At 36.2% G+C, this 108,895-nt stretch overlaps 2 protein-coding genes across 7 annotated transcripts; one reads left to right on the top strand and one right to left on the bottom strand.

Annotated features, from left to right (window-relative positions):
* Positions 1-1,328: 1,328 nt before the first annotated feature.
* GLIPR1L1 (GLIPR1 like 1) lies at positions 1,329-37,284 on the bottom strand. Its single transcript, XM_078449667.2, has 6 exons — positions 36,987-37,284; positions 19,307-19,552; positions 15,687-15,787; positions 6,569-6,657; positions 1,571-1,597; positions 1,329-1,482 (listed from the first exon to the last, which is right to left on the bottom strand). The coding sequence occupies exons 1-6, from the start codon at positions 37,260-37,262 to the stop codon at positions 1,391-1,393; spliced, it is 831 nt and encodes a 276-aa protein (XP_078305793.2). The 5' UTR covers positions 37,263-37,284; the 3' UTR covers positions 1,329-1,390.
* A 6,978-nt stretch (positions 37,285-44,262) lies between these two features.
* Positions 44,263-102,064, top strand: CAPS2 (calcyphosine 2). 6 transcript variants are annotated; one of them, XM_078449664.2, is made up of 18 exons: positions 44,263-44,663; positions 44,931-45,025; positions 47,933-48,039; positions 54,138-54,187; positions 55,840-55,885; positions 56,320-56,493; positions 60,837-60,959; positions 64,023-64,090; positions 67,829-67,948; positions 72,746-72,820; positions 73,956-74,051; positions 74,140-74,233; positions 77,945-78,063; positions 79,498-79,571; positions 84,462-84,616; positions 87,028-87,147; positions 90,280-90,376; positions 99,470-102,064. In XM_078449664.2, the coding sequence occupies exons 3-18, from the start codon at positions 47,962-47,964 to the stop codon at positions 99,556-99,558; spliced, it is 1,578 nt and encodes a 525-aa protein (XP_078305790.1). In that variant the 5' UTR covers positions 44,263-44,663; positions 44,931-45,025; positions 47,933-47,961; the 3' UTR covers positions 99,559-102,064. The 6 variants fall into 6 exon arrangements, with proteins under 6 accessions (XP_078305790.1, XP_078305788.1, XP_078305787.1 ...); XM_078449662.2 differs by lacking the exon at positions 99,470-102,064 and adding an exon at positions 94,927-97,005 and having other exon boundaries at positions 56,320-56,481; XM_078449661.2 differs by lacking the exon at positions 99,470-102,064 and adding an exon at positions 94,927-97,005.
* Positions 102,065-108,895: the final 6,831 nt, after the last annotated feature.

Below are 108,895 nucleotides of genomic sequence, written 5' to 3'. Positions count from 1 at the left end.
ATCTGCCTAATTTCCCAGACTTCAGGCTCAAGACTGCAACAGCAACTCTTACTTGCCCTGCCAGCTTGTCCTACAGATTTCAGAATTGCTAGCTACCCCAGTTGTGTAAGCCAATTTCTTAAAACCTCCCCTCTCTCTTGGTCTCTGTCCCTGTCTCTGTCTTCCCTGTTGGTTCTGTTTTTCTGGAGAACCCTGACTAATACAAACAGATTTGAAATATAAGATCACTTTTCTTTTTTTTTTTTTTAAAGAATAGCAACAATCATACAGCTATATGGAGATTCTTAGGTATTTGGCAATATAAACAACTATTAGTCATGTTAAAAATACATTTCAAAATGGTTTTTAATACCTATAGCTGAGGAAAGTCAGTGGTTGCTTTAGCTGAGAAGAAAAAGATCTAGATAGTTTAGTCCACAGGAGTGAACAATTCAACATAACTGATTTTTAAAACCGAATTAATTGAATAATTTTTTTTTTGTCTTCAGACAAAAGAAATGCTGCAATTGACTAATTCTTTGGTTTGTAGAAGTGTTGTTAACTGTATATTACAGTTGTATAGATTTAAAAAGGTATATTATTTTATACAGGACACATTTTAAAATAAAATCTTTAAGGGCTTAAAATTTAATCGATTTCCCTTTTAGTTTAATCTGTTCTCATCCATTTCCCTAACTATTGATTATGCCCATAATATGACATTATACACTATCTGATACTTTCCTTAATAACATTTTGTTTCTGAATAATGTTCATGGTATTCTTAAAGAAAACTACTGGTGTATGAGGAAAATATCTAATATCTGAAATGTTCTTTAAGTCTACTGTAACTAAAATGACAATCTAGAAAATTAGAGAATGGAACTTTTTTGGTCCAGTGTAAAATTGTAATTTTTATTTTTTATTTTTTGTTTTCTGAATATAATTGTAAAATTGGCTTACATACAACACCCAGTGCTCATCCCAACAAGTGCCCTCCTCAATGCCCATCACCCATTTTCCCTCTTCCCCACCCCCATCCACCCTTAGTTTGTTCTTTGTATTTAATAGTCGCTTGTGGTTTGCCTCCCTCACTCTCTGTTTGTATCTTTTTTTTCCCCTTCGCTTCCCCATAGTCTTCTGTTAAGTTTCTCAAGATCCACATATAAGTGAAGCATATATCTGCCCTTCTCTGAGTGACTTATTTCACTCAGCATAATTTTTTTAAAAAAACCTTTTTTTGTTGTAACCCTTCTATACTACAATACGCTTTTGTTAAAATCAGACATTAAACTCAGATAACAGACAAAAGTGTAGAAATTTTAAGAATTAAACTGATGAGAGTTACATTTAGCCATAAACTATTCGTTTATTGTCATGTCTGAGAATTTTTCTTGTATGTAAATGATGATTAAAATAGTCTCAGAAGAACAGAAACTAGGCACAATGAATTACATGATATCTGCTGAGGTGCCTTCCCTTGTGGACTCCAATTTGGATATTCTGTCAATAAAACACAACAGTTAAAAGCTCCATTTAGTTTCAAGGGGAGGAAGTAATTGAATCAATATTGAAATAGTTTGATACGTACTTTCAGTCTTATCAAGTTCTTTATTACCTAAGATAGAAAAATATTAGAGAATTAAAGACATTCACTTGCTTTTCTGGCCTTTTAAATAAGATAATAAACTTAGGAAACTTAGTTTAGCTTTAAACTTAGTTTAACTTAAGAAAATTAAAGCTTCCTCCCCCAATCCCACAGTGGTTAAAAATCTATATGGTATCCCTGCCAGCAGTCATGTCAACAGATATTTCTAGAGCAGCTCTCATGTTGAAGGCAAAAAAGCCTAAACTCAACAAAACTATATAAAGGAGTTAACTTTACTTGTGGCACTCTGCCATGGCCTTTATTCCCTGAAAAAGAATGTAATTCTTTCATGTTGACTTTTTAGTACCCAGAGCCCTCCATTAAATATTTCATTCCTTTCTGGTGTGGTTCTTGTTCCAAAATTTGCTCTATGTCTTTCCCTCATCATTTTTTCTTTTCCCTGTCTTTAACAAGCTCCTGCATTTTTTAGGAATTCATTTGTTTATTTTTTATTCATTCATTCACTTTTTCAGTGTCTACTATGTATCGAACATAATTATAGGCTTTGGGTATAAATAGTTATCAGGAAAAAATAAAGTTTCCTTACAGAAAAGTAAGGGGAGAAAAATCTATCATCAATTTTAAAATCAATAAATAAAAATGAATAAAGTTTATCATTGCAGAGAGTGATCAGTGCTATGAAAAACACAAACTAGTTCAAATGATAGAAAATAATGAGGCCTTAACTATAATAGTAGCCAAAGTTTATTGAGAACTTCTTTAACTTGGGGACAAATCACTCACCTTCTGAGTTAAGCCATCTGACTCTAAGACCTATACATTTAGCCCTTATGCTATATCTCCTCCCGTCTCTCAAAAAGGAAGTCAGCAAAACTAAAAATTGAGTTTATATAAACACTGATCAACATAAAAGAGAAAAGGCACAAATCAAAAATCATAGGCTTTAAACAAGTGGAAACCAGAGCAAAGATGTTTCTTTCCCAATTTATCTATAGATTCAATGTAATTCCAACCAAAATTTCAAGGTCTTCTGTGGAATTGATAAGCTTATCCTAACATTAATTTGCAAGAGCAGAGGTCCAAGAAGAGCCAAGTAATTTCTGAATAATTTAGAAAAGAAACAAGTTGGGAAAACAGCTCCTACCAGACAGCAAATGTTAACATAGACTTTGAAGCTGTGTGGTGCTCTCTTGGAAACCCATTGTTAATAACTGCTGGAATCTTGGGATGTAGAAACGTATGACAGACAAAAGTCCTCATTAAGCACAACTAGAAAATCCAGATAAAGTACAACAAGAAAGTGTTTAAGAGCCTCAGAGATTTCCTAAAGCAACAAAGACTGGAGGGTCAAGATTTTAGAGCTGTAGATCCACGGAGAGATGGGCTGGTGTTATGAAAGCTGCTTTTTTCTCTGGAGCCATTTGTTCATTTGGGGCACAGGTATAGGGCTAAAAATCTGGGCTTTGCCCAGGCAGAGGTTGATGTTTGGGAAATAGAACCAGCAGAGCTTTTGTTAGTCTTGTAAGACTAGAGAGAGAAAATTGGAGAATTGAGTAGTTCAAGATCTGGGTGAAAGGTAAAGGTGGAGGAGAGGAAATGAGCCAAAGAGATGGCCATTTTGTCCTCAAACTATTTGTTTAATTTGGAAGCTATGAGGGGCAGGAGGCTAAAATCCTAGGGTGAAATTCTCTGGAAAGCAAAGCAGATTTTTCAGTAATTTCAGAGTGCTAAAGCAATAAGCATTGGAATTCAGAACCCATTAGGAAAAGGCAACATTGAACACACCAGTGTCTCAGTGGAAAGTCCTAGAAGTCTACACCCTTAGAACAGGGTCAAACAGTGGAAAGCCCTAGAAGTCTACACCCGTAGAACAGGGCCAAACCCTTACATGAATTCTAAGCCAGCGTTGACTAAGTTGTGTTTGGATTAAGGTGAACAACCCCGACTCTTTCTGTTCAGCAGAGGAAGAGGAGAACTCTACATTTTTGTTTTACACATGTTGTTAGATGTTTAAAAGAAACTTAATAGGCGTATACCAAGTGTTTTTGTAATGTACTGCTATGAAGCAAACTTCCCGAATTAAAGAGCTTAAAACAATAACAATTTGTTATTATTTCTTACAATTATCTGGATTGGCTGACTCTGGCAGGCAATTATTCTGCTCCATGTAATGTCATCGGGTCTCAAAGACATAGCTGCCTATAGCTGGAGTGCAACTGGGGTTGAAACAGAAAGATGACCTGTCCTCTTCCGAGGCTTTTCTCAGTGTGACCTCTCCAGCAGGAGGGGACGAATTTCTGGAAATGCTGGGAGCTTCCATCAGAACAAAAACCTAAGTTGCCAAGTCTCCTCTAAAGGGTAGGCCCAGAACTGGCACAACATGAAGGCCTTATTCAAGGGGAGGAGAAATAGTCTCCACTTTTTTGGGAGGAGTGGCATATGTATAAGGAGGAGAGGAATCATTATTGGCCATCTTTAAAGACAATTCACCACACCAACAAACAGAGCATATTACCAAAACCAAAAGAAAACAAAACAATCTTGGAACTAGAAACAGAACCACAGGTGATCCAGATGCTGGAGATTTCAGAAAGAGGATGGAGTATTTGAGGGTGGTGTTCATGGAGCTTAGTGTGTCAAAAGGAGGATAACAAAAAATGGTAGGGGAGAAAAGGAAGAGCCAGAACGATCATGCCTGGGCTTGTTGATCTTGGAAGACAGTCATATTTTTCTCTAATTGGAGTAAGAAGAAATTGAGGAATTTTAAGAAAAGTGATTTGGGGGTGCCTGGGTGGCTCAGTCGGTTAAGCGTCCAACTTTGGCTTGGGTCATGATCTCACGGTTCGTGGGTTCAAGCCCCACATCGGGCTCTGTGCTGACAGCTCAGAGCCCAGAGCCTGTTTCAGATTCTGTGTCTCCCTCTCTCTATGCCCCTCCCCAACTCATGTTCTGTCTCCCTCTGTCTCAAAAATAAATAAACATTAAAAAAAAAATTTTTTTAAGTGATTTGATCTCGATTTTCTGTAAAACAATTTGGAGAAGAGGAGAAGTGGGAAACTACTAGTTCAGGTGAGAAATAACAGTGGCCTACATACTGGACAGGAAGGAGAAGTAAAAAAAAAAAAAGAGAGAGAAAGTGCCAAATTATGGAAAGAGTCCAAATGTCCATCTACTGATGAATGGATAAAGAAGATGTGGTATATGTATATACATATATATATATATATATATATACATATATATATGTATATACACATACACACACACATATATGTATACGTATATACATATATATACGTATATATATTTATATACACATATATAATGGAATATTACTCAGGGATCAAAAAGAATGAAATCTTGCCATTTGCAACAACATGGATGGAACTGGAATGTATTATGCTAAGTGAAAAAAGTCAGTCACAGAAAGGTAAATATCATATGATTTCATTCATATGTGGAACTTAAGAAACAAAACAGATGCACATAGGGGAAGGGAAGGGAAAATAAGATAAAAACAGAGAGGGAAGCAAACCATAAGAGACTCTTAAATACAGAGAACAAACTGAGGCTTGCTGGCCGGGTGTTGAGTGGGAGGTGGGATAAATGGGTGATGGGCATTGAGGAGTGCACTTTTTGGGAAGAACACTGGGTGTTAAATATGTAACGGATGAATCACTAAATACTACTCCTGAAACCATTATTACACAATACATTAACTAACTTGAATTTAAATGAAATTTGAAAAAGAAGAGCGATACGTATCACTGTTATTTTTATGCCCTTTTAATTAAAAAATATTAATTTTCAAGTAGGAGATATATAATCAATTTATGTTTTAAGCTGCTTTGAATGAAATTTAAAATTAGAGGGGCCATACTTCCGACTCATTGTTTAACTGAAGTATAATATGAATATGGAAGTATGCGTACCTCATAAATGGAAAGATTGATAAATTATTACAAAGTGAACAGATGTAGATCACCATAGCATAGGTGTAGAAAGTCATTCTTGCATCCTCTTCTACTCAACTAATTCCTCTTTCCTCTCTAAAGGTAACCATATCCTGACTCCAAATGCCAAAGGTAGGTTAGTTTGGCTGATTTTTGAACTTTATATAAATGAATCATTTAATATGGATTCTTTTTGTGTCTTCTTTTGTGGCACCAAATCTTCTCTTCCTACTCTTCTCCTTCCTAATCCCCCTCCTCCTCACAATTTTCAGGTCATCTCTCTTCCCGTTTCACTCAAAATTCTTTTTCAATACAGAATATAGGCACTTATCCTTAAAAAAAATCCTCTGTTGTGAGAACCAAAAGGCTGATAATGGAAGAGAAACATAGTAGCTTTAAATCGCAATTCATTTGGACATCGGTTAATGCATTACTTCTGAATGAGCCACTATTTTAACAATAACTAATAAAAGGAGGTGATTAGAAGCAAATACAAATATACCTCAACGAATAGTTATTTTGAGTATAGTAGCAAACTGGATCATACTTATATCTTACTCCTTTCTGTCCTTTAGCTTGAAAGGAAAAATAATCAGTGAAGAAAGGAGGGATCATCTGAATTTAAATATGATAATTAGTTCATGGGATGCCTGGGTGGCTCACTAGTTTGAGCTTCTGACTTCAGCTCAGGTCATGATCTCACAGCTAGTGGTTTCAAGTCCCGCATCAGGCTCTGTGCTGACAGCTCAGAGCCTGGAGCCTGCTTTGGATTCTGTGTCTCCCTCCCTCTCTGACCCTCCCCCACTCATGCTCTGTCTGTCTCTCTCCCACTCTCTGTCTCAAAAATAAACATTAAAAAAATTTAAACATAATTTATGACAAATGATTTATATCATCATATAGCAGCAATCAAATCTTGTCGATAACTCTCTATACACTTGAGGATCCAAATTTTAAAATACAATTAATTCATGGAAACTTTGCTCTCAGAATAAAATGAATTTTTTTTTTTTTCCTTTTTGCTTACGGCAGAGCTTGTTTTCGCAGGTTTCTTCTTTTGCACACAAAGAGCAGGATACTCCTCTAGTGTAAGGGGGCCTATTTGGAAAATTTCCTCTGTAAAAAAAGAGAACCATTGGTTAGCCAAAGGGCTATTAATTTCTCTAAATTTGTGCATGAATTTATGCACGTTGTTTTGGTCACTCACTCATGAATGTTTAAAAGGAAAAATAACAATTTTTGTCCCAAGTTTATGCTCCTTTATTTTGTAAAATGAAACCATTAGAACTGTTCTTTACAGATGTCCCTAATCCACACAACAGTTATATTCTTGAATATTTTATAGAATACAAATTAGGTGTGAATCCAATATAATTATGCATGGGATAGCCACAAAGTTTTTGTAGTAAACACTGTGATTATCTCTTGATTTTATAAATAGAATAAATACAATTTAAATTGCAAGTGGAAACATGCTTTATATACAATACACTAGTTCTTACGTAGTTCGGTTTGATGAGGTACCAAAAAGATTTGCAACTATTATGCCTGCTTTTCAATAAGGTAAATTGTTACATTTAAGAAACCTCTTCTCCACCCCACACCCATCTCTGTATCTGTGGAAGACTTTGAAAAGTATTACGTACCTAGAGTACACAAAGAAAAACATTAATAACATGAGTAGTAGTATTCCATTAAAGAATATGCTGCAATTTATTTATTCAACTGTTGATGGACATTTGGGTTATTACAGATTTTGACTATTACAAATAAAGTTACTGTGCACACTTTGAACATTATTCTACAACTCTTTATGTGGACCTACATTTCTTTGGATAAATACCTAGAAGTGAAATGAATAGATCATGTGCTAGGTGCATATTTAACTTTTTATGTAACTACCACACAGGTTTTACAAAGTAGTTGTAACACTATATTTTTGCCAGCAGTCTTGAGAATTCTAATTGCTTTACTTCCTTGTCTGGATTTGGATTGGCCAGTCCTTAGCCATTCTAATTGTGTAGTGGTATTCATTGTAGTTTTAATGTGTGTTTCCCTAATGATTAATGATGTTGAGAATTTTTTCTTGTGCTTATTTGCCATCTGCATTTCTTCCCTGTTAATCTTTTGTCCATTTAAAAAAATTTAAATTTTAAGTTTTCCTAATATTGAATTGTGAGAGTTCATTGCATATTCTCAATATAAGACCTTTATTATAGATGCTTTACAAACATTTTCTCCCTGAGGCATGTTTTTTCATTTTCTTACCAGTGTCTTTGAAAAACATTAATTTTAAATGTTAATTAAACCCAATTTATCAATTTGTTCTTTTATGGATCATGGCTTTGATGTGATAGCTAAAAAAAATTGGGGGCTATCTTAAGGTCACAAAGGCTTCATCTGTGTTTTCTTCCAACAGTTTTGGGTTGGAACATTTAGGTCTATGATCTGTTTTGAGTTCATTATTATAGGTTGTGTGTTGTGTAGATCTAAGTTTATTTTTGTTTTTTATATATGGATGATAAACTGTTCCAGAACCATTTGTTTAAAAATCTTTTTTACATTGCATTGTCTTTGTGCATTTTTGGAAAATTAGTTGAACATATGTGAACAACCATGTATGGGGTTTATTTCTGAACTCTACATTCTGTTCCACTGATCTATTTAATTTTACATTAATATCACAATGTTGTGATTATTCTAGCTTTAATAATTCTGAAAAACATAATGTTAGCTCTACAATTTTTTTCAGCATTGATTTGGCTAATCTAAGTCCTTTTCATTTCCATAAGAATTTTATGATCAGTCTGTCAATTTCTACAATAAAAATCTGGAATTTTTATTGGGATTGTACTGAATTTATAGGTCAATTCAGTGAAAATCGCATCTTAACAATATTGAGTCTTTTAATCCATTAATAAGGTATAATCTCTCCCATTGTTTCTTTGTTAATTTCTGTCATGAATATATTTTTTAAAATGTTTATTTATTAATTTTGAGAGAGAGCACGTACACATTGCACAACCAGGGGAGTGGGAAGAGAGAATTACAAGCAGGCTCTGTGCTCTCAGTGCAAAGCCCAGTGGGGGGGCCAATCCCACGAATGGTGAGATCATGACCTGAGCTGAAATCAAGTGGGACACTTAACCAACTGAGCCACCCAGATACCCCTGTCATGAATATTGTGTAGTTTCCAGTATATAGGTCTTTTGTATCTTCTGCCAGATTTATCCCTAGATAATTTATATTTTTGATGCAGTTATAAATGGTAGTTATTTTAATTCAACTTATGATTGTTTATTGCTAGTATATGGACATGTAATTGAGTTTTTGTATATTGATCTTATATCCTGAAAAATTGCTAAATTTACTTAATAGTTTTAGAAGAATTTTCATAGATTCCATTAGATTTTTTTTATATAGACCTATAGACCAGAAGTCAGCAAAGTATGACACATAGGCCAAATCTGGCCTGCTTTTGTGTAGTCTGCAAGCAAAGAATTTTTTTTTTTTTTTAATTCTTAATGGGCTTTTTAAAACAAGATAAAAACAAAGATGAAGGTAACAGAATGTATATGGCATGCAAAGCCTAGCATATTTACTCTTTGGTACTTTGCGAAAAGTGTTTTACTACTGGTATAATATTATATATAGGTTTTTCACAGATGCCCTTTATTAGGTTTAGGAAGTTCCCTTCTGTTTCCAGCTTGCTGAGAGCTTTTATCAGGAATGAATGTTTGGCTTTTTCTCAATCTGTTGAGATGATCATGTGATCTTTATTTTTAGGTTGATTTCTATGGTGAATTACAGTGATGGATGTATTTAGAATGCTACATCACCCTTATATTCCTGAAATTAATTCTATTTGGACAAGGTGTATTATGCTTTTACTATATTGTTGGATTCAAATGCTAAATTTTGTTTATAATTTTGTACCTATGTTCATAAGAGATACTGCTCTGTGGTTTTCCTTGATTTCATTTATCCTTTGCAGTTTGTGTTCCTGGAGGAACTTTTCCATTTCATTCAGGTTGCTTCTTGATTAACCCTACTGTCATTTTGAAACGACCTTCTTTATTTATGGTATTATTCTTTGCTCTATAATCCACATTATCTGTTATTAATATAGATGCTGCTGCTTTCTTTTACCTAATGTTAGCATAGTAAACCTTTTTCCATTCTTGTACTTTTAATCTATTTTTGTTTGTTTTTTGATTTATTTTAATTGTATTTATGTATGTATGTATATATTTATTTATTTATGTAAATTCCAGGTGTAGTCAACATGCAGGGTTATATTAATTTCAGATGTATAATATAGTGATTATACATATATAATGTACATTATATGTATATTATACATATATGTATAATACAGTGATTCAATAATCACTATACATTACTCAGTGTTTATCATGAAAAGTGTACTCTTTTAATTCCTTCCTATTCCCATTCCTCCACCTACTTCCCCTCTAGTAACCATTAGTATGTTCTCTGTTGTTAAGAATCTGTTTTTTTGGTTTGTCCCTTTTTTTCTTTGTTTTGTTTCTTAGATTCCATAAATGTGAAATCATATGATATTTTTCTTTCTCTGGATGACTTATTTCACTTAGCATTATACTGTCTAAATCCATCCATGTTCTTGCAAGTGGCAAGATTTTATTCTTTTTTATGGCTGAGTAATATTCCATTATATATATATGGCTTCTTTATCCATTCATCAATTGATGGACAGCTGGGTTGCTTCCATAATTTCGCTATTGTAAATAATGCTGCAATAAACATAGGGATACATATATATTTTTGAATTACTGTTTACATGTTCTTTGGATAAATACCCCATAGTGGAATTACTGGATCATATGGTAATTCTGTTTTCCACAGTAGCTATAGCAGTTTGCATTCTCACCAACAGTGCATGAGGGTTCCTTTTTCTTCACATCCTCACCAATACTTGTTGTTTCATTAGTTTGTTATATTAGCCATTCTGACAGGTGTGAGGTGATACCTCATTGTGGTTTTGATTTGCATTTCCCTGATGATAAGTGATGTTGAGCATCTTTTCATATGTCTTTTGGACATGTGTATGTCTTCTTTGGAGAAATGCCTATTCATGTCTTTGACCCATTTTTATTTTTGTTAATGTTTATTTATTTTTGGGAATAAAAGAGTGCGTGCAAATGCACACACAAGCAGGGGAGGGGCAGAGGGTAGGGGGACAGTGGATCTGAAGTGGGCTCTGTGCTGACAGCAGAGAGCCTGATATGGGGCTAGAACTCTAGAACTCACAAACTATGAGATTATGACCTGACCTGAAGTTGGATGCTTAACTTACTGAGCCACTCAGGTGCCCCTGTTTGACCCACTTTTAATTGGATTATTTGTTTTTGTGTGTGTGTTGACTTGTATAAGTTCTGTATACATTTTGGATACTAATCCTTTATCACATATGTCATTTCCAAATATCTTTCTCCCATTCAGTAAGTTGTCTTTTAGTTTTGTTGATTATTTCCTTAACTGAGCGGAAGCTTTTTATTTTTATATAGTCCCAATAGTTTATTTTTACTTTTGTTTCCCTTGCCTTGGGAGACATATCTAGAAAAATGTTGCTGTGACCAATGTCAGAAAAATTACTGCCTATGTTCTCTTACAGGATTTTAATGGTTTCATGTCTCACATTTAGGTCCTTAATCCATTTTAAGTTTATTTTTGTATATGGTGTAAGAAAGTGGTCCAGTGTAATTTTTTTTTCTTTTTCTTTTTTTTCTTTTTCTTTTTTTTTTTTTTTTTTGCATGTAGCTGTCCAGCTTTCTCAGCACCATTTGTTGAAGGGACTGTCTTTTTTCCATTGCATATTCTTGTCTTCTTTGTCAAAGATTAATCGACCGTATAATCATGGGTTTCTTTTGGGGCTCCCTATTCTCTTCTATTGATCTTTGTGTCTGTTTTTGTGTCAGTACCATGCTGTTTTGATTATTATAGGTTTGTAATAGATCTTGAAATCTAGGATTGTGATACTTCCATTTTTATTCTTTTTCAAGATTGCTTTGACTATTTGATATCTTCTGTGGTCTGTACAAACTTTAGCATTATTTGTTCTACTTTTGTGAAAAATGCTATTGGTATTTTGATAGGGATTGCATTAAGCCTATAGATGCTTTGGGTAGTATAGACATTTTTAACAATACTTGTTCTTTCAATTCATGAGCATGGAATATCTTTCCATTTATTTCTGTTGTCTTCGATTTCTTTCATCAATGTTTTATAGTCTTTCACCTCCTTGGTTAAATTTATTCCTAGATATTTCATTATTTTTGGTGAAACTGTAAATTGGATTGTTTTCTTAATTTCTCTTTCTGCTACTTTATTATTAGTGTATAGAAATGCAATGAATTTCTCTACATTGATTTTGTATCCTGCAACCTTACTGAATTCATTTATCAGTTCTAGTAGTTTTTTTGGTGGAGTTTAGGGTTTTCTATATATAATATCATGACATATGCAAATAATGAAAGTTTTACTTCTTCCTTACCAATCTGGATGCCTTTTATTTCTTTTTCTTCCTGATTGCTGTGTCTATGTTGAATAAAAGTGGTGAGAGTGGACATTCTTGTCTTGTTTCTGATCTTAGGGGGAAAACTCTCCGTTTTTTACCATTGAGTATGATATTAGCTGTGGGTTTTTCATATATGGCCTTTGTTATGTTGGCGTCTGTTCCCTCTAAACCTACTTTGTTGAGGGTTTTTTATCATGAATGGATGTTGTACTTTGTCAAATGTTTTTTCTGCATCTATTGAAATGATCATATGTTTTTCATCCTTTCTCTTATTGATGTGATATATCATGTTAATTGATTTGTGAATATTGAACCACCTTTGCATCCCAGGAATAAATCTCACTTGATCATGGTGAATGATTTTTAAATGTATTGTTGGGTTTGGTTTGCTAATATTTTGTTGAGAATTTTTGCATCTGTGTTCATCAGAGATATTGTCCTACAGTACTCCTTTTTTTGTGATGTCTTTATCTGGTTTTTCTATCAAGGTAGTAGCCTCATTGAATGAATTTTAAAATTTTCCTTTTTCTATTTTTTGGAATAGTTTGAGAAGACAAAGAATTACTTCTTTAAATGTTTGGGAGAATTCACCTGTGAAGTCATCTGGTTCTGAACTTTTGTTTTTTGGGGAGTTTTTTGATTACTGATTCAATTTCATTTCTGATAATCAATCTGATCAAATTTTCTACTTCTTCCTGATTCAGTTTTTGTAGGTTATATGTTTCTAGGAATTTATTCATTTCTTCTAGGTTGTCCAATTTGTTGGTATATAATTTTTCATAATATTCTCTTAGAATTTTTTATATGTCTATGGTATCATTTGTTATTTATTCTCTTTCATTTATGATTTTATTTGAGTACTGCCACTGTCTTTTTTTTTTTTTTTTCAGTGAGTCCAACTAAAGGTTTATCAATTTTGGTTATCTTTTCAAAGAACCAGTTTCTAGTTTCATAAATTTGTTCTATTGTGTGTCTTTCTTTCTTTCATTCTTTTTTTCTTTCTTTCCTTTTTTTTTTTAGTTTCTATTTTGTGTATTTCTGCCCTAATCTTTATTATATCTTTCCTTCTGATGTTTTGGGGTTTTTTCTTTTTCTTTTTTAAACGTTTATTTATTTATTTTGAGAGAGAAAGAGAGACTGTGAGTAGGGGAGGGGCAGAGAGAGAGGGAGAGAGTCCCAAGCAGGCTCCAAGCTCAGCACAGAGCCTGATGCGGGGCTTAATCACACAACCCTGGGATCATGACCTGAGCAGAAATCAAGAATCAGATGCTTAACCAACTGAGCTACCCATGTGCCCCTGTTTCTTTTCTTTTTGAGCTCCTTTAAGTAAAGGTTAGGTTATTTATTTGAGATTTTTCTTGCTTCTTGCAGTAGGTTTGTATTATTATAAATGTCCATCTTAGAGCAGCTTTTGCTGCATCCCAAAGGTTTTGGACTGTTGTGTTTTCATTTTCATTTGTCTCCATGTATTTTTTGTATTTCCCCTTTGATTTCTTATTTGACTCATTTGTTGTTTAGTAGGATATTATTTAACCTCTGTATATTTATGTTCTTTACAGACTTTTTCTTGTGGTTGATTTCTTGTTATTTCTGTCTTTATATTTAAAGTGTGCTTTCATAGGGGTGCCTGGCTGTGTCAGTCAGTGGAGCATGTAACTCTAGATCTCAGGGTTCTGAGTTAGAACCCCACATTGGGTGTAAAGATTACTTAAAAATAAAATCTTAAAAGAAATAAAATGTGCTCCTGCAGGCAGAATATAATTGGTTCTTGAGTTCTTATCCAATCTTGCAATCTCCTCCTTTTATTTTGGGTATACCATTTACATTTGATGTGATTATTGATTCAAGTTAGGTTGAGGCTATCATTTTATTTATTCTGTTTGTCTCATCTGTTTGTTGTTCCCTTTTCCTCTTTTTTTGCCTTTCTTTGTATTAATTGAATATTTTGAAATCTAATTTTACATGCTTTGCTGGTGTCTTTGCTATAGCTGTTTGTTTTATTATTTAAGTAGTTACTTTAGGGTTTATAATATGTATCTTCTACTTAACACAGTCAAGTTAAATTATTGCATTTAATGTAGAGTAGAAGAACTTTAATATACTTCCATTTTTCTCTTTTAACCTTTGTGCTACAGTTCTCACATATTTTAATTTTATGTAGTTGTAACTCTCACAATATACTGCTGTTATCTTTAATTAAATAATTATCTTTGAAAGAGAGTTAAATAATAAGAAAAACATCCTATATATTACCCATGTGGTTACCATTTCCAATGGTTTGTTAATTTTGAAAGATTTTCAAAAGATATAAAATTTTCAGTGGACAGTTTTTTTTTCTTCCAGTATTTAAAGATATTGCTGTTCTGTCTCTGACATTATTTCCACTGAAAAATCTATCATCCTTATCTTTTCCTCTGTATGTAACATGTCTTAGTTGTCTGGTTGCTTTTAAAATTTTCTCTTATTAGTGGTTTTGAAATTTTTTATTTTAAGATGAGTTGGTGTAGTTTTCTTTCTGCAGATTTGGGATTTGTTAGCCTTCTTGGGTCAGTGAGTTTATAATTTTCCTTAAGCTTGGAAAGTTTTGGGCCATATTTCTTCAAATATTTTTCTGTCCCTGTCTTTCAGGAAACCATTTCTCCCTAAACTTATCTCACAGATAACTGATGCTCTTTTTATCTTTTTTGGATTCTTTTTTCTCTGTGTATTCTATTTTGAATGGTAATAAATAAGCATTCAGTGGTTCTGCAATTTCTCTGGTATTTATAAAAATTGTACTCTGCCCCAAGTTTTAAGGGTGTGTATTTGTCATTCTTGTTTTTATTTTTAACTGAGAGAGAACCATAGAAAATACAGAAAGAGATGTACACATTTTGTACCTCTCCATAGCAATTTTTGCACATATCAGATTGTTTTTGCAAATTATATATATTTATTCTTTACCTGTGTTTTCATTTTTTTGTACATTTTGTTTTTAAAATTTTGTTTGTTAAAAGAGATGAACTACTAACTGATTTTTATCTTCTTTCATGTTTCTATGTATTGGGATAAGAGTTCCAGAATTTCATTGTTTGGGATTCCCCTTAGGCTAATGTTCTATTTCCATTTAGATATAAAGTTATCAGCAAGGCAATTAAAAATTATGATATTCTTTTCCTAGAAAACTATGCTTTTCACTGTCATTCTCAATCATTTACTCTTCCCCAGTATGTTACACTAGATAAGCCTCTGCCACCCTATTTTGTGTTCCAAATATTTAGATATTACTGTGACAATGTATTTTGTTATCTTTTTTTTTAAACTTTAAAGTTTCCATAATATTCACTCTCAAGTTTAATTATTTCATGACAGGTATAATTTTTTTACATAAGGTAATATTCTCTCACCACCTTCTATTTTAATGTATTTCTTTTGAGTAGTGTCATAGAGAGAGACTTCACTTATCAATTTTAGTATATGTGCTGCCGAAGCGAGCACGAGACTTCACTTATCAAAAATATACTTGTCTCTTTAGTATAAGGTTCTATTTTGGAAACAATTCTTAACATGTATTTTAATTTAAAATATTTTGAATAGCAAAATAACTTACGCAGGTCCATAGTTGCATACATATATGGCAGTTTCATGGTTCCCAAGTGTAGGACACATTGTAATTGCACAACCGACTTTATATGAATTGGCCCAAACTACCTATAAGGAAAGGAATTTTAAAATAAAATATGTAAAACAACTTTATGGAAATAATGCATTATGAGAACAGGTCTAATCTTTATCATGCTATCAAAAATGAATGCATGCTATTTATTGTGTTTTTTTCCTTAATTTTTACTATTAAACAACTATTTTGTTAAGTCTGCTCTCCTGAGGCCTAACTAGTTTTTCCTCACTGTTAATTCTCATAAATCAAAAGGAGAATATAACATAAACAGTTATATTTTTTAGATGACTTATGAAATATATTTAAATTTTCTCCATGGGCATATCATACAAATGATATTAAAATCATAATATAAGGGAAAGCAATAATGAAATTTTCTTTCTTTTTATCAGAAATATTCTACTTCATTTATGATCACATTTCAAATTTTGTGGTCTTAACCATATTCTTACCTTTGTTAAGTCACAAGAGACAGACAGGGATAGAGATTAAGGACATAATGAGTTTACTGAAGAAAGATGCCTGACACAGATATGGTGAATCTTTATTTTTGTCTAGTTGCAAAGAATAGCAAAGTTATTCAAAAAGAAGAAGACTCCTATGGAAAACCAGACATGGGGAGAGAGAGAAAAAAAGTGAAGCAGATTACTATTTCTTTGTGACAACGATAGAAGGGAATTTTTCTCTCCATGAATGAATTAATGAATTAAGGGAGAATACTGATTTCCTCCATTTGAAAAGCAAAATCCTCCAAGGAAAGTTAAAATAGATTTTGACAACATAAATGAATTTTCTGAATTCATTTATTTTATAATTCGGTTAACAAAATTTATTAACATATTTTATAAACTGATGTGTTAGTCACTATTTCCCATGGCGTAGGTGTAGCCAGAATCAACAGTTTTGCAAAATATATTTTAATGCCTCTTTGGTTGCCTGAGAAAAAGCAAAGGGTAATAAGAAGGACAGTGAACTGAGAATTAAGAAATGAGTTTTGCTTCTAACCATGTCTGTGGCTTTAGAGACTGACAGATAAATTCTGACAGATAAATTCTAGTTTCCTACTTAATAAAATGAAATTAAGCTAGATCCAAAAGAGATCCTTTTCCTTTTGAATGTTTAAAAAAGTTAATAAGCTATACAACTGCAAGCATGTATATATTTTAGGAAACCATGTCTAAAAATTTGGTTCACGAATAAATGACAACTCCATAAAATTCTGTTTGTTTAATGTATCTAAGTTGTGATTCTGTTTTGGCTTTGGGAATGGTAAAAGTAAATATTGACTATGTGTAGGTTTAAAATGTATTGGTTTCATTAAAGGGACTAGATGTGACAATGCAAACACTGCTTGTAACTTCAGTATGAATATCTGCAATGGTAAATGCAAGAAAATTTTGGCTTATTTTGTTTAGAACATAAGCAAGATATAGTTGTTGAACCAATAGGAAGAATGCGCCCATTCCTAATTACCTAAGCATATGTGTAAATTAGCCAGTGAGGAGTGAACTTCCAATTCTGATGCAGCAATGCTAGGGGAGGAGGGTTATTTGGGAAAAGGTTCCTTTTTTCTGGAAACAAAAGAGAGAGAGTCAAAGGATTATATAAAGGTTGTAACTTGGTCTTGATGCCATATTAGGGATATTGCATTCTGCTTGTTATCAGTACACCTGACATTTGGATTCTATTCTTTCAATTCTATTCTATTCTATTGAATTCTATTGAATTCTATTCAATTTCTTTCTATTCTATTCTTTTCCCAGCAGTAGCCAAACTATATTCTTTGCAGACAACATCTATCCTGAGAAGAGTGTCCAGACTTACAGTGTCCTGTTATTGGGCAAAGGGTGAATAGAGGGGGAGCATGGAAGCTGCTAACCTCTTTGTTCAGTGCTTCTCTGATAAAAATGACTTGCTTTGAGTCATTGTATACATCTTATACAGATGAGTAAGTTTGGAGAAGACAGCCCTTTCTGTCACTCAAATGAGGCTTCATAGGAGCTCAGTGCCATTTTCAGGATTGGCTTAGCTTAAAAGTGACCTCTACTTCTCACCAAAAATTCCCACTGAAACAACCAGAATACTTGGAAAAATAACAGGAAATAATGTTTTCAAGGTACTAACATCAGGCAACTAACATCAATGCCCGCTGTGGTTTGAGAGGAAAAGATTCAGGCTGTACAATTGTTCCACATTATTGCTGTGAGTTTCCAGGTCATGGCAGGGGAAGTGGGGGGGTTGAGGTGTGGGAAACCAGGAGAAGCTTGATGGATTCACACAGCTGAATTCAGCTGATTCAGAGGCAGAGTTGAAAATGTGGGGAGACCAAGGAGGCAGGAACATAGCACCGGGGTGGTAAAAATCGTATAGTGACACAACTATAGCGATCTACAAGGAGTCTTCACCATCAATTCAGCAGAGCATTAATCAGCATGCATGTGAAGAAACTACCCTAGGTCTGGGAAAGAACTACCTATAAAAACTAGAGGAAAGAATGCTAAGACTTAAACAGGGCTAGGAAGGGAGCCTATTTCTACTAGCCACACTGGAAAATATCAATTTCTGGGGCATTGGGTAGAATCTGCATAAGAGTCTTGCCTTACAGGAACCAATTTTCAGATGATGTAACTATCCCAGAAGACAGTTCAAGAATATTTATAGTTATATAAATAAATGCAGCATCCAAAAAGGCAAAATTTACAAAGTTGAAAATATAATGAAATTTCTCCAGTGGGGTAAGTAGCAGGAAAATTTGACCCATAACGAAGAGGAAAAATCAATCCATTTAAACTAACACAGAACTAACATGGATGGTAAATTAGGAAGGAAAACATTAGAATAGTGAGTATAACTGTATCCCATGTGATTAAAAAGCTAGATGAAAGATTAAACATACTAGATACAGTCATTGATGATATTAAAAGAGGAAAAAATAGTGAACTTAAGGTATAGCAATAGGACTCTTTGAAATTAATCATAGAGGGGAAATAATCAAGAGAGAAGAAAACATCAGTCAACTATGGAAAAACTTCAAGTGGTCTTCTACATGGGTAACAACTCTGAAGGGAGGAACAAGTGAGAATGGTAAATATTTGAAGAAATAATGGCAAACATTTTTCAAAATTTGATTTAAACCATAGACCTACAGTTCCCAGAAGCTTAGTAAATGGCAGCACAAAAAGCATGAAGAAAACTGCAGTGCATTATTATGAAACTGCTGGAGACCTGTAATAATGGGAAACGGTTTAAAGGCAGAGCAAAAAGACACATTAAATACGAAAGAATAAATAAAAGATTATAGTAGATTTCTAGTTGGAAACAATGCAAGTGAGATGACAGTCTCACTTTTTAAGATTTTTAAACTCAGAAAAACAAAACAAATACACAAAAAAAATCAGTACATAGAATTCTATTCCCAGTATAAATAGCTTTCAAATAAAGGTGTATTTTTTAGATACTCAAAAGACACTTAAAAGAAAATGCTCAAAAAGTTGTCTTTTGATCGAAATGTGCATAAATAAGAACTAATCAATAAAATATCAAATATTTACCTGTGTGTAATGGCCACAAACTTTGGAACATGATAGGGTATTATAATCATAAAATGCAGTTTCATTAAACCAAGCAATAACAGCAAATCTTGGTGAAAATATGCTGAATCCACCTAGCCAGATATTTTCTCCAACATATTGAAAAGTCGGAAGACATCCATAGGATTTTGATAAACAGGAGTTGTGTTTGAACTTGCACTTGTTTGCCCACGCTTTAGCAACCTGCGCTAAACCATCATCCCAAGTCTGAAAGAAAAGAATTTAAATTCAATTGTGCATGTTTGCTTGGATTAAAGTTATTCTAATGATTGTAATCAATTCAACTTTTTAAAAATTTATTTTAATAAAAAAATAGATTTTTTTTGTATTATGTTTGTAGTTAGTCATTATTTTTAGTTCTGCTTCAGAAACATTTAGTACCCATTCTATGACAGTTTATCTTTGTATTTCCAATACCTCGCAGATGGCCTGGTACAGTAGAGGCACTCAACAAATGCCTCTTTTGAATGTGATTTAAATAAGCCAAGAGTTCTTGGTTTAGTAATTCAGGTCATGAAAATACATCATAAGTGAAAGATGAATACCCATTCATAGTTAAAAAGAGAAAATGCCTCTTAGATTGCTAGGAATAAAATGTTTTTAATTTGATTAAGAATATCTACCAAAACCAAAAACAAACAAAAAACTCTTCCATGGGCATCAAGATATAATGGTAAGATATTGAAAGCTTTCCCCCCAAATTGGGAATGTAACAAGATGTCTCATTATTTTTATTTAAAATAATACAGGGGACAGGACACCTGGGTGGCTCAGTCGATTGAACAATCAGCTATTGATTTCAGTTCAGGTCATGATTTCGAAGTTCGTGACATCAAGCCCTTCATCAGGCTCTGAACTGACAGTGTGGAGCCTGCTTGGGATTCTCTTTCTCTTTCTCTCTGCCCCTCCCCTGCTCTTTCTCTCTCAAGATAAATAAACATTAAATTAAAAAAAATAATAAAACAAAATAATAAGGGGGTTAGGTGGTATAATAAAATATGTGAGCTATAAATACATAATAAAAAAGATATGAAATGTATCATTATTGGAATCTATTATTATTCATACATAACAAGACTGGGTTACATAGAAAATTCAAGTGAATGCACCAACAATACTGTATGAAAAAGTGAAATTATCAGTTCCAAATGCTAGGAAAATACACAAAATTGTATTTCCATATATACTTTAGAAACAAATAGCTTCAAAGATAACAAATATATAAAAATATATCCAATAAATGACATAAAAAATCTGTACACTGAAAAACTACAAAATATCACTAAGATAAATTTGTAAAGACTTAACTAAATGAATAGATATAAAATGTTTATGAACTGGGACAGTTAATATTAGGATTGGATTTTGAAATTTAAAGCATTTCTAAAGAAAATCCACATAACTTTTTCTTTTTTGGTGGAAATTGATTTCAAAATTCAAAGTAAGTCTTTGAATATAGACAGTATTTTTTTAATTTAATTTTTTATTTTTTAAAATTTACATCCAAATTAGTTAGCATATAGTGCAACAATGATTTCAGGAGTAGATTCCTTAGTGTCCCTTACCCATTTAGCCCATCCCTCCTCCCCCAATCCCTCCAGTAACCCTCAGTTTGTTCTCCGTATTTATGAGTGTCTTCTGTTTTGTCCCCCTCCCTGTTTTTATATTATTTTTGTTTCCCTTCCCTTATGTTCATCTGTTTTGTCTCTTGAAGTCCTCATATGAGTGAAGTCATCTGATTTTTGTCTTCCTCTGACTGACTAATTTCACTTAACATAATACCCTCCAGTTCTATCCACGTAATTGCAAATGGCAAGATTTCATTCTTTTTGATTGCTGAGTAATACACCATTGTATAGATATACCACATCTTCTTTATCCATCCATCCATCGATGGACATTTGGGCTCTTTCCATACTTTGACTATTGTTGATAGTGCTGCTATAAACATGGGAGTGCATGTGTCCCTTTGAAACAGCACACATGTATCTTGTGGATAAATGGCTAGTAGTGCAATTGCTGGGTCGCAGGGTAGTTCTATTTTTAGTTTTTTGAGGAACCTCCATACTGTTTTCCAGAGTGGCTTCACCAGCTTGCATTCCCAGCTAAGACAGTCTTTAAAAAGTAGAACAAAGCTAGAGGACTTACTGTACCAGATATCAAGGCGTCATAAATCTACATACATACTCTATATAATTTCAATTGTCCTGAATTTGTTATTTTCATTTTATGGCTCAGAATATGGCCAATTGTGGTTAATGTTCCAAGGCACTTCCTAAGAATGTATATTATTTAAGTGGAGTGTTCTTCTGTAAATGTCAATTAGATCCTAGTTGGTTAATGGTATTAGGTTCTTCTACATTCTTGCTGATTTTCTGTCTGCCTGTTGAGAGAAGAGTGTTGAGATTTCCAAATATAATTGGGAACTTTTCTATTTTTCAAGTTGTATCAGTTTTCCTTCCTATATTCTAAAGGTCTGTTTTTTAGGGCATATAAAACTTTAATTAAAATTTCTTTAATGAATTGATTGTTGTATCATTATGTAATGTTGTTCTCTGGTAATTTTCTTTGCTCTGAAATCTACTTTATCTGATATTAATAAAGCTACTCCTACTTTCTTTTTTTAAGAAAAATTTTTAATGTTTATTTATTTCTGAGAGAGAGAAAGAGAGAGAGCATGTGCGTGCACAGAGAGAGGGGAGGGGCAGAGAGAAAAAGAGACACAGAATCTGAAGCAGGCTCCAGGCTCTGAGCTGTCAGCACAGAGCCCAAGGCAGGGCTGGAACTCAGGGACCTTGAGATCATGACCTGAACCTAAGTCAGACTCTTAACCAACTAAGCCACCCAGGCACCCCTATAAAGCCACTCATGCTTTCTTTTGATTATTATTTATATGACATGTCTTTCTCTAACCTTTTGCTTTCCACCTATCCAAATTATTATATTTGAAGTGACTTTCTTGGTTATAGCATATTGTTGGCTCACATTTTTAAAAAACCCATTCTGATAATCTGTTTTTTAGTTGATGTATTTGGACTATTTTACATTTAATGTACTTATTGATAAGTTAAAGCATAAGTTTACTATTTTATTGTTTATTTTTTATTTGGTCCCATTGTTTTTCATTCACTTGTTTCACTTTTCCTGCCTTCTTGTGAACTATTTGAACATTTTTTAGAATTCCACTTTGATTTATACATACTTCTTTTTAGTATATATATATATATATATATATATATATATATATATATATGTAATTTTTAGAGGTTGCTTTAGATATTACATAACTTATGTAACTTGTCACAAACTACTGGTGTCAGCATTTTACCAGTTTGAGTGAAGTATAGAAATATTACTTCCATTTAGGTTCCTTCACCACTCAGTCCACCAATACTATAACTGTCTTAAATATTTTTTCTACATGCCTTAAGAACCATATCAAACAATATTATAATTTTTGCTTCAACTGTCTAACATAATTTAGAAAACATTAAGGAAAAATGGTTTCTTATATTTACCCATACTTTTACTTTTTGCTTTTTTCTTCACTCCTGATGGTCCAAGAGTCTTGTTTCATCATTATCTTAGTGTTTGAAGAATTTCCTTAGCTATTCTTTTAGAGTGGGTCTGCTTATGACAAATTATCTTAGTTCTCCTGAATCTGTGGATTAATTTCACCTTCATTCCTGAAGTATATTCTCCTTCTGGGTAGGATTCTTGGTTGACTATTCTTTGAAATTGAAATTGAAATTGAAAATGTTGTGCCACTTCCTTTGGGCCTCCATGGATTTGGATTAGAAGTTTGATGACCTTGAAATTGTTGTTTTCCATTAGGTAATGCATTGCTTTTTTCCCACTGCTTTAAACATTTTTCCTTGTCTTAAATTTTCTAAAATTTGATTATGATGTATCTTGGCATGAACTTCTTTGAGTTCATCACATTTGGGCCTCACTCAGATTTATGTCCATGTTTGTACCCAAATTTTGGAAGTTCTCAGCCATTATTTCTTAAGATGTTTTTTTCTCCCCCTCCCTATCTTTCTCTATTCCTTTTGAGACTCCAATGACACACATAGATATTTTGTTCTTGCTTTATAGATCCCTATCTGTTCACTTTTTCCCTTTGGTCCATTTTCTCTCTGTTGTTCAGATTTTGTAATTTCTATTGTTCTATCTTCAAGTTTACTGATTTTTTTTCTTTTGTCATTTTCATTCAACTGTTGCGCCCATCCAGTAAGTTTTTTTTTAAGTAATCTCTACACCCAACATGGGGTTCAAACTCATGACCCCAAGATCAAGAGTCTCATGCTCTACTGACTAAGCCAGCAGGTACCCATCCAGTGAATTTTTTATTTTGGTTATTATATTTTTCAGTTGTAAAATGTCCATTTAAATCTTCTTTATAATTTCCTTTTCTTTGCTGATACTTTCTATTTTTTCATTTGTTTTAAGCATTTTTATAATTCCTCTTTGAAGCATTTTTATGATGAGCCCTTTAAAATTCTTGTGAGACAATTCTTATGTCTCTGTCATCTGGGTGTTGGTGTCTGTTGTCTTTTCTTATTCATATTGAGATTTTTCTGGTTCTTGGTATGATGAGCGATTTTTCATTGTGTGCTTAACTTTTTGAATTTTATGTTATGAGACTCTAGGTTTTATTAAATCCTCCTGTTTTCGCAGGTCTTCACTAAAACTGCTCCAGTGGGGAAAAAGGGACACCACCTCTTTATCACTTGATTGGTGGGTGAAAGTCCAGACTCCCCACTCTTACTAACCCTGTAGGAGGGATACCTTGTTATTACTGGAAGGAGATGGATATCCAGGTTCCCCTTTTGCTTTTGCTGACATCATCATCCCACTGGGAGAGTAAGGGTTGCCTTTTTATTACCAGGTAGGATGAAAATCTAAGCTCCCTACTCAGCCTCCACTAGCACCATGGGAGGTGGTTATGAGGGACACTTCATTACTTCTGTGTGGTAGTGAAAGTCCAGGTTCCATAATTGGCCTCTTCAGATACCATCCTGGCTGGGAGGGAAGGGGCACCATATTATTGCCTCATGAGGGCGAGAAGCCTCCTCTGACACAACACTGGTAGAGAGGAGGTGGGAGGGGTCCCTTACTAGCATAGGTCAAGGATGATAGTCTAGGCTCTCCACTTAGCCTTTGCTAAAAAAGATAGGAGGATTGTTGCTTCCCCTCCCCATCCCCATATTTGTCCAAAGTTGGATGGTTATCAAAGAAAAGAAAAAAGAAACATTTCTTCCTGACTAGGTTGCCCTTTTTCTTTGTCAAGAGAGAGCAGACTTTTCTTGAGGCTTTTATTTTCTGTATCCATTGGCATTTCTGGGATTTAGGCTTCTGTCATATCTAGTCCAATATATACAGGAGTCAAAGAGGAAATACACGGAGCTCACTTTGTGTCATTTCTTGAGTCTGGAGTCTCTGGCTACTTTGCTTTTTTATCTCTCCAACTTTAAGAGTCTTCTAGGGGCACCTGGGTGGCTCAGTCGGTTAAGCATCCAACTTCAGCTCAGGTCATGATCTTGTGGTTTGTGGGTTTGAGCCCCACATTGGACTCTGCTGAGAGCTCAGAGCCTGGAGCCTGCTTCGGATTCTGTGTCTCCCTCTTCCTCTGCCCTTCCCCCACTCACAGTTTTTCTCTCTCTCCCTCTCTCTCTCAAAAATAAAGATTTAAAAACATTAAAAAATATCTCATATATATGTCATATATATAATATGAGGTTTTTATCTATATTTAATGGGAAGGATAGTGCACATGGATATACTCCATCTTGTCGCTAAGATGATTTCTTAAGTTTTTTGCTCATTGTATGTTCCATTCCTATCTCCATAATTCCAAAAAGGCATTCCAAGTAGGTAGACAGACATTCTGTAATTCTTTGCCTCAAGATTTTTGGCATGCCAGAAAGTTTAAGTAGCTAAAAATAAAGGGGTGCCTTGATGGCTCAGTCAGTTAAGACTCCAACTCTTGATGTGGGCTCAGGACATGACCTCACAGTTCCTGGGACTGAGCCCTGCATCAGCCTCTGCACTGACAGTGTGGAGTCTGCTTGGGGTTCTCTCTCCCCCTCCCTCTCTTTCTACCCCTCTCCAGCACTCTTTCCGCTCAAAATAAATAAATAAACTTAAAAACAAAAAAGGAGGTAAAATTAAAGGCTACTGCCAGTATTACAATCACAGCCTTGAGTATACATCAAGATTTCAGACGGTAGCATGGTGGCCTCTGGAAAGTAGAATATCCAACATGGTTCTCCCAGCCTCCATCAGTATTTCTGTGTCATTGGACTGTGTTGGGTGCATGTCCAAACCCGGAAGGGTAATGATATTGGCATCTCAATGGTGACTAGTTTGGAAGGATAATAATGATTATTGACTTGATTACTTAAGATGATTCACCTATCTTTTGGAACAAAGACCCCAGGTTTTTTGCTTTTTGTATAACAATAGGGGGAAAGGAGTCCCCAGAATGTTTAAGATCACATTTTTAATCCCCTTGTCAATGTGAGGACTAAACATTACAATTAGGGTAATTTAATGGTAATAAATGAATGACATTTCATTTTCATTTTAAGATTGTAGATTTAAATTCATACTACTAATTTCATTGGTTAACTTTCTACATTTTTTGACACTTTAATCACTCATATTCCTTCAAACTACAAAAATTGTTACATGAAAGTTTGTTTACAGTAGCCAAGAGAGACTTCAGCAGCTCTCAGAGGACAGATCATAATTTACTCTTCTGAAAAAATGACTAGACTGAGTGATGAGTTCTCATATACCACCCTTCACCAAAAATTATACATACTTGAAAGAGGTAAGATACCACAAGGACAGAGCCTCTATTTTTCTCACAGCCACTATAAGACAGATGTAATTACAGAATCAAACAAACAATAAATCGGCAATAGCAAACAAATGTTTTCAAGCCAGGCCTTCTCACTTATATTCCTTGCTAGAAACCAATTCATTCCTTTTCCAAGATATTTCAGTTTAGCTATAAACTCTGGAAAGCTTTATCTCCTCTTATGCGTGTGAAAATCCTTGTCTTTTGCCTGAATCATTGAGAGGTTTCTCTATTTTAAAAGAAAAGGAAAAAAAAAAAAGAAAGAAAAGACCAGCTTAAATCTGGTATATATTTTTAAAGAAAATATATTAGTTAAAACATAGTTCTAATGTAGAATAACTTGTGTCAAGTCATCCCCTACCCAAAGTACGGTACAAGTGAAAATTATTCTATCATTCTAATTAAGACCTAGTCTTAATATACAAATGATTTGGGATGAGGACTGGGTGTTGTATGGAAAATAATTTGACAATAAATTATATTTAAAAAAATACATATATATATATCTATATATATACACACACACAAATGGTGAACACAACATCTTTGAAAGAACAGGAATTAATATCTGATGGCAAAGGAATTATATCCATTAAAAACATGTATTGCAAGTCAGTTCAAACATGCATAGTATGTGTATAAATTATAATGATCTAGGTATATGTATAACTGCAAAAATCTAGTTGCATTTTGGAATTCTCAGGAACTCTTTGAAGCCCATTTTTTCCCCTGATTGAACAGCATAATTAAAAATCTTTCTTGGGGCGCCTGGGTGGCTCAGTCAGTTAAGCGTCCGACTTCAGCCAGGGTCACAATCTCGCGGTCCTTGAGTTCAAGCCCCGCGTCGGGCTCTGGGCTGATGGCTTGGAGCCTGGAGCCTGCTTCCGATTCTGTGTCTCCCTCTCTCTCTGCCCCTCCCCCGTTCATGCTCTGTCTCTCTCTGTCTCAAAAATAAATAATAAACGTTAAAAAAAATTAAAAAAAATCTTTCTAAAAAATATTTTAAAAGGGGCGCCTGGGTGGCTCAGTCAGTTAAGCGTCAGACTTCGGTTCAGGTCATGATCTCATGGTCCCTGAGTTCCAGCCCCACATTGGGCTCTGTGCTGACAGCTCGGAACCTGGAGCGTGCTTCAGATTCTGTGTTTCCCTCTCTCTCTGCCCCTCTCCCTTCATGCTCTGTCTCTGTCTCAGAAATAAATAAACATTAAAAAAAATTAAAAAAAATATTTTAATGACACCTTAGATCTGGTAATGCTTTCACCTAAAACTAAATTGCTATTAAGTCTCTAGTTCTATGGGAAAAATTCTATCAATATTCTGCCTTAACTTGTAAATAGAAGATTTTGACATGATTGTAGACATAAATTTTAAAAAGCCCAATCACCTGTTTTCTGCCTAGCCTAAACTCCAGTACACTCTGCAAGCTCTCCTGACCACAAGCCCTCATATTATGAAGTCCATCCATATCACAGAAGCTCCTCTACACAAGGAAGAATAAGAAAACCTACTAAGAGATTCTTCCAAATATAAACTAAAAACAAAGAGAATTATAATAATTTCATATGGAGAGTTCCCACACTATCTTTTTAAAAATATTCTTATATAAACATGATGCTTCTACTAGTGCTATGGCAAGAAACAGTATATTGTGCATAGAGTTGAGGGTGGGAGAATGCCTGCATGTTGCAGTGTGCTACTGAAGAATTTATGCTATATATGGATGATATAAAAAAGAATGATACTGAGTAATACAAATAGTATAACAGTCAATGTTCAAAATTCCTGAAAGGATTATAAGAAATGATGCCCATAACAAAAATAATACTTTATAAAATCAGATTTATTGAGGTATAATTGATATGATAGAACTTTACATATTTTATGTGTACAGTTTGATGAGTTTGGACATATGCAAACACCTACGATAGCGTCACCATAATCTGGGTAAAAGACATAACCAACACCTCCCAGAGTTTCCTTGTGTCCTTTTGATGTTGTTTGTTTTTGTGGTAAGAATATTTAACACGAGAGTTACCTTCTTCACAAATTTTGAAGTGCCCCATACTATATTGCTAACTATAGACACTATGCTATATGGCAGATTTCTAGAACGTATTCAACTAACATAACTGAAACTTTATACCCTTTGAATAACAATTCCCCAATACCTCAAGCACCTCACCCCCAACCCCAGCATTGTCAGCACAGAGCCCAACGTGGGGCTCAAACCCACGAACGATGAGATCATGACTTGAGTCTCAAATCAAGAGTCAGATGCTTAACTGACTAAGCCACCCAGGCACCCCAGGACTTTCCTTTTTTATGGCTGAATAATATCCCATTGCATGTATATACCACATTTTCCTTTTCCATTCATCTATTGATGGACCCTTGGGTTGTTTCTATATCTTGGCTATTGTGAATAGTACCACAGTGATCATGGAAGTGCAGGTATCTCTTCAAGATCTTGATTTCAATTTTTTGGCTATACACCCAGAAGTGGGATTTCTGGATCTTAGGGTAGCTCTACTATAATTTATTAAGCAATCTTCATACTGTTTTCCAGAACTGCAGCACAATTTTATATGCCCACTAACCATGTACAGTGTTTCCAATTTCTTTACAACCTCACAAACACTTATCTTAAATTTTATTTGTGTTATTACTAGTTGCCTCTAGGATAAAGATCTGCAATTAATAAGAAATGCAATTAATAAGATCTGCAATTAATAAGAACAGTGGTCTGAATATAAATGCCATATTAATTCAACACAAAAAAGGGAAGAAATGAGAAAAAATAACCTCTTACTTTATAATAGCAAGAGGATCAATAGATAGTTATTCTTCACATTGGTAAAGCAATTATCCAATGAATGACTTTGGGATCTCTGGTAATATTGCAGGTCAATGAGCTAACCAGGGTAAGGGTCCCAGCAAGGGACCCAGGGTCTTGTCTCAGCAAGAGAGGTTGAATCCAATTCACCTTCTCTCCAACTTGTGCCACTAAGGAATTAAATTGTTAAGCCACTAAAATTTCAGGGTCTATTTTATAGGACAGCCTAGACTAGCTTCATAAAACTTACTGCTCAAAGTAGAGTGAAGCCATAATAAAAATCTAAACTTAAACCACCCTGAGACCTAAGTAGGAAGGATTCCTGCTGTGGGCCCAGATTTTATAGGACATCACATATTACACACACACACACACACACACACACACACACAGGGTATTATAAAATGAAAGATTCTTCTCATTCTAACCTTAGCACATGTTCAGTGTGACCCACGACACCGACATGTTTTTAAAACAAGAGGCATTTATATGTGAATGGTAAAATAGTTTGTGAATATTGTTGCTGATGATGTAAGAGACAGACACTGCTTCAGAGTCCAGGGAAGATTTTAACTATGTTAACTCTTAGGTAAGAGAAAAGATCAACTTGTCAAATCTTTTAAAGCAACATGAAAGCAGTGGATTCTTACATAATATAATATTGTTTAGCAGAACTACTGAAGATCTATTTCCTTCCTTCTCTCTTCATGTTCCCATTTTTGGGGTAAGGAAGACATTTTTCAATGGTAACAATTTCCATCACTGTTAAGTAAGGGTAAATGTAGATCTGTATGTTACCTAAGTGAAGTATGACATCAGTTCTTTACATTGGCCACTAAATGGACATGATCACCAGAATGGTGAATTTTATATTTATACAAATATACAAGACTTAAATTTTCCAAAAAAAATTTCAATACTTAAAATCGTTATTCACCCATTAGACTTTGCCTTTTAATTTTAATAGTTTTGATTATTTCAGAAGTAAAAATTTAGTTACTGATTATATAAATGAAAATGAGCAGAATTATTCTGATTAAATCCAAATCTGAGCAAGGTAGGTGAAATCCCTGAAACCATACATTCTTTACTAAATAAAGATTGAATTACTGAGCAAACAATGAGATTGTATGTAGGTTTCCATTTTTATTCTTCCTTTAGCCCACAAATGTTGGTGGTAAGATTGCCTGAACCGTGTGGGGAATTTAACAGTTAGCTGGCAAGCAGTGAGGAAACTTATGTCAGAGGCAGGAATAACAGCAATCCATGTGATTCAGGGCCAAAACATCTGAAAAAATGTGATCTATAACACAGAATCATGAGTCCACTGAACTTGAAGCTCTAAGCAGAGACTGGAAAACAAAATAGTGGTTGTTGGTTGCGGTATGGGTTCAACACGATATTTTAAGAGTAAAAAACTGGCCAGCTTGGAGAAAGAAATGAAAGCTAGAGTCAAGAAATGTGGGGCTTTTGAGGCATGGAAAAGAACTGCTTCTATATAGCATATAATAAGATATGAGATCTTAAAAAGACTTTGAGAGACTAATGTCATAAAACTTTCGTGCGATTAGGGCAAAGAGGAGATGAAGAATGTGACTCCAAGGATATCTTCTTAAGTGATTAAAAGGTCCTTAGCAAATTAACAGATGAGGATGTACCCATTTCCCCAAAAGTCATATTTCAGGATAACTGGCATTAAGGTGAACAAGAAAAGCACCAAAGTGAGAAAACAAAGAAAGACTTGAAAATTTCTCCAATTGGTACTTTAAGTGTGGGTATTGGTATTTGGAATTGATTGGGGGCATATAGCTGAAAGACCTTCAGATTTTTTGAGACAGATGTATTCCCAAAGATATTGTAAACTTGTTACGAAAAAAGCCTATGAATAACTTGGATCTTAAACTTCCATGGGCAGAAAGCAATCTGAGAAGGTTATTGAAGGGGCGGACCTATGCCAGCCGACCATGTCTCCTCCCCTTGAGTAACAGGACTCCGACCCTTCCCCAGCCAATCAGCCAAGGCCACGACCCTTCCCCAGCCAATCGACTGAGGCCACAGCCATTACCTCACCAACTGCCCCTAGACCCCTATAAAACCTTTGTGCTTTTGAAACTCGCTCTCTCTCCCCGGTATCTCACCACTGTGTCGGTGCAGGTAAGAGACTGAGCTCGAGCTAGCTCGAATAAAGGCTCTTTTGCTTTTGCATCGGACTCAGCTCCCTGGTGGTCTTTGGGGATCACGAATTCTGGGCATAACGGTTATGCCCAGATGGTATATTTCCCAATGCCCAATTCATTTTGGCCAAGGAGGATGGTGAATAAGGAAGAACATTTTAGAGGGAGAAGATAAGATACCACAGAAAACAATGGACAAGGGAAATCCTACTTCCTTAATCAAAAAAACTTTTCTGACCTCCAGTATATTAGGTATGAATACTGTCTACTATCTAAAGATTTCATAATCATTCTGAACCAACAATTGCTGTGTGGTTCCTATTCTTCCACTTTCTCAGTAGAAGTGTTTGTTACGGTTATCTTGTCTTGTGTTGCCTTTGAATATTGTTTCTGTGGAGGACAGATAGAGGCACTAGGCCAAGAGTGTTCACAACTGACTTTGTTGGGTTGTTGCATTCTACTCAGAGATATTAGATTCAGATTCAGTAACTAAACAGGATATTGGGCTTATCCTTTGGAGGAGGACTTGAACTTATTCTGTTTATGGGATGGAAGGAATAAGTAAATATCTGATGACCATAAAAGCAGTCTGTGCTAGTGATAGTTAATGCAAGCATGCTAGGGTCATCAGACTAATTCTGGCCAGAGGGACCTGAGTGGGAATGACATATATCACCTCCAGGTCTGATTATAAAAATACATGTACAGCCCTCTAGCTTTCTCAATGGTGACTCTGAAAAACATATGTTGGCATGATGGAACCAAAATAAAATCAGCCCATGGCACTGCACGAAGAAGTGATGTGGAGAGTGGTCCAACCAGTATTGGACTTTGTGTGAGTGAGATACTAAACCTATATTGTTTAAAGAATTATGCTAAGTGAAACGAGCCAGACAATGAAAAAACAAATACTGTATGATCTTACTTACATGTGGAATCTAAAAAAACAAACTCATACATACAGAGAATAGATTGGTGGTTTATGGATATGGGGGGGGGGGTGAAATTGGTGAAGGAGGTCAAAAGGTGAAAACTTCCAGTTTTAAGGTAAATAAGTTCTGGGGGATGTACAGTAAAGCATGATGATGTGACTATATGCAACCATACTGCATTGTATATTTGAAGTGGCTAAGCTATTAGATCCTAAACATTCTCATTACAAGAAAAAGAAATTGTAACTATGTGAGGTGATGGACATTAACTCAATTTGTGGTAATCATTTCACAATATACATATACTGAATCATGTTGTATACTTAAATACAGTGTCATGTCAATAAAAAAATGGGGAAAAAAACGCCTGTGAGCTTTCAGGTTTCATTTGTTAACACAATAGTCTATCATTTCCTGATAAATATAGAAATTGATATGAGAAATGAGGTACTTAGTTTTCCTTGATGATTCAGTAGTGGAAGACTGGAGAAACTCCTATTAAAGTCCCAGCCAATAGTTAGCACTTCTGCTTCTGCCCAAGATGGAATAACAGGACTAGATTTACTTTCCCACTTGAAACAATAAAAATAAAATATATGAAACAACAGGTGTCGGCACACATAACATCAAGCAAAGAAAGACCAGTGCTCCCTGACAGGGAGACCGATAAGCTAAACTTCAGCCTGCTGCCTTGAGAGAATTTTCAGGCTATAAAGGAGTACCAGGTAAGAGAGACTTGCATAGAGAGAGAACTCCAAAGATGTTCAAAGGGTCCTGCTTGGATATTTGGCAGAGTAGTGATTAGCACATGCATATGAGGAACTTACCCAAGACCAGGGAATGAATCACTCAAAAAGATAAGGGAAATATTACCTAATGCTCACCCAGTCCTGGGAATAGTGCCTTTTTTCACTAGCCAGACTGGAAAAACCTCATAATCTTGGGAATTATGTAGAGTACTCAGCAGGATCTTGGCTTAATTGTGGGGGATATTTATCCTAGTCTAAACTACGGCTTTTGTGCAGCCCAACAAATCTTAAAAACGAGTCTAAAATGGATCAAAATGCCAAGTAACATGAATGCATGCCAGGAAAAAAATCCAGAATATTTATAGAAATACAAAAATAACCATCACCCAACAAGGTAAAATTAGCAATATCTGGTACCTGATAAGAAATTATCTGCATAGAGAGATGCAAGAAAATATAGGCCAAAATGAGCAGAAAAATCAATCAATGGAAATCCAAACAGAACTGACACAAATGTTAAAGTTAGTAGAAAAAGCAAGAATGAGAAAAAAAAATAATGAAAAGAGCATCAGTGAACTCAGTGGGAAACTTCAAATGGTATAATGTACGTGTAATTGGAGCCTCTAATATTTTAATAGATAATGCATAAAATTTTTCTGTTTTAATTAAAATCTGCGGATACAAAAAGTTCAAAGAACCCTAGGAAACATGAACAATGTGACACTAGGGCACATCAAATTGCTCAAAACCAAGGATGAAGAGAAATTCTTAAAATCAGCCAAAGGAAGAATACATATGATGTATATGGGAACCAAGAGAATGATCCAGCAGATTTCTCATCACAAATAATGTGAAAGAAGATAGAAGACGGTGCAGCAACATCTTTAAAGTTAAGCTTAGAATCCTACACACAATGATAATATCTAGCAAAAATTAAGGAGATCGAAAGTTGTCAAAAGATGCAAACTTCCGGTTATAAGATAAGTAAGTACTATCCATATAATGTACAACATGATTGATGAGGAGAACAAAGGCAAAAGAAATGTAGCTAAATTTAAATTACCTTACAACTTGCAGCCCATCAACAAATACTTGAGACAGAGCAGGACTTTCCTCTAAGAACTCACAATTGTATTAATATTAATGCTTTGCCAGAGGCAAGAAACAATTTTAGCTTGACAATAGCCAGATCTCCAGGATCCCGGAAATCTTTAACATATGAAAATCCTTTTGGAAAGTTCCTTAGTCTTTACCACCGACTCCCCCAACCCTCCCAACTTAGATGTATATAATCAATTGCCTTTACAATCCTAGCCCTGCTCTTTCTGCCCATGGGTCCTGTCCCCGTGCTTTAATAGAAACACGTTTTTGCACTGAAAACGTCTCAAGAATTCTTTCTTCACTATTTGCTCCTGGCCCACATCACATCACGATGACTATAGCTAACACTGCTGTATGATACATAGGAAAGTTAAGAGAGTAAATCCTATGAGTTCTCATCACAAGGAGAAATTTTTATCCTTTCTTCTTCTTTTTTTAAAATTATTTTTAATGTTTATTTATTTTTGAGAGAGAGAGAGGGAGAGACGGAGGAGACAGAGTGCGAGCTGGGAAGGAGCAGAGAGAGAGGGAGACACAGAATCCGAGGCAGGCTCCAGGCTCTGAGCTGTCTGCACCGAGCCCAATGCGGAGCTCCAACCCAAGAACCATGAGATCATGACCTATGTCAAAGTCAGATGCTTAACTGACTGCACCACCCAAGCGCCCCTTCTTTTTATAAACTGTATCTGTATGAGAAAATGGACATTAGCTGAACCTATTGTGTCATTCATTTCACAATATATGTAAAGCAAACCCTCATGCTGTATGCCTTAAGTTTATACTGTGATGCATGCCAATTATTTCTCATTCGACTGGAAAAAATATACAGTTAATGCAATCGCCTAATAGAGAAAAATATAAGGAGAAATAAAGCTTTTTTATAACATAAAAAGCTGATACGATTAAAAACCAACAGACTGAAGCATAAGAAATGTTTATGTCCCTTAAGCAGAAGGAAAATGATACCAAGTGGAAATATGGATCTAAACAACGAAATGAGGGGCACCTGGGTGGCTCAGTCGATTGAGCGTCCGACTTCGGCTCAGGTCATGATCTCGAGGTTTGTGAGTTCGAGCCCTGCATCAGACTCTGTGCTGACAGCTCAGAGCCTTGAGCCTGCTTTGGGTTCTGTATCTCCTCTCTCTCTCTCCCTCCCCGCCCCTGCTCACACTCTGCTTTCTCTCTCTCTCAAAAATAAATAAACATTAAAAAAAATTTTCTTAAACAAAGAAATAAAGAGTACCAGAAAATGTAAAGGGTTAAATAACAAAAACGTTTACATGTTTATAAACTCAAACATAAAACAAGGTAAATGCAAAGAAGGCTGGTTTCCATTCAGGTCTTCTCCACCCTATTCCTTTCTTCCCTCTTGCCTTCAGCTAGCTATTTAAATTTAAACTAATTTTATGTATATCTTTTTATTATTTCCTTTGGAAACCAAAGCATATATATGTGTGTGTTTATACAGAATGCACATATATGTAAACATATACACACATACATAAATACCATCTTAATGAAATAAGATAGTCCTTAAAAAAATACATTCAAATAAGTGTGGAGGAAATACTGTATAGAAAATCCATGTCATTGACCACCCTAACTTATTAGAAATTAAAGTACATATTACATATTAAAATATTTTAATAGTTCTGTATTAAAGAGATCAGTTTATTGTTGTTTAATCCAGTCCAGTGTTTCCCAAACCTATTTGAAACCTCTTCCCCCTCAAAAAATTCTTTCCCATGTAGCAGAATAGTGCAGTTTTAAATTGTGCTATTTGCTGAATGTGATCTTATAATACTTCCATTTTATGTACTTATTTAAAAAATTTTTTTAAATGTTTATTTACTTTTGAGAGAGAGAGAGAGAGGGAGAGGCATGAGCAAGGGGAGGGGCAGAGAGAGAGGGAGACAGAATCCACAGCAGGCTCAAGACTCTGAGCTGTCAGCACAGAGCCCAACGTGGGGCTTGTACCCACGGACCGCGAGATCATGACCAGAGAAGTTGGCAGCTTAATCGACTGAGCCACCCAGGTGCCCCATTTCCATTTTATTTTCTGTTGGATAGAAAGGAACAAAGCTGGAATAGATATGTTTTACAACGTAGCTATACCTGCATAGTATATAGGCAAAACTATGCTGTCAACATTTATATTCATAGTTTCATAATGACATCTACATGCAAGAAAATTTATAGTCAGACATTCGTTTAAAAACTGTAAATTCTATGAATTATTTTAATAATCCAATGTTCTTGATGCTCATTCTTCAACAGAGTACTCTTTTTGCCTTAATGTCTATATGATGAAGGTCTACAAAAGACACCATCAGTTCAATGTTTTTGGAATTAAACTTCACATTCTATTTTTCATGGAAATGACAATCTGATATTGCTCAAATGCTGATTTCATTATTCACATCCTTGTAGAACATTTCTTAAAGATGAATACTACACACGTAGTGCTGTTTCATCCTTGAGTTCATAATAAGAGATCAAGAGAATCTCGATCCCTGTGTTCTTTCTTTTATCCGTAGTATCTCAGTTATGCAGTTTGGGGAGTGCTAGCCAAAATAAGGGGACGGGGTGGGGAAACCTGTGCGAAGTTGCGGAAGTACGTCTATTAAGCCTTAGCGATGAAGACCAAGCAACTCCCAAACACCATCCTTCCTGACTCCCCACCCTTCATCCTCCACCCCTACCCTCCATTCCCCTATCCTCCCTAACCCCCAATCCTTCCTCCCCCCCCCCCCCCCCCCCCCCCACTAAAGGGAGCTAAGCCTGGGCAAGATACAGGTTTAAGTTTTCCCTTCTCGTCCACGCCTATCACCCCCCTGAAGGATGATAGCCCGGCCAAGGTGTGATTCTTAAGTGCACGCTGAAAGTCCAGACTGAATTCATACAAATGGCTGCATCATATTTATCTGCCAGTTACCTTAGGATGAACCAGAGAAATAAGATCCCAACCCGGGGTTCTTTCTCACCATGTGTTTCATGTCGGCCGCGGCGGGCCAGACTTTGCCGCGCATGTCGTTGTGCGCCTTGACGCTGCTGTCTTTAAAATTCGTGTCTGTGATGGAGGGAACTTTGGCAGACGATTTACTGGCTACCAGACAGAGACCTAGCGTCCATAAGCAACTCAGTTTCTTCCTCAGAACCATAGCGGAATGCACAAGACGCTCTGACTGCGTGGACCAGTGACGGCTCGGCCAGCCAGTCCTCCGCGGCCCCGTGGGGACCACTCTCCGGGCTGGCTCCATCCTCCTGCACAAGCTCGAGCTCAGCGCGGGGATGCTCGGCTGGTTGGCCCCCCAGAGGGCTGCGCCAGAACCCGAGGCAGGACAGGCAGCAGGTAGCACGCGTCAAAGCACTGCGCTACAGGAGAAAGCCTTGGGTGGCCCTCTGGTGCGTGGTTTTAACCATCCAGGACGCTGTCTTAACCATCCAGGACGCTGTCTGAGGACCCAATCCAGAATCACTGGGGAGAGCTCCTGAACTGCAATCCAGATTGCAACACGTTGGCGACACGGTGTTATGTAAAAAGACAACCCGTATTAGATGCTGACAGTGGACGAGGCCGGCACAAAACCCTATAGATTAGTTACATAGCCTCGGTTTTCATATGTAGCTTTTTTTATACTGTTTTAAATTAACTGCAGTGTCATTCTGCCCATATCTCCAGAAACTGGTAATAAGTCAAGAATGGGCATTTTGTGTACTCCACATAGTTATGATCCTAAATTATTACTTGGTCAAACATTTAATAATTCAATAATTTGCCTTTGTTTTCTCATTTGGAGACTGACCACCTAGAAAGATAAAGATAGAGAGGTGTGGCTAAGTAGTTCCTCTTGACAGAATCTTACATTCTTGATATTTGAGTTTGAAACAGAAGTAAACTTCAGATAAAGGACCACTTTAGTTGGCATGCTAAAGACTAAGACAGAATACATTTGGTTGCTTATTTTACCTATATTGCAATATAAATCAACTTCATTTGGCTTACTATTTTAAATCCATTATATCAGTTGTTATTCAATAATAAACCCAGCATTTTTTGGTGACACTAAGTGACATTTTCAAGTATTTCTGTGTTCAAATAAATATCTTTATTTGATGATTTGAGGTTGTGTACAGTGTCATTTAATTCAAGTAAATACATATTTATATCTACTGACTGTTCTAGTCAATAAATCTTGCCACTAAAAAAATCTTTGATGCAACTAGTTACCATTAAAAAAAATTTTTTTTTTAAATGTTTATTTGAGAGAGGCAGAGCATGAGCAGGGAGGAGCAGAGAGAGAGACAGAGACACAGAATCCAAAGCAGGATGTAGGCTCTGAGCTGTCAGCAAAGGGTCCCACTCGGGGCTCAAACTCAGGAGCTGTGAGTTCATGACCTGAGCCGAAGACGGATGCTTAACTGACTGAGCCACCCAAGTGCCCAGTAACCATTTTTAAAAAGTAAAAAGTAGGGGTGCCTGGGTGGCTCAGTCGGTAGAGTGACTTCGGCTTGGGTCATGGTCTTGCGGTTCGTGAGTTCATATGCCACATTGGGCTCACTGCTGTCAGCACGGAGTTGCTTTGAATCCTCTGTCCCCTTCTCTCTATGCCTCCCTGCTTGCACTCTCTCTCTCTCTCTTTCTCTGAAAAATAAATAAACTTTTTTTTTTAAGTAAAAAGTAAAACATTACGGGGTGCCTGGCTGGCTCAGTCAATGGATCTCAGGGTCGTGAGTTCAAGCCCCATATTGGGTGTAGAGATTACTTAAAAATAAAATCTTAAAAAAAGCAGAAAATTAAATTATAAAATGGGGAAAAATACAAGGATCCTAATGGAAATTCTACCTAGCAGGAGAGACAATATTTCTCATCTGTCTCTGCTGATGGAGAATTGCAATATATGTGACTAGCATTACTTACACAGTCCAAACTGAACTTCTTACATCCCACACCCTAAAACGGGTCCTTCCACAATCTTCCCTATCACAGTTAATGACGGTTTTATCCTTCTGACGGCTCAGGCCCCAAACTTTGGAGGTTTGGGTCCCTTGACAAATTCCGTTGTCTTTGTCTGTATATTTTCAGAACTTGACTACCATTCAGCATTTGAAAGGGCACTCCTTGATTTCATGGATAATTGCAATGGCTTCCTGGTGGACCTTCCTGCTCCTGCTTCCTAACCTCCCATGGTTTATTCTCCAGATAGCAGTCAGAGTGATTGTATATAGTCTTGAGCATACTTAAGTACTTTCAGTGTCTACTATGTTCTAAGCACTCTTCCTGGTGTTTGGGCTTACAACACAGGAAACAAAACAAAGCAATCTGTTTTTTTGGCATTCTAGTGAAGGGACACAGGGAATAAATGGTGAGCATAATAAATTCTATGATTAAGAAAAACACCCTGATGATATGTATAGAAAAAATATAAATCAGGCTAAAGAATTTGGGAGCACTGGGGTGGAGGTGAGGGTGGCACGTTTGATTTCAAATAGAGTGATCAGTGTGGATGTCTTTGAGAAGGTGACTTTTGAGCAAATACTTGAAGGGGATGCAAGAGGGAAGTGTGTGGCTACTGGAGGAAGAGCGTTCAAGGAAGGAATTTAAGTACAGGGTAGAACTATAATACTTGGCAAAAATCATGTGGAAGATGGGAGAGCTCAGTGGTTATAGTTGAATTATTCTAAAGTCCTTGTATTCCTGGAAGAAGGGTAGAAATACGGAGTGATTTTGACTTTATTAAGTGATACATACATGTTAAACATTAAAAAAAAAAAAAACTATTAAAAAAAAAAAAGAATACCAGACCTGTAGAGGGAAAACAATTTTCTCAGCATTTCTAGGACTTCATTCTATTGTCTCTATGTATATTTATCTTCCTATTCCAATATTTAAATACTAAGTCTCAACACAGCATCCAAAGTGATCCTACTAATATAAGTCAGATCACTCTGTTCAAAACCTTCCAACTGATGGCTTCCCATGGCACTCAAAGCAAAATCCTCACCAGCTATCCTCACAGATGAGGGAGCATAAGGCAAGCTGATGTCCCACAATCCCACCACCAACTCCCCCCCCCCACCTTCCCCAAGTGGGAAATGTGGGACATTCCTCAGGTACTCCTGGATGCCCAAGAACCAAGGAAAGGGAAAAACCAACAGAGCTGATAGAGATCGTGTTCATGTAGCACAGGAGTCCCCATCAGTTTACAAATATCTTAGTAAATTATAAGAAAAAGGCAATCTTATCAATAGCCTAGGCTCCAGAAACCTATAGACTCAGTTTCCTGGAGCCCTAACATCACCCACTGCACCCATCACAACTCCCCTTGATGTGGGGAACAAGGGCAAAAAGGAAATGGTTGAAAAATAAAATTTCTTTATAACCTGCAGCCCATTGACAAATACTTGAGATAGGCAGAGTATAACATTTCTCCAGGAACTCCTTATTATCTTATTGTTCATGGTTTGCTAGAGAAAACAAAACAAAACAAAACACTTAAGCTTGACAATAGCTAGGCTTCCAGTATCTTTTGAGTCCTCTTTAGTGTATGAATGTCCTTTTGGAAACTTCTCCTTGCCTTCACCTCTCCCAAGTCCCAAGTATATAATCAGTCACTCCTCACAACCTCAGTCCAGCTCTTTCTGCTCACTGGTCCTGTCTCGGTGCTTTAATAAAATCAAGATGGGGCGCCTGGGTGGCTCAGTCGGTTGAGTGTCCGACTTCGGCTCAGGTCACGATCTCGCAGTTTGTGAGTTTGAGCCCCACGTCAGGCTCTGTGCTGACAGCTCAGAGCCTAGAGCCTGCTTCAGATTCTGTGTCTCTCCATCTCTTGGCCCCTCCCCTGCTCATGCTGTGTGTCTCTCTGTCTCTCAATAATAAATAAACGTTAAAAAAAATAATAAATAATAACTTAAAAAAAATAAAATCAAGAATTCCTTCTTGGCTTGGGCTCCAGACCCCACCACTCCAAAACCACATCACTCACTGTAGCCTTCAAGGCCCTAAACAAGGAGACCCTTTTATGATCTCACCTCCAGCTTCTGTTCCCTTCCTTTTCACTCCTCTGATACTTGGGCCCCCTTGTTATTCCTTAAAAGAGCAGAAGGAACTGATGCCTCAGGGCACTTGCTCATTTCTTTTGCCTAGAACCCTTTCCCCCAGAAAGCTACATGACTTGTTTATAACCTCTTTCAAGTATTTTCTCAAATTTCATCTTTTCAAAATACCTCACAGTGGTATTTTACATTACCCATCCTACACCTATCACTTCCTATTGTTTTTTTTCTGCCTTTATTTCCCCATAACCCTTATCCTCATATCATATGTAACTTACTTATTTACATTATCACTTCTCCCCTCAATTGAATGTAAGCCCCATAAGGTAGGGATTGCTTATTAGTATTATTTTTACTACTGTATCCCCAGCATCTCAACAGAGTTCCATATTCAATGAACAAATTAATAAATGAATCCTTTAAGATTCCAATCATTAGTTCCTTTTATGAACTACTCCAATTAGAAGGAATTGTCTGTCATTAAATTACCTCATGATCCTATATCTTATTACTTTCTCTTTTCCCCTATTAGTCAGGGTTACCAGAGAAACAGAACTAATAGACATATATTCCCACCCACTCCCTTTTACACACACATGTACACCCATAGATTTTAAAGAAATTGGCTCATACAATTGTGGGGGCTGAAAAGCCTAAAATCTTTAAGGCAAGCTGACAAGCTGAAGATTCAGATAAGAGTTGATGTTGGAGTCTTGAGTCTGAAGGTTAGAAACTCAGGCAGAATTTCTACTCAGGCAGAATTTCTATGTTGCACTCTGGAAGCAGAGTGCTCTGGGAACCTTCTTTTAGGTACTTATGGAGGCTTCACCACAGAGGCATGATTGATGAACTCCTTGGACTTGGATGATTAATTCCACTGGTAGCCCCAGTCCCCTCTTAGGAGGCCTGAGGGTGGGACGGAAACTTCCAACTCTAATCACATGGTCGGCTTCATTGGCAACTGCCCTCCATTCTTAGGTGCTTTCCAAGAGTCACGTCATCACCATAAGAAAAGAAGTTTCCTTGTACTCACCATTTAAGAAAATTCCAAGGGTTTTAGGAACTCTGCCAGAAACCTGGAGGAAGATCAAATATATATTTCTTACCATAAATCATAGTATCACAGCCTCCCCTCTTTTCAAAACCCTCTAATGACTTCCTGTCACATTTATAAAATCCAAATTCCTAGGTTTGGTTCAAAAGGCACTACATAATCTGACCATGGCTAATCTCTGCCCCCTATTCTACATTCTCCACTGGCTCCCTTGGCTTCAGCCACATCTATCAGCTTGGCAAGGATGCTCTACCCCCTAGCATTTTGCACTTGCTGTTACTTTTGTCTGCAAAATTCCCCTCAATGAAGCTATACATGATCCTACAACTTCTATCTATCAGTGTTTATCCCAGTGTTTATCAGTGTTTATATTTTTCTTTATCACATTAATTGCTACCTGCGATGATAGTCTTTATTTAATGTTTATCACCTCAGATTTTAACCTTCACTGAAACAGTGGTTTTATTTGCTTTATTTCTATATCTATAGCACCTAGAGCAGCTACTGAACCCATATGCCCTCAATAAATGTTAATTGACTGAATTAATGAGGAAATGAGCACTCCTTAACTTTCTAATAATGTATACAATTTTAAGCTATCTTATTCATCATATACATACTAGAGGCTCAATAAGTATTTTAAACTCAATTTAAAAGGCAATACTAGGTTGGCTTATAGACTTTACTTTTTCTAACACTGGATGTATTTGCAAATAGTAGGTGTTCAGTGGTTGTTTGCTGACCTTCAAATGCAGGTTACTTTGGATCTGTCAATAACATAGTATAACATATGGTTAACATAGTATAACATATGGTTAATGTAGTATTGTTTTGTGTATAAGGAAATTAACTGGCTGTGATAGCAACAGAACTTTTGTGAGGAACTGTTTTGAAAATTGGCAAAAAAGTACAATTTATATGTAGGGGCCAAAGGCAGGCCACCCCAAAATGTGCAACTTTGTTATATTGATTATTTTAAATAAAAGTTACTTAAGTAGTCAATGCAAGAGAGCACTCTGACCTGCTCCCTGCTTTGTCTCCACTAAGCAAGAAATAAACCTCCCATGTGAAAGGTACTGTTCCTATACAAGGATGTAAGGTGACATCCTTATCCCCAGAGAAGAAATTAAGAGCCTAGGAGGGTATATAAACAACCCTTGTTACTTTTTATTAATTTACTACCCCAGAGCAATCTGTTTAGAATAATTTACTAAACTCCCCAAATTCAGTTTTCTTTGTTCTTTGTTTTGTCAATTCTTCAGATTTATTGTCTCTTTGCACCCAAAAATATAAAAACTGCCTGCTTTGGTCATTTCTTTAGGTCAGTTTTATTATTGGACCCCTCCGTGGGCATACCTTGCTTGGAACGCGACAAATCTCTCAAACCAGAACTTTCCTTTTATTGATGAAGGGTTAATGCCCATAGACATTGTGTGCAGAGCAAAAAATAAATGAAAATTTCCTGATTCCTAGTTTTGTTCCCTTACTCCATTGCATCGGTATTTTAATTTATATCTCTCTATATCCAAATATCTATGTACCTGTATGTATGTATCTCTCTATAATACTATATTGCGTCTTGTCTTTTTAAATAATTGCAAGTTCTGGGACGCCTGCGAGGCTCAGTCCTTAAGCGCCGACTTTGGCTCAGGTCATGATCTCTCTCGGTTCGTGAGTTCCAACCCCATGTCAGGCTCTGTGCTTGCAAGCTCAGAGCCTGGAGCCTACTTCAGATTCAGTGTCTTCCTCTCTCTCTGCCCCCCGCCCCCGCTCATGCTCTGTCGCTGTCTCTCTCAAATAAACATTTAAAAAACATTTTTAAATAAAAAAATAAATAATTGCAAGTTCCTTGACAGCGGGCATTATAACATAATTTTTCCCCCTCATAATATCTCTCTAGGATCTAAACTCCTGGCAGAGGCTGTATAAAATTTGTTAAAGAGAACTCACTTAAAAGAATTATATACAACACCCGTGGTGGATCCCGGCTGGGCTTTGGTCCCGTCTCTGCGCCTGAGAAGCCCATATATAAGTGAATCCTCTTCCACTTCCCCGCCGGGATTTAGAGGCACCCTGGAACTAGTCCCCGGATGAGACTCGGAGGCCCCCCACAGGATTTCAGCAGCTCGCTTCGGCAAGTACCTCCGCGGGGTCGCTTGCTTCGCTGGCAGGGTTGGCCGAGGAAGTACCCCACTCAGTATAGGGCAAGAGGTGGCGTGGAAGGAGCAAGGGATTTGGGCCGATCATCTTTTCCTTGTATTTGAGAAAGGGTCTGGAGGCCCAGCAAGGGGACGCCAGTTGCTAGGCAACCTGCAGACGCGGGCCTGGGCTTGGCGGAGTCTACTGGGGGCTGTGCCTTTCCAGCTTGTCTCAGCTGTCTCAAGGGAGTTCTCGATGGAATCGCCCCATTGATACATACCTTTGCCATCCTTCCCACTCAGGACCTGCTCTTTACCTAGCTTGTTGGGTCAATTCAGGTTGGCTGTCGTTGGCTGGTGTCACACCCCAGTCCTTGAATCTCCGATAGGAAGAGGGCGGAGCATTAGTTCAGGTACTTTGCGTTAATGCATAATCTTAACCTTTGTGTGTGTGTTGGGGGGGGGGGAGGGGTGTACCGACAATTACTGTTTGAATTTAAGAATGACGCCAGGTTCATTCAGATACTTGGGTCTCTTATCACCTGGGCTCCAAGATAAACTTGGTCCTCACTTGCATGGAGATTAAATACTAAATCTTTTCATCTTTTTCTTCTCTCCTTGATTATGGGATGGATTTGACCAATTTATTCTTCGCCTTCCATTATGTTCTGATTTGGTAGAAGCAGATTATAGTCACTAATATCACTAACCAAGAGGGAAATGGTGATAATTGCAATTGGAAATAATTATCCTTGAGAAATGAGAAGAGTGGGAGGTGAGTTCTGTTCTTTTTGGTAGCACTAAAGATAATGTGGTAAGACTTGGATCTGTTTGTTAACAACATTCATGACGTGCCAGCTATAATATCTCTTGACTTGGGGCAGTCCGGATGGAGACAGAGCCATTCAGAAGTACTTTTCCCTGCTTCCCGCCACCTCTCCTCCCCAACATACCCCAACTGAGTATTCCCGTCCGACATGGACAGACTTTGGTGTGCATTCCAAAGATCAGCTCACAGGCCATTTATTTGAAATTCTTTTGCCACCAGGTTTAGGTTTCTGGTGTTCTTGAGTCTCTAGCTAATTCTCCTCTCTTTCTTCTGACCTGTACCACCAGCAAGGGGGTAGTGTTAGAAAGAGATCTGAAGCTGGTATAAATTCATGCTCAGTAATAACTGGCAAATAACTTGGCAAAGTAAAATCCCCCTTTTTTGGGTCACTGATTCCTCAGTTTGGAAATCAGAAGATTGAGTTATTTCATCTCTGCAGGCCTGTCCAAATCTTAAGATTCTTTGACAGAGGTGTCAGGAGCCTGACTGTTCCAATTCTGTAGATCCTGGAGTGTTCCCTGTATGATGGCACTGCCCTTTCCTACTCCTGTGATATCTGAATGAACCGTTTGTATGCTGCCAAGGTCTGAAATAACGCACATGTGAACTGACTGAATTCACCTATTCGGCAAATAGTTATTAAGTTCCTACTGTTTTCTAGGCTTTCTGCTAAGTGCTGAGATACAAGGTGAGCAAAACCATAGTCCTTGCCTTTGTGAGGATTACAGTATAGCGTGAAAAATAATTACCATTTGTGCTTTGAATACCATATCTATTGTTTGAAGAACAGTATATGTAGCATGTGATCATGTCATTTGTGTGCCGAGAAGGGAAACTAAGAATATGTTTAAAGTGTGAACAGGTATTTGACTATACATTAATTTATTGACTAAATTAATATTTATTATGTATCTGCTATATTAAGGACATGAAATCCAGCTTCATGGTCTTGACAGTTTATTAGAGACACGAAAAGAGTTAATTACAGTCAAAACTAATGAGTGTTAAGCCTAGGGAAATACAGGGAGTAGGAAGTCCTGGAAAGAAGATTTAAATTTTGTTGTTTTTGTTATTTGCAAATGAATTATGGCGATGTAACGTGACCTGTAGTGATTTGAAATGGCTGTAATGGTTTCTCAGGTATAGGTAATTGTGTGGTTGGTGTGTAGAGAAAATCACTTAGCTGATTGCTCAGCTTCTCTGTTTTAACTTGGGTTTGTTGGTTGCCAATCATCATGGCAAATACAACACCTTTTGTGATGTGGTTAAAAGCAAACAACAGCCTTCTTTCCCCCCACCAAAGCAATAACAACTTTAAGAAAGTTGCTTACTTGTGAAAGATAGCTCAGGAAAAAAAAAGCCAAATTATTATCAAATCCAATATTGTGATCTTTTCCGAATATGTCTGCTGTTGGTTAATAAGTCTTCCTGATTTTACTCTTAACAGTAGAAATCTAGCCTTAGGTCATGGGATCCTAGGGGAGGGGACTATGGAAATGGCGTAAAAGGAACCATATAGCTAAATTAGTGAAGAACTGGGATATCTCAGTAAGAGGATTTCATTGCACTAAAACTACATTTTAATAATAATAATGATGGCTACCACGAATTGAATATGTTCCATATACATAGGAAGATGAGAAATGTGGTAACATTAAACGCATTTTACAAATTAGACATATTGGCTCGGAAAGGTTAAATTCTTACCCAAGCTTACATTATGGGAAAGTATCAAAAAAATGAGGATTTTAATATCAGTCTATATAACTCTATGCTGGCACTATGCCATGCCATCTTTCCTTAAAAATTAAATTACTATTAAAATAAATCCCAGTCTAATAATAGAAAAAGAAAGTATGAATTGTTAAACAACATATCCTCAGTATGATTAAGGTTGAAGTGTGAAATAAAATATTCAAAATTTGGGTGACTGAGGATTTTGGTTTTGTACAACTTTGCAAGTTGAGGATTTTCAATATTTTCTTACATGCGTTTTACCTGTCACCTCATAATTACTAATTGGACCATCCGCTCTGTTTTATTCTTTGTATTGAAGAATACTGTTTGCATAACAAGATTTTTCATTAGCTTACTCTGGCAAAGTCAGAACTCCTAAAGGTTTAGGAAAAGAGTAAAGAAAATAAATTTATACCACTTTGTGGTAGAGAAGTACAAGCATTAGTTTTCTATCACTACCGTGAAAAATTCCCACAAACTTAGTGGTTTGAAACAACATAAATTAACTTATTATTTATTATTTATTTTATAGTTCTGGAGATCAGAAGTGCAAAATGAGTCCTACAGGGCTAACATTAAGATGTCAGCAGGGCTGGCTCCTCCTGGAGGCTCCAGGGGAAAATTCGTTCCTTGCCTCTTCTGACTTGTGGAGACTGCTCATGACCTCTCCCTCCACTTTCAAAGCCAGCTATATAGCATCTTCATTCCTCTCTGACCTGTGCTGTCTTTCTTACATCTTCTGTTTCATACTCTGATTATTCTGCTCCCTCTTATAAGGACCCTGATGATTACATTGGGCCCTGCAGATAATCCAGGATAATTTTCACACCTCTAAATCCTTTTACATAATCACATCTGAAAAGTCCTCCTTGTTGTATAGGGTAAACATATTCACAGGGCCCACTGATTAGGGCATGGACATCTTTGGGGGAACACTATTCGGACTAGCATTTGCCCCACATAATGTAATCACCCACAAAAAGTTGATTTGAGTGAAAGAAGTAAGAATGATTAACCACATGACTTCTTTCCATGTAGTAGTAGTATGCAATTTGCATGGCTTGTTTAAAATTAGAGTAAGAATGACCGTTTTGTATGTTTTTACCCTTTTCAAAGTATACTGCAGGATAAATACGTGAACTTGAATGGATTTAGAGGTTAAAGGAGTTGCTTCTTCTCCTACGAGTCAAACTCAGCCATTTTCTGGAAGAAAGCTGCTGCAAGTATGTGTGCTATATAGTTTTCCTCTTGTGGGATGATTCATTAAATAATTGCCCGATTATTCATTAAATGATTTGTTAAATTCATTAAAGGATTTATTAAATCATTGGCCATTTTCTTCATGTTTTTTAATGACTACTTATACTTACAAACATTTAGGATCCATATTTTCTAGATTTGAAGAAGTGAGTGGCCAGGATTGAAGATAATCAATTAAAAACTTGGTCATTGCTTGAATTAGTTTTATTTGTAAAAATCAAGCTTATTATTATGGTTTTCATATTATTATCTTAAAAATTATCTGTGTGTATCTGTAGAAAATGTAAGAAATAAGAATAGTAGAAAGAAGAAGAGAGTATCAGTATACATTTTGTGTTAGGTAAGAAGAGAATCTGGGCTTCTATTAAGACCTTTATTCTTTGTAAACCTTCATAATATCACCCTTGTGTATATAAATCATTAATTAAGCACAAATTTACAGCTACTTTTCCCTTGTTTCCATCACAGAATTGGGTAAATATAAATTTTAGTTTAGAAATACATACAAGTGATGTATATTTATATTTCTTTATTCTTATTATTCTAAATATTGAATGCCTACTGCTTGTCCAGACACCATGATAAATGTTTCATTAACTTATATCACTTAATTCTTACAACACACCTTTGAGGTAGGTATTATTATTAACCTACTTTTAGAAGTGGAAGGAATGTGGGTCCTCGAGATTAAGTGACTTGCCAAGATTTTGAACTCCAGTTCTGACTTCAAGATCTGTGCTTTTTACTCAGATATCATTACAAACACCAACAGCTGGGAAATATGTGTAGGAGATAAGAATACAAAAACTTGTTCAGCCCCACTGATAATCAGGGGAGTGAAAATTAGCATCATGATATACTTTTATGCCTCTATTAAATTAGAGGAAAAATGTAATATTGAAATACTCAGACTTAGAATCGGTGCATTCTTAACTGGTACCATGAGGGAAAGTGGGTGGGGAGATGGCTTAAACAGGTGATGGGGATTGAGGAGAGCACTTTTTTTTTTTTTTTTTTTTTTTTATTTATTTTTGGGACAGAGAGAGACAGAGCATGAACGGGGGAGGGGCAGAGAGAGAGGGAGACACAGAATCGGAAACAGGCTCCAGGCTCCGAGCCATCAGCCCAGAGCCTGACGCGGGGCTCGAACTCACGCACCGCGAGATCATGACCTGGCTGAAGTCGGACGCTTAACCGACTGCGCCACCCAGGCGCCCCGAGGAGAGCACTTTTGATGAGCACATAGTGATGTATAAAAAAAACCTGACCAAAACATCAATGATAATTCACAGTATTAACTGATTATCATTTATATTAATTGATTTCAATTTACATTGTAATAGTGACATTAGAAAAATTAGTGTATAGAGTTTTGAAAATACAAAAGTTTCTTTATTAATATTGACTCATGCTGCTGTCTTTAAATCTGCTTTGTTAACTTTTTGGCTTTTGAAATAATTAGAAAAGCAGGATATTACATAGAAATCATCACCTTGGGGTGCCTGGGTGGCTCAGTCGGTTAAGCGGCCGACTTCGGCTCAGGTCATGATCTCGTGGTCCGTGAGTTCGAGCCCCACGTCAGGCTCTGTGCTGACAGCTCAGAGCCTGGAGCCTGTTTCAGATTCTGTGTCTCCCTCTCTCTGACCCTCCCCCGTTCATGCTCTGTCTCTCTCTGTCTCAAAAATAAATAAACGTTAAAAAAAAAATTAAAAAAAAAAAAGAAATCATCACCTCTTTGCAAAGCTTTCAGGAGTTGAATTTCTGGAATGCAGAGGCATTTGATTGTAATGTGTATATTATGTTCTTTAGAAAATGACTAGTCTAAATTGAAATTCTACAGAATCAAATATAAGAAAACCCAAAAAACAAAACAAAAAAAAAACCTGGTACCACATTTCTGGAAACAAGATTGGTGGTGTGTATTGACCTATAAAATTTTTCAAGTGATTTGATGCAAATAAAATCCCTGGAATCGGGGCGACTGGGTGGCTCAGTCGGTTAAGCGTCCAACTTCAGCTCAGGTCACCATCTCGCGGTCCATGAGTTCGAGCCCGGCGTCGGGCTCTGGGCTGATGGCTCAGAGCCTGGAGCCTGCTTCCGGTTCTGTGTCTCCCTCTCTCTCTCTGCCCCTCGCCTGTTCATGCTCTGTCTCTCTCTGTCTCAAAAATAAATAAACGTTAAAAAAAAACGTTAAAAAAAAACGTTAAAAATGTTAAAAAAGATTCCCTGGAATCTATTCTATGGAAATAATCTGAAATATAGAAAAACTCAGATGAAAACAAAGGTATTTTTTAAAAGTGTGTGTTTTTTTAATAATGAAAAAATACTGGAAAAGTATGTAGCAATTGAGAAATACTAGACGAACATGATTTTAAGGAGTAACATGGAAGTTGCTTAAAATAAAAGGGGAAAAAGACAGTATGCAAGTCATTACAAATTTGTCTAAATCTATAGAGTTCACACTAAGAGTGAGCTCTAATGTAATGGATTTTGAGTGATAATGATTTGTGAATGTTGGTTTATCAATTGTAACAAGTGTACCACTCTGGTGAGGGATATTAATAATGGGGAAGGCTATGCATATGTGTGGTCAGTAGGGTCTTTTGGTGTTATGAGCACCCTGTTTCAATTTCAACACCTTCAACTAGCAATGCTCTGACGCAGTTGGGTGACCTACAATTCAACTCAATTTTGACACTATCAACCCAGAGATAGCATCAGGTTCCACAGGTTAAGGGTTCAGTTTTAAAGACTGCACACTTTCTCCAACTTCAAACAAGCCCAGGTTGTTACCTGTGCTTCTGGATACAGGCTGGAGTTGATACTCAGATACTGGTACTTCTGACCAACAAGCTATGTAAGTCAGAGGTTCCCACAGCCTCCTCCTTGAGTTTGATTAATTTGCTAGAGTGGCTCACAGAACTCAGAGAAACATTTTATTTACTAGATTACCAGTTTATTATAAAAATATATAACTCAGGAATAGCCAGAGAGAAGAGATGGGTATGGCAAGGTATGGGAGAAGGGGCAGGAAGCTTCCATGCCCTCTCTAGGCATGCCATTCTCTCAACCTCCACGTGTTCACCAACCCAGAAGCTCTCTGAATGCTGTCTTTTTGGGATTTTATGGAGGTTTCATTACATAGGCAAGGTTGATTAAATCATTGGCCATTGGTGATTAATTAAACTTCTAGCCCTCTTCTCCACTCCCTGGAGGTCAGGAGGTGAGAGTGAAAGTCCAACCCTCCAATCACAGGGTAGGCTTTATTGGCAACCAGCCATCAAGTTTAGGAGCTTTCCAAAAGCAACCTCATTAACATAACAAAATACATTTATTTCTCTTAACTTTGAGAAAACTCCAAAGATTTTGGGAGCTGTAACCCAGGAACTGGACAAGACCAAATATATATGAGAAATCTGTTTTGGTCATATGAATGTCCAAATGTATATTTCTTACAAATCATAATATCACAGGGGATATACAGGAAATATCTGTATCTTCCACTCAATTTTGCTATGAACCTAAAACTCCTAAAAAATAAAGTCTATTTTAAAAAAAAGGACAGGATATAGCCAGCTAGGGGTCCCTGGGTGGCTCAGTCAGTTGAGCCTCCAACTTGATTTTGGCTCAGGTCATGATCTTCTGGTTTGTGGCTTCAGGCCCTGTGTCAGGCTGTGCATTGACAGTGCTAAGCCTACTTGAGATTCTTTCTCTCCCTCTCTTTCTCAAAATAAATAAATAAACTTAGAAAAAAGTAAATAAAGGGCCAGCTAGTAATTTTGGCTTTATGGGCTGTTGTCTCTGTTGCAATCACTTAACTCTGCTGATGTAATGAGACAATTCATAAATAAATCAATGTGGTTGTGGTTCAATAGAAGTTTATTTATAGAACAGAGCTGGACCATAGTTTGCCAACTCCTGGCCCAGGGATTTATAAGCTATAATTTACCTTCATTCTGGATTGGCTAGCAAAATTTTGTTGGAATTAGACAAGAAAGGTAACTGCCATTGTAAAATAGGCCTATGACTTTAAAAGACTGTCTTTAAGTCAAAACACTTTCTGGGGTCTATTAAAACACCTTCTGGGGGGGGAGGGAGGGAGGAGGGACGGTGGGGAGGCACCTGTGTGTCCCAGTTGGTTAAGTGCCCAAGTCTTAATTTCAGCTCAGGTCATACTCTCAGGTTTCTGAGATCCAACCCTGCATTGGGCTCTGTGCTGACAGTGCAGAGCCTGCTTGGGATTCTCTTTCTCCTCTCTCTGCCCCTCCCCTGCTATTGTGCACTTTTTCTCTTTCTCAAAATAAATGAATAAACATTAAAAAAAAATAAAAGGCTTTCTGGGGGATAATGATGGTGATAATTATGACAACTACAGTTATATTCTGTTTAGATTTTCTTCCTAAGTTTAGATGATATCACGATGTTTTCCAAGTACAATTAAGACAATCTTTGATATGCGATAGAGGTGTGCTGCTACTTTAAGCTATGATGTATGTGTTATAGACAATTGACCTTTAACTCGTTTGAACTGCATGGGTACATTTATATGCAGATTTTTTTCAATAAATACAATGTGTTTTCTATTCTGTATGATTTTCTTAATAACATTTTCTGTAGCTAACTTTATTGTAAGAATGTAGCGTATAGTACATATAATATAAAATATGTGTCAATTGACTTTATATTCCTAGTCAACAGTAGGCTAGTAGTAGTTAACTTTTTGAGGAGTCAAAAGTTTTACATGCATTTTTGACTGTATGGGGGGAGGTGGTTAGTACCTTTAACCCCAGCATTGCTCAAGGGTCAACTATTTTATATATATATATATATATTTTTTTTTTTTTCTAATTAACTGATTATTTTGTGATTTTATATTTCTGCATTTTAACTTTTTATTAATATAGTATTTAAAACAATGCAGTATTAATAAAGTTTATACTGAATTGAATTTGTGTTCTCTTTGATCAATTAGAGTGATGAAGCTCAGTCTTACATGTAATTTCTTCTTCTTCTTTTTTTAGTTTATTTATTTTGAGAGAGAGAGAAAGAGTGTGAGGGAGGGGCAGAGAGAGACAGGGATGGAGAAAATCCCAAGCAGGCTCCGTGCTGTCAGTGCAGAACATGATGCGAGGCTCAAACCTGTGAACTGTGAGATCATGACCTGAGCCAAAATCAAAAGCTGGATGCTTAACAGACTGAGCCACCCAGGCGCCCCTTGAATGTAATTTCTATACTTATTGTCAGTATCACAAAAATGACCAGTTAGATAACATTTAAGAAGTAAGCTATAAGTGTTGATGAATTGTTTGCTGCACTTATTAATTTGAATTTCTCTATGGCTCATATGTATTTCTTATTCCATGGTGGCTGAGCTCACCACCATGAGCTCACCACTCAATTTATCATGAGTAAATTTCATGTCTTTGCACAATTTTTTGGAAATAATATTGAACATCTACAAATGTATACATGTATATATTTGTCTCTTCTTTGCTTAAATCCTGCAGTTTTCACATTACCTTTAGGGCAAGGTCCAAGTTCTTTGACTTGTATTATAGAACAGTTCTGGCCACAATCTCCTTGCTCTGGATTTCAACCCTGTCTAGCTGCTAACTCTTGCCTGTGGGCTAGTGCAGGATGAGTTGTTTCCTGACTAAAGCAATATTCTCCCTTCTGCCTTTATCTGGCTAACTGCTACTTATCCTTCAGAGTTCCATTTCAAGGTTCCTTTTTTTTGTTTCTGAAAAAACGTCCTCAGTTTCCTAGAGTTGTTGGGTACACATGCTATATGTAGTTGCTCTGTCATAGCACGTGTTTTTCCTCATTATTGTTTGTTTGAATGAATGTCTTCCCCAGTAGACAGGGCGCCATGAGGGTAAAGATTGTGTTGCTTATCATCCTATTTCTGTGTCTCAAGCATAGTAAGGAGAGCCTTAATAAATATTTCTTCTATGAAGTTTACTGAGAAAATAATAATCAGTTTTACTGAATTGACTCATTGCTTATCTTTTAAAGTATAAATAAAGGGTATATACATACTGATTTTTTCTTTTAATTAAAGCAAGGACGGACTTCCAAATCACGGGCAATCCAGAATCCTTGCCTACCTGTGTAAGTCACATTTCTTCACATTTGAGCTATTTAATGGGCGAACATATATAATACGTTAACAAATAAAAAAAAAATAAAGCAAAATTTTATATGTAGCTGTGATTGTGAATTGCAAAAAAAATTGATATTCATGTAGATGGCCTGAAAATTGCTATGCCAGAATGGAAGCAGGATGATAGGATTGAGGGTGATACTTGTCTTGTTTTTTATTTTCTTTAATATTCTTACATTTTCCTGAAAAAGTTAAACTATTATTTTATTTAGAAAATTGAGCTAAGTGAATTTATTAAAGAAATGTATGAAATTTTGAATTTTAAAACTAGGATAGTCAAAATGAATTTAATGAAAAGTATCTGTGACCTTAACCTTATCTTGAGAAATATGACAATTTTGTCAATCTTATTTAAATGATTTTAGTTTTGGATGGACTACATTAATTCATGTTTTATATTGTACATTTTTGCCTTTTAAAATTTGGAAGGTTATTATTTTTATATTTTTTCAAGTATTTTAGACTACAGGACTTATTAGATAATAGAAGTTAAAACCCTAGTATTTTGTTAGGCTGAACCGTATGAAATTAATAAGTATCAGCAATTTCATGTGGTTCTACGTAACAGATACCTCTATACTCATTTAGACAAAGAATAGAGGTAGGTGCAAGCCTTAGATAAATATATTCAGTGTGTACTGACAATCAATCCCATTCATGTTAAATGTTTAACAACTGGTTTTCTGAAAGTGTACTATAAGTTTATTTAAAATTTTACTTGTTAATCATACATAAACTTAAGTATTTTTTAAGTTGGTTATACATTTTACTCCTATGGAAGATATATAGTAGGCAATTTACAAATACTAATAAATATATAAACTCTCTTTTGGAAATTCCATGTAGCCAATTGATTCTCACGGAATGCTTTTTGTTTTTTTGCTGAATTCTTGTATCTGCAGCTGACGAACCATTAGTTCAATTTATGAACATTGGTTGATATTTTCATTTATTGTAAAGTGATGTGAGTGATTTATTTGTTGACTTAAGTAATAGTTTCAAATTCTGGTACAATATTTCCTCAGTTTTTTGTTATTTGCAATGTGCCAATTACAGATACGATACACTTTTTAAGTTTAATCTGTACCATTAATGTTTTCTTCACTACTGTTTTAAGTCTCAGAAATCAACAAAATAATAAATCAAGTCCTGATTCATAGCATTTGCCAATGTCCATGTCAATCATCCTGCTGTAGCTGATTTCAAGCTATGTGTAATATTACTGAACCCAGACTTGGAAAGAGATGCACACCGTTATACTACCACACAAATACCATAGGTATAAATAACTTCTAGAACATAGATAATAGTGAAGCACGGTAAAGCCATTAAGAAGTGATGACTTCAAGTATTTATGATCTTTGTTTTTAATGTAGCTTATTTAATTAGAAGTTTATATAATTTTATCTTTAATAATGCTTTGTTAACAACTAGCTCAAAAACTACTGAACCTTTATGTAACACAAGCCTCTCACAGCTGGTAGGTGCAGCACACCATTGGCTTTAGTGTACCTTTTTATATAAGATGCAGCATGTATGACTTGCAACTATTAAAGTCTCATTTTAAAAAGTAATGGGATGCATAGATTATTTCTTTCAGGGTTCCACGACTTGATTTGGGAAGCCTTGTTGACTCTGATGAGGAGGTAATTTTTACTTGGTATCTACTATAAAAAACATTCGAACACAATATTGCATAGAGCTCATAATAAATGTTATTTAATTTTATTTTAGGATGGCTTTTCATATATCCCACTTAGTACTGCGCGTATTCATTTTAACCCACCAGTTTCATAGAACCAGGACTGATCTTCAGCTGGGAAACAAAGTATACGCTTCCTGGTACTTACGACCACAGTCCATCCTGAGCAGTTCCACTTGCTTTGGTTGCTCAGTGATGCTGTACCAGCGAAATATTTTAAATATGACCTCTGTTTAGCATGTAGATCATAATGATCTGTTTCTTAAGCATAAATGTTAAGGTAAATGATAAACCTGTGTATGTTAATAAGGAAAATTAATAATTGTTTTCATTTTTTTTTTTTCTGGTGGATAACATGCTTTTTATTTTTACATCTAGGAGCAAGACATAATACCTGAAAACTTACCAGGACCAACAAGCAAATATAAACTAAAATATCAGCAATATAAAACTGAAATGAAAGAGGGATATAAACAGTACAGTCAGAGAAATGCAGAAAATCCAAAACCAGGTGTCACGCAACAGTCTCCAAGAAACAAGGTAGATGACAAGGCATTGTATGAGACTTCATGAAGTTCTGATGTAATTAAAAAAAAAAAAGAAATTCCATGTATCAGAGAAGTCTTTTTGTCTGGGGTGTCTTGCTGTTAGTCACAGTAAGTATAGTAGCTAGCATTTGTTTTTGTGTTCTAGGGACTATTTGAAGTGCTTTGCTTGCATTAAATAGTTTATTCTTAAGAACTACTCTAAGGGTTTATTATTTATCATTTTCAAATGTGAAAACTCTAGCCAGATGACCTAGTCATCTTTTCTCTCAAGTTTTCATTATTTTGGGATTGGAAATAAGACCATATCACAAAGCTGTTTTTGATGTAGCTATCCTGAACTCTCTGTCTCAGTCTAAATTAAAACTGTTTTTAGTTATTTATTTTGTGAGAAAGAGACAGAGAGAGAGACAGACAGACAGACAGACAGACCACGAGATGGAGAGGGGCAGAGAGAGAGGGAGACACAGAATATGAAGCAGGCTCCAGGCTCTGAGTTCTCACACAGAGCCTGACGTGGGGCTCGAACTCACGAACTGTGAGGTCATGACCTGAGCTGAAGTTGGATGCTTTAACCGACTGAGCCACCCAGATGCCCCTCACAGTCTAAATTTTAAAGTTGAAAAGTGATTATAGATGTGACAATGACCCTATTTTATTCTAAAACTGTCATCACTCCGTGATTTTCTTCTGCGTCATGTTGGGAGATGTTTTTTTAACATCATGAATTACTAAAGTTATGCTTTTTTTTAATATTAATTAGATGTAAATTCACCATTCATGACTATGAGAGCCAACTAACCATAATATATTTAATGGCTTTTCATAAGCATATTGGAAAGGTCAACCTTGAATTGTGGAAAGAAAGGTTTAGAAACATTGTTTATGACACTACTAGCCATAAAAGAGATAGTAGTTGGATGTAATAGTTAACTTTTTGTAAGAATATTGTATTTTCAGGGAAGTTTGATGGTTGTATCAGCTTAACATTTTTTATAGGTAAAAAGAATTGATTAATTTATAAGTAGGTATGGCATATCATCTATCCATGTAGGAACTATCTTGAACTAACTACTACATCACATGGTGTTTAGTGGAAAGAGTAACAAAAGTTATGGGATTATTTTGTCTCTATTATGTTAAGACACGTATCCCAGATCCAAACAGATGTATACAAATGTAATAATCTAATGTCTATAATCATAGGCAGGATAATTTCACAGCCCTGTAGCATCCGGCCATGTATTTATAAGTTTTACCATGTAATATTTAGATCACTGTAATATTGTTGGGGAAATAGATTGAAGATATCTAAAAGCTCATGCTCTATTTGCTGCAGCAAAGTAGTTTAAAATATTTTTAAGCAAAGCTTTGATTTACTTGAATATGTGTTCAGATGAGGGCATTTGTTTATTTTTGGTTAAGAGAGGAACCAATATTTCTTGCAAAGCTTCCCATATGTTTGGTAAACACTTATAGTATGAATAAAGAATTTTATAGAAGCCAGCATATGCATATTTTCTTTTGGAAAAAAATTCTGTTTTGCTTTGATTTTTAAAATCTACATATAAATGTATATACTTATTATTTCATGTGTTCTTGATAGTCTTGCAAAAAGACCTGGTTTCTATACATAATAATTTTGTACTTAAGAGTTCGAACAACTTATTTAATATTTTTTTAGATTTTTGCCATTACAAAAATCAAAATTGCTGTATACATGGGCTATTAGTAAAACTGTTTACAATTACATTAATTAACATTGGAATAGTAATCTCTGGAAATAGAAGTGCTCTCTGATATCAGAAATGTAAGCCTCTTGATAAAGTAGGGAACAACATGTAAATTGATTCTTTTTACTGATTAAAAAAAAAAGTTAAAGTTAGACTTATTTAGGACCTAGGGCAATAACTAAAGGTCATAATCACCCATTAGTCAAACTGATATTATCAGTCAACAGATAATTAATTAAACAGTAAGATAAAAGTTCCCCTCTGCTTGTTTAACGGCAGATTTCCTTTGTTGAGTTTCCTTCCATTTAGTGTAAAAAGCTGATGAATCCTTATTGTCAAATTATTTCCCAAAATGTGAACTTATATTTTAAATAATGAAATATCTTTAAATAATGCATGAAAATCATTAAACTTCAATTTTATAGAAAACAGTAATTAAGTCAGTAAATAAAACAAATATTTTTGCCCTTACAGAATATATTCTCATAATGGAAGGACTTAGCAAGAAAAAAATATTAGTGAATGAATGAATCAATCAACCCATCTAGCCTGACAGATGGTGATAAATGCTATGGATGGAGGGGAACTGGGAAGACCAGGGTTCAAGGTTGGGATTGCAACTTGTACAGGATCACCAGGGAAGATCTTTCCCATAGGTAGCATTTCAGCACACGACTGGTGCACAAGAGGTGATGCACAAGCCACTCAGAATAAACTCTGAGTGTCAGGAAGCAGGAGGGAGCATAGAGTGTTCCAGAAATATCAAGGAGGATGGGGCACCTGGGTGGCTCAGTTGGTTAAGCCTTTGATTCTTGATTTTGGCTCAGGTCATGATCTCCCAGTTTGTGGGTTTGAGCCACGAGTCAGGTTCTGTGCTGACAGCACGGAGCCTGCTTGTGATTCTCTCTCACTCTCTCTCTCTCTCTCCTCTCTCTGCCTCTTCCCACGCTGGCTCTCTCTATCAAAATAAATAAACACTAAAAAAAGAAGAAATACCAAGGAGGATGGTGTGGTCAGAGGAGGAGGAGGAAGGGAGAGATGAGGAGAGAGTTAAGGGAGGGTGGGGAGGCAGATCTGTGAGGCCTTGTAGACCACATAAGAACTTTGCCTTTTACTCTGAGGCAGAAAGTGCCTTTGCTGTGTTGAGGATGGGTTCTGCGAAGAATGGGGCGAAGCTGGAAGCGGAAAGATATTTGTGGCGTCTGTCACAATAAGCCATACAAGAGATGAGGACAATGGCAGCAGAGTTGGATAAGAAGTGGTCATGATGAGAAACCAGATTCTGGATAGATTTTGAATAATTGAGAGTATTTGCTGAGAATATTTGTTGATGGTTTGGTTGCAGGCTTAGGAGAAAGAGATGATTAAGGATGCCTCTAAAATTTTGGGCCTGAACAATTGGAAGGGGAGGGAAGACCACCAGGAAGTCTGGTCTGGGGAGGTTAAATTTGACATACCAAGGGGGAAATGCCACCCTTTCCCTTTTGTAAAAGGATAAAAATAAGCTGAAACAAAATAAATAAAAATCTTTTGAAAGTTTCTTTCAATCTAAACTTAGTGCAGACCTTTGCTTATACTTGAACATAATCTGTTAATTTAATCAGCTTAATTTACCTTATATAATGCTAAAGATCTTTTTTGATGCCTGTTAAAATAAATCACTATGCAGGAAAAACAAATATATTAGCAGGTAAATAAATAAAATTATAAAGTATCCTCATAAGTTGGTTTCCCAATAGTTAATACTTATACAAAATGTGTTATTCATTTGTTGAATAAATATCGAGTGTTCACAATGTGTGGTCCTGTTCAGGCATCAGGGATACTGCAATAGAAAAGACCGTTCCACCCTAATGGAATGTCTAGCAGGAGAGGCAGGCAATAATTCACAAACAAATGTATAAGATTTCATGTAGTAATCAAAGGTCATGAAGACAGAGTAGAGTATGAACATGGAGTGTGACCTTTCGAGAAGGATCTAAAGTGAGAACAAACCCTGGAGGAAAAACTCTTGAAATCTATTATGTTTTTGGCGATTGCTATCCCACTGGGACATTTTTGTTGTTGTTGTTAAGGGAATATAAGTACATCTTATACTCAGAGAAAAATTTAGTGTTTATCTTTAGGATCCCAGAGAATCCTTTACCTTAAAGGATAAACCCCATCTCTTAGTACTTCTGAATTTCATTGTATGAAGGAGTGGACATTGCCCATTTTTATTAACTTTACAAAGACTCAAATGGTCAATAATAGTTATAATAGTTGCTACTTTGTATCTAATGCTGACTCTATATCAGATACTTTTATAGGTGTTGGGCATTTAATGTGTGTGTGTGTGTGTGTGTGTGTGTGTGTGTGTGTGTGTGAAGTAGATACTGTTATTAATTCCCATTGCCATGAGTAAGCCAAGGCACAGAGAGGTCATCTAGCTAGAAGGTGGAAGAACTGGATTCAAATAGGCAATCTGATTGTCAGAGATTGTACCGTTAACTGCTACACAAATAACTATTGACATGTTCAGAGGTGATTTAATACTCTATTTTGTTAAAAACAAATATGCTAAGTATGTGAGCTGAGTACAAACTCTCATGAGTTTATTTATTGCTTTCACTTGCAGTGTGTACAAGGTGAAGCAGCCATCATCGATGGTCTTACAACTCTGGATAGGAAGGCCCTCTTACAGCAGGGTTATGCAGACATCCCGTACAATGCACCGTGGTGTATGAGGAAGTCTGATGCCGTAAGTTACCAGTATTTTTATTTACTTGTTAACCCATTAAGTTCATTTGCCCTCCAAGATTTTCCAGACTTAAAACTGAATAAATAATTGCAACAATTGAATTTGGACTGAGGTGGATGTTCACTAATGAGTAAATCGAGTCCTCGTTTTTACCAATGGTTGCTGTTTGGTATATTTGCCGTGGAAAAATAGTCTTGAATCTTTAAGAGTTTGTAAAAATTTAGTTCATGCTATTAAAAATGTTAATTGGCTGCTGTTTTTGTCAGTGGGTTTAATTTAGCATCACCCCTACCTCCAAAGTAACCTAGTTTTTTGAACGTGATAAGCAAATAAGACTAGAGAAATTCCAGCACGTTAAGGAAAAGGGCAGGAATCAAGTAATTTTTTTTTTTAAGGAAAAGGGAAGCAAAGCTCTAGATTCTCAATATTAACTCTAAATTGCATCTTTTATAAAATCAATTGGATTGTTGGATGAGGATCGCTTAGGGCAGATCTGATACAAATAGATAATGACACTTCTATAGAGTCCTGGGGTAATCAGACCAAGCTGCTTGAAGTTGGAGTCCACTGGCCAGCCCAGACACCCCCAGGTGATTAATATCTTAGACATATTAGTAATGAATTGATGAAATACCAGTGTGTGGTGTTTCCAAAGTTGGGAAAATTCTGGCTTAAATAACCTAAATATAATAAAACATTACAGCTTTAGCCAGTTACATTATCATTATCATTGAGAGGGAAATCAATATATATTTTATTGGAATTATAATCATCCGGAATTAGTATGTTCTGAATTGACAACAATGTGTAATCTGTCTCCGAACTATGTACTGATTTTCTGTGGATGACCAAGTTACTACTTTGCTATAGTTCTTTTACTAAAACAACATAAACATTATTTTATATGCCTATTATTATTGAGATATTTATGTTTAATAGAATAAGGAATCTTACCAGGATTATCCTAAAATTAAAAAAAGCTGCTTTATAAGACAAAACTGTATCCCAGATAAGGCTTACTTTGATATGTTCCTGAAGTTACACTTGAAATGAGTATTACTGATACTTAAGGCCTATTGAGTGTTCTTGATTTCATCCAAAGCCATCTGGGTGTTAGTGGATTTCTTTTACTCACAATCATTTTAATTCACTAAATTCAGCATCACGTACATTTTACTTCATTGTGGTAGCAGGCATTTATCATCCCCCCCACACCCGCCCAAGGAAATATTTGTGTGAGTACACTTTGAATGCGTTTGAAATTAGTACTGATTTATTTTTAATTTTTTTTAATGTTTATTTATTTTTGAGACAAAGGGAGACAGAGCGCGCGTGGAGGAGGGGCAGAGAGAGAGGGAGACACAGAATCTGAAACAGGCTCCAGGCTCTAAGCTGGATGGGCTCAGAGCCCGATGCGGGGCTTGAACCCACGAACCGTGAGATCATGAACTGAGCCGAAGTCGGATACTTAACTGACTGAGCTACCCAGGCGCCCCAATACTGATTTATTTTTAAAATGTAGGTGGAAACATTTTAATTTTTAACCACTTAATTCAACAACAGAAGCAGTGAGCCTGTGTGGTTTTTATATCCATCTCTTTTAGTTTGCTAGTCAGTTTTCAACATTATCAGATCCTTTGAATCAGTGTGGCTTCTGCTTCTGATCTCCTTTTTGTTTACACAGACCTCTAAATCAGTGTGCCTGAGGGTGATTCTAACCTTTCCTACAATAAGCCTCCATAAATGTCAACACTCAGGGTGGGCTTTCTTCATGGGCTTTCTACTCATTAATCTCACCTCTTTTGCTTGCTTCTGAGTTTTACACCTCTGTTCTGGCTGACCTTTTCTGTATATAATTTCATGTTTTAGTCAGTGTTCACTTTCTTCCCCCTTAGACATAAAACATGCTTTGCTGTACCTGTAAGTTACCACAAGTTTTCTAACTTTTTGATTGCTGTTTGACATTGATTACTAAACAAGTCATTATAAATTGTCATGAGCTTAGATAACACCAGATGCAGTTATGTTAAATGACATGAACTTTATATGGGGCGTATTTGGATGTGTAAACTGTATCTTAAGTTCTACCAAACCAAAAAAAAAAAAAAAAAAAAAAGATGAAATTCAACTATAGACTAATATTTAAATAGTTGTGCCCAAATTCCCAGTTTTCTTAGTAGTTTCTATGATATGCCTTTAGTCATCCTTATTTGAATTTTGCCTTAGTTTCAAATGGAGCATTCTCCCTAAGGTTACAAAGCCTTTATCTAAGGAATGTTATTGTACTTGATTCCATTTACTAGAGTGATCAAGGGAGATGACAGTAATTTACAGTGTAAAAATAGAACAAGCTTTATTTTGACTCCTTAATTTTTTTAACTTCTTTTATTTACTCTTGAAAAGAAACATTTTAGTGAATATAGTCACATTATAATCTAATTGGAATTGAATGATTACTAATCTTTCAATTTCATATAACCTAAAATATAGTAAAAATATTTTCAAATGAGTTGGAAGAGCAAAAAATAGTGTGAAGATAGTTTAATCAAACCAGCAATTGAGTAATGGATTATATGCATAGAAAATATTATTATCCTTTTAATGATGGAAGGCTTTTTAAAAATATTTATTTTTAGATTTTTGATATAAAGTTGAATGATTCCAATTCAGTTTTAGCTTCATATCTACTACTTACAGTTTTAGAACAAACTCTTTTTGTGTCAGGGTTGGTATTCTTGGAGCAGGTTAAAGTGCCTTTTACAGGGCATCTGTCAAGGATAGGGATATAATAATGTCCTCCTCCTTTATTCTAGCTCCATGAAATTCAGAGGCTGTGCATGGAAAACTCTGATGATTTCTACAGAAATTTAAGTGTATCACTTTTTAGGAAATAAATGGTATTTTTAGATTAAATAATTAGGATTCTTTTATTAGTGATGGATATAGTAATCTATATTTAAGAAGGAATTTGGAAATTTAACATATATTTTGGATTCTTGTCTTAACTATAGTATTGTTCTATTTTATGGACAATGAAATTAAAAAAAAAATTTCTCTTCTTAGGAAATTGTGGCTGCAGAGAAGAAGAAACAGACTGTTGCAGAGCAAGTGATGATAGACCACTTATCTAGGTGGGTGAGAGTTAGTAATGAGTAATATAAATCCATTCAGAAAGTTTTCATTAATTTTTTTTATTGTTAGTCAATCAGCAAGTGGCTATCTCAGAGGCTCTCAAACTTTCTCTGTTCACTGCACTCATAGTGTTTTAGTGATTTTGTTTTTCATAGCATTCCTAAGTCAGTAGAAATACCCAACAGTTCTATTTTTAAGTATTTTTATCTAAATAACTTAAGTATTTACTTCATTACAACTTAATGGCCATTTGAAAAAATAATACACATAAATTGAAAGAAAAATATTTTTATTTCATTCTCAAAAAGCCTCAATTACTTGTTTGCACCTTTTGGGACACTGCCCAATCCCTCAAACCGTAGAAATGTGTAGGTTACTGTCACCTTCACTTTTGACTGCACATGGCACTTACTATTTATCACAGCAACTGTAGAAGACCCTGCTTTGCAACGTTTTGACATCATTATAACATCATCTCTTGTTCAAACTGTGAATTACCTTGAGCTAGTAGTTCATGTAGCATCCAACAAATATCAAGTATCACTGTTTCCCTCAAAAATTAAAAATATCTCACGTAGTCCCTATGAATTTTCTGTGGCACCCTAGAGTGACTTGGTGCACAGTTTGGAAACTGTGGGACTGTTAGAAATTTTAAACTTAATCTCCAGTTTCATAACTCTTAGAAAACTGTGTAAAGGTTAAATACCTGCTGTTTCAAATTGCAGGATAATACATAAATATGGCAGGATTTCAGAAAAGGCGGAATAATCTAGGATGCCTTCAAGAAAGAACTAAGACTTTTGGTTAGCTTAAAAAAATGTTTTTTTATGTTTATTTATTTTTGAGAGAGAGAGAGAGAGAGAGAGACTTATGATTAGCTTTGAAAAAAAGTATCGCTTGTATAGATGGCAGAGAGAAAGGTATTTTTACGTGCATGTTTTTCAGTAACTTGTTTTGAAATAATTATTCTTTTTTAAATGTTTTTTTTTTTTAACGTTTATTTGTTTTTGGGACAGAGAGAGACAGAGCATGAACGGGGGAGGGGCAGAGAGAGAGGGAGATACAGAATCGGAAGCAGGCTCCAGGCTCCGAGCCATCAACCCAGAGCCCGACGCGGGGCTCGAACTCACGGACCGCGAGATCGTGACCTGAGCTGAAGTCGCCGCTCAACCGACTGAGCCACCCAGGCGCCCCTATTAATTATTCTTATAGGCTTCAATGCACCTCCTTCACTTATCTCTTGAACTCACTTTGTCAGTGTTTTCACCCTCACTGTGCCACCACATCTCCTCATAAGATAACGAGTGGCATCCATGTTGTTCCACTAATGGCGATCTCTCGGTTCTCCTTTATTTGACCCAGCAACGTCTTTCTCCACTGGAAACTTTCTCCTTTTTTGAAATACGTTTCTCTTTCCCATTTGGCTTCCTACACACGACACTTGGCTAGTTTTCCTCCTCCCCTCTGCTCCTTCTCAGTCTTTTCCCCTGGTTCCTTTTCATCACCCCTGCCTTTATATGTGGGAGTACACTGGGCTCCATTCTTGGACTTTTTCTACATGTAGTTCCCAAGTGATCTCATCCAGTATCATGCCTTTAAAAACCGTTTATACGCTGATGCTTCCCTAATCTAAGGCTCCAGTGGAACATTTGCCAGTCTGGGTTCCGGGAAGTTCTTTTCCTTCCCTTTCCCCATGACCAAATCCTCTTTAATTTTCCTCCAAGGCAGCTCCATTCTTCAGGTTATTTAGACCTAAAATCTTGGTGATGCTTTTGATGCCTCTCTTTTTCTCAAATCCTATACTCAGTTTGTCAGCAATCACTCACACTTCCACCCTCACAATAAATTTACTCCTTCTTCTGCCATCATCCCTGCTCACACTGTCATCTTCTTTCTCCTGGATTATTTTAGTCACTTTCTAACTACACTCATCGTGTCTCCATTTGCCCCTTGTTGGTCTATTCTTAACCCAGGAGCCAGAGTAAGTCTATTAAAAAGCAAGCCAGATCAAACCTTCCAGTAATTTTCCACATCAGAGTAATATGTATGTATTGATTACATATCAACACAAAACCTAGTAGCTTGAAACAATAATTAATGTTTATTTATTTATTTATTTATTTATTTATTTATTGAGAGTTCAAGCAAGTGCGGGAAGGGCAGAGAGAGAGGAGACAGAGGATCCGAAGGGGTCTCTGCCTGACAGCGGAGAGCCTGAAGGGAGGCTCGAACTCACGAACTGTGAGATCATGACCTAAGCCCAAGTCGGACGCTTAACTGACTAAGCCACCCAGGCGCCCCCTAAGACAATAATTAATTAGAGCTCATGTATCTTCAGATTAACTGTCCAAGCTAGGCTTGGCCAAGTGGTTCTTACTTTTTACTTACTTTGGCCAGTTACATATGAATAAAAACATTGGTCTCAGTTCAGAGCTTAGGACTTAGGAAGCCTTATGTGTTCCCACTTGGCCTTTTTGTGCTTTCACTATATTTATGAGAACACAGCTTGGCCCACCCACTGGTCTTAAGAAGAACGTGACTCTGCAAATGCACCTGGGCCACTTAGCCAAGATTATCCTAGACAAGCAAATCCACAAACAACCCACACTTACATAAGTTAGTTTAGTTGAGATCAGCAGAGCCATCCAGCTCTATATAATGGCCAAAGCAAGTCAAATGGCTAAGCCCAAAGCTAAAGGGGAAGAAAGTACAGTACACCTATAATGAGGCCATGGCAAGGATATGGATCAGGTGTGCTAAAAAATTGTCAATAATCTAGTTTACCCAAGCCCTACATGATCTGCTCATCATTAGACCTTGGATCACTTTTCCTGCTTCTCTCCCTCTCTTATCTATTCTGTTCCAGCCACTCAGCTTCCTCCCTGTTCTCAAACATACCATAAGGTTCACTCCTGTCTTAGGTACCTTGCATTTATCTTCCCTTCTGCTTGGAATGCTTTTCCCCCAGAAATCCATATTGTTGCTTACTTACTTTGCTTCACATCTTTATTCAGAAATCATCAACACAATGTCTATTTGTTGAAAGAATAATAAGAGAGAGACATGGGGGCGCCTATGTGGTTCAGTAGGTTAAGCATCTTTTTTTTTAAGGTTTATTTTATTTGTTTTTGAGAGAGCATGAATAGGGAGGGACAGAGAGAGGGGGGGACAGAGGATCTGAAGTGGGATCCATGCTGACAGAGTAAGCCCAATGTGGGACTTGAACTCATAAACCACGAGATCACGACCTGAGTTGAAGCCAGATGTTGGGCCACCCAGGCACCCCAAGCATCTGACTCTTGATTTCAGCTCAGGTCATGATCTCATGGTTTGTGGGCTTGACGCCCAAGTTGGGCTCTGTGCTGGCAGCACAGAACCTGCTTGAGATTCTCTGTCTCCCTCTCTCTCTGCTCCGCCTCCTATTGTGCGTTCTCTCTCTCTCTCTCTCAAAATAAATAAATAAACATTAAAAAAATTAAAGAGAGACACGAAGCTCTGAGTTTTCTCAAAAATTTCAGTGTAGTTTTAGATAATATTTATGGAAAAAGATTGATTGGAGTGATTGTTTTTTTATGGCTAGTAGTTTTTAATTATTAAATTTATTCATTCAGTATCTGGCAAATATATAATTGTAAGTTTGCATTGGTAGTTGAGCTTTTCTAGCTGCTTACACATATGTGAATGCTAGAGTCATGCGTTATCACACTGAATTGTCAGACTTTGTATTTTCTGTGTAGGGCTGTGATCAGTGATCCAGAACAAAACTTAACCTCTGAGAGACAAGAAAGCATTCATATCGTTCCAGATTCAAAGATGGCACCTCTTCGATTTAGGAAAAGAACGCTACATGAAACTAAGTAAGAAGACTTCACTGATATCGAATGAGGATGTAGTATGCTATAAATGAATTTTTAAAAATATACTTTTGTGTCTAACTGAAAAGACCTTTTTATTGGCTTATTTTTGCTTTTTTCTATATAAAAGGAAGTGGAATTTTTGGAGTTCAGATCTCGGTTCTGCCAATTTAGGGTATTGGGGTATACTTTCCCTCTAGGGTTTTTTATTAGTAACTTAGGAATGACAGCTACAACCTTAGGAGATAATATATGTGACAATATACAATATAGTAACTGAGACATTTGTATGTGCTGAATCTCACTGATATAATGTATTCAAAGTTAGTATTATTTAAATGTTTATTATTATTATTATTATTATTATTGCCATTTTGCTTTTTACGTTGTAGCTTATGAAATCTTTGGGCTTTCACAGTTTTGGGGTGCAGTCCACTTAAATTTGTCAACAACTTCACTGGCAGGTGATGGCTCGCTTCAGCATCAATAGACACAAAATCCACTAGTTTCTGCAGCAATGCTTTCATATTTTCAGACTGCTGGACATGCCAAGAAGTACTTCTTTAGAACTGTTCTCTTTTGTTTCATTCTTATTTTCTGGAAGGGTGTTTCCATACCTTAAATACTCAAAGGTATTGTGTGTTAATTGCCTATGGCTGCCGTGACAGATTACCACACACAGTATTTTAAAGCAACACAAATTCATCCTCTTACAGTTCTGGAGGTCAGAAGCCTAAAAGCAAGGTGTTGACGGGGCTGCATTCCTTCTGGAGGCTTCAGGGGAGAATCCATTTCCTTGTCTCTCTCAGCTTCTAGAGGCTGCCTTTATTCCTTGGCTAATGGCCCCTTCCTCCATGCTCAAAGCCAGCAATGGCTGCTCGTCTTTCTTGTTTTTTATCACTCTGACACTGCTCTTCTGTAGTCACAGTATCCCTCTGCTTTCCTCTCATGAAGACACTTGTGATTGCATTGAATCCAGCTGGGTAATTTCAGATAATCTCCTCATCTCAGTGTCTGGAGTCACACATGCAAAGTCCCTTTTATCATATCATGTAATTGTAACATATTTACATGTTCTGAGGTACAGGGTGTGAACAACTCTGGAGGGTCATTATTCAGCTAACACATCTAAACTTCTCTTTGTGTTTTTAGAGTTTATTTATTTATTTTGGTGGGGGGGGGAGGCACAAGTGGCGGGGTGGAGGAGGGGAGAGAATTCCAAGCAGGCTCCACACTGTGGGACAGAGCCCGACTCCAGGCTTGAACCCACGAACTGTGAGATCATGAGCTAAGCTGAAATCAAGGGTCGGATGCTTAACCAACTGAGCCACCCAGGTGCCCCTAAATGTTTCTTTTTCTGAAGTAAACTTTTATTGAAATAAAGTATATGTCCACAAAATGTACACAGTTTAAGTGTACAGCAAAGGAATTTCCACAAAGTGAACAATACTCAGGTCCCAAGTTCCTGCATCAAGAAATAGAACATTACGAACATCCCAGAAACTCCCCTTGCCTGCCTATCCCCTTCCCCTACCATAACAGGGTAACTTCTCTGTCCTGATATCATAGATGGTAACTGCCTTATTATAAACTTACTGAAGTCACAAAATTTAGACACTATGTATCTGGCTTCTTTTTGCTCAACATGTTTATGAGTCAACATGTTATGAGTTGTTATTTGTTTTTGTCTTTTATTCTCACTGTACAGTATTTCATTGTATATAAATGTGCCACGGTTTATTTACTCACGATGTTGATGGACATTTGGCTGTTTCAGAGTGGTGCTTCCATGAACTTTGGTGTATGCCGTTTGGTGAACATACGCCCTCGTTTCTGCTCAGTACATACTTAGAAGTGGAATTGCTGGACCATTTAGTATGCATTTGTTCAGCTCTAAAAAATAACGCCGAATAGTTTTTCAGAGTGGTGGCTGCAGTTAGCACTCCCACCTGTAGCAGTAAGAGGATTCTAGTTCACCACATCTTTGCTGGTGTTCAGTATTGTCAATGTCTTTCATCTTAGTTCTTATGGGTGTGTTATCAGTATCCCCTTATATGAAACAGATATCCTCTTACATGAATCTTCCCTTCGAGTCTGTTGGGTTATCTTCTTTGCATTGATCTGTGGAACTTAATTTATATATTCTTGGTACAAGTCCTTTTTCAGTTATATTTGTTGGACAGATCTTTTCTTCCACTATGGTCATCTTTTCATTTTCTTGATCAACTCTTTTGCTGAATAGGAGTTTACTAATTTTGATGTAGACCAGTTTGCCGATCTTTCCACTTATTGTTAGTGCCCTATGTATCTTTAGGAAATCTCTACCTATCACAAACTCATTGTCCCTCTAACTCATAATGCTGCTTATGTCCTAATATATCAAATTATTATAAATGCATGGTTGGTGTCTAGGCTTTTCCTTTAGTCTCATCTCCCTATTGTGTATTTCTGCACCAATATCATCCTGTCTTAATTGGTATTGCTTTCTTTTAGAGTAATTAGAAAAAAACCTTCAATATTGGCTTGATATACTATGCCCTTTCCTCTTCTATATAAATTTTATTTTACTTATTTTTTAATTTAGTTTGTTAATGTTTATTATTGAAGAGAGAAACAGAGAAAGAGCATGAACAGGTGAGGGACAGAGAGAGGGAGACACAGAATCTGAAGCAGGCTCCAGGCTCCGAGCTGTCAGCACAGAGCCTGACTTGACTTGGGGCTTGACTTCATGAACCATGAGATCGTGACCTGAGCCAAAGTCGGATGCTTACCCAACTGAGCCACCCAGGCACCCCTTGTCAATATAAATTTTAGATTGAGCCTCCTTCAGTGAAAAATACTATAGTGGTATTAGTTAGAATTACTGAATTCATGGATTTCGTCCTCCCGCATTCATTCTTCCTGGAGAAGGAGAAGAGGATTTTGCTTCAGAGTTGGAAGTGGGAATAGCAGGTATAGGGCAGCCCTTCCTCTTCTCTTTTCCTTGGGAGCCAGCTGCCTGCAGAAGCTGCTCAAGGCGTTACGTTTCGCAGGGTCCCTACCCACTGGGAATGAGTGGGTTAGTCATATAATATAGTTAGTAATATAATTAGTAATATAGTTAGTAATATAGTATATAGTAATAGTATATAGTAATATACTATATAGTTAGTAATATAATAAAATACATATTTTAATCTTCATGTGCCTGATTCTTATTTGTATTGGTTAAGAATTGGGTAGAAGTGTTTGGTACTACTTATTGGATACTTAAAACCTTAGCATAGAACTTTCCATTTATAATGTAAATGTTTTATTCTTTTATCTTTTCACGGAGACTCTAGACTCTAAGCTGCTGTTACTTCAACCTATCACTGTTAAATTGAATTCTGTTCATCTTTGAGAAGCAATCTAATATAATGGTTATGAGCAAGGTTGGGCTCTGTCATGCAGTAATTATATGACTCTGTAAAATTTATTTGTAAGATGGGATAATAGTACTTCATGAAGTTATTGCAAGCATTGAATGGACCAATGCACATTTAAGTGATTTTAATAGTGACTGATGTCTAGGAAGTTCTCAATGAATAGTAGCTGTTATTGCTGTTTTTTTCTCAGCATTTAGAATTTTTTTAGGCATGTAGTGAGCATTCAATATGCACATTAATACTAATGGATTAAGTTGAATCGAGATGACCAATTTTTCATGGCTCCATCCTGTGTTCACAGACTCCTTTGGTCCATAGGCTCTTGTGTGTATCCTGTTTACCTTTCATAGAGACTTAGATTTTATTGAAGTATTACTTTTCCAGATCCCAATGACTCATATACTCACTTACTATTTACATTATTGCAGTTTCATTACACCTGCAGTTTCATTGGAGTGCCAAAAAATTATTTAGGAAGGAGAGTAAAGACACATGACCAATTTTTCAGATTTCTTAATATAAAGGAGATTACTAGTAACAGGGTTCCAAAGTGTGGATATTTGGGTTTTATTTCATATTATTAAACAAAATTTGAGGACTAGCAATCTTCGTGAGGTCATTTTGTGCTTCATGAAGGCCATAAGATTAAATAAGCAGCCTGGGGTCTTACAGCTAGACCTCTCGCAAGGCTGGAGCCTCTTCTAGCATCCTTTTCCATTATTCTGTTATGTTGGTAAGGAATGTTTTCAGCTGCCTGTGACTGAAAACTTGACGGATGGTGACTTAAACAAGTCAGGATTTATTTTTCTTACATAACCAGTTGCCTGGAGGTAGTGGTTGGTTTTAGGCCAGTGGCTCAGTGATGACGCAGCTCTGGGCTGGCTTTCTGGAGATCTTATTGGCCTTTCTGACACGCTTGCCTGATGGCTGGCATCTTTTCCCTGCCACATTCACAGGCAGGAACTGTTCCCATGCCACACTCTGTCACCAGGGTAAAAGAAAGTCTTTCCTGGAAGGTATTGGCAGGACTTTGTCCCTTAGTCACCTCTAATGGAAAAAAACTAAAAAAGCAAATTATATGGTTGGAGGCAGGCATAGAACAGGGTTAGAAATGGCTGCAGGTAAGACCAGTTACAAATGTGCTGTTTACTTGTGTAGCACTTTGATACTATACATTCAAATAGAAGTCATTCATGTGTTATACACTGCATCTCAGGGTTATTTCCTCCGAGTCGGCTTCAGTGAGCACTCAAAACGCGGGGGGGTTATAACTTCCATCTTCATTCTGTGCGTTTCAAAATATCAACGCTACTTTTTTTCGTACTTCATCATTTACATCAAGTGTAGTGTAAGTAACTTTAAAATAATTATTGACCAGTGTATTTCTTAACAGGATAAGAACCCATTCTACATTAACTGAAAACATGCTTTCCCACAAAGTACAGTTTGATGGTAGGATCATATCAAGGTAATTGTGATTTTATTAAACTTCTAATTCTATAATTGTAAAAAATAGTCTCTTCAAATAAAAATAAGAATAATGAGATTAGTTAGTTTTGTCACATTTAAATAAAAAATGTGAATGTAGAATGAACATTTTAGGTAATATATATTAGTATGTTGCAAAAATTATAGGAACTAGGAACCTACAAATAAGACATTTTAATTAGAAGTTATTTAAAAAGTGATTTTAAAATGTCTTTCGAAAAGAAACTTAGAAGTGAATTTTTTGATAATATATACTACTAGTAGAAAATGGTAGACCATTTAAAAATTAACCTTTATGTAAGCTGCTTTATTTGATTTTCCTTTCATGGTTTAAATCACTAGTAGATTATTGATAGATACAGGAAAGTCAGAAGAAAGATGATTCTCACATATGTTATCTCTGTCTTATAAACTTCCAATCATACAAAATGCTGATGTTCTTTGTGTATATTAAAGATGAAGTGTGTTTTTAAAAGTTATCATGTTTGTTTAGTGATTTTAAACTTTCTTTTTTCGTTAAAATTTTTTTTCTAATGTTTATTTTTGGGAGAGAGACAAAGACAGAGACAGAGATAGAGACAGAGCATGAGCAAGGAAGGGAGGGCAGAGAGAGAGAGAGAGAGAGAGAGAGACAGAATCCGAAGCAGGCTCCAGACTCTGAGCTGTTAGCACAGAGCCCGAGGTGGGGCTCAAACTCACAAACCATGAGATCGTGACCTGAGCCAAAGTTGGATGCTTAACTGACTGAGCCACCCAGGAGCCCCTTAAACTTTCTATTAATGGCAAAGATGAAAATGTCTATCCTTGAGTGGCTTCTTGCAAGGTCAACATTTAAAAAATTTTTTTCACTTTATCTTAAAATTCTATGTCAAAATAGTAAATTGTAATATATCTATATTCATATCAGTGTAAGGTAAAGCTTTTTCTCCATCCAAATCTTACTTAAACTGACACTTCAGCAAGCCAGGTCGTTTCCCCTGTAGCTGTCCATAATGCTTGCTCATTGGCACACATTCAAGAGAGTAATGCTATTCTTTGACATACACAATTCTGGTTTATTATTTAATTTGAAAATTAACCTATTTGAAATCTTTAATATTATTCTATTTTTCTAGAAATGGACGTGATGCTTGCAGAGAGCTGATTGGGTTCTTTTTTACTCATGACCAGTCCCTAACAATTTATGAATATCGGCAATTTGGGAAAAATAGGTATGCCATAAAACATTGTTACAACTCTCAAGATGATGACTTCTGAGAGAATCTGACTAACTTTACACTTTTGTCATTTAACTTCTAGAACAAATGTGCTTCCTTTTATTCAAAAAAACATTTATAGTCATCAGTGTGGACGAAGAAAAGGAAAACAATACCAACTTGGTGATTTTTATATTGTAAGTTAAGTATGTATGTATGCCAGTGTTTTAATACCAGATGTTGAATTTTGTAGGATCCTGTGGGGGTGGAGGAACAGGGTTTCTAGTTTTCAATTTATTACCTCTACTCTTTACAGGGCAGGGGCATTTGTGTGAGTGGCTAACGGTTGCTCTTTCCCCAGGAGGTTCTGCCTCTCAGGTCCAGATCCCGGTGGCCTGAATGTAAGCATAGCATTTATTCCCCATAACACTCTACCATTCCCCACAAATCTGAGATATAAGTTTTGGAGAGCTTGTCTCTTGGTACTTTTAAGGCCTTCAAGGCTGTGCCACTAGGTATGTGGCTACTTCAGTAGTACCAGGAGTAATGCTTCTCATAATTGCAGGCTTATCTCCTGAAGATGCATGTTTTTCTCCGTATAGAGGGATACTTGGCCTCTGGAGCTGTCATATATCTGATAGTTAGCTTATCCTCCTTGTGATTTCCCCACCTCACACAACTACTGACTTATGGTGTATAACAAGGATTCCCTAGAATGGGTTGGTCTTCAGTAATATTACAATTTGTATAGTGCTCTTAAATGTTGTTTTGTATTTATTTTTGTTTTTAAAGTAAGCTCTACGCTCAACGTGGGGCTTGAACTCATGACCCTGGGATCAAGAGTCACGTGCTCTGTGGACTGAGACAGCCAGGAGCCCCTAGTGCTCTTAAATTTTAAATTACTATGTTTATATTATCTCAAATGTAGCACTATCTACAGTGACCATCCAGGTAACACATATATACTCATAGGATAAACATTGGAGATAGAACAGTGAATAAGTTAAGTCAGTTTCCTACTTTCATGGAGCTTACACTCTAATGGGAAATACAGTCAAAAAGGAGGGCTGGATAGGAGGGGCAATGATTCAGTTTTGTTGGGTCAAAAGAGGCTTCCTGGAAAAAGCGCCATCCAACATTGACCTAGAAAAGGAATTAGCTAGGCTGGGATAAGTAGATAGGAGAGGAAAGGCTTCCAGGTGGAGGAGACAGCTCATGCAAAGAACAAAAGCATGAAAGAACATGGCTTTTTTGGAGAACCGGAAGTAGTTAGCTGGCTGAACTTTAGTTCAAGTTAAGAGTTGGCAAGAGAGGAGTCAGAGCTTATTAACAGTAGACTTATATTAAAGAGTTATCTAAAATGTATTGGGGAGTCATTGAAAGATGATAGGTGGATGGAACAAGGGGAGCTGACATTATCTGGTTTGTGATTTAGAAAGATCTTTCTAGTTACAATATGGGGAATGGATTGAAGACTAGTAGAAAGAACCAGATTGGACTGAATAATATTAATTAGGAAGGAGGTAACGGCAACCTGAATTAGGCAAGTGGCTGTGTCTCTGAAGCTAATTAGAAAAAAATTCTAAAGCCTTCAGGAGGCAGAATCAATAAGATGTTGTGACTAGTTACATGAGGAGTTGGGGTGAGGAAAAACTTTACATCTTAAACTTGGATTAAATAAATACACTAGACATATGTCAGTCTAGCCTGCTTCTTGAGATCTAGAGAACATCAACTCCAAATCCCATTTCACAACCTGCAGACAGAACGTTTCACGTCTATCCCCAAATTAAAGTTACCTCTTGCTTTGAGCTGCTGCTTTAATGATTTAGTGTAGTTTATGATTTATTCTCACTATCCCTGTTCTGTATTACTTGAACCAGATGTGGAACTCTGCTGCCTTTTATGATTTCTAAGAAACAAATGGGGTGGAGAGGAGAAGGAAGAAAGAGAAAAGAAAGCAGGGAGGGAGAGAGAGGAACAGAGGAATGAAGCAAGGAAAGTAGGAAAGAAAAAGGGGAGGGAAAGAACGAAGGGAGCATCTGGGTGGCTCAGTTGGTTGAGCGTCTGACTTCGGCTCAGGTCATGATCTCGGGGTCTGTGAGTTCGAGCCCCGCATTGGGCTCTGTGCTGACAGTTCAGACCCCGGAGCCTGCTTCGGATTCTGTGTCTCCCTCTCTCTCTCTCTCTCTCTGCCCCTCCCCCTCATCTCTCTGTCAGAAATAAACATTAAAAAAATTTATATATACATACACATATACATATGTGTATGTATTACATACATAAATATGTGTGTATGTATTATATATACACATATATGTGTACACATATATGTGTACATACATATATATGTATATATAATATATATGTATGTATATATATATTATATATACATATATATATATAATCCTTAGTGTGGCAGACATTTTGAAGGGCATAATAGAGGGAGGTTTATTTTGCATCAGTGTAAGCAACTTACAATAGACATTTTTATTAAAACTATGTCCCTTAAACATTTCTCATGATAGAAGTCCTCCTGTCCATTTTCTGACTGCTTCCACCTCTTGCTCTTCCCATAGTCTTCCATTTCTGTATGCAGGGATATTAGGCTTAATTTCCTTTTTTGCGAGGGTGGGGGCAGGTCTTGTCTTTTGTGGGGGTGGGGGCAGGGACCTTCCAGGTGTTATCCTGGAACTTACCTTTTCACTTTTGTATGCTCCATCAAGGTCTTTTCCCAGACACTCCCTAAAGGAAATTTTAGTGCCCTGTGGTAAGATAATACTCATATAAACATGTATGTGTGCCCACAGACACGCATGCATAAAAGTGCATCCACATACGTTAACTCACAATCATGCTTTGGATGCTCTGACTTAGAACACGTACAAGTATGTGCACACACATATGTATATATACGTGTGCTTATAGGCATTATTGTGCTACACGTATCATATAGTCTCATTGCTTCACATAATCATTTCAAGAGAATTTATATACATTTTAAAGAATGGAGAAAATACTATAGTTATAAGTTTTTAAAGTAAATACTCCAGGAAAAAGGAAAGAAATCTCTCCCCTTATTTTCAAGAGAGATAATTAAGCCCCTTATTTTAATGTTTGTCCATATTCGACCATATTTATTTGAGCAGCTCAGAGATTAAAATAATAATTTTCTAAGTTTGGATTAGGGATTTTTGATAGGAATTTTTTCACCAAAGCCTTGCTGCTCCAGTTAGGTTACAATTAGTTTTAAATTTATGTGGTGTTTGTTCCAAAAGACCAGGTGAGAGAGGGTGATGGATCCATTGTAGTTCATCAATTTGCAGTACATCTTTCTGTGAATCAATAGTTGTATTTCTAAACTTAAGGATGCCATAATTAAATAACTGTCCTTTCTTCTTCTGACTCTTATAGAAAGTTGGAGTTCTTTTTTCACATCGATTGTTAAATCTAAGATTGTTCTAATTGAGAGATTGAGAAATTATTTCCTTAATTTCCAATATTATTAGCTGGAGCCTGTGTGGTTTCCAAATATTCTCTAAATATACTTTTTTATAGTATAAAAGTATACCATGTATCATATAATCAGAACTGAATATTTAAAATTAGTATTAGTGTGTTTTACTTCTCATATACTTCCTAGGTTTAAATAATTCATCTGCTGGGGCATGTGAGTGTCAGTTGAGTGTCTGACTTTGGCTCCAGTCATGATCTCATGGCTTGTGAGTTCCAGCCCCATGTCGGGCTCTGTGCTGACAGCTCAGAGCCTGGAGCCTGCTTCGGATTCTGTGTCTCCCTTTCTCAGCCCTTCCCTGGCTTGTGTTCTGTTTCTCTGTCTCTCTCTCAAATATAAATAAACATTAAAAATATTAAAAATTAATAAATAATTCATCTATTAATTTCTTTAGGGAGCAAACTTGACATTTTTGAGTTCTGATCATCCCAGACTTCCAGAAAGCATAAAAGAAAACACATTACTTATACTTCGAATCACTAATATTGATCAGATAGCTTTGGATTCTCTCAAGTAAGTAAAATATGCACTTGTCATTTTGAAAGTAAGTGAAAACACTATTTTTTATGATCTTAAAATGATATTCTGTTCTAAAGCATTTTGACTTTAGTTAAGGTTTGTATTTTCGAAAAACAAAGCATAGATATATTTGACTCCTTTATGTGCTATATTGTACTCAAATACACTTTGTGTGTGGGAATAGTTAAATAAAGATAAAAAATGTCCCATTTTCTGTTAAAGGTATTTTATTAATTTGCCTGTGTTATATCACCTTTATTTTACCAAATGCCACCAAAGTTATCAATTTTAAAAGGTAGGCTACAGTACCATATTATAATGTTTCCCACATTTTTAGTGTAATGCTTTTTTTTTTTTTAGCACTTGCTTATAGTGTTCATGGATTGATGGTATACGTAATGAAAAAAAAGTGGTATGAATCAAAAAGTGCTTTTAAATGAATTTGAGTTTTTTAAATCACAGAATATTTATGATGTAAAGCATACATTTTAAACAGATTTTATTTTAGAGAGAGAGAGAGACAGAGAGGATCTTAAGCAGGCCCCACACTCAGCACAGAGCCCAACTTGGGGCTCGATCCCATGATCCTGGGATCATGACCTGAACCGAAATCAAGAGTTGGACACTCAGCCAACAAAGCCACCCAGGGGCCCCCACACATATATTACTTATATATATTTTATAATATATATGTATGAACATGTCAATTGCAATATATATTATTTATATATGCTTTATAATATATATTCTGATTTAAAAGAATTAAAATTCATTTAAAAACATGTTTTGATGCAAAGTATTGTGTATAAATAACATGTTTTATATATATTCATATTTATATATAAGTAATATATATAAATAAAATGTAAAATGTGTATAATCAGAATATATAATAAAATATATATTTTTAAATCACAGAATATACATGTATATACGCTGTTCTTGCTGAGTGTTTCTTCGTGCTATATGCATACCAGAATGACAATAATTGGTGTACTGTGTGTGTGTTAGAGGACACATCCCATAAATTGGCTAAAGGAAGTCTGTTTCTTTGTTATGTGCTGTATTGCTCAAATGCATGCAATTTTTTTCACTTTTTAAAATAACGTTTTTACATTTTGTACTTTGAAAGTTAAAACTGATTTTACATTTTATAGTTTTAATAATTTTAAAAGAACATTGAAATAGCTACAAAATGAATATAATGTTTAAAGGTAGTTCTTGGAAGGTTTAAGGATTTTAGCTCTTGATTTAGCATATTCAGTCTTCTGGGGATTAAAGCAGCAAGCAGAGGTGGGACTTGACTAATCTCTAAGCACTCTTCCAACTCTGAGAGTTTCTTTGAGTCTGGAACAGGAAAGGGCTTAGAGTTTCCATACTCAAAATTGCAAAAGAATACATTTTTCATCGTGAACATGTCAATTGCAGAACTGATTCTGTGGAACATGAGGATATAACCAGTCAAGAAGCCAATGATAGGCTTGTCTTAAAGGCCATTCAAGGTATGTATCATTACCATAGTCTCAAGTCTTCAACCATTCTCTTTGCAAGCAATATTTTCCAGACATTTCTTAGTTTTATAACAAAGGCACTTGATTTATATTTCTTATTTGCTTATTTTGCTTATATTTTATGATATATATATATATTTAAAAATATTTTTAAGATTTCTTCTATTTTAAAGATTCTGTTTAATTGAATAATATTATATGAATTATGATCTTAAGAATTTTATTTTATTTTATTTTTTTATTTTAGAGAGAGAGCACACATGAGCAGGGGAATGGGGCAGTGGTGGGGGGCAGGGGACAGAGATAGAGAGAGAGAGAATCCCAACATGAATCTCATTCCCAGTGTAGCATTTTTTCTTTTACAAGAGGCTATTATAAATCTCTTTAGGTTATCATCTAATGCATAGGACAAGTATTATATTACAAAAGTCACTTATATTTTATTCATTTCATGGGTAAAACCCATACTATCTAGTACTTTCTATAATTCTTTTGTTGACCATTAGCATGATAGATGGTTCTTCATCCCCTTGTTTTCAATCTGAAGGTGCCTTTAGGTCTCAAGTGGGTCTCTTATAAACAGCATATAGATGGATCTTGTTTTCTTATCCATTCTGTTACCCTATGTCTTTTGATTGGAGCATTGAGTCCATTGACATTTAGAGTGAGTACTGAAAGATATGAGTTTATTGCCATTATGAAGCTTGTAGAGTTGGAGTTTCTGGTGGTGTTCTCTGGTCCTTTCTAATCTTTTGTTGTTTTTGGTATTTTTTTATTTATATATATTTTTTTTCATCTTTTATCCCCTCAGAGAGCCCCCCTTAAAATTTCTTGCAGGGATGGTTTAGTGGTCACAAACTCCTTTAATTTTTGTTTGTCTGGGAACCTTTTTATCTCTCCTTCTATTTTGAATGACAGCCTTGCTGGATAAAGAATTGTTGGTTGCATATTTTTCTGATTCAGCACATTGAATATATCCTGCCACTCCTTTCTGGCCTGCCACGTTTCTGTGCATAGGTCTGTTGCAAACCTGATTTGCCTTCCCTTATATGTTAGGGACTTTTTTTTCCCTTGCTGCTTTCATGATTCTCTTCTTGCCTGAGTATTTTGTGAATTTGACTATGATAAGCCTTGTTGATGGTCGGTTTTTGTTGAATCTAATGGGGGTCCTCTGTGCTTCCTGGATTTTGATGTCTGTGTCTTTCCCCAGGTTAGGAAAGTTTTCTGTTATGATTTGCTCACATAACCCTTCTACCCCTATTTCTCTCTCTTCCTCTTCTGGGATCCCTGTGATTCTGATGTTGTTCCTTTTAATGAGTCACTGATTTCTCTAATTCTTAAATCGTGCTCTTTTGCCTTAATCTCCCTCTTTTTTTCTGCTTTGCTATTCTCTATAAGTTTGTCCTCTATATTGCTGATTCTCTGTTCTGCCTCATCCATCCTTGCCGCCGCTGCATCCATCCATGATTGCAGCTCAGTTATCGCATTTTTAATTTCCTTCTGGCTATTTTTTACTTCTTTTATCTCTGCAGAAAGGGATTCTAATCTATTTTCCACTCCAGCTAGTATTCTTATTATTGTGATTCTAAATTCTGGTTCAGACATCTTGCTTGTATCTGTGTTGGTTAAATCCCTGGCTGTCGTTTCTTCATGCTCTTTCTTTTGGGGTGAATTCCTTCATTTTGTCATTTTAAAGGGAGAAAAGGAATTAATGAGGTAGAAAAATTGAAATAAAAAAATTAAAATGAAAAAGTATTAAAATTAAAAAATTAAAACCACACACACACAAGTAGAATAGATGATGCTAGATCCTAGGTGTGTTTTGGTCTGGGTGTTGAAAGAGGTTTTGACAGGTTAGAGAAAAAAAAGGGGAGGAAAAAAAAAAGGAAATCGTTTGAGAATTTGAAAAAATGAATACACTGAAGTATACTAAAATGAGATGATGGGGGTAAAATAGAATTTGGAAAAATATACACAAAAGTGAAGAATATAGTAGAAAAAATTAAAGAAAAATATTTTTAATAAAAATTAAAAATGAATGAATTTTTTCATTTTCTGTATTTAAGAAAAAGAAATGAAAAAGACAAAAAAGATAAAAAAAAGAAAAAAGTCATTTGAAAATTTGAAAAAGTGAATACACTATAGTAGACTAAAATAAAATGATGGAAGTAATATAGAATTTTAAAAAATTTACATAAAAGCAAAAAAAATAGTAATAAAAATTAAATAAAAATATTTTTAAAAGAAATTGAAAGTAAAAATGAAGGTTTTCTCTTTCTGCATTCAAGAAAAAGAAAAGAAACAAAAAAGAGAAAAAGGAAAAAGAAAGAAAAAAAGTAAATTGTTAGAAAATTTGAAAAGGTGAATACACTGAAGTAGACTAAAATAAAATGATGGAAGTAAAGTAGAATTTGGAAAAATTTACACAAAAGTAAAAAATATAGTAATAAAAATTAAAGAAAGATATTTTTAATAAAAATTGAAAATAAAAATCATTTTTTTCTCTTTCTGTATTCAAGAAAAAGAAGTGTAAAAGAGGAAAAGAAAAAAGAAAAAAGAAAAAGAAAATTGAATAGATGAGCCTGCTAACAGATTGAAGTAGGACTGAAATTGCTTCGTTTTCCCCTAGAAGTCAGTCTATGTAGCTCTTTATACTCCATAAATTAAGCTGGTGGTGAGACTTGTGTTCTTGAAGAGTGAAGTTGGCCCAGTTGGGCGGGGCTCAGTGTAACAGCTCTACTCTCCACTAGATGGCACTGCTAGCCTACTGGGGTGGATTGTTGCAGAGCTCGTAGGTGCGTATGCACATGTGCATGCATGGAACCAGTGAAAATGGTACTACCCAGCTACCCAGTTTGTTCTCCGGGATCAGCAATTGCTCACTCGTCCTCAGTCTTCAGCTTTCATCCACTCCCTGCTTTTTCACTCTCTGTGACCAGGCCCCAGGCAGTACCTCTCTCCCAAGTTTTGTCTCAGATGTGGCTGTTTTCCCCAGCCCCTTACTTCCAAAGGACTGCAACTTTGACGTGTTCCGCCCCTCCGCGGGAGGGTCTCATTGAACAATGGCCAAATGCCGGCTGCACCAGGAACGCCTGCCAGACCCTGCTGCTGCCGGTGCCCCGAGACTGAGGCTAGGTGCCAGCCCACCCCAGAAAAAGTTTGCGAGATAGTGTTGCAGCAGCTTTTCAGGGATTATGGAAAATCACAACACACGTCTGGCACCAGGCTTCACCGTTAATGACCTTGTTCTAGCAACAGCGAATGTGGCTGTTCTCTGGGGTCTGCTGGGACCAGGTGGCTTCAACAGTCTCTACCAAATGTCCTGGCAGCAGTGGAACCACTTTTCCCCATGTGGCCTGAGATCCTCCTGGACCCCACTCTGCTCCTGGGGATTCGCCCTTCCCACCAGAGCACCGCCAGGTATCGAGCTGTGGAGTTGCAGCCTTTGCGCTCCCCTTGTTTACAGTCTTAATGGAATTTAAACCCTCTCCTTTCTCCTTTCTCCCTTTTTAGTTTAGTCCCTGCATCTGTTTCCAACTTTCCACTTTCTCTCCAGCTGCTTTGGGGAGGGGTGCTTTTCCCATATTCTTTCCCTGCCCCAGTCTCTATCCTCTCTCTGCCCGCAAAAGTGGTTCTCTACCTTTCACGACTTCTTGCTCCCCAAGTTCAGCTCTCTGTGCTGTGTACCTGCTGAATTCTGTGGTTTAGGTTGTGCAGATTGTTGTGTTAATCCTCCAGTCAGTTTTCTATGTGTGTAGGATGGTTTAGTGTTGGTCTGGCTGTATTTCATGGACACGAGACACACAAAAAGCTCCCATGCTATTCCGCCATCCCGGCTCCTCTCCTCTAGTACTTTCTATAATTCTTATATTTGGTGTGCCTGGGTGACTCGGTTGAGCCCGGTTGGGTGTCCGACTCTTGATTTTGGCTCAGGTCATCATCCCAGGGCTGTGGGTTTGAGCCCTGCTCCAGGCTCTGTGCTGACAGTACGGAGACTGCTTGGGATTCTCTCTTTCCTTTTCTCTCTGCCCCTCCCCTGCTTGCTCGCACTCTCTCTCAAAATAAATAAATAAACATTTAAAAAAGGTGGTCTGGGATTGGTGCTTGAACTGTCCAATGTTCTTCATGTTATTGTTAGTAAATTATTTTCTCTGTTCCGTCACGGTCAGTACAATATTTGTCACTGCTGAATCCAGTGACGTGTGTTCTTTATTGTGTTCAATAACTGCTCTAGTAACGTTAACTATATTTTCTTAAGTAATGATGGCACAAACTGTGTTAAATGTAATCACTGACCCACAGAGAATTTTAAGAGCTTGAGAATATAACGTAAACATTCCTAGAAGAAAGGGCTACTTTAAATGTGTAAGTATAAGATAACATTCCAAAGCCTTGATGCTATTTAATATGTAAATTATCCTTTGATGATTTCAAACTATTTTAGAAATGTTGAACACGTGGTTTTGGAGCGACTGGCCTGGCATCAATTTTATCATTATAGGAAAGAGGAAAGAGATTAAAGATGTGGGATCATTAGATGAAGAGGAAGCCTGGAAAGTAAAAACTAAGATTTTATTTGTAACACTTGGATTATTTTCATCCTGATAAAGTGACCCATTATTTTTGTATATTTAAAATACAGCACTCCACCACACAGTGGTGCTATAGTTCTAGCATATTTACATGTGATTTTGTATATAACACTCTACTAAAAGCGTTCTATTTTCCAAACTCTTGCCAGTCACACACACCATCTAGTTGCATAAGCACATCCCTTGTATCACTTACATCAGCTTTAATTCTCCTACAAGAGAGACAATTGTAATTTGATACATTTGTACATTGGACCAGTTGGTTTCCATCTCTCTTCTTCCTGAACAGATGCGCTAAAGGAACAGCTACACAAAAGAGGTGTTCGTATTTTGACTGGATTGGGGAAATACCTCCAACAACTGGACAAGGAAGGAACTGGACTTTTAGCTAAGGCAGATTTTAAGCAAGCTCTAAAAGCATTTCACTTAGAAGTGTCCGAAAACGTAAGTGCTGCAATGAGTAACATGGTATTCTTAAGTGGTATTATTCATTTTTCTAGTGAGATTTTTAGTAGCTCATGTGTCTCTTTCTTTGTGCCTCATAATCAGTGTTAGCCATCAAGCGACAAGTCCTGTTGATTTTTTAAAATTTCAATATTCATTCCTCCCTCCTACATTTAAGAAGAGCCTAATAAGAAGGCATTGTTCTCAGCTCCGAGAACACATACTCTGTACTCTTAAGGTCTTCATAATCAAAGGAAAAGAAATATAAATAGATTACAAAACACTTTATGTGTTAAGTGGAGAATGCTTTCAGAACACATGGGATATTTTCCAAGCCAGCTTATGGGGAAGGGGAGGGAAGATCTTAGGACTCCTGCAGGAGGGTATAGCTGAGCTGTCTTTTGAAGGATGAGGAAGAACTAAACAGACAAGAGGGGAGGAGGAGTGTGGATCAGACAGCGAGACCACAAAAGGAGAAGCACATATAAAGGCATGAAGGGGAAAGGGAGTATAGCCTGTTCTAGGAATGGCAGAAGGTCACCCTCACACCTCCTACCCTGACCAGAGCCATTACACATCCTGTTCTCTATGCTGGGGGCAATCTCCCACTAGACCTTTGCATGGCTGGATTTTCCATCATTCAGGCTTTCTCTACTGGGAGCGCTACGCTGATAGCCCTGCCTAAAGGAGTGCCCCATCCGATCTCCAGTCCTCTCTATACCATTTCCTATTTTATTTTCTTCATATTACTTTACAAGTATTCTCTGGCTTTTCTGGCAAGTAGGGTATAAGTTCCATCTGGGAAGACACCAAGGTGCTTCTGGTTTCCTGCTGTAACACCTCAAGTAGAACCTTGCATCCGCAAGTGCTGAGTAAACAGGCGATGCATTAGTTTACATGGGTAGATATATGAATGGAAGGAAAAGAGAAGAATGGAGAGAAATAAGCCTAGCATGGTTCTATTACATTAAAGCCTTTCATGCCATACTAAGTTTGATTTTATTCTAACAGCGAATTTGAAACACGTCTACCTCAAGGGTTTTGGATAAGGGATTCTCTTGCGTTGCTCTCTTGCTTCAAACGGTCTTGTCACAAGGCGTAGTATATTTTGTGGAGGGAACACTGGAAATTGAACTTATGAGGTATAGATTCAAGTTCTGGCCTTACTACTTCAACTGTGTGATTTTGAATTGCTCTTTTAGCTTTTCTAATTGACAGGCTTTGCCTGGACAATCCACAGATACTACCTCTAGTCAGAGTTGCTTTAAACCTCAGATGAGAAAATTTCATGGGAACATGCTTTATTTTTATTATTTTTTAAGTTTATTTATTTATTTTGAGAGACAGAGAGAGTGATTGGGAGAGGGGTAGAGAGAGAGAGAGGGTGACAGAGAATCTCAAGCAGGCTCCTCGCTGCCAGCACAGAGCCAGATGTGGGACCTCAACCCACGAAACCGTGAGGTCATGACCTGCGCTGAACCATGAGTCAGATGCTTAATAGACTGAGCCACCCATCAGGTGCTCCGTCAGGCTTATTTTTAAACTTAACAGTACATTTTACAGATACTTAAAGTCAGTCGTGTACTGGGCATTATGACAGACAAATTAGGAGTAGTTGAAAAGTGGTGGGGGGCAGAGCATCTTAAGATGGAGTTTTCTTATTAGAATTTTAGTTGAAAAAATTAGGAGGAAGTGGAAGGGAATTTTTTTTGAGTACCTATTTGTCAATCACCTTGCTAGATACCCTATTTACATTCTCACTTAAAGCTAACAACTTGACTGAAACATTTAAAGTATATTTACCTTAGTTTAAGAAAACCTCATGCTGTAATTTCTTTGTTGTTAGGAATTCTGTGAATAGAATATTCTACTAAGTTGTGCATTTGCAAAGGAATAAGTGGCAATGGTAAAATGAACCAACTGACATAAGGTTTGACTCAAAATAACACCTTTCAGTGTGAGTTATGGAATAATATTGGAGCCATTCGAATCTTCTGTACTTTGAAACATGAAGACTAGAAATACTGTGAGTGGTCCTGATGCTTTTGAAGCATTGCAGAACCTGAAGTGACTACATTAAACATATTCAGTGTTCAAATTCAAGTAAATGGTAAACATTTTTGTATAGAAAGGAATTGAACTGAAAATATAAATTTGTGACATTGCCACTCCTAAATGGTCCTTAACTTACAGAACTGTTTACCATAGAGTCCCTTTAAATAGCTTTCTTAGTGCCTTTGTAAGCTTTCTTAGTGCTTTTGTTTGGGTTTATATATAACTTTTTCAAAGTTTTAAATGAAGTCTGTTACCTTGTCTGGGGCTAAAGTAGTAACAAAATACTATTGAGATGAGTTTTGTTGTGGTCATATACAATTTCAAGGTGAAACAAAGGTATCTGTGAATATTTTTAGGATTTTGAACCTGCATGGCAAATTCTGAATGGCAATGACAGTGGCAAGGTTGATTACGGAGAATTCAAACGTGCCATTATTGGTGAAATGAATGAGTACAGGAAATCATTTGTTCGAAAGGTAACTTTGTTAAGTAATCTTTTAAATAGTTACTTTTAATAAGGTGTTGGTCTCATTTAAAAAAATTAATGTTTATTTATATTTGAGAGAGAGAGAGAGAGAGAGAGAGAGAGAGCAAGTGGGGGAGGGGCAGAGAGCAAGGGAGACAGAATCTGAAGCAGGCTCCAAGCTCTGAGCTGTCAGCACAGAGTCCCGATGTGGGGCTTGAACTCATGAGTCATGAGATCATGACCTGAGTCAGACTCTCATTCGACTGAGCCACCCAGGTGCCGCAGGGCTCATTATTTTAAAACGTCATTGAATTACTATTGAACAAATTTGTTTATGTATGTATATATGTATGTATGTATTTATGTATTTACTTATTTAGAGTGCATGCAAGCAGGGGAGGGGCAGAGAGAGAATAAGGGAGAATCCCAAGCAAACTCTGTGCTGACAGCACAGAGCCTGACTCAGGGCTCAATCCTGTGAACCATGAGATCATGACCTGAGCCTAAATCAAGAGTCAACCCTTAACTGACTGAGCTACCCAGAAGCCCCACCATTGAACATGTTTTAAATCCCTTTACCTGTCATTTGTTTTGGGTTTAGTAAAATACAAGCAAATACATACATATACAAATCTACCAGGATAAAGCAAAATAATTTATACATATGTTTTAGGAACAGATTTTGTTTTATTAAAAAAATTTGTTTTAACATTTATTTAGTTTTGAGAGACAGAGAGAAACAGAGTGTGATTGGGGAGAGGCAGAGAGAGAGGGAGACACAGAATCTGAAGCAGGGTCCAGGCCCTGAGCTGTCAGCACAGAGCCCGATGCAGGGCTCGAACTCATGGACCACATCAGATGCTTAACTGACTGAGCCACCCAGGCACCCCAGGAACAGATTTTAAAAGGAAATTAAAATCTGAAATCAAATTTTGGTTCACAGACTACTAGTTCCATAAATTGCTGGCTCCATAAATGACTAGTTATATGACTATTATTAAATATCTTTGAGCCTTAGTTTTGTCTCATAGGGTTGGTATAAGGATTAAACATGTAAAATCTTAGCATTGTGGCTATTCCAGTGTCAAGGCTCAATACATGTTATCTTAGGATGATGACTGGTTTTATAATCTCTGGTTTTATAATATGTTTCTCTGGTTTTATAATATGCATGTTAGCTGTTCAAATGAAGATTAAAATGACTGTGTTAAATTAGAATTAAAAACAGGACCCCTGAGGTGCTTGGGTGGCTCAGTCATTTAAATGTCTGACTCTTGATTTCAGCTCAGGTCATGGTCCCATGATTCGTGGGATCGAGCCCCACATTGGGTTCCCTGCTTCCAGTGTGGAGCCTGCTTGAGATCCTGTCTCTCTCTGCCCCTTCCCTGCTCACACACCCTCCTTTTCAAAATAAATAAATAAATAAATAAATAAATAAATAAATAAATAAAACTTTAAAAAACAAAACCAAACAGAAACTCCGATTTTTATAGGAAACTATGTATTACTTAGGTTCTTGTAGCCATTTTTGGAGCATATTTTGAGCAATGTAGTTTGTTTTTCTTTTGTATATGTACCTATTAGAAAATGTAGATATATCTAATATTGGAAACAAAGCTATTGTGTACAGAAAAGTATAAACAATTACATCAGGCATAAATCTGAAATAGAAAATATCAAAATCTTTATCTTTACTGGCTAAAAGACACAATAAAAACTTTATGTTAAATGAATTCAGCACATAATATTTATAAATGTGCATTTATTTGTACTTTACATGTCCTGGTGAGAGGTTTGAATATCAGGAATAGAAATTGGAGGGTTGTCTCTTTCATAAATCTTGATTCTGGGAATAGAGGACAAAAATAGAGTTATAAAGTACTATACTAATTTGCCAGGGCTACCATAACAAATACCCCAGGCTGTGTGACTTAAATAACAGAAATTTATTATCTTGCTCTTCTGGAGGCTAGGAGTCCAAGATCAAGGTGTCAGCAGGTTTGGTCTCTCCTGAGGCCTCTCTCCTTGACTTGTGATTTGCTGTCTTCTCTTTATGTGCTCAAATCCTCAGTCTGGTTGTCTGTGTCCTAATCTCTTCTTCTTATACTGGACACCAGTTATACTGGATTAGGGCCCACCCTAGTGATTTCATTTTAACTTAATTACTTCTTTAAAGGCCCCATCTCCAAATAGCAGTCACATTCTGAGGTACAGGGTGGGTTAGGGCTTCAACACATGAATTGGGGTAGGACATAGTTCAGCCCATTACAGGTGCCATATTTCTGTGAATAGATTATTATGAATAAACAAACTTGATTCCAGTTTCGACTCTTTTGCAAATGTGGGCTGTTGTTTTGAGTTGGTTTTGTGTTTCTGTATACCCACTCCTCCATAAAATATTTTTTATTTTATGATGCTAAAAATTGTATTGAGTTAGAGGAGCAATAAAACAACTGGCATATCAAAAGGTAGTGTTAAATTTTAGGAAATAGAGTAACACAGGCCATTTATTTTAAAAAAATTTTTTTTAAAGTTTATTTATTTTTGAGACAGAGAGAGAGCATGAACGGGGAAGGGACAGAGAGCTTCCCTGAAGCAGGCTCCAGGCTCTGAGCTGTCAGCCCAGAGCTGGACGCGGGGCTCGAACTCATGGACCGCGAGATCGTGTCCTGAGCCGAAGTTGGACGCTTAACCGACTGAGCCACCCAGGCGCCCCAACACAGGCCATTTAAAAAGTATTGCAATTTCTCATTGATTTTAGTGATGAATATTTACATGATCACTTTTTGAATCAAAGTAATTTGTCTTGGCCATTTATCAGTTTCCTGTAAATTCTAGAGCAGGAAGTTACCAGTAAGGTCTTTTACTCAACTCTAAAGTGTGAGAGGAAAGCCAGTGCAACAGAGGTAAGGTTACTTTTTCAAGGTCAGGGTTCCAGGAAGTGGTAGAAATAATACTCCAGCGTAGGTTACCTAACATCTTGTTCTAATATCTTCCTGGATTCATGACGCTTTCGTCATATACCAGTTTAGTACTTTTAAACTGGCTTGTTTAGAGATCATAAATAACCTTCAGAATAGGGAGTTAGATTCTCATGTCTAATGAGTTTATAGAAAAAAAAATAACATCTCTCTGTATTTAGGTCTTTATGAAACTGGATTTCAACAAAACTGGCTGTGTGCCTATTATAGACATAAGAAAATGTTATTGTGCAAAGAAGCATCCTCAAGTAATTTCAGGTAATTATTATGAGTCAAAATGCATTACATTTCTAAAATGTTAGTTAATAAAAGTAATATCTTTAAATCATATTAACTTACAGTGTGGACTTGAGGCTATTAAGGGAGGAAATAAACAATTATTTTTTAAACCAGAAACATAAGAGTCATTTGGCCTTCCTTTAAAAATTCATAGGTCTATTGTCTTCTTATTTTTTTCTCTGATATTCATAAACTGAGATTGAACTTTTATTTCTTACTGAGGAGATGGCAAGGAATCTGAGTTGAAACAGAATAGATTTAGAGGACAGATAATTACATGTGCAAGTTCTCTGAGTTGGTTTTACTGTATGTGCTTACACTTGAAGATTTAAGGCAGAAAGTGAACGTCTTTCTCTAGGAATGGAGGTATACATGTAATGAGCATACATACGTTTGTCAAAATTTGAGCATCTAGAAAATACATGCATACATCCAGGTGGTCCCCAACTTCGGATGGTTCAACTTAACGGTATTCTGACTTCATGATAGTGTGAAAACATTAACTGTTTAGTAGAAACTACTTCAAATTTTGGATTTTGATCTTTTCCCCTGGCTAACGCCGGGAGGTACGGTACTCTCTGCGGCTGTCGTGCGGGGCGACAAGCTGTAGCTCTCAGTCAGCCGTGCGATTGGGAGGGTCAGCAACCCACACGCTTCCAGCCATTCGCTATCAGTACAGTATTCAGTCAATTACATGAGATATTCAACTAGATTATAAAATAGGCATCAGGTGATTTTACCCAGCTGTAGGCTAATGTAAGTGTTCTGAGCACGTGTAAGGTAGGCTAGGCCAAGCTATGGTGTTCAGTAGATTAGGTGAATTAAATGCATTTTCAGCTTAGGACCGTTTCAATTTACAACTGATTGGTTTATCAGACATAACTTTATCATAAGTCAAGGAACATCTGTAATTTTAGAGATGTATTGCCTACTATATTTCTTCAGACTTTAATTTTTACATAATTGATTTATAAATGAATTCTTATTATAATGAAAGCATTTGGCCATAGTAACTCTCCTCTTTTCATTATACTTTCCTCTATAGAGGTAACAGTTATTGTCATTTAATATATATACATTTCAATCCTTACTCCATGAATTTTGTATGAATATGTATATGTACTATAAAGATCTAATACTTCTTGAAGATTTTTCTTTCTTTTTTTTTTTTTTAACATGAAAGGTACACTAAACACATTGCTATGTAATTTACTTTTTATGCTCCAAAATACCTTTTGGAGCTCTTTCCATATTAATCCCATTGATCCACCTTATTTTTATTTGTTGTATATTACTCTTTGTAAAAATCAATATACTACAATTTACCTACCTATCTAGTCTCCTGTTGGTAGACTTTTAATTTCTAAACAATGAAGAAGTGAATAGGCATATTTGTGACTCCATAGGCTCATTTTCTGCTGTTTCCACGGTGGAGGGGGTAATTTTATGACTTAGGATATCTGCATTTCAAATGTTAATGGATACTTTCAAATTGCATTGTAAGATGGCTATATTGCCATTAGATGGAGAATTCAGTTACACTCCTACCATGCTAACACCACAAATTTTTGCCTATCTGATAGACTAAAAATAATTTTATTTTCATTTCCCTGGCTACTTGGAAGGCTAAACACATTTTTGTATATTTTTTGACCACTTATAATTTATATTTTATGAATAGTTTCTTTCTAATTTATAATTTTGATCGTCTACTATTAAGTACTATAGAATACTATTATTCTAGAATTTTCCTTTTTCTAATATTAAAAGAATTTCTAATAATCTGTTTCAGGTCAAAATAGTTTAATGTGCTTATCAGTGACTTTAAATGAACTGCAGTTGCCATAAGAAAATTTCTAGCATTATTTAATTGGATTTAGCGTATCTTTTCCTTTAAACCTTTGTCATTCTCTGCTTTTCTCCTTTAATTAGTCTTACTAAATATAAGAACAAGATAGTTTACTTATTTCAGAATTAGGTGATTTCAACACCCTATATTGTGTTTCTCTTTATTTTCTCCCCTCTAATAATCTTAATTAAGTAGCTTTAGTTTTGTTAGATGTCACGGAATTGTTGGTGAGGGTTTTGTTTTTGTTTTTGGGTAAGCCTTTGTTAATTTAAGAAATTCCATACCTCGTCTTTGCATTCTCATTAAGGAAGATCTAGCAAGGCATAAAAAGCCTTAAAAAGAGGAAAACTCATTACTGTTTTTTAAAAAAGAGAAACAAAAAACCTTTATTGTTGTCTATCATTACAAATTATAATATATTTACATACCCATCTCTGGAATATAGATTGTTTACAATTTATAATTCATTTAAATTAAGGCTTTTGTAGCACAATCTAACTGTAGAAAATACTTTTTTTTTACTTTGCATAAATAATTTATTAGAAAAAGCTATTTTCAGCTTTAATAGAAATAAGATATTTCAAATATATTTCTTGTGAAGATAATAGAACTTAACATTGTTCATTAAAATACTTGATGGTCTCTAAGAGGAGAGAAAGAAGTTAGTTACAAGTGATAAAAGCTATGTATTTCCTAGGTGGGAGTACAGAGGAAGTATAAAATTCTTGAGTATTTGAAACACAAATTTAAATAAAAAATGCTAAGATGCATAGCTGGCTCCATTGGCTAAACATCTGATTCTTGATTTTGGCTCAGGTCGTGATCTCATGGTCTTGTGTTTGAGCTCTGCTTTGGGCTCTGTGCTGACAGCACAGAGCCTGCTTGGGATTCTTTCTCTCCCCCTCTCTCTCTGCCCCTCCCCTGCTCACACTCTCTCTCTCAAAATAAATAAAAACTTATAAAATAAAAAAAAATAATGTTTTTATTTAAAAAAGTGTTAAAACTCATTTATCCTAAAGTACGGATGGTAAACAAAGGAAGAAATCTCTACTGCCAACAGGTATATATGTTTTATATAGATCAGATCTTGATTAATTTTAATTCTTGACTAACATTCAATCACAAATTCAATTTATTGTTTTATATTACCATTTCTGCAGAACATACTTATTCAGTCGTTCATTCAGCCTGTGTTTAAAATAAAATAATCACTAGTTCTGTATTTCTCATGCGTGTTTTTAGTTTTTATTTTTAAATATTTATTTATTTTTATTTCTTTATTTTTGACAGAGGCAGAGAGAGAGAGGGAGAGAGAGAGAGAGAGAGGGAGAATGAGGGAGGGGCAGAGAGAAAGGGAGACAGAATCCCAAAGAGGCTGTGTGTTGTCACCAGAGTCTGATGGGAGTCTAAGACTCACTAGCTGTGAGATCATGACCTGAGCCGAAACTGAGTCAGATGCTCTGCCGACAGAGCCACCCAGGCGCCCCTCACATGCATGTTTTTAAAAGACAGCAAACATTTTATCCAAAGCATTCTTTCAGTTTGAAAGGCACTTTACGATGAATTATTACCGAGTCCATTAGAGACCTCTGGTGTTTGAAAAAGATCTAACTCTTGCCTAATTTTGCCCACCTCATTAGACAAGGTGGTATTCCCATTTAAGTGTGTTATTTTGAAATGCGACATGACTTTAGAATGATTTAGAGAGTCACATAGATTTCTCTGACCCTTTTTTGCCTTTATATATATGGGCGTCTATTTTCTTTGAGTATTACCTGACCGCCTTCTATAGCTTACTTCCATCTTATTATTACTTCCTCTTATTAAAAACTTAATGAATGTCTTTTTTCCTGTTCGGTGCTGGGATCCTGGGAGTAGATCTGCGTGAGGAGGGTAGTGGCTGAGATGGTTCCTTCCCTTTAACTGACCACAATACAATCCGAGCTACTTATTTAAATAGCTTATTGTTCTCTTTATGAATTAAACAAAGCAAATGAATTAAAAGACTGAATCAGATATTTTATGTTCTCTCTTAAAATGACAAACTAAAAATTATAATTTGTTTACATTTTGTCATTCTTAATAGCATCTTCCTATAGAATGAGATTAATCATATTTAACATAACCTAGTGGAAATAACCTACTTAATTGCAGAGTTTAAAATAGGGTGATTTAATCCAGTGAAAGTTCTTCCAGCAAAGATTTTCATAGGCCTCTGAATCCTATGTTCGCAGTAATATTTTCTAGCTGCAATTATGAGTAACTGATTCATAAAATAACTAATGCCTGAATATAAGGATATTTCTCATACGTTGCATTACTGCGTTAACAGCCTATAAATCTTGGAAATTGTTTTCTTCTTTCCTTATTTCTAATGGAAATAAAGTCGAGTCCTCTAAAATATTAAGAAATAGAAGAATGTCTACATTAGTGACTCTTATTTTCCCTATATGTATTACATTGTATCAGAGGCTTAAAAGAGGCCTCAAATGTGTACTAAACTCATCACCATTAAATTCTGATTCATGCAAGAAAATGTTTAAATAAATTGGAGGGAAGTTTGACATCGATTTCAAATTGTGGAAGAGATTTCATAAGGTGATTAAGTATTTCTTTATCATCATCAGTCACTTTACTAGTCTTCTAAGGAGAATGTTTCACAGTCAGTACTATTTTACAGGCCATTCCACAGAGGAAGAAATCAAATTATCTTTTCTAGAAACACTAAAAGATGCCTGCAGCAAGTCTGATGAAGTGTCATATGGTGAATTTGAAGATTACTATGAAGGTCTAAGTATAGGGATAGTAAATGATGAAGATTTTGTTAATATCTTACGTACCCCATGGGGGATTTAGTTTTTCAAAATGAACGTGTCTTCAGCACGAAGCATTTTAAAGGAGAGAATGAAGTGATTGTAAAATACAGTCAAACACTGGAATATATTTTTCTAGGACTTTTTTTTTTTTCCTCGAAAAGATTGAGTCTGAAAAGAGAAATCAGAAAGATAGATGAAGTTATATGTATGTTCATGTGCATGTATGAGTGTCTCTAAGTTTGTAAAGTCCTGTCATTTTGATTTATTACTTATCTTGAATAGATTTTAAAGGTCATTTTTAAGTAGGCTTCATAGGAAAGTTATGTCTTCATGAAACTATATGGGAGCATGTATATAGTAACTGCGTTACACATCCATTTTTTTTTTGCTACCTGTTCCCCAAAATATGATTGCCAACACTCTCAATCTGATAGACTGGAATTGGGCCCAAAGCCTATAAGACTTCAAATAGTTCAGCTTGTTTCAAACATGAAAATATTAAAGGAATTAACGGATATGCAAGGGAAATTTTCCCTGTGGGGTGATTGTAGATGTTTTCCATAAGATAAATTATTAGAATGATGGAGGCTTACCCCTAAAATGCTTATGTAAACACTGACCTGTCTTGTGAATTCTTCTAAATTATGTGATGGTTTTGTTTTGTTTTGTTCTGTTTTTTTGGTCCAGTTGAGCACAGTGTAATTATTTGAGTGATCAGCTCTGTTCGTTCTTTTATTCTATTTTTAACTGCAATCCTTCTTACCTACACAGAATTACTAGTTAGCTAGAAACAGTGTAAAATGGGAGGGGGAATGTTTTCTGAGATTTTTAAGTAAAGATCTCAAAAAGTGCATTATCACATGTATGGACTAAGGGATAATTTTCTAATTCTTAACAAAATGTAAAAGGATGTTTGTGTCCTAAAATGAATGTATGTTATTCTAAACCTCCTTTTGTTATACTAAAACAACTGAAACATTTTCTTCTCAATAGATATTATTTAATGATTAAATATGTTGTAATTATCCTTTCTAAATTTTCCTTCACTTCTCCTCACTTCTGCTTGGAAATACAGAGAGAAGAGAAAACTCAGTTGTTTCCAAGTTCATACTTTTAAATGTTATATATTATGATAACATAAATTAGAAAAGAATGGTGTTGAGTAAAATAAGTTGTAGAATATGACTTTTGGCATATAACTTTATTCATCTATGCTATTGGCAACATTATCAGTTGTGTGATATGTGAGAACACAGTACATTCAAAGTAGTACTTTTTCGAGTAGGTACTAAAACTCACCACTAAAATATCAGAACATTTTAGTGCTATTTTCACTAGCTAAATTCTTTATTCCTTTGAATTCACCCCCGCCATTAGGTTATTGTAATTAAAACAATATGCTGGAAGACATTTTAGCAGAAATAAGTCTATAGTAAGTATAGTAACTCAATAGTAACACCATTTCTGAATCACATTCTTATTCTTAGAAAAATGTATCCAACTATAGTCATTTTAAAACCTACAAATTGTTCTCATATTAAAATGACTAATTCTGTGGGTGCTCAATATGCATGTACTGTTTTTCATTGATAATTTTTTATTCATAACAAATCTATTCTTAACATTGTTGGGTCATCTTGTGAATATAATCACAAAATGTATTGTGTAGGCTGTCATATTGGGAAAAAAGGGAAGATTCTTCTGGGATTTAACATGTTAATGTCACATCTTACTCTTAATAAACCATCATGCTCTTAATATAAGTACTGATATGTGTTTGTTTGCAAGAAGTTTGTCTATATAGGAGTTTAGGAATAGTTAATTTCTTATTACTTTCCACTGTTATTTCAATGTAGAGTTAAGGAATACGTATTCAATATGTTATCTGTATATTTTGTTAAATTATAATTCTTGGCCCAATAAATCATTCTGCATTTGCCTTACTGTCTGCATTGTTCTCTGATTTCGGTGTAATAAAATCTATTATTTAGTATTCAGTCTAATAGGAGAGCTTTTAATTACATGGTTATATTTTCAAACATGGACAATATAATAACTGGCTTTTAAAATTCTTAACAGTCTTCAAGAGTCTAAAATATTTCTTGATTAACTTTAAAATATTAAATATGAAATTATATGTTATGGTGATGTTACATACATTTTATATCAAGTGTATTCCATCATTCTCTAGATCTTTAAAAGGTCTTTACTTGTTTGTGGTAAAGAGCTGCTTTCCCAATAGCTATACTGTTTATTGAAGTCTATATATTCATTTTAGTGTCTCTACTCTTATTAATAAAGTTTTACAGAGTTTTTGGGAAAACTTACATTTTTTTAGGAAAAAAAAAGGAGTACTGTATTTTAGTTAGGAAGGAATATACATTAGAATGCTGGAGTAACTAGAGTATAATACAGGTAAAAAAGTGTATGTTCCTGTTTTAAATGTTTTACTATATGAACATATGTTCTTAATGAACCAGTGACTCTGCACAGGTAAATTGACTTAGAACAATCCATAGTGTTGACACATCTATAAGACACATTTTATTAATTACTTGGAATTTCCAGTCAAAGTCGTGAGTTACTTCAGGAGAGAACTGTATACAATAGGCTGTGCTTACCGCCCAGTATTTAGCATGCGTATATATGTGAGATTATGGTTTATAGTCCTTGCATAAATAAAACATGTACTGTGATAAACTGTAGTCGCCACTCAGTTGGCCAGCAAGGACAAAAATCTACAGTGAAAGTGCTTGAAAAAGTAGGAGGAACCGAACCTGTATAACAAGCCACGCAAGAGAAGAGCAAAGAGAATTCAGTGGGTTGACGGGGAAGTGTTGTATCTGATAATGAGGAAAAGCTCCTGTTATAGCCTTCCATTTTTATTTTATGGTTCTACAAACTTCTAAGGAGAACATTTTTTTGGATGTCTTCCTAGGATAAAGAATAAGTGCCTCATCGTGGAGCCACCGTTCATTTGATCATGACCTCATTCTGTCAGTCATGTATAATATGGTTGACCCTTAAACGACAGAGGTTAGGCATGCTGATCCCCTGTGCAGTCGAAAATCCACCTATAACTTTTGACTCCCCCAAAACTTAACTACTAATAACTTACTGTTGACCAGAACCCCTTACCGATAACATAGTCAACTAATACATATTTTGTATATTATATGTATTGTATACTGCATTATTACAGTAAAGTAAGCTAGAGAAAATAAAATGTTATTAAAATCATTTTCAGTACTGGGCCCCCTGGGTGGCTCAGTTGGTTGAGTGTCAGACTTTGGCTCAGGTCATGAGTTCGAACCCTGTGTCTGGCTAGCTGCTGTCAGGGCAGAGCCTGCTTCGGATCCTCTGTCCCCCTCTCTCTGCCCCTTCTCTGCTTGTGCTCTCTCTCTCAAAAATAAATAAACATTAAAAATATATAAACCATAAGAGACTCTTAAAAACTGAGAATAAACAGGGTTGATGTGGGGTGGGTGATGGGTCTTGAGGAGGGCACCTGTTGGGATGAGCACTGGGTGTTGTATGGAAACCAATTTGACAATAAATTTCATATTAAAAAATATATATATAAAATAAAATTGTTTTCAGTACTGTAACCAAAAAAAAAAAAAATCTGCGTGTAAGTGGACCTGCACAGAACAAGCCCATATTGTTCAAGGATCAACTATACTTACTGTGTAGCACTATTCTGTTCAATTGCCCAAGGCTCTCAGTGTAGATTTTTCTCACACTTTGTGTATCTACTTGGTCTCAAGTCCTTGGGTTTCTTACTTTTGAATCCATCCCTTTCACTATTCTCAGTGCCTATTCCTTTGCTTAAGCTCTTACCACTTTACATGTGTATTACCCCCACATCAATTCTGCTTCCTCTCCATTCCTACTTTAACCCATCTACACATTGCTTCTAGAATTATCTTTCTCAAATGTACTTTATTTCAACGATTAAAGTTCTTCCATGGTATCCCACACCTTTAAGAGAAGTTCAAACTCCTCACCTTATGACAGACAACCTAAATAATCTAGTCTCCCCAAGCTGATCTCCCTCTCCACAGTTCATTCTCTTTGTTCCCCCAGCCATTCTAAGCTACTTACAGTTTTTAAACAGGATTATGAGGTTTTAATTTTTTTTAAATGTTTATTTTGAGAGGAAGAGAGAACACAACTGGGGAAGGGCAGAGAGTGGGAGAGAGAAGGAATCCAAGCAGGCTCCATACTGTCAGTAGAGCCCGACATGGGCTCGAACCCACAAACCATGAGATCATGACCTGAGCTGAAACCAAGAGTCAGATGTTTCACTGACCGAGCCACCCAGGTGCCCCTGGATTATGAGGTTTTAAACCTCTGTGCCTTCAGTACTGCTCTGATACTTTTGTCTAACATTGTTTCCTCCATTAGCGCATCTAAATCAACTGCTACTGTTTTCTAATACTACCTCAAGAACCATCACTTCTGGAAAACTAAAGCCAAGAAACTCTGGAGTCTGATATACTTGCCGTTCTTTGGATCCTATTGGCATTGGATAAATGAAGCATCTATCACTTCATACTATAGTTATTAGTTGGCTTATGTTGTATTGTATTGTATTGTAAGCTTCTTGAGTATAAGAACCATATCTTATTTCACTTTATGACCCTGGTATCTAATGGAAAGTCTCTTGAGGTGTGGTAGATATTAAATCAAAATTTGCAAAGTGAATACATGTGTGATTTAAAGCAACAATTGTTATGGTTCTTACATTTGAACACTTTTGCATTAAAACACTGTAGCATAGGGATGCCTGGGAGGCTCAGTCTGTTGAACGTCTGACTTCAGCTCAGGTCATGATCTCGCGGTTCGTCGGTTCGAGCCCTCCATCTGTGCTGACGGCTCAGAGCCTGGAGCCTGCTTCAGGTTTTGTGTCTCCCTGTCTGTGTCCCTCGCTCTCTCTCTCAAAAAGCAAATAAACATTAAAAAAGTTAAAAAATTAAATGCCCCTAGTTCATGCTTGATATAACACAGGTATAAACTAGACACAGTGGAGCATGGAAGAACTGTGTCCTATCAGGGGAGTAATAATAATAATTCATCCCTCTGAAGTCATGATTTATTAAGGTATTATTGAGATGGCATTTCAGGTGTTCTATAAACAACTGAAATGGTTAAGATTTTGGAGATTTGATTGAATAAATTATAGAAATGTATTACTGGATACACATTTTAAGATTTCTTCAACCTGTGTAAGCTAATTTGTATAGTTTTTGGATTTCTAAGCAAGGCAAAGTTATTTGTAAGGGTTTGAATAAAATTATTTATCTGGTGATGAATTTTATGCAAGGAGAAAACAGCCATGGTCTCTGTTGTGTTTAAGTATTGCTTTTATCAAGTTAGAATGGGATTTCTGAGTATGGCTGAAGTTTAGATACAAATGAAAAGATTCTCACCTTTGCAACTGTATGCTGAGTTTCCTGGGATTTTCAGATGATTAGAAAGCCAATATGGAACAGGTGACTGCCATTCAAGGAAATCATTATGTGTCACTTATGAAAGTTGTACACTTATCCAGTAGTTGAAGAGATTCATATAGAAAAACTTAAAAAATATATGATGTCAAGGAAAAGTAATTTTGATGATGTATTTGGATATGACCATTACATCAAGAAAAAAACATGTACTTTAATAATATTTTAATATAAATGATGTGGAAAGGACACAACCTTTGAAGTCACCGAATATTGATTTCAAAGTTGAGCTCTGATACAAATTAGGTATGACTTTGGGAAGCTACTTAATGTCACTGAGTCTTTACTGAAGGACTCACTATAGGTATAAATATGGATATACTTAAGAGATGTAGATGTGGCTATATCTCTAGGCATAGTGCTTAATACAATCTAGCAGACACATGTAACTTAGTATACATTTATTTCTTTTGTATTTTTTTGCCTGAAATAAAAAATTAATGAAGAATTTTCTTTATTTTTCTGATTAATCCCAAATGGCAATCATATGAACCATTCTTTTTTTTATTTTTTAATAAAGCTTATTTATTTGTTTTAAGAGAGAGAAAAAATAAGAGAGAGAGAGAGAGAGTGAGCAGGGGAGGGGCAGAGAGAGAGGGAGAGAGAGAATCCCAAGCAGGCTCTGCACTGTCAGCTCAGAGCCTGGCACAGGGCTCGAACTCACGAACCACAAGATCATGACCTGCAGAAATCAAGAGTCAGACACCTAACCGACTGAGCCACCCAGATGCCCCAGAATTATTCTTTAAAAGAGAGATGAATTCTCTTCTTTCATCAGAGCCCATGAAGGAAAATCAAAATCTTGTATTAAAGCTATCAATTCTTTTCTTACGAAGTATGTAGTAAGGTGACAGTTTGAAAGAGTGATTAGTAACAAAATTTATTGTTACTGAAATTAATTGGAAGATGATACATGTGGAAGATGAATTTTATATCTATAGAGATGTTAGGCAACATTCCTAACATCTTCGGCGTGTACCCTAAGGCAGTCAATTGTCTTTTGCATCCAGTAAGAGATTGTGTTTTCTACAGATGGCTGGGACAGTATCTCATCCCATAAAGTGTTCTTACCTAGTGAGCTTAACCTCACACCCAGAGGTGGGGTGTGTGTCTTCTCTAGTTGGATATGTACTTGTTACTTGATTGTAACAATAGATTGTGGCTGAAGTGATGCTGTGTGACTTCTCAGACTAGGCAAGAAAAAGCCACAAAGTGTCTTCACTGCTTGTTGCAAGATTTGACCACCAAGCAAGAAGTCAGACTATATGAGACCGCCAGATTGGAGCCGTTGTATGAGGTGCTCTGGTCTCCCAGCTGATAGTATCAATTGTCTACCATGGGCGTGAGTCATCTTGGGTCGATTGCAGCCCCAACCAACCTCTCACCATATTCACTTGACAGACCCCAAGTAAGAACCACCTAGATGAGCTTTTCTACATTCTGTTTATTTTTAATTTCAGGTTTATTGAAGTATAATTGACCCATAACTCTGTGAGCAAAATAAAATGGTTGCTTTAGGCTGCAAAGTTCTGGGGTTATTTTTTGTACAAAAATAGTAAGCACAACAAATCCTTAATTAGAATTTGAATAAAACAAAGATAGTAAAAACATTTTGCTAACTAATCAGGGATTTAATTAATATGGCCCATGGTTTATAAAATTCTTTTGAGACATTAAAGAAGAAAATAGGCATGATACGTCTATATGAATGAGTGATACATAGAATCCAAAGTTATACTTTATTAAAGATAAATGAAATTGAACTATAATATAAAGTCATAGCTTTGTAGAACATATTTTACCTCTGCAACAGTTACTCATTATATTATATTAGTTCTGGCAGTTAGTGAGTTTATCACTGTCTTAGATTAAGTATCATATAATTCTCTTGATGAAAAAAATTTGTCCATTTCCCCTGTTTCACCAATGACTCTAATAAATATGGCAAGATAATTTGTAGAGAGAATAATTTATGTTTGGTTCTTATTGCTATAAGATGCAGAAAAAATTCAGATCCTGAGTTGAGTTCTTATCATTTCTGCTTCCAACTCTGGGACAGTAAAAACAAAAGCTTGCCTGTTTTCTTAGAATGAGGCTCGAGGGATCATTTATTCTCACCTATCTTTGAGTAGTGTGTGTGTGTGTGTGTGTGTGTGTGTGTGTGTGTGTTAAAAGGGAGTTTGTTTAAGTAGACTACAACTGTAATGGATATAGGCCCACCTGAAGTGGAAAAAGGGACTTTTGAGAGCTTCTAGTGAGACAGAGAAGCGAGGGGTATTGCTTAGACCCCCTCGTAGAATAAGGTCTGCTTTCTGTCCTCAAGAAGCTTTATAGGTCCCAGAAACTGCAGATGAAGAAGCCAGTGACTGCTAAGTGTGATAAGTGATTGGCAGCATGGACAGATATGGAAATTATATTCTAGATGAGTGTGTGAGTGTGTGTGTGTGTGTGTGTGTGCATGCAGATATGTATTTGCACATATGCTAGAAAAATAAGGGAAGAGACAGGAAAGATGACACTTGCATAAGTTGTAATGGAGTTACTTCCCTAAGACAACGAAGGCTGGAAGGCAGATGTAGGGTAAGATTTTTTTTTTTTTAATTTTTTTTTAACGTTTATTTATTTTTGAGACAGAGAGAAACAGAGCATGAATGCGGGAGGGTCAGAGAGAGAGGGAGACACAGAATCAGAAGCAGGCTCCAGGCTCTGAGCTGTCAGCACAGAGCCCGACGTGGGGCTCGAACTCACGGACCGTGAGATCATGACCTGAGCCGAAGTTGGACGCTTAACCGACCAAGCCACCCAGGCGCCCCAAATTTTGATGCACTTCCTACTTACGTTTCCTTTCGTATTTCAGTGTCATTCAGAAGGTATCATTCTAGTTCTGAAATTTCTTATAAACAATTCAAAACACACTTTCAGGTTTCATCTGTAGTGCCAGAAATTTTAGAACTCCTTTTACTCACCATAGCACTATTTATCCTCTGTACCACTTTGCCACTCACATTCGTTTATATCAACCATTACCTGCCTTGAGAGGGCAATTGCCACTTTTAATTGTTCGTCACTAAGTTCCCATAGTCTAGTATAGCCTCCGGCTTTGCATCTGATGCATAAATACACAATAAATATCTGTCAGCTGACATAAATCCATAAAATTGTATCTGCCTCAGCAATCCCAATATGTTTGGATCATTAGTATATCAGATGTTTTATGCTTTTTATGTTTTTCTTTCTCTCCTGTCACATTCTTTAGGACTGCTATATGAAAAACTGATGTTTTTTTAACGTGCAATTTTGTTCCAGAAATTATTGGAGTTATTTACAATCCACGCCAACTTCTTTCCTTCGGGGCGTTTGTATTTTACCCCTTTAAGTGGCCATTCTCTAATCTCCCCATTATTTACACATCACTAAAATAAGTAATTTGTAAGACATCTGAAGATGTTACTTCGAATTTTCCTGCAATCCTTTGTTAGTAGTGTTCTAAGTACCACACTCTATTGTTCTCTGAAGAATGATGTATGAGTGGAAGGGATGTTGGAAATTGGCATCTCTTAGAATAGGAGTGTACCAGTCTCGGATCACACACTTTCTCTTTCAGACTCTGACGGTGTCACCCCACTGTCTGATAGTCTGAAGCACTCTTGACTTTGGTTTCCTGATAGTAAGTTGTTTACTGCTTTTGGAGTTCAGAGAATTCTTTACTTACTTTTTCTTGAAATTTAAGCCTATTTTAGGACATATCACAGTATTCAGCTTGCTCATCTGATACTGGGCATATTTTCTGATTTTTCACTTATCTTTGTATTTTTTTTTTAATTTCAGAATTTTTATGTTGAATATTTATATTCAATTTTTATATTTTATATGTTGATTACCAATTTTGCTGTATTATTCAGGTGTTGTTTTCATATATTTTAAAGTTAAATTTCAGTGGTGTAATATCCATGTCTATATTCTCTTATATTAAATTAATGTGATTCCCCATTTTTTTGAATCTCTATCTTCTGTCTTATAAATGGCATATTTATACATCATTATATCCTAAATATCTTTTTTTTTCTTAATGGAGTGAGATTAATGTCTCCCCATTTTCCTCTGTTACCTTCAAGATCCCCCCACCCCCAACCTCCAGGTAGGACCCAGCAATTATATTTCCTGAGACATCTGTTCCTCAGAACTCAGTAAGAAGAAGTTATCTTATAGAAAAACAGAAACAAAGAATATGTGATATGCATGTATGTGTGTTTGCACATACATACACCCCAGAAACAATTATTTTGTACGGTCCCTGTTTCACTATTATTTTCCAATTAGATGATCGAATTCTCATTTCTGCATTAAGAGTCTCACTGGTGTTCCTTATGGTTGGCTAATTCTGAAGCTAGAGATAGACTCTGATCTTAATTGAAAGTATTTAGCCTAATTGCTTTTTATCCTTAAGCAAGTCTGTAGTTCTTCTCCTTTGTTTTTTCCTTCAACAAATACATATTGAGTACTTCCTATATGTCAGGTGCTGAGCCAAGCACTAGAGAATGCAAACGTGAATGACAGACTCATTATGTTCATGTGACTCTTTGTCTAATGTGGGAAACAGTCATATTATAAAAAGGTAAGCTGGGCGCCTGGGTGGCTCAGTCAGTTAAGCGACCAACTTGGGTCGTGATCTTGCAGTCTGGGGGTTCAAGACCCACCTTGGGCTCTGTGTGGACAGCTCAGAGCCCGGAGAATGCTTCAGATTCTGTGTCTCCCTCTCTCTCTGCCCCTTCCTGGCTCACTCTCTGTTTCTCAAAAACGAACAAACAAACATTGAAAAAAAAGAAAAGCCAAATTATAAAATATAAACAACTATGGAGGTCCCAGCAATGTGATGGTGGTGGCTAATCATAGGAAAATGCTCATGGAGTTAGCTAGTGGATATCAGAGACAAAGATGGGAGAAGTGTGGAGGAGAAAGGCATTCTAGACTCACTGAGCATGAGCAAATGTTCAGAAGTAAGGGACAGCATAGTATGTGCTGTGCTCTGCGCATGTGTGTTTCTGTACTCTTGTGAGTGCATGCACGTGTATGTTCGTGTACCGCTTTGTCTTTGCTGGAATTTGACTGGTCCTATAAGGAATGGCAGAAACCCGGAGGTATTGGTAGGAGCAGGTTCTGGGAGCCTTGTATGCCATGAGAAGGGACTTGGATTTTATTCTGAAGGTGAGTGGTCCTTAATCTTTTGACAGTGTTCCCCTTTGAGAATCTGTTGACAGCCCTGGAACCCCTCCAGAACAGTGAGGAGAGACTTGAACATGTTCCTAAGTTTAAGGGCTTCAAGATGGTTTATATCTTTTGCTCCAAATGCAAGCAAGTGACAAAAAATTAAATGAGCTACTCAATGAAGTTATTTTTTGTATGGATTTAAAATAAAGGATAAAATGAAAACTCTAAACAAATAAAGGATAAAATGAAAACTTTAAACAATAACAATAACACCGTGTGGGAAAAGATTGTAAAAGACAGTGTGATTGGTTAGGGGTAGAGGTAGAAATACTGTTAACGTTTGTTAAAAATTATAGTTAAGTATTCATGCCAAAATTTTAGCGGAAATCACCAGAAAGAATAAAAATGCAATCTTCAGCTTTGAAATCATCACAGAGGGGTACCTGGGTGGCTTAATTGGTTGAGCATCCTGATTTTGGCTCAGGACATGGTCTCCCTGTTCATGAGTTCAAGCCCTGCATCAGGCTCTGTGCTGATGGTATGGAGCCTACTTGGGATTCTCTCTCTCTCCCTCTTGCTCTGCCCCTCCCATACACACACACACACACACACACACACACACACACACACTGTCTCTATTTCTCTCTCCCCTCTCTCTCTCTCCCTTACAATAAATAAATAAATAAACTTAAAGAAAATAAATCATCATAGAAAAAAAAGAAATATAAAAATATTTATCAAACAGAAGATAGGTAGGGAAGGAATCTATGAAAAACTGTGGCTAAACAGAAACCACAAAATAAGATTTAGTAAAATCCTAATACAATATCAGTAACTGTAATAAATACAATTAGGCTAATTTCATCAGGCAGATTTTATCATATTGAATAAAAATTTTAGCCACATGCTACTTATAAGGATACCCAAATTAAATAATTAATTACCTAAATTAAAACCATATCAAAATGGATGAGGAAATATATACCATTCAAAAAATGATCAAAAGAAAGATGAAAAAGCTAAATTAATACCAGACAAAATTGAATGTAAGGCAAAACACACTTGTGAAGATAAATCAAGGGTACTACTTAAGAATAATAAAAAGAAGGTAAAAGGGAAGGAGATTTAAAAAACAGGAGGTACTGATGGAGTAGTAGGTCGTTTGGGAGAAGATGGGGTCAAGAATACACACGGATGAACATTCAGATTTTTTTGAAAAAGGGTGGGGATGGTTGGGAATGGGTGTATTCCAACTGTTGGCCTTTCCTGGCTGTGGTTGGAAAAATGGGGTTAGACATGGGAAGTGCATTTTCACTTATGTCCAGTGGTTAGTAGCCACCCACGTATTCCACAGACATTCATCTCACTCTAAAGCTTTCCCAAGCTACTCGGCAGGTCTTGAAAGTGGTATTTCATTCATATGCTCCCATTCTACCAGCTGCATTAAACTGTGCTTGTTTTCTGAGGTTCGGGGATAAGGTCCTAATGTTAGTACTGAATCAACTACCTACTGTCAAGAGCATGTGGTTCATATTTTTCTTTTTGGGTTTGCTGAAAGCAAATCTCGGAACTGCAGCTACATAATAAGCAAGAGGAGGCTGATTATTCGACAAATGATCACTGCACTTATTTTGGCAAAACTACAAAACATCAGCCAAGATGGCTCCTGCCAGTGGGGGAAGCTTTCTTCTCCTGCATTCTACACCCACTTCTTCTCACCAGATAAGGGTTCTGTCAGTGGTCTAGACCCCTTCTACAAAAGGCAGCCACAGAAGAGAGTTAAGAGGCCGGTACACACATATTAGAGTGACAAATGAACGTTATGTCAGATTTAAGTCTGGGGAGAAAACAAAGCCTGTTACTTAACATGACTCCTAGGCATTTAGTCATTGAACAGTACAAGCATAACGTAGGACATCTCCTCTGAATGCTAGCAAGCATAGTGTGAAGTCAGCTCTTGGGGAGATTTCAGGCATCAGAGTAAATCCAGATTGGCTTCTGTCATTTGCTATACTGTTTGAATCCACATGATAGATGATAGTGTCTTGGTCAAGGATGATATCACTGAATTGGGATGATAGCTGCTAGGAGGCTCAAATTCTGATTATTCTTTGAAGGTGGAGCCAGAAGTCTATTCTAATGTTACATTTGTTATATGGCATTACATATTGCCCCCAAACCATATGTATACCTATGATGTTGTCCAATGTTTTAGAAATATCAAGTTAACTATGGAGCCCTTCAAGTAAAACTTAGTAGGCTGACCATCTTTGTCCAGCAGTTCTCCCTCCAAATTTTTCATTAAAATATCAGTGAAGAATAGTGGATGAAAGATTTTTTTTAAGTTTAGACAACAAACTTATGGAGGAAATTTAATGGTTTTAGCAGACCATAAAAAAGGGGAATCCAAATGCCTATAAGAGGAGGAGTACCTGTAAGAATTGATCTAATTTCCCTTTCAGAATGCTTAGAACATGGAGTGAGGTATGATTAGCAACAGGAATGGTTGAAAATCTATATACAAATTGGTTGAATTTCCCTGGTTCCTTACACTTTCTGAGCAGTCAGGAAACTACCCCACCCACATGCATCATAGGTAATAGCATGCTTAGTCTGGAGAAACTGAGCCCAAGGAGCCTCTGAGTTCAGAGACAACAGGCACACAGGATAAGGTGTGTGTGTGTGTGTGTGTGTGTGTGTGTGTAGGGAGTAAGAGTGGTAAGTTAATGCAAAAATCTACATGCTGAAATGCAAGACCAGCAGGCTGCTTCTCCTGTCTAGCTCCTAGAATCCCAGACAACCAGGTTAATACCCTCCACCCATCAACACAAACCCATGCACTTCTTCCAGTCAGCTTCTCACTTTTACATATGAAAGGACAGCCAACAATCAGTGGACATTCAAGAAAAGACAATTTTTGGGGCGCCTGGGTGGCTCAGTCGGTTAAGCATCCGACTTCGGCTCAGGTCATGATCTCGCGGTCTGTGGGTTCGAGCCCCGCGTCGGGCTCTGTGCTGACAGCTCAGAGCCTGGAGCCTGTTTCAGATTCTGTGTCTCCCTCTTTCTCTGACCCTCCCCTGTTCATGCTCTCTCTCTCTCTCTCTCTGTCTCAAAA

The sequence above is a fragment of the Panthera onca genome, chromosome B4 (assembly GCF_046562875.1).
Source record: "Panthera onca isolate mPanOnc1 chromosome B4, mPanOnc1 haplotype 2, whole genome shotgun sequence".
NCBI classification, from domain to species: Eukaryota; Metazoa; Chordata; class Mammalia; order Carnivora; family Felidae; genus Panthera; species Panthera onca.
Note: the sequence above shows the minus strand (reverse complement) of the source record. Positions and strands in the feature narration are given on the sequence as shown.

What these genes read in the sequence shown, in the direction of transcription:
- CAPS2 (XM_078449663.2), top strand. Translation starts at nt 47,962, where the DNA reads ATGGATTTAGAGGTTAAAGGAGTTGCTTCTTCTCCTACGAGTCAAACT. An exon ending in AGAACGCTACATGAAACTAA is followed by an intron (nt 67,949 to 72,745) that starts GTAAGAAGACTT and finishes ATTTCTTAACAG; the next exon opens with GATAAGAACCCATTCTACAT. An exon ending in ACTTAGAAGTGTCCGAAAAC is followed by an intron (nt 84,617 to 87,027) that starts GTAAGTGCTGCA and finishes GAATATTTTTAG; the next exon opens with GATTTTGAACCTGCATGGCA.
- GLIPR1L1 (XM_078449667.2), bottom strand. Translation starts at nt 37,262, where the DNA reads ATGGAGCCAGCCCGGAGAGTGGTCCCCACGGGGCCGCGGAGGACTGGC. An exon ending in CGGCCGACATGAAACACATG is followed by an intron (nt 19,553 to 36,986) that starts GTGAGAAAGAAC and finishes CTTTTCTTTCAG; the next exon opens with ACTTGGGATGATGGTTTAGC. An exon ending in GTATGCAACTATGGACCTGC is followed by an intron (nt 6,658 to 15,686) that starts GTAAGTTATTTT and finishes CTTTTTTTACAG; the next exon opens with AGGAAATTTTCCAAATAGGC.